The 144,179-nt window shown below is 43.5% G+C and overlaps 4 protein-coding genes across 5 annotated transcripts in view; 3 read left to right on the top strand and 1 right to left on the bottom strand.

The window, feature by feature from the left end:
• The window catches only part of STXBP2 (syntaxin binding protein 2), a 29,658-nt gene extending 5,310 nt beyond the window's left edge, over positions 1–24,348 (top strand). Inside the window, exons 2-19 of the mRNA XM_069945570.1 lie at positions 5,076–5,125; positions 5,506–5,587; positions 5,687–5,763; positions 11,084–11,162; positions 11,948–12,051; positions 13,384–13,532; positions 13,784–13,868; positions 14,354–14,484; positions 16,132–16,239; positions 16,317–16,374; positions 17,379–17,444; positions 18,685–18,765; positions 19,098–19,236; positions 19,646–19,752; positions 20,395–20,493; positions 20,684–20,772; positions 20,857–21,014; positions 21,945–24,348. Coding sequence (XP_069801671.1) covers positions 5,076–5,125; positions 5,506–5,587; positions 5,687–5,763; positions 11,084–11,162; positions 11,948–12,051; positions 13,384–13,532; positions 13,784–13,868; positions 14,354–14,484; positions 16,132–16,239; positions 16,317–16,374; positions 17,379–17,444; positions 18,685–18,765; positions 19,098–19,236; positions 19,646–19,752; positions 20,395–20,493; positions 20,684–20,772; positions 20,857–21,014; positions 21,945–22,024 — 1,742 coding nt within the window. The 3' untranslated portion in view covers positions 22,025–24,348. The remainder of the gene's footprint in view (positions 1–5,075; positions 5,126–5,505; positions 5,588–5,686; positions 5,764–11,083; positions 11,163–11,947; positions 12,052–13,383; positions 13,533–13,783; positions 13,869–14,353; positions 14,485–16,131; positions 16,240–16,316; positions 16,375–17,378; positions 17,445–18,684; positions 18,766–19,097; positions 19,237–19,645; positions 19,753–20,394; positions 20,494–20,683; positions 20,773–20,856; positions 21,015–21,944) is intronic.
• A 14,175-nt stretch (positions 24,349–38,523) lies between these two features.
• On the top strand, positions 38,524–51,144 carry PCP2 (Purkinje cell protein 2). The gene is made up of 5 exons (XM_069959682.1): positions 38,524–38,598; positions 39,377–39,586; positions 41,989–42,115; positions 43,771–43,931; positions 50,891–51,144. The coding sequence occupies exons 1-5, from the start codon at positions 38,524–38,526 to the stop codon at positions 51,005–51,007; spliced, it is 690 nt and encodes a 229-aa protein (XP_069815783.1). The 3' UTR covers positions 51,008–51,144.
• A 6,311-nt stretch (positions 51,145–57,455) lies between these two features.
• Positions 57,456–70,039, top strand: XAB2 (XPA binding protein 2). The gene is made up of 19 exons (XM_069945558.1): positions 57,456–57,565; positions 59,214–59,362; positions 60,381–60,504; positions 60,759–60,956; positions 62,308–62,442; positions 62,647–62,811; positions 62,908–63,052; positions 63,177–63,328; positions 63,416–63,535; positions 64,257–64,388; positions 64,912–65,043; positions 65,546–65,659; positions 65,745–65,907; positions 65,987–66,177; positions 67,319–67,441; positions 67,551–67,731; positions 68,138–68,240; positions 68,334–68,437; positions 69,916–70,039. Exons 1-19 carry the CDS (start codon positions 57,542–57,544, stop codon positions 69,975–69,977), a joined length of 2,517 nt encoding a protein of 838 aa, XP_069801659.1. The 5' UTR covers positions 57,456–57,541; the 3' UTR covers positions 69,978–70,039.
• CAMSAP3 (calmodulin regulated spectrin associated protein family member 3) lies at positions 70,040–132,900 on the bottom strand. 2 transcript variants are annotated; one of them, XM_069945539.1, is made up of 18 exons: positions 132,448–132,900; positions 92,289–92,542; positions 86,991–87,119; positions 86,394–86,477; positions 85,581–85,613; positions 80,160–80,298; positions 78,240–78,379; positions 78,048–78,123; positions 77,878–77,926; positions 77,641–77,678; positions 77,485–77,557; positions 75,557–77,393; positions 75,292–75,425; positions 74,828–75,060; positions 74,642–74,744; positions 74,156–74,274; positions 73,527–73,645; positions 70,040–72,342 (listed from the first exon to the last, which is right to left on the bottom strand). In XM_069945539.1, exons 1-18 carry the CDS (start codon positions 132,557–132,559, stop codon positions 72,040–72,042), a joined length of 3,975 nt encoding a protein of 1,324 aa, XP_069801640.1. In that variant the 5' UTR covers positions 132,560–132,900; the 3' UTR covers positions 70,040–72,039. The 2 variants fall into 2 exon arrangements, with proteins under 2 accessions (XP_069801640.1, XP_069801649.1); XM_069945548.1 differs by lacking the exon at positions 85,581–85,613.
• Positions 132,901–144,179: the final 11,279 nt, after the last annotated feature.

Here is a 144,179-nt window from a genome sequence, read left to right as displayed (position 1 = left end):
TATCCGTGCTGTCAGTTTACATAGCGGTACATACTTACCTAGGGCACTGCGTCTGTGATCTGTCATCCTCTTCTCCGGCTCTCCCGTCCAGTCCCTGTTTCTTTGGGCCCCTCCTCGTCCAGTTATCAGTCATTCTAGAGGAGGCGAAAGAAACGGGCTGGACAGGAGAGCCGGAGAAGTGGATGCCGGATCACAGCAGCAGTACACTAGGTAAGTATGTACTGCTGTATGATCTGCAAACTGACAGCACAGACATATGCATATCCGTGCTGTCAGTTTGCCTTTATCGCTATCTGCCTCACAGCCCCTGTTTAAACAGGAAGATGTGCGACAGATAAGGATACATTTTTAAGAAATTTCTAAATGAATGATCAGCTAAGGATAAGACTATTTCCCGCTCCTCAGCTGGTCGCAGTCACTTTTACATGGGCCGATTACAGTGCGCTGGAGCATTTCTAGCAACACTCATGGCCGATAATAGACCCGTGTAAAAGTCCCTTAAAGGGGTTGCCCAGCAAAAAAAAATTTCAAACCAACTGTTGCCAGAAACTTATATAGATTTGTAGTTTACTTCTATTTAAAAATCTCAATTCTTCCCATACTTATCAACTGCTGTATATCCTGCAGGAAGTGGTGTTTATTTACATTCAGACACAGTGCTCTCTGCTGACATCTCTGGCCGAGTCAGGAACTGTCCTGAACAGGAGAGGTTTTCTATGGGGATTTGCTGCTGCTCTGGGCAGTTCCTGACTCGGCCAGAGATGTCAGCAGAGAGCACTGTGTCTGAATGTAAACTAACAACACTTCCTGCAGGATATACAGCAGCTAAGTATGGGAAGACTTGAGATTTTTAAATAGAAGTAAATTACAAATCTATATATAACTTTCTGACACCAGTTGATTTGAAAGAAAATTTTTTCCGCTGGACAACTACTTTAAAGTGTATGGGGACCTTTACAATTGTCTGAGATCATGACTGGCAGCGGGTTTGGCTGACTGTATTCTTAGTTGTATGAACACTTTAAAGGAGAAGTCCGGTGAAAATTTGTGTTAAAGTATTTTATTGCCCCCCCAAAAGTTATACAAATCACCAATATACACTTATTACAGGAAATGTACATATAGGGGGAAATTTATCAAACATGGTGTAAAGTGAAACTGGCTCAGTTGCCCCTAGCAACCAATCAGATTCCACCTTTCCTTTTCCAAAGAGTCTGTGAGGAAAGAAAAGTAGAATCTGATTGGTTGCTAGGGGCAACTCAGCCAGTTTCACTTTACACCATTCCCCCAAAGATATTTTTTCCCTGCGCTTACTACTGTATCAAGGCTTTATTTCCTGGATAACATGGTGATGTCACTTCCTGGATAACATGGTGATGTCACCTCCTGGATAACATGGTGATGTCACCTCCTGGATAACATGGTGATGTCACCTCCTGGATAACATGGTGATGTCACCTCCTGGATAACATGGTGATGTCACTTCCTGGATAACATGGTGATGTCACGCCCGACTCCCAGAGCTGTGCGGGCTGTGGCTGCTGGAAAGGATGATGGCAGAGGGACACTGAGGGACACAGGGCACTGGAGGGACACTGAGCATCCCCCTGCCATCATCCTCTCCAGCAGCCACAACCCGCACAGCTCTGGGAGTTGGGTCGTCACATCACCATGTTATCCAGGAAGTGACATCACCATGTTATCCAGGAATTGAAGCCTTGATGCAGTAGTAAGTGCAGGGAAGAAAACACTTTGGGGGAATGGTGTAAAGTGAAACTGGCTCAGTTGCCCCTAGCAACCAATCAGATTCCACCTTTCATTTTCCAAAGAGTCTGTGAGGAATGAAAGGTGGAATCTGATTGGTTGCTAGGGGCAACTGAGCCAGTTTCACTTTACACCATGTTTGATAAATCTCCCCCTTTATGAGCATTTCCTGTAATACGTGTATATTGGTGATTTGAATAACTTTTGGGGGGCAATAAAATACTTTAATACTTTAACTTCTTAGAGGCTCACTATTGATCATATGACACCTTCTCCCTATGGCATAGGTCTGACATCTGACGTCTCATCACAGCACTTGTTCATTTCTGGCATCACTGCCGAATTACATCTATCAGGTCATGACTGTAAGACATCTATAGGGAAAGCAACTGGTCAATAATAATATATATGTATATACCTGCTGCTGGTGCATGCAGGGCGGCACATGTCTCGTCTTACATGCAAAACTTATGGAAAGTCCATGTAAATATCTGTGTGCACAAATCACGGCCAGGAGAAGGTTCATAGTATGGGACTGTGTCCATTACTATAGCATTGTATTCTGCTTCTAAGGTCAGATCTATGCCGTACATTGTACACAGGAGAGTCCTGCCGTCCTCCTCTAATGGGGTCTAGGTAGCCGTCCTGGAAGCCCTGAGCGGTCATTGAGGGTCGGCAGCATTGTAATACATGGACGGGAAGGGTCCGCTGCACTGATGGGTCTTCCGTATGCCACAGTCAGATACTTTCCATGCTCCTATAGTGTTCATCAGTAAAAATAAGGGTTAATTATAAGGTGTTTATTTAATCCTCCGTCACTAGAGCGTCAGCTCTTCAGCTCCCTGTGTTTATCCAGTGTCATACTTGGCTCCTGTATGTGTGTATGTACATAGAGCGCTAGTTCCTGTGGGAGGGAAACCGATGCAGCACCGCCATAGCCGATCATGTCCGTACACAGCTCCTGGACTCTGCAAGGCATGCTGGTCGCTGTAGTCCTTACACAAGCTCCGGTATACACTCGGGGTCTTATAATGGACAGTAGCAGCTTTCTTCCAGAGACAGCACTGCTCTTGTCTCCAGTTCAGGTGTGATTTGCTGTTAAGCTTAATTCACTTCAATAAAACGGAGTTACAAAACCTGCACCCAAACTGGATACAAGAGAGGTGCTGTCTCTGGAAGAAAGCGTCCATGTTTTTCTAATGCTGGATAACCCTTCTAAACATAGTGACAGACGGCTGATCTGCAGTATATAACTGATATCAGTGATATAACTTGTCCCGTCCATGTATACAGCTCGGGGCCAGTGCACTTATCTGTCCACAATCCTCTATCACAGGATTTCCTCGCAGTCACGCCCGCCCGCCCGCTGTCGCAGCATCACGCTTCCTCTTTTCTGCATTTCCATTAGATGCATTTCTTCCATTCTTCTGTGATTACGCCTCTTATATTTCATTGTGTGATGAGTAGATATGAGAGCGGTGATATAGGATATTACAGTATCGCCCGGCCGGGGTTACACGTATCTAACGCTGAGGCTGCGCAACGGCCGCAGACTTCTTATCTGTCTTATGTATTTAGCGGATATATTATTGCTTATAGGCAGAGTTCTCCTTTTTTTATGCAGCAACGTTTGAGACGTGAGGTTGTGTTGTTGAAGCCGCCTGGACGGGGTTAACCCTTTAATGACCTGGTTGCACAGACCTCCGAATTTGGTTTATTTTAGGCCTCCTAACACTTCTGCAAGGCTGTGTCTATGAATCAAATGAATATAGAACTGTAATGGAAGCAGTTTTCCAAATCTTGAAAAAAAAAAAAAAGTAAAAATAAAAAATAAAAATATATATATATATATATTAGTTTTGTGTATACAGTAGAGATCAGCAAACTGGTCCGAGGTTCATTTAAGTTTTCCAGGCAGGACTCGGGCTGTCTCCATCTTCTCCATGGAACAGGAAAACAGAGGGAATCAAGTCCCGATGGTTCGGGTTCGTACAAACCTGATCCTCGGACCGGTTCTCCGTCACCATGGTTACAGACTACAAACTAACCTGTGTAGTCTGATTGCCTAATTATACTCGCCCCATTTCGGTTAGTCCTGGCAGGTGATAACCTGTAACTTTGTCCCACTAAAACTGCTCCTTGTGCCAGAACAGTCTTCTCCAGCTGGAGCGTGGGGACAATAGCCTAGCAGTTATGTTCCATAAATTGCGCCACTTATGTCTCTGGGAGGTGTGCGGTATTGCAGCCCTGCCCCATTGAAGTTATGTTTGAGGATCCTATTCCAGAATGCCATATATCATGGTCGGTCTCCTGGCTTGGTACATGGGGTCTGTACATTATTTTGGCACTTTTGTATTTTTATTGAGTTTTCCATTTTCTGTGCCTCCGTAGTGTTTTACCTGTCTTACACCTCAGTGACACACATGACTTGTACAGCTTGATGTACTGTTTTAGACTTTCCTTGTGAATTACCTCCATTTATGTGACGGATAATGCAGCTGAGGCCGATGTCATTGCTGTTACTTCTCTGCCGTCACCACCATCACTATAGTAGCTGTAGATGTGAGGATGTCGGATACCCTGCCCAGTAATATCCTCTGTCTCGCAGGGTTGTTCTACTTTATCCCCCCCCCCCCCCCCCCCCCCCCAACACACACACACAACTTTTTACAATATATAATAAAATTTTACAAAATTACAAATTTCATGACATTTTTCTTAGCACAGATATTGACGATATATCGGTACTATTTGCCATTAGTGTTGTACTGGGGCTGAGCACTCTTGTCTTCATCTCATTTGTCTACCTTCATCAGGGGAAAAACCTTTTCCTTTCAAATTAACTGGTGTCAGAAAGTTATACAGATTCATAATTTACCTCTTTTTTTAAAAAAAAAAAAATCTCAAGACTTCCAGCACTTATCAGCTGCTGTATGCCCTGCAGAAAGTGGTGTATTCTTTCCAGTGTGACACAGTGCTCTCTGCTGCCACCTCTGTCCATGTCAGGAACTGTCCAGAGCAGTAGCAAATCCTCATAGAAAATCTCCCCTGACTTGGACAGAGGTAGCAGCAGAGAGCACTGTGTCAGGCTGAAAAGAATACACCTCTTCCTGCAGGACATACATCAGCTGATAAGTACTGAAAGACTGGAGATTTTTTAATAGAAGTAGATTACAAATCTCTATAACTCTCTGACACCAGTTGATTTAAAAGAAGAAAATGTACACCGCAGTACCCCTTAAAGGGTGTATGTTACCCTGGATTTATTATTACTTCCCTGTTCTTACTTTTTTTTATCCTGTTTCCTGCAGAAATCCTGAACGGGGTGATTGCCAGTGTGAAGAAGGATGGAGAATGGAAGGTAAGAGTCTGGGATGGGGAGGCCTACCATGACTGAACCTTACAGCGAGTGGATGCTGCTGCTACCCCCACCTATCCACTAATTGATTTCTTTACTGTGGATAAAAGTTTTAAGTCCCTTTAAAGGGGTTATCCAGGACTAGAAAAACATGTCCGTTTGCTTCCAGAAAGAGTACGACTGTCTCCAGTTTGGGTGGGGTTTCCAATTCAGCTCTCTATACGCTTTAATGGAACTAAGTAGCAAACCCCCACCCAAACTGAAGATCAGAGGTGCAATCCATCCATCCATTTCCCCCAAGTCATGACGTCATCAGAACTTGTTGTTGGCTTTAGCTCCGTACAGGTATAGGAGTGAGCCCTGGTCATGTTCTTTCTCCCCAGGTCCTGCTCATTGATCACACCAGTATGCGCATCCTCTCCTCCTGCTGTAAGATGTCAGATATACTGGATGCAGGCATCACCAGTAAGTCACATCTCCGCTATGACTGATCACATGGTATACGAGGCTGCACATCACAACATCTACACAATTAACTTTATTTCTTCTCATTGCAAATTTCAGTCGTCGAAGACGTGAATAAAAGGAGAGAACCGATCCCCAGCCTGGAAGCCATCTACTTCCTGACTCCCAGTGAGAAGGTAAATAAGTGGAGATACCATCTGCTGCTTATAACGTCATTCTATTCACTTATATAGCACCAACATAGTCTGCAGCGCTGCACAGAGATTGTCATCGGTCACTGTCCCCATTGGAGCTCACAATCTGTGAGCTCTGTGAGGAAGCAGCTGTCATAGGGAAGAGAGTCAGGAAGCCTACATCTTTATTTTCATAGTGCTGACATATTCCATATCACTGTACAGAGAATACTCCAGTCTTGGTCCCCATTGGGCCTAACAGTCTTAAGGGTTAATTCACACGGGCGGATCCGCCAGAAGTCTCACGAAATCCGCAGCTAATCCGCAATACACATATTATTCTTATTATTATTAATAAGTGTATTGCGGACTAGCTGCAGATTTTGTGCGTGAGACTCCCGGCGGATCCGCCCTTGTGAATTTACCCTAAGGCTCAGTTAACACAACATATTTTTTCTATTAATCACCGCCGTTGTTGCAAAATTGCAACAACGGCCATGACTAATAGAAAACCTACATTGCATTGAAGTCAGAGGGAATCCCGGCCGTAGTGTATACAATAGTATACACTTGGCCGGGATTCCTAGTGACCCCACAAAAAACTGACATGTTGGTTTTGTGCAGCCCCTATTCATTGAATAGCAGCCGCACAGAACTGTCACTTCACACAAATGGAAAGTGCGGCTCCGGACGTATTTTCCATTGTCTGCTATGGTGAATTTGGATGTGGGCACACACGGGTGCGCCGGCATCCTAATTCAACAGAAATGAAGTACATCTGGCTGGTACTGCAGTACTGGTTGGGGTGAACTTCACTTACACCAGCCATTCATAGTATCAGTATTTTCTGTGGAGTGTGGCAGAATAATGTAGAACAGGGGTGTCAAACTCAAATACACAGTGGGCCAAAATAAAAAAAATTGGAAAAAATCGCGAGCCAACCTTGATAATTATTGAAGCGCGAATGCAGCGTTCCTGGCACTGTCAGTGGTGTGCATCTCCCAGCCCCTTGCACTATGATAAATGACATGATACATTACTATAACATGATTAAACCCCAACCCATATAATAGCAAAACCCCCAAAATTGCCCCAGATATTAGCCAGCCATCCCAATAGTGCCCAAATAGTAGCAAGCCCTCCCAATAGTCTCATATAGTAGCCAGCCCTCCCCTGTAGTCCCATATAGTAGCCAGCACTCCCCATAGTCTCATATAGTAGCCAACCCTCCCCCATAGTCTCATATAGTAGCCAGCCCTCCCCCATAGTCTCATATAGTAGCCAGCCCTCCCCCATAGTCTCATATAGTATCCAGCCCTCCCCCATAGTCTCTTATATAGTATCCAACCCTCCCCCATAGTCTTATATAGTATCCAGCCCTCCCATATAGTCTTAAATAGTATCCAGCCCTCCCCATAGTCTCTTATATAGTAGACAGCTCTCCCCCATAGTCTCTTATATAGTAGACAGCTCTCCCCCATAGTCTCTTATATAGTAGACAGCTCTCCCCCATAGTCTCTTATATAGTAGACAGCCCTCCCCCATAGTCTCATATAGTAGCCAGCTCTCCCCCATAGTGTCTTATACAGTAGCCAGCTCTCCCCCATAGTGTCTTATACAGTAGCCAGCCCTCTCAAATAGTCTCTTTTATAGTAGCCAGCCCTCCCCCATAGTCTCATATAGTAGCCAGCCCTCCCCCATAGTCTCATATAGTAGCCAGCCCTCCCCATAGTCTCATATAGTAGCCAGCCCTGCCCCCATAGTCTCACATAGTAGCCAGCCCTCCCCCATAGTCTCTTATAGTAGCCAGCCCTCCACTGTATTCTCTTATATAGTAGCCAGCCCTCCCCCATAGTCTCACATAGTAGCCAGCCCTCCCCCATAGTCTCTCATAGTAGCCAGCCCTCCCCCATAGTCTCTCATATAGTAGCCATGGCGGGCGAAATGTAATTAAAACTCTGAATTGCCTGGTGGGCCAAAAATAATGGCTCCACGGGCCAGATTTGGCCCGTGGGCTAGAGTTTGACATGACTGCTGTAGAACATGGAGGAAACCTATGTGAGCATGAGGAGGACGTACAGGCTCCATAGAGATTTTGGAGATCTGTAACCCTGCTGTCCTGGTGGGTGGGGGTCCCAGGGTTGGGGGGGCTGGTGTTCTATGGAGATACTGTTTCTTTGAACTTTTGTCTTGTTTTCAGAGTGGTAATGTAAGAGACTGGAAAATGTGGTTTACCCGGTCTGACTAAGTAACCTGACCTGCCCTGTGTCCCAGTTTCTGTCCTATAGTTTCTAAAAGGGTCTCTGCAGAGAATAGTCGGGTTAGCTGAACAATGGCGTACTATTGTCCTACTATAGTCAGCATCAGGGGTTACATATTGTGGTAGGAGATGGGTTAACTTTCTTGCTGAAGGAATGGCTACAGCTTGTCCCCGTTCTCTTCAAGGAGAACAGGAGGATAATATGCCGGAGGAGGAGGTGGGTGAAAACAAAAACATCCACTTACCTCCCCGGCTCCAGCACTGAAGCCCACAGTCAGCCGCTTCAGTCCCCGGCTGCTTCCTGGTGGTGAGTTTGCTGCTGAATGGCTGAGCGGCCTGCCACAACATATCCCTTCTTACCACCAGGAAGCAATGGACTGCCGGGTGCTGGAGCTAGAGATGAGGGGTTTTGTTTTCACCCACCCCCTCCTCGGCATATTGGGGGAAAAAGTGTCCTGAACTGAGTTCTCAGTTAAAGATGTTTAGGGCTATGTCTGTCAGAAAACTGGTAATCTATTCCATTAGCAATTGACAGAATTGACAGAGCAGCTCTGAAGTATAATATAATAAAGGATGTAACTCAGGATCAGTACAGGATAAGTAATGTATGTACACAGTGACCCCAGCAACAGAATAGTGAGTGCAGCTCTGGAGTATAATACAGGATGTAACTCAGGATCAGTACAGCATAAGTAATGTAATGTATATACACAGTGACCCCACCAGCAGAATATAGGATATAACTCAGGATCAGTACAGTTAACTAACGTAATGTGATTAAAGGAGAAGTCCAGCAAAATGTTTTATTAGGGTATTGTATTGTCCCCCAAAAGTTATACAAATCCCCAATATACACTTATTACGGGAAATACTTATAAAGTGCATTTTCCCTGCACTTACAACTGCATCAAGGCTTTACTTCCTGGATAAAATGGTGATGTCACGACCCGACTCCCAGAGCTGTGCGGGCTATGGCTGCTGGAGAGGATGATGGCAGGGGGACACTGAGGTACACAGGGCACTGGAGGGACACTGAGCTTCTCTCTGCCATCATCCTCTCCAGCAGCCACAGCCTGCATAGCTCTGGGAGTCAGGTCGTGACATCACCATGTTATCCAGGAAGTGACATCACCATGTTATCCAGGAAGTGACATCACCATGTTATCCAGGAAGTGAAGCCTTGATGCAGTAGTAAGTGCAGGGAAAAAACACTTTATAAGCATTTCCTGTAATAGTTGTTTACTGGTGATTTGTATAACTTTGGGGGACAATACAATGCTTTAATAAAAATTTTCACTGGACTTCTCCTTTAATGTTTTAAGTAAATCTGAACTGTAAAATGTGAACCTTAAAGAAAGACATTTCCATTTTGAGAAGCAAGAAGAGCTTCCTTTCTGTAAATCCTAGTTGTGACTTTAGATAAAATATACACTATACTGCATAGCAGATGTGTCTGGGGGTTGTACATGTGACACGAGCCAAATAGCATGGACTATCAGAAAAGGTTCACTGACTGTGATCAGCTCTATTCCAATGAAGATAATGCATTAGAATTAGTGTAGACATGACAAGCCCTGGCAGCATCAAAACAAAGGTGCAGGACAGAGCTGTCCATCATAATGAATGGGGACAACTGTCTGCTCTGTGCTGGCACCTAGATACTCATCTGTATTTCTTGGAAAACACCTTCATTGCATTTCGGGAGCTTCATTTACTTCTCTCCTGTCAGTTTTCCATTTGCATAAAAAGGAAGTTCCTGGGTTTTTATCACCATTTTACATAGTTGTTTTAATTTTTGGCCCTTGAACATTTGGTTGGTTATATATGAGGAAGCTTTCCTGATGTATACTTATGACACAAAGGTCCCATTGCCAATAGGCCTATGGCGATGTGCTTTACGCCACTGCAGCAGCAACCTGGCATTGTGTATCCAGATAACAGGCTTGTGTGTAGATGAGAGGTACACGCCGTGACTTACAGGCATTACGTAACCCTATAATGTAATCTATACTGCATGTTCTCCATGACCCCTGAGGTGACCACGTCACGCCCGCCTTGCTACATTGGGATGTGACCTTTTTAATTGTCATTTCGGAAGAGCCACCTTGTCCCCGGTATGCTGGGAGAATAAAGCCTCTATTCTCAGGCCGCTAATGACACAAACCAGTTACACCAGTTACTCTATTGTTGTTGTTTTTTTTTTTTTTTTTTAGAACCAACTATAATAACAATTACGTAGCTGAGTAATAGTGCACCGGGAGAGAATCCTTTCCACTTGTTCTTATTTACCTGTCTCGCTGCCCATTGTCCCTTTATGAAGCGTAAGAAAGAGCTTATCTATGTGGCTGGGAATCTCCACCCTAAGCTGACCACATAATATGGAGTCCACTTGTTATGCTGTGGCCCCGGGCATGCATCCTCATCTCAGCCCAAAATGTATGTGTATGGAGGAATAGCTACTGTAGGTGTATGGCTGTGGTTAGGCCTTGTGCACATGGCAGTGCTGTGTTTGGAGGTGCATGGGGTATCCTATATCTCTGTTGTGCTGTCTATTCCAAAATACTTTAATACATGAAGATGGGGTAAATCCGCCACATACTGCTATGAGTGCGCTCTTACTGCTCTTATTTGACAAGTTGGTACTTCCATGCATAGAAAGTACAACCTATGGATTTTGTTGGGGGGCTGTGTAGTTCTTTATTTGCCCTCTGGGGGCACTGTGGAGAAATTGATCAGTAGCAGTCAGGTTTTTCCTTTAGATAACTGGTGATCAATGAAGGCCCTGACAGAGGGGCATATAACTTATTGCTGGGAACCCTTCTAACACTGTCCAGAGCCCCCCCCCCCCCCTATAATAACTATTACTTCTTTTATATATTATGAATACTGCAGCTTGGAAGAGGATTATTGGATTCCTTCAACCTTGGTTGAACACTTTCTAGTAATACTCATGGACATACAGTAAATCCTCTAGAACTTGGCTTTTGTAGCTCATGCCTTGTATGCCATGCTGTTTTCATCCCTTACTGAAGCTAATAAATGTTTTATGCTTTTTCTTACCAGTCTGTCCGAGCTCTTATATCCGACTTCAAAGACCTAACAGCTCCTATGTACAAGGCGGCCCACATCTTCTTTACAGACAGTGAGTATAGTTATTTGTCTGGAGTAGAGAAGAGCGACCCTCCTGAAATACTGGCTGCGGAAAAAAAGAGTTACCCCTTTAAGTGAGATAACTCTAGCTGACCGTAGCCGCCACTAGAGGGAGCTTACTGCATACATAGTTGTTGTTGTGTTCACTGGAAACCATATAACTGTGTCTGCACTCAGCACCACCTAGTGGTGGCCGCAGACAGATTGTTCTTACTTCACTCCACTGGATATACAGCTCCTCTTCATATTATGGTATTAAAGTGGATGTACCATCAGACCTCTAATATTGAGATATACATACCAGTCTGTCACTGCTAACGTGTAGATTACAGTGGTGGGGAGCATTTTTCTTTTCCCTGCCCGGTCGCTGTGCATCTTGGCGTTCTGGAGAATCCCAGTCAAAGAAAATATGCAAATCGCCACCTTAGGAGCACTGTTGGCATTGCCTGGGCACCCAGCATATATGAATATGCATAGTGGGCTGAGGGGGGGGGGGTACTCCGGGTGCCCGGGCAATGCCCACAGTGCTCCTAAGACTGTGATTTGTATATCTCCTTTGATCAAAGTGCTGTGACGTCTGGAAAAATGAAGAACAACAACCAACATGAGGTAAAGAGGTAAAGGTTTACATGAACCTGCTGATCCCCTTTAAGGAATTTAAATGAAAAAAAAATGTCAAATGTTACTATGGTTGTGAAAGATAAATGAATGATGACTGTACATAACATTGGCAGCATCTATCATCCTGATAGCTTGTACCCCTCCTCTCCTCCTCAGCCTGTCCAGAGAACTTATTTAATGAATTGGGGAAATCCAGAGTACCAAAACTAATAAAGACATTAAAGGAGATAAATCTGGCGTTCCTCCCGTACGAGTGTCAGGTAAGTCCAGCTCACAGCACCTGCATCAGTGTATCATCCCTTTATGATTGGAGGAGGTCCGGACCTGTGGGACCCCCACCACCCATCCTGGGAAGGGAGGGGCCGCAGCAGCTAGTCACTTCGAGAAATAGGAATACCCCTTTAAGAGAGGCAGTTTGTGAGCTAGAAGCGTATTGCTGCATGTCGTGTGATCAGATTAATAGCAGAGATAACCATCTAAACAATAGGAAGCTGCAGAAGCAGCAACTCGGCAGACAAGCAGAGAGAGTGAAAACATGGGTGGCGTGACTTCCTTATGTAAGATCCTGGTATCCATTATGCAGTGTAAGCGGAGACATGTAGGTAGCTATGGACTGCGGAGCCCTGCAGATTATAGTTCACACAACTTTAGGGCAATACATCAGGGACCTATATCTGACCTGATGTGAACGGAGCCTAAACCATGCAAATGCACCCTGATGTTTAACATATGAATGATCAGCATAGACTTTGGATACGTAAACCAGTTATGGTGGCGGCTATTAATTCTTTAATGCTCTGCAGCTGGTTTCTTGTCTTTGCTTTCCCTGCATGCAATACTATGGGGCATCAAAACTGTGCATCACCCTCTCTGGCCCGATGGGGAATGACATTGCATCTCATCTCACAGTCTATAGCCTTCTAACAACCCCTACTGAAAATAAACCCGATCAGTTCAGGTTCAGCTCCTGTACCCCGCAGCCAGCCATACATACACCCCCACTGTGGACCCCCAGTAATCAGTAGGAATGGGGGCACATATGTCCTGAGATCCAGCACCATCCCAGATAAGCATGTTGAATACCATAAGCTGGATCTTGTGCATCCAGCCCCCTATTCATCGCTCTGTAGGCTGAAATAGGGCACAGTACCAGACCTATGGATTATCCATCATGGATTTCCTGCATGCAGCAGTCTTTGATCCAGATGTCAAACCTGGCGGATGAAAGGGAAAATCCTAGCAGTGACCTCACTATCAACTAAAAGGGCCAATGTACTTACTACCCAGGTTTAGTTTTTATTAACGTTTGCCGTAGCATTACACCATTGGCAACCGCACCTTAAGAAATGGCAGCGGTGTGATGCCAGATGAGATTACAGTGCACATACATGCAATGCTTCCTTAGGGCCAGTTCACACGGAGTAAAAGAGGCAGAATTCCGCAGCAGAACTCTATGCCATGGAATCATGCCTGTCTCAGTGTTATACAGTCTGTCTATGGGAGGGCTCGCACGAGCTCTTCCATAGTCTGATATACTGATCCTATCCATTTTGCATACAACGCAAGTCATAACTTTGGTTCTTCTCATCTAGGTCTACTGTTTAGACGCAAAGGACTCTTTCCACATTCTTTTCGGCAAGGTAGAAAAGGAAGTTCGGAACAGATGCCTGGAAATGCTGGCGGAACAGATCGCCACGTTGTGTGAGACGTTGAAGGAGTATCCCTCTGTCAGATACCGCAGGTACATGAATAAGGCCCAGGGAGGAGAAGTTAGGCTATGCCAGACAGCAGACCCTCCACAATCTCTGCACGCTGCAGGGGTATTATTACTGTCACAGATGGGGCGCTGTTAGTTTGAGGGGCAATTATTTGTGAAGGGCACAAAGTGGGAATTATACTGTGCAGGGGTGTGAAGGAGGGCACTTTATTTTACTCTCTCCTACAGTACAGATGGAGTAATGGTCGTGTAATTCTTGGTTTCTTCTATTGCAGTGGCTATGAGGATAACACCACCCTAGCGCACATGGTGCAAGACAGGCTGAACGCATTTAAAGCAGACTACCCCACCATGGGAGAGGTGAGACGTCAGTCCTGGACTGAGATGCTGGTCTTGGTCAGTTTCTTCAGAGCAGAAGACATCCGGCTCATCCTTTTAAAGGGGTTTTCCAGGATTAGAAAAACAGATACATTCTTGTAAAAACAGCACCACCCCTGTCCTCAGGTTGTGTGTGGTATTGCTGTCCAGCTCTATTGACTTCAATGCAACTGGGTGTCCAAAATTGAGGACAGGAAAGGTACTGTTTCTGCAGGAAAGCCATGTTTTTCTAAGCTTGGATAACCCCATTAACCACAAGCTGTCTGTGCTGGCCTCCTGATATCACAGAGTAGTGGGGCTATTTCTCTAATTCCTTGTTGTCTGTCACCTCCATGCTGCTCGCTTCTGTCCCACAAGCATTTCTTGCTTTCCTAGACTATGTGTGGTTTCCCTATCTCTCCTTCCTCATACCAGTCCTGTGTGCCGCATCCCCTCCCTCCATTTCACCCATTTCTCTTCCATCCCAGGGCCCAGACAAAGCCCGCTCCCAGCTCCTGATTGTGGATCGTGGATATGACCCCGTGTCTCCTCTCCTGCATGAGCTCACCTTTCAGGCCATGGCTTACGACCTCCTAGATATTCGTCAGGACATTTACCAGTAGGTGCAATATTAAACCCTGTCACCTCCAGTGCGGCCTACAGCTCGGCTTTATCATTGGTAGCAGACGCACCTGTATAAAGCAACACTGGCGCACTACTTTTCTATCAATCATAGTTATCTATAGGTGCAGTGACTTGCCCCATAGGTTATTAAAAGCCATTAAAGCCAATGTACCACCTAATGGCCGGTAATAAGATTTACATACCACCTTGTCGGCGCCGCTGCGGTCAATCAGCTAATGTGGAGCTTTTTTTTTTTAATCTGCCGCCTGGTTTCCATTATATGAGCAGGGTATGAGTCCTGCGCAGCCTCATACCTCGACATATGTTGTGCATACATGTGAAGAACTGCTAGCCTCCCATATCGCCACAGTCACTGGAGTATGGGTACCACTCACATCACCCATGTATAACATTACCAACAAAGCGAAGACTGACCTGCCGCAAATAAAATATTAGTTTGTATTGTTGAGTAAAGATTAGGAACTATTATAGGGGAGATTTATCAAACATGGTGTAAAGTGAAACTGGCTCAGTTGCCCCTAGCAACCAATCAGATTCCACCTTTCATTTTCCAAAGAGTCTGTGAGGAATGAAAGGTGGAATCTGATTGGTTGCTAGGGGCAACTGAGCCAGTTTCACTTTACACCATGTTTGATAAATCTGCAATTCCCATCATGCCTGGACAGCCAAAGCTAAAGCTTTGGCTGTCCAGGCATGATGGGAATTGTAGTTTTGCAACAGCTGGAGGGCTATAGGTTCCCCATCCCTGGCATAGGGAATGGTAACAGCCGGTCAGTAATGTAGTCATACTTTTCAGGAGTAGTAACAGAGAAACTGCGAAAGCAAAGATTTCGAAAACAATTGTTATGCTGTGCTTGGCTGTGTTCATCAGTCCCTTCACACCAACAATTCACATGTCCGTGTGCAGCTCCATTCAACCTGGGGGGCTGGGACCTCCATCCTTGTGGCCAGTGGATCACGGCGGTGGATCCACAGCATCCTGTTTAACACTCGGCACATAAAAACAGCTGATAATCCTATGGCAAAACCAGGCTCAATATAAATCTCCAATCCTGGAGACTTATTGTGATGCAGCATTCAATGACAATTGTGGCATTAAATGGGTTTTCAATCCTAGAAAGTTATCTCCTTATCCACAGAGTAGAGAAAACCTGAGGGGGCCCTGGCGATCAGAAATACCTACCCCTACAAACACATGATCAGGTGTGTGTGAGGATAACTTTGTAAGATATGAGAACCTGCTTTAAAGGGGTTATCCAGTGCTACAAAAACATGGCCACTGTTGTCTCCAGTTTGGGTGCGGTTTTGAAACTCAGTTCCATTGAAGTAAATGGAGCTTAATTGCAAACCGCACCTGAACTGGAGACAACAGTAGGGGGAAAAGTGGCCATGTTTTTGTAGCGCTGGATAACCCCTTTAACAAAAGGAGTGGGTTACCAGTTTTAGGACAGTCATGTTCCAAACAGGCCCCCCAAATAGATGGAAGAAACCCATGTCTGTGATTCCACGGAGGCACGTTATTGCTGGAAAGCCTCCCAACACCAACTGGATCCCCTCTATGGTGGACAGTGGCCGCCATGTTGCTCTATTTCTTAAATTCCCTTTCTAATCTGCCTCACAGGTATGAGACCACCGGCATCGGAGAATGCCGCGAGAAGCAGGTCCTGCTCGATGATGACGACGACCTGTGGGTGGAGCTCCGCCATATGCACATCGCAGACGTATCTAAGTAAGAGACTAGATCTCACACTGACATGGCTGCATTATACAGTCTCAGATACTTATAGTAGGCTTCTCTCTTTGCAGGAAAGTGACAGAATTGTTGAAATCTTTCTGTGAGAGTAAAAGAATGACGACGGACAAGGTGGGTCCCTTTTATGCTGAACCTTGAGCACGCTTCGGTCCGTCCAAACCCTTGTGTGCGGCATTTGACTATTGGGGGCTGCGGAAGTTGGATGCAGCCCTAAGGCTGCCTGGAAAACATGGGCCAGAGGCTATATCCACACTTTTCAGGACTCCCTAGGGCTACGTCCAACGTCTTCAGCCATCAGTCATCAAATGCTGAACGATTGGGTTTGGCCGAACCTGAGCGTATTTAAGATTTGCAAGATATGCCAAATATGTCTAGTGAGCTCTGTGTTTTTTTTTTTGTTTTTTTTTTTTTTCTTTTGTTAAACTGACCAGTAGGTGGCGCCCTGGTAATATGTAAATGACTGAAGACATCTGTACCTGCCATTTTCATGTTCAGTTATAATCCATCCTACTTTATTCTTAGAATTATAATTCACCTATTAATTATGGCGGCTATAATTATCACATACCATCAAGCCTTTCCAGAACGTTCTGTATCCCTGATTTCCAGGATTGTCTCTGTACATATTAGTGTAGGTTGTTCTCAGCACCTGAGGTACAGCCACATACTGCGGGGCTGCTGCACATATTAAATACATTGCTTACACTGCAGCATGTGAACGTTCCTTTATAAGTTGTCTGGTTTGGTTAACCATGTGTTAAGGAGAACACGGATAATCTCCCCGCAACCAGTGATAACCTTATGGTTATAAGGGGATCACAGGACCACTACAGTTTGGGGGGAGGGTCATTCCCCGATTATTGGCTGAATTATTTCTTTTCAGCTGTAGTGTCTCCTGTATAGACTGCTTGAGGGATACTTGTAGAAGCATGACGATATGATGTTCCTGCCACTGTCCCCAGGAGTATGAATGCTTGTCTAATTCATCACAATGCATGTTACCCAAGACTGCCCAGATCCAGTATAGGCGCCCAGCAACCACAGCTATGGCCATTTTGCAGCAGTGGATCTATCCTTGTGTTAAAGTGTTTTTTTTTTTTGTTTTGTTTCGTAAGGCCAACATCAAAGACTTGTCTCAGATACTGAAAAAGATGCCACAATATCAGAAAGAAGTGAATAAGGTAAGTGCCAACAGGCTTTTCAGCTTTGAACATGGTTTTTACATACAGAACTGTTCAACATAAATAGTCGGGTAACATGGACTACATTACCTATCTTGTATCCTGAGTTACGGCCAGTATTATACTCCAGAGCTGCACTCATAAGTTTAGAGCTGAAATCTCACCTAGTGCCTTACTGACATTGTCAATGAAATTCTGAAGAATTCAGTATGTCACCCGCTGGGGTCCATGAAGACTTTCTTGAGGAGATGCAAGCGGACATCATTAGAGCCTATCTCTCGCTAATAAAAATTCTGACGAGTTCCATACCCTGATCAATCCGTAGAATGAGTGTGGAGACTGCTCCTCTCCCCGCTCTCTGTCGGAAACCTCTACAGCCCCATAGACGTGCATTAGATATCCGCCCAGGTCACAGCTGGGAGCTGGGAATGAACATGCTAAGCAAATACTTCTTTCCACTTTTTCTCCTGATAGGTTGGGGTGTGAGTGTTCAGACCATGACTGATCAGACTTCTGATATGTCTCAGTGACAAATTAAAAGTTTGTTTTTAATGACCGATACACTGGTATGGACTGGCATTGATACCCTTCATGATTTTCCTTGAAGGGTGTCCGAGCTGAAAAAATAGGCTTGGAAATTATAGGACATGTCCTGTAATTTTCTGGAATTCTGACGGCAATGCCCCATAGAACCCCATGGGGGCATCCAGAATTCCAGACAGCTTTGGATGTGCTTGTAGAAAATGTCCGGACTTCTGGATGTATTGCTTGGCAGCCCAGGCAAGTGCTGCCAGGTGATGACACTGGCATCTGTACATGCTCCTTATCAGAAGCGCATACAGTTAAATGCGGTGCTGTGTGTGACAGGTCTGGGAGCTGCCGGCTCCCGGTCCTGTCAATCACACTCTTCTGACCAGGTGCTGCATTATACGGCACATAAGTGACGTCACTCGTGCATTAGCAAGTCCCAAAGACACAGGGAGAAGCCGGAGGGGGTCACCGCTTCAACCTGCAGCAGATGAGGTTTTTTTTGGGGGGGGGGTTTATTGTTTCCTGATTGTGTTTACGGTCAGGAAACCCTGGTGAAAAGCTTCCTGATCAGTGTTTCCTGGCCATAAAAACGTCCACGGAGGTGTGAATGGGGCCAAAGCGTTTAATATTGTCTCCAATGGATGAAACACATCTATCACATAAAGGCAAATGTCCTACATATCTAATGTTTCCTCTCTCTCACACACAGTACTCCACACACCTTCACCTGACAGAGGACTGCATGAAGCATTTTAAAGGAGGTGTAGACAAACTGTGCGGTGTGGAACAGGTATGTCCGCCATGAGACCCAATGGGAATAGCCTGCTAGTCTTTGCTCCTGACGCTGTTACATATGATAATACAAGTTCCATACAGATAAGTGGCACATGAACGGTGCACTTGGGGACATAGTTTATGTGTATATATAGAGGTGCTTCATGGTAAGAGTAGTAAGGTTTAGTTTTTTGGCAGTCAGGGAGGGATCCCAAACATTAATTTTATTTGTAGCTGGGGCGAATATGTTTTGCCGCTTTTTAGGTCATGGTTTAATGTTCCTGTTTACACATTAGAAGAATTCTGTGCCCAAACGCACAATTATAAATCCTCCTCTTCTTCCTATAGGACTTGGCCATGGGCACCGATGTTGAAGGTCAGAAATTAAAGGACCCCATGAAAATTATTGTCCCTGTGCTACTGGATCCAGCTGTCAAACCTTATGACAAAATCCGGATCATCATGCTGTATATTTACCTAAAGAACGGTAAGTGCCCGGGGGGGGGTCCTGTCAAGTAAGAGGGTTCTGAGCTGAGCCAACTGACCCTATAAACACTGCCGTACCTATAAGGAGGAGTTATGTCTACATGGCATTGGTCATTAAGACTCCTCTACCCTATAGCCCTCTATACCAGGTCAGGTTGACCACATTAGTCAATGCATGACAGGGTATGATCATGTATAGTCAATCTTGGATAACCTCTTCAAATCCCCCCCCCCCCCCCCCTTAAAAAAAAAAAAAAATAGTCCCTTTAAACCGGTATTCTGATGTGTAGACATCCATGCATAGTACTATCACTCATTGTGTGGAGTTCTGCCTTGTGTCATTATATTTCCCATTGTGAACCACAGTGGCCACAAGCTGAATGACTTCTTTGTAATTCTCTCACATGTAGGTATAACAGAGGAAAACTTAACCAAACTAATCCAGCATGCCAACATACAGAGCGACAGCAACATCATTCGCAACCTGCAGCGCCTGGGAACCCGTGTGATATCAGGGGTATGCTGTTATGCTGTAGAGCATTACTCCACTTTGAGCTCTCGTGTTTTTTCTCATTGCACAGATAGTACAGGTCACCGACACATACTAACAATGTAAGTGAGGGCCCTTTTTCACAGAGCGATAATCAGCCGAATCAGGTCGATGTTTGCTCTGTATATTAGAGACAATGATCAGCCGATACAACAATTATCAACTGATCAAGTCTTTTGGTCCTGACCTAAAATCATCGGCCACTGACTATACACTCGGCCAATCACCGATTGTAATTTTTTTCAATATTGCTGTTTAAAAATTAAGTTCATGTTATCAGATTAAATGTCATGTTATTGGATTACTATTATGTCTTGTTATCAGATATCAGTGTACTATCCCACCACGGTAAGGTGACCTCAACAGGACAGACTCAACACATGCCTCTTCCAGGCTTAAAAAAAAAAAGCCAAAAACTTGTGGGCATGTAGGAATTAGCTTTACCCTGGGCAGTGGTGGAGGCAGTCATGTGACATCGTAAAGTTTTTAGTTTTATTGTTTTTTTTCTTTAAGTTCCCTGCCTTTTGCCATTGGTCACTGCCCATGAGATCATAATAACCTGTGTATCCAAGCAATAAAATGTCAGTATCTGTTTTTCGCCTCCTGCAGCAACAGTCCTCCACACCACACAGGCCTGACAGAAAGATCCGGCTACACCCCACCTATGACCTGTCACGCTGGATACCGGTTCTAAAAGACGTCATGGAGGTAAATTGCTTTAATCATATAATAGAGGCAGTAGGTGCTGCAACGTTATCCGGGTGGACATAAGGATAGGCGACACTTAACCCCTAGATAATCCCTTTAATGCACTTTGGTATCTGCTTTTTACTTTCAGTATTTCCCTTGTGTATTCTCTGTGCCCATGTCTAATACAGATCTGTTGTATCTATTGTAGGACGCCATTGAAGATAAGCTGGATAAGAAGCAGTGGCCCTTTGTGTCAGAACCCTGCAACCAAGTGGCCAGTTCTCAGGCGGTGGTGAGGTGAGGAATTATAGTCCGTGCTGGTTCTGAAGCGTTCGGCCTGGAGCTTCGTCTTTATCTCACACACGTCTTTCTGTTTCTCAGCGCACGGTTCGGTCACTGGCACAAGACGCGCAGCGCCGCAGAATACAGGTCAGGACCTCGGCTCATTGTCTACGTCCTGGGAGGAGTCTCCATGTCTGAGATGAGATGCGCCTATGAAATAACTAAAGCTACAGACTCCAAATGGGAAGTGCTGATCGGTAGGTTTCAGGCAGTCATGTCACTGATGGGGTCTGTGTCTAGTCTAGTGTTAGTAATGTATTTTGGATTTGCAGTAGTGCCATCTTTGGAACGTCCCCAAATGAGACGCCTGTTTATACGACCATGGATAGGCCCCAGCACTATAGACCAGCTAGTGACTACATCAGATCATTTTTGTAGCATATACAGTAAACCACACTTCAGGATCCAAGCCCAAATGGTGGGAGCTGCCGTGGGACCCCCTGCCGGGCTCCGGGGTGTCCATGTCACAACCCGGCTGATGGACTGGTGCTCAGCCAGTAAGTGACTGGGATGGGAATCTGCTCCAGTCAATGATTGGCTGAGCGGCCACTCCATCAGCCCGGGACAGGCATTTCCCCCCAGTCCTGCACGCTTCTCTTCCCTCATTCTGGTGATCAGTGGGGGTCTAAAAACCTAGACCCCTACCAAAACAATCTTTTCACATGGCTGAGCTACAAGATGGATAACAGTGTCAAGGTATGTTCACACTAAGCTTTTGTGTATCTGTTTTGTGGGGGGGAAATGGATGCAGAAACATATGGAAAAATGGCTGCAGTTGTATACCATCCCATTAGACAACCACGTTTTACATAAGAACTGATCCATTAATCGGACACTAAAAGGCCGTGTGAAGCTAACCTTAGGCTGGGTTCACACTGTGCTTTTGTACCCGTTACACTATAGCAGTTTCAGTACGTTTAATAACAGAAAAAAATGGAAAGTCAATGGAAAACGAACCTTGCAGGATGACATGCAACCGCATCTGTTTTTACCTTCCGTTATTTTTTTGTTTTCTCAAATGTGAACGTGACCCTGGCCTAACTATTTCTAGTCTCACAGAACCATAATTTTTTACCCTGCCAATATTGTTTACCTTGCTGACTTAACCATTGACTTCTTTGTCTCAGGCTCCACTCACGTCTTAACACCCACCCTCTTCCTGGACGGCCTAAAGTCTCTGGATCAGCAGTTTCCTAGCAATGAATAAGAGTGACCTCCATCTTGTCTCTGGATCTTTGTTCTTTTTAGTAACACTCCACGTCACACTGCGACCCAACCAACCAGCCTTGTGTCGTCCTCTGGTTACAAGTGTGCCCCATTCTTTATGACTGTGGGCTCCGCTTTCTATGTGAAGAGGTTTTACCAGAGGGTTCATCACTTTGAGGGTCTTGGTAAAATGATTGATCCTCCTCTATTGTTTTTTTTTTTGTTTTTGTTTGTTTGTTTATGTTTTGATATCATCTATTTTTGCTAAAAATTTGTAACAAAGATTCCTGAAGGATATTTGTACTTTGATAGCGACCTGGTATTGTGCCCGTCTGCCTACCCTCACCACCGCTGCTGTTAGCCGGGCACTCCGGGTGCACCTTCCATAGACATTTCATGGCGTCTGCTTCACATCTGGGAAAGTTCAGTAGTTTGTCCTTTGTCAGTACAGTCTAGTACTGGATCATGTGCCTTATAGTCTATAGCGTCTTCTTTGTATGTGTATTTCTTTAAGGGGGAGGGGGGGGTCGAATGATTTCTATCCTGTGTACAGATTGATCACTTGTAAATGTATTAACACACAACAGAATATTGAGAGCGAACCCTGCTGGTTGCACTGTGTATTAACTATCAAAAAAAATGAAATCTCTGTTTCCATTCATTTATACAGGACCAAAGCTAAGCGCTGTACTGTGTGGGGGGGTGTTTGATTTGTCGTAATATATATTGAACAGCCTTATAAAATACATGGTTTGTCATATGTGGCGTGGTGCTTTATCAATTTCTATCAATGAAAGGTGTTGTATATCCAGGGTGGGGGGGCTGTCTGCCATCCCAGAGTATGACATGACCAGATACTGGGGGCATTTTAGTTGTCCTTGTATAGGAGAGTGTTCTCCAGCTGTTACAAAACTACAACTCCCAACATGCTGGCTCTCAGGGCATGATAGGAGTTGTGGTTTTGCAACAGAACAATGGTGTGGGAGAGTATTTGGTTGCAAGGACGTGTGTGATACTGGATACTATCAGTACACCGGGTATGGGCACATCAGTCATTGTGAATACAAATGAGGTTTTTTATTATTGCAAATGAAAATATATAATATATATATATGTGCCTTTTAATATGAAATATATACATGTATGTGTTTATCAGTGTTCTCCTCTTCTAAGTGTCATCCTATATTTTCCATTGACTTACAGTCACTCCTGTTTTTCTTATTCTAGATTTCGCAAAATGTTTGCAAGGGGAAAAAGTGCAATAGCTGCCCATAGCAAAGAGTTGGTTATAACAATAGGGATGTGTATGTGAACAGGGGTGTAAGAGTCTGTTTTCTAAACTAGACACCCCCTGTCCTTATGTGATTGATCCTATTTTATATTCTGCATTAGGTATATTTGTAGGAGTCATGATCCAGAACCAACTCGGATTTGACAAGACAGATGTAGACATGAAAAAAAAAATGTGATCCAAAGATTTCCTTTGCTGTATAGCTTATTGCTCATCTGCCCTAGTACCTATGATAGGAGATATTATTCAAGTGCATAATGCTTGGCTGTAATACCAATGACCTGGAGAAGCTTCACGCCTGAGAAAGAAACTCAGCTTTTCTGCAAATCTAGCGAGGCTGGGTGCACATAATACAGGGCGTATAGGAACAGAATCGATCTCTGCGGCAGCCGCTCACATCTAAGGCTTCGTTTGCCAATGAAATCGGTTTTGATCAGAACCAAGAGTCTGTTTACTATGGGCTGGGTAAGGTTGCCTTTTGTTTAAGGGTGCGTTCACACCTACAGGATCCGCAGCAGATTTGATGCTGTGTTCAGTTATTTAAATGAAATCTGCTGCGTATTTTCTGCTGCGGATCTGGTAAGTGTGAACGTACCCTAAAGGGGTTATTCAGGATTAGAAAAAGCACAGCTACTTTCTTGGAAAAACAGCACCACCCCTGTGCTCAGGTTGTGTGTGTGGTATTACAAATCAGTTCCATTCACTTTAACGGCACTGAGCTGCAAAACCACACACCCAAACTAAGGACAAAAGTGTTGCTGTTTGTGGAAGAAAGCGGCCATGTTTTTCTAATCCTGGATAACCCCTTTAAGGGTTAAATTCTGGAGATTATGTATTTTAGAAGGCTAAGCTCCATCTACTTGTGTGCTGTAAAGCTCATACATGTATAGTTTACCAAAGAACCCACAATCCATTCCCTACATATCACCCATCATGTGTCCTTACAGAATCTGTCACTGAGTGATTGCAATGAATTGTCAGATATCTTCTCTTTGATTGTTGTGATAATTTAATAAAGAATATATGAACCCAAAGTCTGTGTTATATACTAAGGGAATAGATAAGGCCGCATGAGGGACCTGGACATAGTAGAGCAGGGCTGGCAAACTGGCTCTCCAGCTACAATTCCCATCATGCCTAGGCCAGGTGTCTCCAGTGCTTCATGCCGGGCCGGTGCCTGGGAATAGACCAGTGCCATGCGTGGGAACCGGGCTGTGGTTCATCCCCTGATGGTACATTGGCTTTAAAGCGATCATACACACAAGTAAGATTCAGGTCATCTTAACACCTATGGCTATCCGGTCCTCCTAACCACACACCGATAGAAGCCTATTATTGTGCACCAGACCGAACGTCCTGTGACCACCTCTGTGCCTGGAGCTTTAAGTAATGTCATTGTGGTCACCCAGACAGGAAGTTGTGTAGTTTCTAGGAAACCTCAGATACCACAGTCTAGATATAAGAGACTTCGGCATGGTATATAGTATAACATATACATTGGGGGAGATTTATCAAACATGGTGTAAAGTGAAACTGGCTCAGTTGCCCCTAGCAACCAATCAGATTCCACCTTTCATTTTCCAAAGAGTCTGTGAGGAATGAAAGGTGGGATCTGATTGGTTGCTAGGGGCAACTGAGCCAGTTTCACTTTACACCATGTTTGATAAATCTCCGCCATTGTGTACATGTTGCTATAAAACTACTAAATGATGATTAACATAAAAAAATGAATGGACTTTCACGGCAGGCGGCAGCCCCCTGTTCTGACATAGAAAAGGATCACAAAATGAGGAGCCCCCTATAATGTCTGTCATATTTCGGCATAGGACATGGATTACTGTCATACGACCCAAATCTTTCCACAAGCAATGTTTTTTAATTAGAGATGAGCGAATTTACAGTACAAGTGAAGTGATTTGTTAGCTCGGCAATTGGCCTATCGGCCGGCTGCCTTTGAGCTGAATGTTGCTTCTCTCCAGGTGGTTGGAAAAGCTGGCTCCAGTCCTGGAAAACTGGGAGAAGTTTCTCAGGACTGGATCCAGCTTTTCCAGGCACCAGAGTTCAACCGCAGCCAGCTGATAAGCATATTGCCAAGCTAACTTATTACCATACTTATACTGTAAATTCGCTACCTCTAATTTAAATAAATCTAAAAATATTTTTATTAAAAATCTATAAAATTGCTACTGTTATGATTTTTATGTTAACATACTACTTTGTAAGCAAAGATTGTCAGTAGAAGATGGAAGACAGAAAAAAAAAAAGTTGGCAACACCTCTATGCCTCTGTTCACACTGTAGGTTGCATGCTACATGTGGAAGAGGTACTGACAAAAAAAAAATGCAACAGCAACCCACAGGTGTAAGTGCTTACTGTATATACTCTACCTGGTTTACACACAATAAAATCCTGCTCTGTAGATATTAAAAAAAAAAAGATGAGGATCTTGGCAAACCATTTGATCAAACAGAGTGTCCCTACTCTAGCATTTTCACACTAGCAATGGCCTCTCCTGGGCTGAACAAGCCTACAACTGGGCAGATAGGAGCCAAATAATAGCAGCCTTGGGACATGGGTGGAGTGCAAGCCAACAGGAGGCAGCCACACACCCCACATACAACAGAGAAAAAAAAAGAAAAAGTCGGCAGCACTCCTATGTCTCTGTTCACACTGTAGGTTGCACGCTGCATGTGGCTTAAGTACAGACAGAAAAACAAGAGTTAGTTAGCAACAGCAACTAACAGGTGCAAGTGCTTAACGTACATACTCCCCCTGGCGTACACATGATAAAAACCTGCTCTATAGATATTTTAAAACTGAGAATCTTAGCAAACCAGAAGATGGAAGAGTGTGAAAAGGATCAGACTACACAGTTTTGTGTTGTCTGTTACCATGGAGATGTATAGAGACTGAAGCAAAAATACACAAGGTTTCTTGTTTTATTGGTCTGTGGTGATTCATTTTCAGTGTGTTTGGAGAATAATGATTATGGACATAAAAATGTAGCTGCTTTTCTCAGAAAACAGCTCCACACCTGTCTTCAGGTTGTGTGTGGTATTACAACTTGGATCCATTCACTTCAGTGGAACTGAACTGCAAATACTACAAACTGAAGACAAAATGGTGCTTTGCATCAATGTCTTTCTAACTGTGGATAAGCCCTTTAAGAAGAGAAGTCTGTCTCCCCCTCTTACAGAAACCGCACCATTCTTGTGCACTGGGGTCACTGGTGTCACATCTATTCAAGTGACTGTGCAATACCCTATTGTAGCTATAGGATGGCAAGTTGAGCATCCTGCCCTAAATAAACCAGCAGGCTTTGCCCCCCTCGCTACAATCCTAACACATCCACTGATCTGGGATATTAGCAGAATATGGGACACAACATGGCGGCAGTGATCATCTACCCATTGATGGTTAGTGACTGTATCTAATAATAGAAAACATCTATGGCTGTCATAAGGTGAGTGACCTTGTGATCCAATCCCTCCCACCCAGAAGAGACCTCCGTTTGGCCCCATACCAAGTAATCCTTTCCATGGATTAACACTCGCAGACCTGACAACCATCTGTATGAGTTATGACTGCCAAATATGATCATATGATATTTCTATCTTCTGAGTACGCTATAGTCCAAGTGTATATATATATATATATATATATATATATATATATATATAAATATATATATAATGTGTGTGTATTCTTGAAGAGCAGTGAGCAAAGAAATTGGCGATGGAAACAAATGACCAGCGGTGTATTCATTACTATAGGAGGCCAATCATTCCCCGGGATGTATAAATAGGCACATTGCACAGTAATATGCTTATACCACGTCATCATATAAATTCAATCCTCTTAAAATATTACCATATTCTGCACATTAATAGATCTGCCAGATAGTTCACATCTACTAATTACTGGAGGGGCGCCAAATCTTACCAGGTGGTGGTGGAACTTCCAGAGCAGATGCTGGCCTCAATACCCCGAGAAGTCTTCACTATAGTCCTGTATGGGCATGCAGCACTAGAACCCTATAGATGGCTGCAGCAACCCCACTGGAGCCATCTGGGCACCATCTGGCCAAGCGGTCAGTGCTAATGGACTTTATTACGACTATTAAAGGAGAAGTCCGGTGAAAATTTTTATTAAATTGCCCCCCAAAAGTTATACAAATCACCAATATACACTTATTAGGGTAAATGCTTATAAAGTGCTTTTTTCTTTGCACTTACTACTGCATCAAGGCTTCACTTCCTGGATAAAATGGTGATGTCACGACCCAACTCCCAGAGCTGTGAGGGCTGTGGCTGCTGGAGAGGATGATGGCAGGGGGATGCTCAGTGTCCCTCCAGTGCCCTGTGTCCATCAGTGTCCCCCTGCCATCATCCTTTCCAGCAGCCACAGCCCGCACAGCTCTGGGAGTCGGGTCGTGACATCACCATGTTATCCAGGAAGTGACATCACTATATTATCCAGGTAGTGACATCACCATGTTATCCACGAAGTGACATCACCATGTTATCCAGGAAGTGAAGCCTTGATGCTGTAGTAAGTGCAGTGAAAAAAGCCCTTTATAAGCATCTCCCGGAATAAGTGTATATTGGTTATTTGTATAACTTTTGGGGGGCAATACAATAATTTAATAATTTAATTTCGACGAACTTTTCCTTTAACATCTATTTCGTGGCACCTAAGGAAGGATCGACTATTTGCAGATCCACAGATTTGGAAATAATGTCATCTTTTTGCAATTTTTTAAAGGAAAAGAGTAGTATTTGGAATCTGTGTCAAGAGTGGTAGAGGCTGTGCTGCAGCATGCACGCCTCTTTTCTCTTCCACCCCTCTCTGCTTGGGGGGGGGGGGGGTATGCTGCAGCTCAGCACAGTCTCTGTTACACTTGCTATTGAAATAAATTGTGGGGCCACAGTCAGACGCCCAGCAATCATACACATATCCCCTACTGTTATGAACTTGGTGTGCTTTAAAGGGGTTGACCACCTTTACAAAAAGACTGCCTTTACTGTGGGCCGTTCTTTATAACCATGCTGCCCCACTTCTTCCTCATCCCTGTGTCATGGCTCCTCTATCCATACATGGGATCCTGAGAAGGAGCATGAGACAATTCCCATCATCCTGCCTCCATTGTGCCTATGCTCCTTGCAGGGTAGCCTGTATATCCAGCCTGACTGGGAAGCTCCTCCAGATATGGGGCCAGTCTGTATTCTCTCTGTAGACTCTGGTATTCTGGGATTCTTTGACCTCCTCCCTCCAATCTTGGAAGTATTCTTCCTGTCTCCTTTTTTTTGTGTTCCCGATCTCGGCTTTTGTGAGGTGGCATGGGGTGATTGTCCGGTTAGGCTGGGTTCCAGTAGGTATGTTTTGGGGCTCTGCTTTGCCTGGGGCTCCTGGGGCTTTATGGTGATAGGAACCATCACTACTACCATGTAGGTGGCCCCAGAATCACAGCATCCTCTTCTGAATTGTGAGGTGTAGGGTGAATCTGCCCAGCTCTGCTCTACAAGCACAGTTAAAAGTGCTCCGATGGACCTGGAGGAGATGCTTACAGAATTCCAGGTGAAATATTTCTGTTAGACTGGAATCCCATCTTGGCCAGTTGGGGTATGTATGAGGGCCCCAGACTTCACTGCCATACAGGAGGATTGGTGCAATGATGGAGACAAAGATTTTAAGCCAAACCCTGACAAGTGTTTTGAGGTGGTAGAATAGTCGTCTGATGGCGTAAAAGGTTTTGCAGGTGGTAGAATAGTGGTCTGATGGCTGATTTAAAGCTCCCAGTCTGTTCTTTTATGAGAGAAACAGATCGCTGATCTCAAGGAGACCAGCCAAAGATAACACTGCCGGCTGCCGGTTAAAGCGCTCAATGCAGTGAAATCCTAGGTGCATTGCTCCCTGGGAAACATGAATATGCAAAAGAAGAGCCTGTGGAGCCTCATTTAAGAGTCTTGAATCACAGGACTTGCCAGATATCCCTCCGGGACTCTTAAATGAGGCTCCACGGGCTCTTCTTTTACATATTCATGTTCTATTATGAGGCCAAGGTAGGTGTAGCTGCTGGTAGCTGTAAGAGGGTGGTTGTGTAGTGTTAAGGTAGGGACCCAGCTGACTTTGTTTTCCTTCTCTTCCTTCCTTCTTTAGGTTGATAAGTAGGGCCCAAATGGTGCTGAACTTCTCCAGAATGGCTAGCTGTTCTTAGAGACCTTTCTCAGTTGGGAGGAGAAGATCGTACAGAAGGAATTTCATCTCAGTGTAATGGAGGGCAAGACTTGGTGTTGGGGAGATCTCCAGAGCTGCTGCCACTTCATTGATGTAAATGTTGGAGAGAGTTGGACTGAGGATCTGCTGGAAATTAGCTATTCTCTTCCCATTTACCTTCACGCAGCATTGGTTCCCCGTGTAGGAGCTTTTGATTACATCGTAGGTCTTTCGCCCTATTCCACTCTCCGGCAATCTTAGGAGCAATCCTATGTGCCACACCGAATAGAAAGCCTTTTTGAAGTCCACAGAACAGGCCTACATGTTTCCTTTGTTTGTGTTGTGGACGTCGCTCTGGATGAGGCAGTACAGGGTGTAGACATGGTCCGTGGTGCGGTGGTTCAGCATGAACCCTTCTTGACTTTTTCTGAGGACTTTGTGCTGGGTGAGAAAGTTGAGGATTCTCTGGCTCAGGATTCTCTGGCTCAGGCAGTTGTTGAACAGTTTCTGCTATATGCCAGGGTAGCTATGCGGTGTTGTGGCTACTGCATAGGTGGAGGGTCACTTGGACACTTGTCACGGTGACCAGGAGTGGTGTTGGAACCCACCCCTGGACAAATGGGCTTGAGGTTGAGGATGAGCAAGTGTGAACAGGTGAATAGGTGCGGCTGCAACAATAATATACTAGAGTCCGATAGCTTAACCAGGATAATTCGGTTTACTTGTAAAAACATCAGTGCAATACAAGTTAAGAGCACTTTGGATTACAGGTATAGGCAAAAGGTTGTAGTAGAGAGTTGTAAGAGCAGGGTAGAGTAGAGGAACATCTTGAGGGCCCTGTCCAGGTGTGGTGTCCCATCACGGGTGCTGCTGATGTATGCACCCTTTGCAAAAGCCTGTACTGTAAGTAAAAGTGGTGATGCAGTCGTACCTAAGTTTTGCCACTAGATGTCGCTAGTATGTATATTGTACATGTATATTGTATTGCACAGCTGTAGTACTCGAGGGTTATTGTTGTTTGTAATCTGTGCACCATTGAGAGCTCTTTCCTCTTCTCTACCTATGTCTTTTCTCCTTCTTTCTCTGCCCTCTCTTCTCACCCTCTCACAGCAGGTATTACATATCCTGTAGAAGGTAGTTACACGGGGAGAGAAAGAGTTAGTGAGTATTAGGGCCCTATTTCATGCAATGATTATCGTTAAGTCGTTCGAATCTAAGCGCTAATCGTTCGGTTGAATAACAGTTAAGGATTAACGGACGAATGAGAAATCGTTGATCGTTTAATAAGACCTGGACCTATTTTTATTGTTGCTCGTTCGCATTGAATAAGGCGTCGTTTGGTCTTTCGAAGTAGTGACAAACGCAATAGCGACGACAAGACGACCGCAAGAGTGATCATAAGTAACGATTATCGTTCCATGTAAATGGGTGAACGATTTCAGGTCTTTCACAATAGCGGTCGTTTGGATTGTTTATCGTTAACGATTATGTGAACGATAATCGTCCCGTGGAATAGGGCCCTTAGTCTGGTTCCTGTACAGAGAGGACGCAAGCCAGAGCGGTCCCTACAGCAGTCATATTTGGCCCTGGCTGATGCCAGGTTCCCTGTCAAAGGAGAAAGTCCAGTGTAGTCTAGTCTACAGATGCACATGGGAAGTACGAACACTCTCTTCTTGATAGCAGCACTTCCACACACTATGCAGTGCTAAACACTCTCAGAGAGGACAAGTCAGGGATCATCCCAGATCACGCCGTGAACAAGTCTAAAGGTGCAGGACAGTATCCTAAAGAAAGAGGAACTGATCCGGATAGAGCAAAGTTGCTAGAATCCTATGTACTCTATTTCGCAGCGCGGGTGTAACCAGGAAACCTTGGCCACTCTGCTCAACCCACGTAACAAGGTCTGGGGCTTGTGTCACCCTCTAGGATGGGTCACCCGACAGTGGTGGGCAATAGGTGGTGCAAAGACCAAAGAAGTCAAAACACAGGCACAAGTATTCTCTCTACTCTCAAGTATTCTACTTATTCTACTTCTAAAGTTCCTGCAGAGCTCAGTACTACATTGGGTTGGGACTCTCTCAACATCCTCCTCTCTACTTCTCTGACCTTACTATACTTAGCAAGCAACCAAGCCAGCACTGCTATTCTACCTCTCAAGCTCTCAGCACAAGTTTTGTCACTAAAGTCCAAAGTATATTGTCAAGTCCATTGTATATCATTGTATCAAGTATTTTTTTTAAGTAAAAGAGAGTTTATTTGCTGTAATGTGACTAAGTGATTATTGCTTAAGCACCTACACAGTAATAGCACCTTCCTTGGGTCATCTCCCCTTTCTGTGGGTGGCGGTAAAGATAGTCCGGTTGGTTCACAACTCCACTCCGGACCATCGTGAGAAGCGCCCAAGGGACCCCCTCACAGCCCAGCAGGTCACCGACCACAGGGGAAAGAGTATAGCCAGCCTCACTAAAATAAAAGCAGGTGTGCCTCCATACCTGTGTGCCCAACTGGCACTGTCGTCACGACAACCTAACATCTGGCTGAGCTATATTCCGACCAACCACCACTGTAGTGGAGTCACACTTCACCATCTAGCAAGTGACCGGTCGAGCCTCACAGGAGTGCACCACACAAGTAGCAATATACTCTGCCGGGATAGCATAGAGAAGGACCAGAAGTAGAACAAGAATACTCATACTCAAGTATAGATACAGAGATCTGACCGCCTTCTGCTCCACATTGTCAGGCTCCCGTCCTGATGGGGTAGTATGAAGTCCCAGGACTTTGCGACTCTCCCAGGAACTGTGCCCTCTCTCTAGTTCCCCACTTCTACTGACAAAAGACCAAAAGACCCTCCCACCAGGAACTAGCTCCTTGTTTGGGAAACCTTATCTAGCCTAAGACTGTGTGTGGGTAAGAAAGAGGGGAGGTGATAGGGAAAAAAGTGAGGGAAAAGAGCCTGCACCTGTAACAGGACAAAACATAACATGTGACAAGTAATAGTTAACCCATTAGACCTTCAGCTTTGCTTGGTACAGTACACACAATAAAATAGTACAGTGACCTCTAGTGGGGAAAACACTTAATACACTCTCCTTCATCCCCTTCTGTGCAAAACCTGAGAGAGTTACTTTACCCAGGTGTATAAAGACTTATTGGCACACCTGTGCTGGGACGCTACATTTCCCCAAGTTGCTGCTGACACATACCCCTCAGTAGTTGGCCAGGTCATACCTGTCCCCGCTTTTGTGTATTGGGGTTATGACACCTTGGTTCCAAGCATGAGGGAAGTAGCCAGAGCTCAGCAGGATGTTGTACAGTTTTGCTGTACCTAATCATTTTGGTTGGGATGCCGTCTGTACCGCTGGCTTTCTTACACCTTATAGTTGATATTCTCTCTGATATCTCCTGTGGTGTTATGGGTGAATCCAGAGGGTTTTGGAAGTCCTTCACTATCTCCTCCATGGCCTTCAGTTTTAATATAATTTATTCTTGGTCCGGGCTTTGTTGCTTCTTTGGGATCTCTGTAGAGGTCTCTGAAATACCGGAGACAGATGTTGCCATTCTGGATGTGGAGGTTGTTTTTCTTCCCCTTTGTGCCCAGGTGGTTCCATAGTTCCTAGAAGGAGTTTTCTTGGAGGGCATCTTGGAGTTGGATGTATTTAGTTGGGAAGTGTTTTGTATTGTCTCTGTATTGTGTCGTAGGCTTCCCGGAGTTTGGTGTTGTTGGGGTCTCTGTGCTGTTCAGGCAGGGTCACTGAATGAAATACATTTTATAAACAAAATAATTCTAATAATACCAACATATACAGGACAAATAATACTGTCACACCACGACCGCTTCCCTCACCATACAGTGACTGGATAAGACCACCATATAGAAAATCCACTGTATAAAGACCAATATTCCCACCTGAGCAGTGATCATATAGAGGTATGCAGGTTATGCAGACCTTCTTAGTCATTATAGTGCAGTTACATCCAATGACGCACAGGGGGCATTACACGGAGGAGTTTTTGCTAATCAAAGTTGTTTGCTTTCTCTTTCTTTTCCATCTGGCCCGGCCATCATGAAGATTTTGCCTGGTGATGTCTCTGCAGACTTCGCCAGACAAACATTTTAGACTCCTCGCTACAGCACCATGCTTCCCACTATATAAAGTCCCTATGTGAAAAGCTCCACACTGTAACAATGCCCATTTTATGTGTCCCCATGTAGAATTTAGTCCCAATTTGAGCCTAAGATAGTACGCAGGCTCCCTCTATGCCTTCATATAGTAAGAAGGCCACCATCTGTACCCTCATATAGTAAATAATCCCCCCTTGCACCTCATAAACAACATGAATGAAACCTTTAAATATGTTAAAGGACTAAATACATTTCTAGAGAGAAGTGCTTTTAATGAAAAAAAACTGAACTTAAGAACAAGAGGACACACCCCTTCTGAAAGATAAGGGACGCGGAAAAATGTTACTTTACTAAAAGAGTAGTAGATGCTTGGACCAAACTTCCAGCTGATGTGATTGGTAAATATATATAAACATATATCTATTCTAAGATAATAAGAAAGGAAATAATATAAGGGCAGATAAGATGGACCAGGGGGGCTTTTCTGCTGACAATCTTCAATGTTTCTATATTAAAGGGGTTATCCATCTAAGAGTGAAAAAATGTAATGCTAGCTGCTCTTACTCACCAAGTCCCCCTGAGTATTTTGAGCCATTTCCTGTCTTTCTAGCTGCTGCAATTCCTGAGTTACACGTTTTTCTAAAAGTTGATCTATATCCAGGGCCGGTTTTAGACTAGATGTGGCCCTGGGCAAAGTTAAAGGTGGGGCCCCAAATGCTGAAATATTTTAGCAACAATTTAAGGTCCCCATACATGTTACTCTTTTGTTGGTGGTACCTGTTGCTCCTGGTGGGTTCGGCCATCAGTGTAAGGTGTATGGGGCTCTCTGGACAGTCCTCTGACAGATGATATCAGTGGACATAGGGGATCAAGCTTGATGGAAAATCAATGCCCAACCTCTTTGTTCTAAGAGAGATAAGCCGCCTTCAGATCTGTATGGCTATGGCTTTACCCTCTCATAGAAAACACAGGGAAACTCAGATGTGCCAAATTTCTATGTATGGGGAGGACGGGACCAGATGGGAGAGATAATTGTCAGCTGAAGGATTGTTCAGCCAGCAGTTATTGGAAGTGTACGGCCACTTTTAAGGCCGTATTACACGGCCTGATATTCTGCAGAAGTGAGCGCCAATCTGGTAGAATGGAGCTCGCTTAGAGAGCCTACTACAGCAAAAGCTATGGAGGAGATTTATCAAACTGGTGTAAAGAAGAATTGGCTCAGTTGCCCCTAGCAACCAATCAGATTCCACCTACTTAGAATCTGAGTAATGAAAGGTGGAATCTGATAAGTTGCTAGGGGCAACTGAGCCAGTTTCACTTTACACTATGTTTGATAAATCTCCCCCTATGTGTATATATACAGTATATCATTAGTGATGTGTGTGCAATCCTTGCTGTATATAGTAAACAATAAAGATATATATACTACCTGATCACGTTCCCCGGTGTCCTCAGGCCATGTCTGTGATATATACTACCTGATCATGTTCCCCGGTGTCCTCAGGCCTTGTCTGTGATATATACTACCTGATCATGTTCCCCAGTGTCCTCACAGAGCGATAGCGTCCTGATTCGGACAATTTTCGCTCCATGTATTAGGGCCCTTACTCAGTTCAGAAGTTTACATGCCTCTACATGTCAGGACTACCGCTACATGCCGGGACCGCAGCTACATGTCGGGACCGCCGCTACATGTCGGGACCGCCGCTACATGTCGGGACCGCCCCTACATGTCGGGACCGCCCCTACATGTCGGGACCGCCCCTACATGTCGGGACTGCCCCTACATGTCAGGACCGCCGCTACATTCTGGGACTGCCCCTACATGTCAGGACCGCCGCTACATTCTGGGACTGCCACTACATGCCAGGACTGCCGCTAAATGCCAGGACTGCCGCTAAATGCCAGGACTGCCCCTACATGCCAGGACTGCCGCTAAATGTCAGGACTGCCCGCTAGTGGTGTAAATACAAGAACTATTTATATGAATTGCTTTAAAAAAATAAATAAATAAATAAAAATCACTATAATCAGGAACAAATATTACCTCCATACCGTTATTGAAGAAAACACACTATATATAGGCCAATATTACCACCATAAAAGTGACCGCCCCATAATGACTCTATATACACTATATACAGACCAATATTACCGCCATAGAGTGACCACCGCATTATGACTCTATATACACTATATACAGACCAATATTACTGCTATAGACTGACCACTGTATAATAAATGACTGTATATAGGCCAATATTATGTGGCTGTCACCCTATGGCTGTACTATTGGTGTATATAGTGTATATATAGAGTCATTATGTGGCAGTCAATCTATGGCAGTAATGACTCTACGCTATATACGCTATATACAGACCAATATTATTGCCATAGGCTGACCCCTGTATAATGACTTTATATACACTCTATATACAGACCAATATTACCGCCATAGAGTGACCACTGCATAATGACTCTATATACAGACCAATATTACTGCCATAGACTGACCCCTGTATAATGACTCTATATACACTGTATGCAGACCAATATTATGTGGCGATCACTCTATGGCTGTACTATATATACTGTACTGTGGCTGTACTGTATATAGTGTCATTATGTGGTAGTCAATCTATGGCAATAATGACTCTATATATACGCTATATACAGACCAATATTAATGCCAAAGAGTGACCACTGCATAATGACACTATATACAGACCAATATTACCGCCATAGAGTGACCACCACCTAAAGACTGAATACCACCTTATTTTTTTCTCAATAAAATACACCGTATTGCCTTAGTGATGTCATCATACACTATACATAGGAGCTGCAGCCAATCACCGGTCACCTGCAGCAATTACATAGGACTGATGAGGCCGGAGAATGGCTGCAGCTCCTATATACAGTCTATTCACCTCAACACTTGGAGTCAGCAGTGCTTATACACACACCATTATATATATATATATATATATATATATATATACACACACACACTCACACACCCATGAAAACACATTATACAGATACAAACCATCCAGTCCACACACTATACACAGGACATGTAACACACACTACATTCATGCATTATACACCTACATTCATACACATTACACACTACATGTACAGAATACTTACCCCCTCTAGCATGCTGGTTGTAGTGGTGAATCCCCCTCATGTTCCTTTCAGCAGCAGCAGCAGGCTGTCATCCTCACCCGGCAGCCCTCTCCTCCATCGTCCCGACAGCTCCACACCACAGCAGGAAATCACGTGCAGTGAGAGGAGCTGGAGGGAGGGGGAGGGGGAGCAGACACCGAGCCCAGCGTCCTGCAGCCTCTGCGTGACCCCTGATAGCAGCAGCCGGGGATCACTGCCAGACGCTGGAGGACGCTGTCTGTGCTCTCCTCTCCACTGGAACTGCGGTAGGGGGCCCCTGGGGGATGGGGGCCCTGGGCATTTGCCCTGCTTGCCCCCCCCTAACGCCGGCCCTGTCTATATCCAAGATAGGAAACTAAATTTCCCATCATGCATTTCCCTGATTGGTACTCACCCCCTTAGCTTTCTTTCATGCCCACTGCTGTTATTACTATTACACAGTAAACACAGTACTGTTTTTTTTTCCCACTGATTTTGCATCACATCACCCCAGTATGTATTCCATACTAGCTGATGATGTAGCAGAGCTGATGCGCGCATGTTATAGCTATATGCTGCATAATGGGCATCTGTTTACTGGGGATGGGGTGTAGTATAGGTGTAGATCTCTGCTTGCTGACTGTGAATTAAAACATTCTTGTTCCATCCAGACTCTAAGAACATGTAAGTCTATGCAAGCAGTACAGGTGCACGGAGATGATGCACCCAGAGAGGAGATCACATGTCATGTGACTACAAAGGGAGAGGGGAAGAAGGAGCTGAGCGTGGTCAGAGTGGACCCAGAATAGAAGATTTTAGACATCCAGAGCAGATAAGAATGAGAAAAAAAACAGGGAAAGGGTGCAAGATAGGTTATACAAGGAGCTGAGCGTGGTCAGAGTGGACCCAGAATAGAAGATTTTAGACATCCAGAGCGGATAAGAATGAGAAAAAAACAGGGAAAGGGTGCAAGATAAGTTATACATGTATATATTGTATTTATGTTATTTATAAAATAACATAGGGTGGTATTGGAAAGGAGGATCGTTTGGAATGTTGTTTTTGTTACCCGGAAAACCCCATTATTGCCTATCAATGTAAAATGGGATTTCCAACAATCTCCTGTGGGTGTGTGTCTCAGCCTGGAGGGACATTCATTTTCTCTGCATTCTCTATATACAGTACACCCCAATCAGCTGTAACCCACAAACAAACATATTTCCCATTCAGAGCACAACAAATGCCATGGCTAAATACCAGTCCCGGTCCGCCCCCGGTAGAAAGCCTGTTATTAACAATACATTGCTGTAGATATTCTACAAAGAAATGACAATATAATTATCTATTAATGTATAAATAATAATTAAGTTATTATTCAAAGATTTAACCCATCAAAACTTCCTGAATCCCACTGCACGTATATATATATATATATATATATATGCTATCAATGCAGCGGCATCCCTATAATCACAGAAATATGTAAACACACAGACAACATATACCCTCTGCTCCAGTAACAATTATCCCAGATAATCTTAATGGGGGATTAACCAGCTCCTTCCTGCAGATGGGGCCTCCCTTATTATGAGATGATTTAATGATCTGTATGAGGGGAGGGAGGGCGTGATGACCCGCAGGACATTTTATAGGGCTGCACGCCTGAGATGGGCACACAGATATCTGCTCACCAGGAGCAGGGAACGGGGGACCCAGGATGGAGCCAGTAGATGGAGTTGAGGAGGACCAGGCCAGGAGGGACTCTACAACGGATCCTGAATCGGGGTCTGTGGTAAGAGGGGAATGTATGATGTGTGGGGGTGGGAGGGCAGGCTAGATGGCTATACGTGGGTGTTTTATACATCTCTTAGGCTGCCTGTCTGGCTATAGGATGAGATTTATGGTCCTTAGTCTCAGTATAATCAGTCCATTAGATTTCCCACATAAGCCGTATTGTGATACAGGAAAATATAAAGCTGATGATTTCTATGAAAATGTAGCCCTGGCTGGAGTATATCTGATGCCTTGTATTTCTGGACTATAGACAGGCATGTTATATACCTCAGTTAATAGAACTTAAAAGTGATCTCTAAGACTTTGTTCACAACTGCGTTAGAGACTCCTTAACAAATTCCTTGCTCTTTGGACACTTCGACAGAACCCAATGAACCTAATTGGGTCCATGGAGTCCATTGGGGGCCAGGAGCAACAGTCATATAACCAAGATTATGGACGCCTAGACAGAAACCAATAAAAGCCATGGGTTTAAAAAGTCCATTGAGTGCTATTAAACAATATGATGGACACCTTGACAGAACCCACTGAGCCCAATGGATCAATGAAGTCCATCAAGTGCTATTGGTAACCATCATATAACCAAGAAGATGGACGCTTAGTCAGAAACCAATGGAACCCATTGGTTAAAGAAGTCCATCGAGTGCTATTGGTAACCATCATATAAACAATATGATAGACACCTTGACATAACCCACTGAGCCCAATGGATCAATGAAGTCAATTAAGTGCCATTGGTAACCATCATATAACTAATATAATGAATACCTTGACAGAAGCCAGTCAAACCCAAGGTCTTGGAAGTCTATCAAGTACCAAGGGTAACCAATGACTTGACCAAGATGATGGATATTTTGAATGATCAATGGAGTCCATTGGGTGCCATAACTAACAGTCATGTGACCAAGACAATGGACACTTTGAGAGAATTCTATGAACCCTATGGGTCAATGGAGTCCACTGGTATTATGACCAGTATCCAGTTGGTAACCGCCATGGGCAGAAACCACAAGGCAGATTCCTAGAGTAAAGCAGCCACGGATTCCTCGTACACTGGCACCAGGTTACAGATTCCATCACCAGTTAGTATTGTTAGAAATCATTGTTGTGTCCTTGGAAGTTTGAGCTATCCTTGGCACCACAAGCTGTGGTAATAGGCTGCTGGATCTTAGGGCTAAGGCCATGTGGCAACAACGATCATCTCAGCCGGACAACTGAGGCTTCATTTTAGCTTATTCTTCTCTGAAATGTATGGTCCATTACATGGTGGTTACAATGTAGGTGAAGTTTTGTTTTTAGGTTGCACTGGGATGGCAGTAGACTATCTGACAATACGTCATGATACAGCAAAGCCTTAGCTTTGAGGAGTCTGATTTGGTTTCCACATTTACCCTCTAGATTTTAACGTGTTGCAGCATATTTTGTCACTATATAAACATATATAATAATACTAATTTATTAGTAAGGACTAGCTTATCCAGAAAATAAGCTACTTACAGGGTGTCCTATAACCTGGACTTCCAGTGATCAACTATGATCTATGTAAGGAAATGGGCAGAAAGTGTTCAGTTTCCCTACAGCACCACCAGAGGTGAAATGAAGCATTACATGGCGGTCATTGATATGAATGGGCTATCTGTGTTTAGTATCCACTTATCAGGTCCTCCAATAAAAGAAACACTGTTGTTAGCCGTTCACTGCTTCAGGTTCTTCATGAAGGTTGGGCTTCAGAATACTCTAAGACTCTGATGATAGATTAAGGGCAGTAAATTCATAAAAAGATAGAAATTCCCCAATATAATGTAATTGATGGAACAAACCTATAAGCTAGAAGAGTGGATGCTGAGGCACATACCTGGCACTGGGCAACAGAGAAAATGGTATGATGAAGAATTCCTTTAAGTCGGGTCTATGTGTCTATTGGGATCTTAGAGATGAGCGAACCTGGAGCATGCTCGAGTCGATCCGAACCCGAACGTTCGGCATTTGATTAGCGGCGGCGGCTGAACTTGGATAAAGCCCCAGGGCTATGTGGAAAACATGGATATAGTCATGTTTTCCAGACAACCTTAGAGCTTTATCCAAGTTCAGCAGCCCCTGCTTATCAAATGCAGAACGTTCGGGTTCGGATCGACTCAGACTCGAACCCGGTTCGCTCTTCTCTAGATCTAACCTATAATCCAATGTTTTCCATCACTGCATGTTCTGCAACAGTTCTGCAACAGTTTGATAGAAGATAGAAGTTTGAAGATAGATCTGCTTCCATCACATGCTCACTGCAACATGCCCTAGATATTTATGGTCTAGGGGGTTGTTGGTACAGCTCCACGGTCCTGGTTTCTGCTGGTGTATGTAATCTGTGTGGATGTAAGTGTTTCCTTTTGGGGACAAACTTTGCTAAGTTGTGCAATGTAAGAAAAAAAAAAGAATTTTATTAGTCCTATATAAGTTATCAAGGCTTCATAGATATATGTGTACAACAAATGCCATTCTGACCCACTAAACAACAGTATGGAGAATTGAACTTGGTGAACTTTGATCCCTCTCGGCTGGCCCTGTGCAGACATCTTAAGGTGTTTTGGTCTCTACTTACAGCCCTGTATACATTGTCATGTGATATTGTATAATAAAGAGGCTATAGGGCTCACCATTACATCAAAAGGGTCTAGGTTATAGATAACTTTAAAGTTCCTATGGTAGGAAACCTTCACGACCTTCTATTATCTACAAAGAGTTTCTCTTTGAAGGATCTAGCATCTTTGTGCATTACATAGACAACCTATTGTTTTCAATGGGGAATTTGTTGTTCCTCATTTACCCTGAGGTGGCGCTACAGCAGACTACTAGAGGCCAGAGCAGTGGGGCACCTGATGGATTTACTTATGGCCAGTGGACTCATCCAATGGAAACATATTGTCCATAGCAGACAACCCTGTGAACCCTCACACATTAGCCAGGTCTTTCTGCTGGTCGAATGGGAATTGTGTTTTTTTATAACTGGTGGAAATTTGTGGACATTGATGGGAATGATTTTTCATGTTAATATGACAACCCCTAAGTAAATATTGGTTATAGTTATATAATTTACTGAGTTACAAGTATTTACTGAGTATACGGGACCATAATCATTACTCATGGTCTCTTCTGGTTGGGTCTCCATCTTGATTTTGTCTAGCTGGCCATAAGATCTGGTCAATAAAACAATAAGATGGTTAGACATCAATAAAAATGTTCATTCCATTATTTAGTCGACCAACAACCGCTACCATGTTGAGGTCAAGGCTTTATGTCAACCCCTATATAATGTCTAAGATATGGTTAGAAATGTTGGCCACATATCAGCACAGTCCACCGATGGGTAACCTTAAGTTCTTTTTTTACATCTCAGGAAATCAATAAGGAACAGGAAGGTTTCTTCAACCTCCTCACCCACGTTCAGGGGGCAAGAATAGACGAGCAGCGATGTAGCATCCAGATTGTCCACAGCAAAGGAGAGCAAGATGGAAAGAACAGCCGTAAGTGTCTTTAGTATCTGTGGTCCTAGACAGATCAATGGGTAAATACTGCCAATTGGCATCAATAATCTGTGTATAATTGTACATTCCCTGCAGGCACTATTTGTGTTTGCTCTTACTCTGGCTTATAAATTAGGGTCCTGAATCATGGAATCCTACAATTACCTAATTACCTTAGAAATCCATAAAGAATATGGAATATGGACCACTTTGTAGTCCTTTCATCTCACTTTGCATCAGGAATCTGTCAAAACAGGTAGGGGGTCTATAGCCTGTTGTGCCTATTGACTTAAATGGACTGAACTTAAGAGTTACAATTATCATTCAGCCCAGTAAAGTCAATGGGCACATCAGGCTCTATGTCGGCTTCCAGCTTTGACTAGAGATGAGCAAACCTCAAGCACATTCAGGTTTATCCAAACCCAAACTCTCAGCATTTGATTACTGGTGGCTGAAGAAGCTGGATGCAGGCCTATTGAGTCCTGGAAAACATGGATACAGCCTATGGCTATAGCTGTATCCATGTTTTCCGGACAGCCTTAGGGCTGGATTCAACTTCTTCAGCCACTGGTAATGAAATGCCGAGAGTTTGAGTTCAGACAAATCCCAAATGTGCTTGAGGTTTGCTCATCTCTAGTTTTGATGTGACGCAGACATAGAGCCCAACAGAAGGGCAGAAATGTGACGTGACTGCACCCTGAGAGTCCAAAAAACAAAATTGGCATTGCCCAAAGTGTAAAAGCTGGTAGCTTTTTTTTTTTCTTTCTTTTTTTTAAATCATAGAATAGATAACAACTTGTATGGTTATACCAGGGTAGTACATGGAGGGAGGTCATAGCAAAAAAAAAAAAACCATAAGCACTTCATTGGTCACTGCCTTCTGCCCAGGTCTACAGAACCATAATCTACACCAAATTTTCCAACAACCAGCCACCTAAATGTTGGGTCACTTCACTTTGTAGGATCTGTATACAGTTGTACAACATGCAGGTCCTACAGAAATACCCTTATTGGTCATTACTCTGATACTGAACTGCCTCTTGGGAAATGTACAGCTTGACGCCCGCTCAGGCTTTGCCTTCTTGACTAATCAGATATACAATACCTCATGGCACGTCTCAGGCCTACATAACCCATTATTCAGTTTTTTAATTTTAGCATGATGGCCAAATATAAATATCTTTAGACAGGATGAATATTCAGGTTGCAAGAGCTTCCTAAGGCTGGGTTCACACTGCGTTTTCAGCATCCGTTTAACGGATCTGTTTTTTTTTAACGGTCAAAAAAGTAGTGTCAACGGTACTTTATTGTGCGTAAAAAAAACTGCATCCGTTTTGATCCGTTTTTTTTTTTATAATGGAAGTCAATGGAAAAACGGATCAAAAACAGATGCACACAAATGCATCCGTTTTTTGTAATCCGTTTTTTGCAAAAACCGGATCCGTTAAACGGATGCTGAAAACGCAGTGTGAACCTAGCCTAAGAACCCTTTTTGGTGAATTACCTTGTGTCTGCCAAGTCTTCCAGTACATCCAAATAATCAAGTGTTGACATTACCGTTAACTGGTAACTCTAAAGTCAAACTTTATTATTGCTGGTTACTCATGGTGGTCCAAAGCCCCCAACCATGATATTCTGGTGTTCTATTTCCACAGCTCCAGTCACCCCACCTCCTGAGATGAACCATTTGATGGATATGTTGGCACAGTCACAAAGTCGTAGACTGGATGATCAGAGAGCAGAGTTCACCCACTCTCCATCATTTCCAGACACTATGCCCACTCGCAGGGTGTCCCATGACAATGGTGGCCTAAAGGTGAGCAACTGTAATAATAAAATATATAGAATTACCCCCCCATCCTTTCTGTAATCCATCTATCCTACTATGCATACCAATATGTTTAGACTATTAAAGCATACTTCCTGAAATCCACTTAAAACCCTCATGCAACTTGAGTTACTGCAGTCCTTGACTTCCTTCTGACTGAGAGTAAGATATTTAGCTAACATAAATATATCTTACCCAAATATAGAATGACATTTTGCAAAAATAAATATATCTTACCCAAACAATCACTCTGTTGACGGAACTTGCTGGTTAGTAAAATATTGGGATCACAGCAGCATCAGCCATAGGCTGACCTCTGTCTTACTGTCTCTCACTGCAGAAGTAAGATAAAGCAAAATAAAGTATAAAGTGATCTAGTATATAAACAGTAACCGGTGACTGAGCTGCAGTTCCACTGTAATATAGAAGATAATGACTAGAGATGAGCGAACCTTGAGCATGCTCGATTCCATCCAAACCCGAACTTTCGGTATTTGATTAGCGGTGGCTGCTGAACTTGGATAAAGCCCTAAAGCTATGTGGAAATCATGGATATAGTCATTGGCTGTATCCATGTTTTCCAGACAACCTTAGAGCTTTATCCAAGTTCAGCAGCCCCTGCTTATCAAATGCTGATCGTTCGGGTTCGGATGGACTCAAACCCGAACCCGGTTCGCTCATCTCTAATAATGACAACTATGAGGGTGAGGATTGCAGCTAACATGGTGCTGTGACATTTAAATTTTTTTAGAGGCAGTACACTTTAATAAACAGAGAATTTTTTTATTTTTAGGATCAGTTAGGTATATTGTATATTTTATATTATATTTATATTTGGCTCATACTAAAATTTTCTTGTTTATTATCCTTAAAACACCAAGGCCTCTGAAAACTACTATATAAAAAAAACATATAGGAAAAGAACTAAAAGTGCTTAATTCAACCATTTAGATACATTTAGAGAATTGTCTCCCTTTACCCCATGATGTTTATTCTTTATAAATCTGACTTAGGCTGCGTTCACACTACGTATATTTCAGTCAGTATTGTAACCAAAACCAGGAGTGGATTAAAAACACAGAAAGGATCTGTTCACACAATGTTGAAATTGAGTCGATGGCTGCCATATAACGGTAAATAATTGCCATTATTCAATATAACAGCCGTTGTTCTAAAATAACGGCACATATTTGCCATTAAATGGCGGCCATCCACTCAATTTCACCATTGTGTGAACAGATCCTTTCTGTGTTTTTAATCCACTCCTGGTTTTGGTTGCAATACTGACTGAAATATACATATACTGACTGAAATATACGTAGTGTGAACGCAGCCCCAGGCTGGGTTCACACTATGTATATTTCAGTCAGTATTGTGGTCCTCATATTGCAACCAAAACCAGGAGCGGATTAAAAACACAGAAAGGATCTGTTCACACAATGTTGAAATTGAGTGGATGGCCGCCATATAACAGTAAATAACGGCCATTATTTCAATATAACAGCCGTTGTTTTAAAATAACAGCAAATATTTGCTATTAAATGTCGGCCATCCACTCAATTTCAACATTGTGTGAACAGATCCTTTCTGTGTTTTTAATCCACTCCTGGTTTTGGTTGCAATATGAGGACGACAATACTGACTGAAATATACGTAGTGTGAACCCAGCCCCAGGGTGCGTTTACACAGACAGATTTCTCTGACAGATTTTGGAAGCCAAAGCAAGAAATGGATTTGGAAAGAGGAGAAATCTCAGTCTTTCCTTTATGGCCTGTTCTCTGTTTATAGTCTTTTAATCAAATTATCAATTATTTCTAATATAGATCCACATCTCCAGTTTTTAAATCTAGTGTTATTCTACATAATATTATTGTAATGTGTACTCATTAAGGCTGGTTATATACCTCAGAGCAGCATGCATCATTCTGCTGGCTGTTTTTGGACAGTCAAAAGTCTGAGCTCTTAGGTATCTTTCACGTTGCAGTATTTTGGTCAATATTTTTCTGTATTTGTAAACCATACCTAGGCGCGGGTCAGAAACCCTGAAGAAGGGCAAATATTTCAATTTTACTTTGTGTCTGTAGATTCCACTCTTGGATTTGGTTTTCAATTAAAGATGCAAAATACAGCTCCAAAAATATTAATGGGGGAAAAAAAAAAAAAACAATACTCACCTACCCCTGATCCCACACTGGTGCTGTTCCAATGACAGAATGTTCTCACCACTCTCGGCTGCTCCCTGGCTCCTGTGACATGTTGTCCCTGCAGGTGACCTTCTTCAGCCACTGATTGGCTGAGCAAGGGGCAACATGTCACAGGAAGCAGCTAAGGGAAGCAAGAACAGGGAGTCACTGGGACGACAGAACCAGCTCAAGTGAGTATGGTTTATTTTTAATATTATCTGAGCCAGAATAAAAAAAATATTCCACAGGAATACTCCTTTAGGGTGCGTTCACATCTACAGGATCCACAGCAGATCTGCAGCAGATCTGCTGCAGATTTGATGCTGTATTCAGTTATTTAAATGATATCTGCTGCGGATCCCCTGCGGATCCGCAGCAGAAAATCAGCTGCGTATCCGGTAAGTGTGAACGTACCCTTAGAGAGGTTCTCTACCTTATGTTGAAAAAAAAAAGCTGAACACATATCTGTCAGAATTGCCATTGAGCTTGCTATATCTTATCAGAACATACACATTTATTGTATCTAAGCTGATCCTTTCCCTGTTCCCTGCCTACAGTTCAGGAAGTAGCAAAGTGACAGCAGCCATTTTTATCAGCTGTTATTGAGTCACAGATTGGCCCTAACTCCATCAAAACACATAGGGGGAGCTTTATCAAACATTGTATAAAGTGAAACTGTCTCAGTTGCCCCTAGCAACCAATCAGATTCCGCTTTTCATTCCTCACAGACTCTTTGGAAAATGAAAGGTGGAATCTGATTGGTTGCTAGGGGCAACTGAGCCAGTTTCACTTTACACCATGTTTGATAAATCTCCCCCGTAGTCCCTACTTTCCCTTTCCTCTTTCTCACATATGATGTGAACAGGGCCTAAGATATAAACAAGGTTAGGCTAGATTCTCTTCAATTAGGTGTTTGTAAAAATAAATGTAGGTGGTGAAACCCTCTTTTAAATGGACAACCCCTTTAAGTTGTATGTGCTTTCTTGGTTAACCCCCTCCATCTCTAGGAACTGCTTATATTCTTAGGGTGATAATGTTTCATGACACTCATGGCATGGTGTTGTATGTAACGTTTCCATGTTGCGTATGTAACGTTGTCGTGTTGCTTCTTTGTGTCCCCCATTCAGAACAAAGCATAACCATTCTCTTCATCTGACCTCCTAATTTCTTGGAAGAGGAGATGATGATTTCTCAAGATCCTTTAAGATGTTTTTTTTTTCTTTCTAAATCTTATAAGAATAAATAATAAATCATTTCCGGCTCTACTAACCTTGTGGTTTAATGACATAGAAACGCTGTCACATCCCTCATATCCTTCACCCCTTCATAACATAGGGGCTTGTTCTTGTGAGCTTTTCTTTTTAGTTTTGCACATAATCACTTGTGAATGGGTGGCAATACCAGATACGGCTCATGGACAAAGGCGGTGCTGTTTCTGGAGAGAAAAAAAAGCCAAGGCTTTAGGATACCCCTTGGTTTATACATCTTCTCATATCAAGGTATTAGATCAACATGGCCGAAGAAAATATTGTAAGATGGCAGGTATCGAATATCCCAGTATTAAATAAAAGTAGAGCTAATCTTCCTAAATAATTTCTTAAAGGGGTTCTCTGGATTTGGCTAATTTGACAGTATAGTGATCAGGGTGCAGTTACATCCAGTGACTCACGGGTGACGCCTTCTCTCATCAGAGTTGTTCACTTTCTCTTTTCTTTTCCATTCGGTCCAGGCCATCATGAACACTTCTGTTAGCCATGTCCGCGCAGCATCTATTGGACAGACATTTCAGGCACCACACTTTTCCAGCACCCTTCTTAACCCTATACAATACCTCATCCGTAGTGCCCCAACATGAATAGTTCCCCCTATTTTAAACCCATACAGTAACTAGCCCCTTTCCCCTCCACGCTGTAAATTCTTCTCTTGTGCCCTGACACTTAATGAGATCCCTTCTGCTCCTCCACACTATTATAATCCCCCTCCTGTGTCCCCATGTAGTCAAAATCCCCCATTCACTCTCATGTAGTCATAATCCCCGATTCTGTGTCCCCATGTAGTCATAATCCCCCATCCTGTGTCTCCATGTAGTCATAATCCCTCATCTTTTGTCCTCATGTAGTCATAATCCCCCTGTAGTCCCCCTCCTGTGTTCCTCTGTAGTTCCTCTTCTGTGTCCCTCTGTAGTTCCTCTGCTGTGTCCCCCTGTAGTCCCCCTCATGTTCCCCTGCTGTGTCCCCCTGTAGTCCCTGTCCTGTGTCTTCCTGTAGTCCCCCTCCTGTGTCTCCCTGTAGTCCCCCTCCTGTGTCCCCCTGTAGTCCCCCTCCTGTATCCCCCTGTAGTCCCCCTCCTATTATCCTATAGTTTCTCTGATGTGGCCCACTGTAGTTCCTCTCCTGTGTACACAGAACCATATCAAGACAATGGGAGAGACCTGTCAAAACTTGAGCGGAACTAGTGGCTCATAGCAACCAATAAGATCACTGCTTTTGTTTTCCACAGGACTTTCAAAATGAAAGAGCTAGAATCTGACTGGTTACTATAGGCAACTTTAGCCAAAGGCTCTGACATAAATGCTATTACGTATATTTATATGGTATATGTCACCTATTATGTGCATTCTTGTTGTGCCTCCCTGACTTGTACAATAAATATAAAAACGTTGACGATGTAGAACTATGAATAGGACTGACATTTACACTAGGGGATTTTCCCAATGTTCAGTATATGTCATAAAGCTATCTGTACAGATAAGTCTCCCACAATGTATCAACTGTGAGCGATCACAAAATCATAAGAGAATAAATTATTTTGAGCTTTAGACCCTTTCAAACATCCAAAATAAGGCGCCATTGTTTTCTCTGGCCCCATACACACAACTATAGGTGTTACAGATCCGTGTTAGGCCTGTATTCCAACCAAATAAATGGGTCCGTGCAAATGTAGACAGTTAAGGATGTGCATCCATAGTCCTGTTCGTAGTTATGGGTCTGCGGCTACGGACAGTGCTGCAGATGTGTGAATGGGGCTTTTTACAAAACCAGAGTGCCCCTTTTTATGAGCTGAATGTTATGGTCTTACCAGGAAGTGGTCCACACTCTTTATGGTACAGGAGTAACCCACCTACAGACTACATAGATTGTTGGACCACCTGGTGCATCTAGTCCGCCCTTATATTATTATTATCTTGGGATAGATATATGTTTTTCCCAGGCAGGTTTACATTTGGTGACGACCACCATTTTGAGATGCAAACATTGTATTAAGGCCCAAAATATTATCTTATATGTAATAATGAACCCCCAGCGCCACTGAGCAAAAATGAAAATCCATATCCACTCCCTGATGCTCATCTGTGCAACGTTTAAAGGAGAACGCCTAAGAAACTAAAAAATTACAAGAAGAGAGGGGGCGCAGGAACATAATAAAAAAAGTATATTTGCCTCATGACCTGTGGCGCCACTCCCAGGTCTGTGTGACAGCTGCCGGCCTCCTGGAGCTGAAAGGTCATGTACCCAGATGATTGACTGCCTGCTCATCCAATCAGTGATCAAAGTGGGGCACTGCCCCAGTCACTGACTGGCTGAGCAGGCAATCAATCAGCAGGGCAGTGACGTTGCAGCTTGGTAAGCCGGGTATGTGACGTACCCAGATACCGGTCAAAAATGACAGTCGGTGGCTGTCAGCCATCAGCGAGACCAGTGAGCGCACGCCCCTTGCCTTTATGTCTTTTTTATTTTCATGGGACTTCTCTTTTAATGTTGGCTAAAGTGTGAAAACTGGAAAAACCATAACTGAAAAGTCCTCGAGCCCTCATAGACACTAAGTCACTGTGTGCCGCCATATAATGCTGTTAGTGGGAGATGTAATCCTTGACGAGTAACGCTTTATATGAGGGCACTGTAACTGCTACATGCATCTCTATGGGTTCCCGATTATAACTCCAGACAACACAGGGACATAATACACAGATGCACATAGGGCCTTAGGCCTACTTGACAATACTGTACACACAAGGCCTGTATACACATTAGATACCCATTAGAAAAAACTTGTCCGGGCCAAAAAAATCTCACATGTTTATGGGGTCTCCTGACCTTCCCCCACAGATTATGTCGGTGTAGAGAAGGATCAAGCAATTGGATTTTCATTGCCTGATCTTTTTGTTTTTGGATAGATAAACCACCAGAGCCTGTCTCCAGGCCAGGCCACACATTCATGTGTGTTGTGGGTATGAAAGAGATAGCTGTCAGCTGAACAAATATCCAGTTATTGCATATAGGGTATAGGTATGTATAGTCCCTACAGATCCATGTCACAAACCAGCAGGCACTGTACCATGCTGTATGGTGCGGTGATTTTCCATAATACAGAAAACAATTTTTTGGCACATAGAGGTATAATAGGACCCATAAAGGGTCTTTTACATGGCTGTGAACATAAGAGGGACTACTACTAGGAGGGACATTTATGAAAAGGGGCAGATTTGCGTATGCCAGCCGTATCTCACCTGATGGGCGGGCTGGTCGGCACAGCAAGGCGGGGAGGACACATGGCCTTCTCCCCCGCATGAACACAGATTTATCTAAATCTTTCAGCCGGTTAAAGTGACTGTATGGAATAAAAATCTCCAGGAGGTAGTGTATTCTTTCTAGTCTGACACAGTGCCCTCTGCTGCCACCTCTGTCCATGTCAGGAACTGTTTATATGGGGATTTGCTATTGTTCTGCTCTCACTAACATCACCGCTGGTTCCCTCTCTTACCAGGACGCTGAAGTCCCCGTCGTGCCATTTTCATCCGGAGAAGATTACTTCAGCCTTATCAATCAGGTCCACAGTCGGCATCTTGAAAAGCATATAAAAAATCGTGGGGGAAGAAAATAGAAGAGGAGGACACCATGTGCCCCATATATTAACTTTAATAGGCGGAAGACTTAAACTGGACAAAACAAAAGTCTGACAGGAGACTGTACCCTGGAGGAACATGACTGCTCTTTATCATCAGCTGTATTCTAGTAGTACCTCCACCTATATATTGCTTACTGAGTGTTATATACTGAACCCAGAATCCATTTTAAAGGCATTGTCCAGTTTCCATGCAATTTTGAGTTAATAGAGAGGGGTCCTCTGTTCAGGACATTCTTATTTTGCCTCAGTGTGGGTACAAAGAGCGTCTCCCTCTCTGGAGGACCTGTCCTGTCCTGCATTACACAGACAACCCATTGTTTTGAATGAGCACAGTGTAATGCTGACCTCCTCCTGTAGGGGCACTGCAGCGAAGGCAAACACCTACTGTGTGGTTTCCTCACAATCACTGGCAGCTACTTTGTGATCAGCTTATTATCCAACAAGTAGAGAGTATCATAAAATGTAGAATTTCTTTAAGACTCGGGCGCCATAAATAAAAACTAAATTGTATTGCGATATTGCATGACATAACGTCACATTCTTATATAACCCCATACAAACATATCTTATGTGACTTCCGATTATCCTAATGATGAGACCCCATAGGATTATATTAGAATAGCACAGACGGGTAATAATCTCCCGTATTTAGTCACCATGGAGCCCCGGCTTATGGATCATGCTTACGCCATATTATGACACCCACACAAGTCTATGGGGAGCTGCTGTATCTCTTGGGGAGACTGTAAGGTACAACAGAGCAGGACATGACGAGCTTATGGGCCATGTACACAACTCTAAGGTGTTCTGATCAAACCATGTTTTGTGCTGTGATTTGCTAGCCAGGGGGAGCTCCAGGTTTTTGCGGGCCATTGGGCGACATACATTGGGTGACAGAGCCTCAGTAGGCCCCTTATCCATCCACTATGCACAGTCACTTAAGATACCACAAATATACACAAACACATATTACTGACACTGACTGACACCCACTGACTGACACATACTGACTGAATGACACAGACAATGACTGACACCCACTGACTGACACATACTGACTGAAACACACAGACTGACTGACACACAGCACTTACAGCTCAGTCATCTCCCTCTTCATCTCTGTTGGGATGCTTTTCACAAGGTTCGTAAGGTTGAGGACCTTCGGGGCATGTGATCAGGTCCTTCACCCTTTTCTCTCTGTGCAGGTCCTGCTCCATCTCCTGTGTCTTCTGATGTTCAGCGCTCACCCTCTACTACAGTGAGCAGGCTGAACATTAGAACACTGGGCCCCTCTCCCTCTCTGGGCCCCTAGAGGTGCTGTGGGCCCCAGCATTTGCTCAGGTAAGCCCTGTGGTGACGTCGGCCCTGCTGTTAGTGATAGAACTGAAATGTGTGAACACAGCCTAAGGCAGCTAGCATGGTAATTCCTTACTGTGGCTCTGCGGCTTGGGTGAGTTCTTATGTTCCATGTTTGCTAAAGGCAAGTGGTATCTGTATCTGGAGTTTACCTCTGTATTATATTACCTGTATCATGTAAATAATAGGTACACTTCAAGGGATGGTCCATTTTGGATCTACTTTGCAGTTGACATTACAGAGTTGCATAATTCTGTTATCCTCTATGGGAGGACACGGTCTATGAGCTGTATACAGGTCTATGAGCTGTATATATGAGCTGTAACTAGGCAGGCAGGTAGGGGATTACTATGTTAGGAACATTGTAAGGCTGGGTTCCCACTGCGCTTTTGCAATCCGTTTTTTTATAATACGTTTTTTGCAAAACGCATGTGCATTTGTTACTTCCATTGTAAAAAAAAAAACGAATCAAAACTGATCCGGTTTTTTTTTACGGACACAAAAACTTAGCTAAGGGTATGTTCACAACTCGTTTTTGGTCACACGTCAGACTACACAGCCCCGCACGCCGGGCTGCACGTCAGCATCCTCTTTTCACTGATTCCTGAAGTGTAGCCCGACGTGCGGCCAAAAACGAGATGTGAACATACCCTGACGCTACTTTTGTGTCCGTAAAAAAAAAAAACGGATCCGTTTTGATCAGTTTTTTTTTCAATGGAAGTCAATGGAAAAACGGATCAAAACGGATGCACACAAATGCATACGTTTTACTCATCCGTTTTTTGGGAAAAAAAAGGATGAAAAAAAACGGATAAAAAAAACGCAGTGTGAACCTAGCCTAATGTATACTGCAAAGCAAAACTGAACTTTACTTTTCTTTTGTCATGTTATATGGTGTTTACCCTCGATGTGAGTTAGTCTTTCTATATGTTTCTAGTATGAATTATACAACTTCAATAAAGCAAAGTGTTTCCTGTGAAGAGTCGTCTTCGAGCCTTTATAAACCATAGCGTATCACTGGGGTGAATGATAGTCGGCCATATTGGAAAGCTTTGTAGGGGCTACACAGTTAACTGCAGCACTGCAATGTAACAGACTAGAGGCCAATACAATAGAGCAAATAATAGGAGTAACTCATAAAGCAGTAGATAGAACTGCAAAGGGGGGGAAAAGATGTTTACTAGCAATCTCATGTGCAGGACTGTAGAACATACAGGGCTCGCTGATATACTTAGAGGGGTTTGACGGTGACTAAGACACTTAAAGGGGTACTCCGGCAATTTTTCCTTTCAAATCAATTGGTGCCAGAAAGTTATATACATTTGTAATTTACTTCCATTTTAAAATCTCAAGTCTTCTAGTACTTATCATCCGCTGTATGTCCTGCAGGAAGTGGTGTATTCTCTCCAGTCTGACACAGTGCTCTCTGCTGCCATCTCTGTCCATGTCAGGAACTGTCCAGAGCAGAAGCGGTTTTCTATGGGGATTTGCTGCTGCTCTGGACAGTTCCAGAAGTGGAGATAAAACACCACTTCCTATAGGACATACAGCAGCTGATAAGTACTGGAAGACCTGTAATTTTTAAATAGAAGTAATTTACAAATATGGATAACTTTCTGACATTTGTTGAGTAGCTATTTTGTTTTCTCTTTTCAACTAATGAGGGCAAACCTAGGCTGATATACTTAAAAGAACGCTCTAGTTAAGACATGTATGGGGACTTACTGTGGGTAATGTACATCTAGGCACATACCTGTGGCTGATATAGTTATGGGGCTTACCTCCGCCTTCAGCAATGTACTAAAGGTGTGCAGCATGTGGACTACAGCCACATATGCTGCTGGATTCTAGCTAGCCTATTGGACAATCAAACAGTACTGCTATAGGTTGTGCTAGAGAGCCCCCTAGTGGGCAAATTTTGAAAACGATATAATAATTATACACATTGATGCAATTGGTAAGAATAGATTCAGTAGTGACCCCAATACACTTGTTTGGCACCTGTTATTGTTCACTATTGTAATTAATATATGCTTGTTGATCAGGTAAATGTTGCCAGTGATTGGCTAGACTACATGCCCACTGATAATATTAGGGTATATAGGGTGGAGATTTTAAACTCACAGTTTTCTAGTATATTACAAGAATACATTTTATTTAGTGGTTCACAGTATCATATGGCATTATTAACCCCTGAATCAGCTGTAATGTGTCATTTGAAACTGTACATTTTGATGCAGTACTGCACTGTGTAAGAGCGGCCTAAATTGACTGAATGGGCTTTGCCCTGTGCTCAGCATTACCAGGCTCCATCATGTGCTCAGCATTACCAGGCTCCATCATGTGCTCAGCATTACCAGGCTCCATCATGTGCTCAGCATTACCAGGCTCCATCATGTGCTCAGCATTACCAGGCTCCATCATGTGCTCAGCATTACCAGGCTCCATCATGTGCTCAGCATTACCAGGCTCCATCATGTGCTCAGCATTACCAGGCTCCATCATGTGCTCAGCATTACTAGGCTCCATCATGTGCTCAGCATTACCAGGCTCCATCATGTGCTCAGCATTACCAGGCTCCATCATGTGCTCAGCATTTCCAGGCTCCATCATGTGCTCAGCATTACCAGGCTCCATCATGTGCTCAGCATTACCAGGCTCCATCATGTGCTCAGCATTACCAGGCTCCATCATGTGCTCAGCATTACCAGGCTCCATCATGTGCTCAGCATTACCAGGCTCCATCATGTGCTTAGCATTACCAGGCTCCATCATGTGCTCAGCATTACCAGGCTCCATCATGTGCTCAGCATTACCAGGCTCCATCATGTGCTCAGCATTACCAGGCTCCATCATGTGCTCAGCATTACCAGGCTCCATCATGTGCTCAGCATTACCAGGCTCCATCATGTGCTCAGCATTACCAGGCTCCATCATGTGCTCAGCATTACCAGGCTCCATCATGTGCTCAGCATTACTAGAGTCCATCATGTGCTCAGCATTACCAGGCTCCATCATGTGTTCAGCATTTCCAGGCTCCATCATGTGCTCAGCATTACCAGGCTCCATCATGTGCTCAGCATTTCCAGGCTCCATCATGTGATCAGCATTTCCAGGCTCCATCATGTGATCAGCATGTCATGGTGGCCAAGAGTGGTAATACCATGTAACTTACTGTAACAGACTGAAGTACACATGTGGCTGATATAGTTGTTATATATCCCAACTGTCTCTCATCCAGTGGACAGTCCTCATTTTCTGCTGATGTTCTGCTGTCCTGGAATGGTTCCCATGTGTCCTCCAACATCTCTCCCCTGTCACCTTTTCATTTCCACACAATCTCTCCAATATGGTCACCTCTCCAATCCAGTCACCTCTGTGATCCCCCATTACTTCTATCCCTGTGCCCTCCCCATTCCCTCTCCAATCTCATCACCTCTCTGATCCCCCATTACCTCTCTACTCCCGTCACATCTTTGTTCCTCTGCCTATCCGATCTCCCACCACATTTCCCATCCATCACCTCTACTATTACCTCTCTAATCCTGTCACCTCTCTGATCCCTCATCATCTCTCTAACCATCACCTCTCTAATTCCATCCCATCACCTTTCATATCTCCTCAACCTCTTCAATCCTTGTCACCTCTCCAATCCTATCATCTCTCCTATCCCTGTCGCCTCTCCGATCCCCTCTTCAATCCTTGTTACCTTTCCGATCCCTGTCACCTCCCCAATCCCCCATCACCTCTCCAATCAGTCATCTCTCCAGTCCTCCATCACCTCTCCAATCAGTCATCTCTCCAGTCCTCCATCACCTCTCCAATCACTGTCACCTCTCTGATCCTCCATCACCTATCTTATCCCTTTTTCCTCTCCGATCCATTATCTTTCCGATCACTGTCTGTCACCTCTCCCATCCCCCCGCCACCTCTCCGATCACCATCAGCTCTCTGATCCCTCGCCACCACTCTGATCACTGTCACCTCCCCAATCCCCCATCAGCTCTCCAATCAGCCTGAACTGTTTAATCCCCCTCCATTTCTCCAATCCACCACCACCTTCTTAGAACACTGACACAGAAGAGCTGTGTAAAATTTGCTGTAACCATTGACTCCAGTGCAGCAACAGAGATGTCCAGGTATTTCTTTATTATATCACTGTCTATAAGTGTAATCATTAAGTATAACATTATAATAAATATAAAAAACTCTAATGCCTAACATATCTATCTATCTATCTATCTATCTATCTATCTATCCATATCTATCTATCTATCTATCTATCTATCTATCTATCTATCTATCTATCTATCTATCTATCTATCTCCTTCTCCTATCTATCTATCTATCTATCTATCCATCTCCTATCTATCTATCTATCTATCTATCTATCTCCTATCTATCTATCTCCTATCTATCTATCTATCTATCTATCTATCTATCTATCTATCTATCTATCTATCCATCCATCTATTATCTATCTATTATCTATCTATCTCCTATCTATCTATCTCCTATCTATCTATCTATCTATCTATCTCCTATCTATCTATCTATCTATCTATCATCTATCTATCTCCTATCTCCTATCTATCTATCTATCTATCTATCTATCTATCTATCTATCTATCTATCCATCTATCTATCTCCTATCTATATCTATCTATCTATCTATCTATCTATCTATCTCCTATCTATCTATCTATCTATCTATCTATCTATCTATCTATCTATCTATCTATCTCCTATCTATCTCCTATCTATCTATCTATCTATCTCCTATCTATCTATCTATCTATCTATCTATTATCTATCTATCTATCTCCTATCTATCTATCTATCTATCTATCTATCTATCTATCTATCTATCTATCTATCCTTTGAGTTATAGTTAGGTAACAAGTGACACTAACAACTTTCACTATGACCCTTCCTCACTGACGCTTTGAATCAAGCGCATGCGCAAACCTTAATGAGTAAGTAAATAAACTGCAAAACCTGCCCTAAACCAAGATGGCGTCCTGTGTATTGAGCCGTGATATTACGTACAGGACGTCCGTTACGTCAGTCATTTGCGCACATGCGTGGTACGGGTTCCTTGAAGGGACAATTCCCGGCTGTGACGTTGTGAGTCTGAGCCGCCGAAACCCCAACATGCCGGATAAAGAAATCGCATTTGTAAGTTACAGGTTACTATACAGTGCGGCTTGTGTGTGTATAGTGCGGGGTCTACACGAGTGAGTGAGGAATGCTGGGGGTTGTAGTCCTCTGCTAACTTATAAGTGTTTCCTTGTCTGTAATGGATATGGTGGAGGCAGCAGTGTTCTTAGACCTGTGGCTCTCCAGCTGTGGCAAGACTACAACTCCCAGCATGCCCTGACAGACGGAGGCTGTCAGGGCATGCTGGGAATTGTAGTTTTACCACAGCTGGGGAGCCACAGGTCTGAGAACACTGCTGGTCTATGCAGAAAACTGATACATTGTGTTGCTGTAGTTGTCATTATATATATATATATATATATATACTGTATTTTTTTTTATTTCTAGGCATTTTGATGCGATATTTTTTATTCGTAAATATTTTTGTGTTATTTCTTTTCCATAAACATTTTATACTGTATGCAGTGTGTTGTATGTGACTGTGCGGCAATGTGGGTGGGTGTTCTGCTTTTCTCTCTCCATAGAATTGTATTTAAAGGGTATTTTCATCTTCATGTTGAAAGCAATTATTATTATTATTATTTTTTATTTTATTTTTTTACTTTGCTATGTGAGGTCTCATTTGTATTATTGAGGATATGTACGCAACATTTTTTAATGCATTTTTGGGAAGTGCATTGAACAAACAAATATGTGCGTGTGTATATATATTTATTTTTATATATATATATATATATATATATATATATATATATATATATATATATATATATATATACACACACACACCATCCATAACCTAAACTATATACAGAGTTATCTCACTAGTGACGCTGGGAGGTATCCTAGTACACCCTGCCTCTAACAGTGACTAATATGTGTACTAAGATCACACTAATATACAGTTGACATTGCCTTATCTCATTGGCTTATCTTATTATGGAACTTACGCAGTGGGAACATGGCCTTAGGGTACACTTAAAGGGATTATCTAACGCTCACACATTTTTAACATGTTGCTGCAATATAAGAAAACATAACAAACATGTCATGCTTACCTCTCTGTGCTCCCTCAGTACCCCCCTCTGTCTGTAGCTGCTATTACTTCCAAGACAAGCTTATCTTAGGAGTGACAGCCCACTTAGCCAATCACTGACGGCGGGGTTGTCCCATCTCAGTCAGTGATTGGCTAAGGAGGCTGTCAATCCCAAGATGAGCTTATCTGGAAAGTAACAGTGGCTACAGAGAAAGCAGGGGACACTGACTGAGTGCGGAGAGGTAAGTATAACATGTTTATGTTTTCTGATATGGCAGCAATGCGTTAAAAATGTGCGAGTGCCTGATAATCCCTTTAAGTTTTTAGTGTGTGTGTGTGTGTGTATGTATAATATATTTATTATATATTTTATCTTTCCTAACTATATACTGGAGATGGTATGTATACAGTTCTATACACAACATCTGACTGAGAGCTACAGGGATGTTCAGCTAGTGACCCCACTGACATCCTCCTAGACCCTGAGAGGTGTACTACTTAGCAGCCATAAGTGTATAGTTGGTTCCTGACACAATTTTTTAATATACTTTCTGTCTGTAGTATTTTATTTATGGGGGAAGGAAATATAATATATAATAGAAAATGGATTTTATATCTCACTGTGTACAGGAAGAAGATGACCTGCAGTTTGAGGAGGAGATCCTGCGCAATCCGTATTCAGTCAAGTGCTGGATGCGATATGTTGAATCCAAGCTCTCAGCCCCGGCTCATACCCTTAACCTGATCTACGAGAGAGCGCTCAAGGAGCTGCCAGGAAGGTGAGTGGATCTTCCAGTATACAGGACCTAGTGAGGTGGCTGGATACTGAAAACAGACGCATGGGTTGTTTTACGCAGTTGTTTCCTAAATTGTGTCCCCTGTAACTACGCCCGATGGGTCCTGGGGATTCCAGTGCTAGAGAATGGTGCAGAGGTGGGATCCACATCTACCAGGCATCTATGGTACCTCCTGTGGATACTCCATGCATGTCTGGTGGGAGAATACCTCTTTATGGGTGCGTTCACACGTACAGGATCTGTTGCAGATTCAAAGCAAATCAAATCTGCTGCAGATCCTCTACGTTTGAACGCACCTTAAGGCTTTGTTCACACAGCTCTAAAGTATGGCTGTTGTTGCCGATGGCAACAACGGCAGTGCCTTGTACGCCGTAACACCTTGCATGTTCTTTTATGGGATCCCAGCCGGAGCTAATACACATAGTATACGCTCCGGCCGGGATCCCAAGCGGCGCCGCAAAGAACTGACATGTCAGTTTTCTGCGGCTGCAATTCAGTGAATTGCGGCAGTAGGAAACCCTGTCAGTTCACACAATGAAGCAAGCGGCTCCGGCCGCTTGCTTCATTGTGTACTATGAGGAGTTCTGATGCGGGCGCATGCTGATGCGCCCGCATCAGAACACTGCGTCCGGAAAGATCATCCGGCCGGTACTGCACTCACACCCTTCTCCTGGTGGGGGTCTGAACATCCAGACCCCAAACAATGGAAACTTTTGACATGTTTCTAGGAGCCGCTCCTTTATGGCACTTCCTTATTCTTTTCTTCCCCTTTTTCATCACACTTCCTGCCTGGTTTGATATCGTCAGTATAGCATTCATATGAGCCTGTTATTTGATGATATTCACCTTTCCTTATAAATAGCTGACATATCATCACTATTACCTTGAGCTTTGGATGTACCCACCACATTTTTACCTGTCCTTGTGTTACCGAGATGCCCTATGGGTAACACACAATCTGTGTGAGTCCATAAATCATTTCTACTATTGTATCCTTTAGCTACAAGTTATGGTACGCCTATCTAAAGCAGCGCAGGAAGCAGGTGAAGAAGAGATGCATCACTGATCCCGCCTTCGAGGAAGTTAATAATTGCCATGAGAGAGCGCTGGTCTTCATGCACAAGGTAAAGACTATGTATAGTTGTCAGCATACTGCCATGCTAACACTTAAAGGGGATATTTAGCGTTAGAAAACCACTCTTGGCTCCAGTTCAGGTGCGGTTTGTAATTAAGTTCCATTCACTTCAATGGAACCAAGTTGCAAAACCTGCACCCAAACTGGAGACGAGCGGTGCTGTCTCTGGAAGAAAGTGGCCATGTTTTTCTAACGCTGGATAACCTCTTTAATATTGATCTCTATGATGTTATGTCCCCTCAGATGCCCCGCATTTGGCTGGATTATTGCCAGTTCCTCATGGACCAGTGTAGAATTACCCGCACTAGGAGAACATTTGACCGAGCTCTGCGTGCTCTTCCCATCACTCAGCACCATCGCATCTGGCCCCTTTACTTACGTTTTGTTCGTGCGCACCCCCTACCGGAGACTGCCGTCAGGGTTTACAGGAGGTACTTGAAGGTGGGTGTCTGTCAGCTGTTAGCAGATGATATTTTTCTGAGAAATTTCTTAAAGGGGTGTTCCAACCTAATTTAAAGGAGAAGTCCAGCCAAAATGAAAAATCTGCTGAAGGCAGGGGGGTGCGCCACCGGCATCTAGTTTCTCCTGGGTTCTGGTGTCATCACATGCCGGTGGGACTGGCTGAGTGGGGACTCCTGAATCAGGTTGTGACATTGCAGGTAGGGGTCTGGGAGCAGTGATGCCGTACTGTTAGGGAACAGGGATGTATAAGTATACATTTATTATGTTCCGGCACCCCCCTGCCTGCAATGGATTTTTCATTTTGGCTGGACTTCTCCTTTAATCCCCATCCACAGGATAGAGGATAAGTGTGATATTACAGGGAGTCCAGATGCTTATTTTTATTAATTTGTTCCCTAAATACATAATTAAGCTTCATAAGAGTAGGGTCTGTGTGATGCCGCATAGTTTGTGATCCTGGTGCATCTGAAAGGACGCTGTTCCTGGCGCTCTCCTCTGCTCTCCCCCTTCTAATAGCACTAAGGATGGGAAGGAGGTAGTACACAGCACCATAGAACGTGGAGAGGGAGGAAAGCTTCCTAATCTTCAGGGAAGGCAGATCACACAGAGCCTGTTGATAGGGAGGAAATCCCACACAAGGCAGTCTGTGGGCGGGAGACATCACACACATTTTAAATATAATTACATAAGAGGAGGGAGAAGCCACTACAGGGAGTAAGTTCCATATTCTCCAGAATCTGTTTCAACTTTAAGGGGTTGTTTGCCAAAAAATGTTCTCTTTCTAATTAACTGGTGCCAGAGATTTGTGATTTACTTTTATAAAAAAAAAATCTCCAGTCTTCCAGTACTTATCAGCTTCTGTATGTCCTGCTGGAAGTGGTGTATTTTTTCCAGTCTGGAGAGCAGGAGAGGTTTTCTATGGAGATTTGCTACTGCTCTGGACAGTTCCTGACATGGACAGAGGTGGCAGCAGAGAGCACTGTGTCAAACTGTAGAGAATACACCACTTCCTGCAGGCCATACAGCAGCTGGAAGACTGTAGATTTTTTTTAATAGACGTAAATTTCAAGTCTCTAACACTTTCTGCCACCAGTTGATTTAAAAAGAAAAAAAGCATTTTTTTGTGAACAACCCCTTTAAGCTAGAGGAGATCCCTTATGGTCTGTAGGAGAAATCAATCTAGGAGTTAGTCTGTTAGTGAATGCAGCAGGAGCTCCTACCTCCATCTCTACCTTGCCTCACTTATGAAATTGATAGAAACAGGGGACCTTTGGTTCCTTGACGTTTCACATCACTATAAGCGCTAATATTTGTCTCCCATTCCTTTCAGCTATCTCCTGAGAATGCAGAGGAGTACATAGAGTATCTGCGTTCTGTGGACAGACTGGATGAAGCGGCCTCCAGATTGGCAGCCATTGTAAACCAAGATGACTTTGTATCAAAGGAAGGGAAATCGAATTATCAGGTGAGTGTGGGGCAGGCTGTATTCAGATGGAAGCTGCTGCTATACCGTCCCACAACCAAACCGAACCAGACTCTGCAGGGGGCATTGCCGTGGGCTGTACTTTTTTTTTTCCCCCCCCAACTCTCTGTCTCATACAGGTGGGATCCGGAGTGACAGCCCCACCTATGTTGTGCATATGGTTGACTGCTATTCTCTCCATTGCAGCTATGGCAGGAGCTGTGTACCCTTCTGTCCCAGAACCCAGGATCCATCCGCTCCCTTGACTCCGCAGCCATTATTCGAGGCGGCTTGACGCGTTTTACAGATCAGAGGGGCAAATTGTGGTGTGCACTTGCTGAATATCATACACGCAGTGGCCATTTTGAAAAGGTAATCTATTGTTCATGGCAGCCTTGCCTTTATTCTTGGCCCAGCGAGGACAATGACAATTTACTGTATTTCTCAACACAAAATGCTCTATCACAGGCTCGAGATGTCTACGAGGAGGCCATCCAGACCGTCACCACCGTACGGGACTTCACTCAAGTGTTCGACAGCTACGCTCAGTTTGAAGAGAGCATCATTGCGGCCAAAATGGAAACAGTCAGTGAAATGGGCAAAGAAGAGGACGGTAAGAATACCCATAGCCTACGTATCTTCATCTAATGCTTGGTCTTCAGTATCCTCAATAAATAAAGCGTTCTGCGCTATTTAGTGGTCCTCAGTATCCTTATACTGTCTCTTTGTGTTGTCAGATGACCTAGATTTGGAGCTGAGGTTGGCTCGCTTTGAGCAGCTGATGGAGCGGAGACCCCTTTTACTCAATGGGGTGTTACTGCGACAGAACCCACACAATATCCATGAGTGGCACAAGAGGGTGCAGCTGTATCAGGGCAAGCCACGAGAGGTAAGTCTTATACATCGATACTGCGGAATGTACAACGCTTATGTTGTCTTGTCTTTCAATGTTTTCTATGCATTTCTCCTTTTACAGATTATTAACACATACACAGAGGCTGTGCAGACTGTGAATCCTGCAAAGGCCACTGGGAAACCGCACTCTCTGTGGGTGGCATTTGCCAAGTTCTATGAGGATAACGGACAGATAGAGGATGTGAGTTGTGTACCTGTGTGTAATGGGCCAGACTATACAGCATTGGCTCTCTAGCTCTTGAGAGCATGCTGGGAGTTGTAGTTTATCAACAGCCAAAGAGCCACAGGTTACAGATCGCTGCTATACACTACACTGTACTGTACTATATTAGTAATATCACTTCATCACTTGCTACTGAAGATTAGTACAGGAATGGGGAACCATGTACAATCCAGATATTGCAAAGCTACAATTCCCATCATGTCTGGACAGCCAAATCTTTGTCTGGGCATGATGGGAGTTGTAGTTTTGCAGCAGCTGGACAGTTCCCTGCTTTAGTAACAAGAATCAATCCAATACACTCCTGGCTGATGTATTGCTTCCTTGTCAGGATGTATGAGATTACCTTTATTTCTAATCTTATACATGAGGGGGTTGTCCACTATTACAAATCTTTTATTTATATATATATATATATATATATATAATATATATATATATATATATATAACAATAGCACCACAGCTGTCCACAGGTTGTGTGTGGTATTGCCACTCCCTGTTTTTCAGTGGAGAAGAGCTGCACTATTAGGCCCAGTCTATAGAGGGATATGGCATTGTTAGTGGAGAAATTCAGCCACCACAAGGATCCCTTGGCAGAATGTCACATTCCCTTGTATGTGGAGAAAACTAAACGTGCTGTACACACTGACACGTCCATTGTTCTGTTTATTCATCCACAGGCTCGGGCCATTCTGCAGAGAGCAACGCAGGTGCAGTACACACATGTGGATGACTTGGCCTCGGTTTGGTGTCAGTTTGGTGAGATGGAACTAAGACATGAGAATTACGAGCAAGCGCTGACTATATTGAGGGTATGGAATGGTCAAAAGTGTCAACTGTGCCTATGAATTACCCCTTAACGTAGGTTATAGTTTTAGGAGATTTCTTTGGCTCAAAAGGATACTAGTTCTCCTTAAGAAGAGACATGTAGAGACTTACAGGCCACTCCTGCTCCACTGGAAATTCTGGGAAGAAAGGATATGCAAATAGCTCTTACACCACTTAGGCAAAACGCTGTCCCTTCAAGTCAGTGTTTAACTCCATCTCCCTAGTCAATGTTCTAAGATTTCTAGATGAAGTGAAACACTGATTTGAAGGGACACCATTATGCCTAAGCAGTGTGACAGCTGTTTGCATATCCCTCCTTCCCAGTAAATTTCTGATAATCTAGTACTGTATAACTTCTACTAACTCCATAAACGGAAGTTTGATCATTATGACAACAGGAATACAGCCATATTGGTTGTCACCCTTGAGCTTATGATCTTTGTTATACATTATACATGCTGACTGTTTCTCTATGTTATACTGAACAGGAATATATTTTCCTTGCAGAAAGCCACGGCAGTACCCGCCCGCAAGGCTGAGTATTTTGATGCTTCTGAGCCGGTGCAGAACCGACTGTACAAGTCTCTGAAAGTCTGGTCTATGCTGGCCGACCTGGAAGAAAGTCTGGGAACCTTCAAGGTATGACTTTATCATGGTGGACATCACTCAACTCGACTGTTTTTGTCCTTGCCCATCACCCCCGACAGTCGCAAGCAGGACAAAGGTTATAGGGAGGCCTCACTATTAGGATAGGTGCACTTCAAGGACCTGCATCATGGATACACAATGTATATTCAGATGCAGATCTTTCTTTAGGTGCCACCAACAGGTCATGCTTTGACTGTGGACACTTTTTTTTTGCATCTGTGGAACACACGTGATTTGTAGGGTTGCGTATTTGACATGTGATTGGCTAGAAAGCCGCACATGAGACTCCAATGAGCCGAAATGTACATTGGCGGGGTGGGGATTTCAGGAAATCTAACAATTCTTAAAAACTGAAAAGGTTAACCCCTAATCTTTTTACCAAGACCTACGGGTATCAGTGGGCAGATGTATACAGGCTCCTGGAGCTAACATTACACAATGTTATGGCTTTCATTCCTTGTCTTCTAATAAGGTGACTTCTCTATACCCACAGTCCACTAAGGCCGTATATGATCGCATTATTGACCTCCGCATAGCCACCCCACAGATCATCATCAACTACGCCCTCTTTTTGGAAGAACACAACTACTTTGAAGAGAGTTTCAAGGTAGGTGGACCATGTTGCTACTAGTATGTGTGCATTTTCACTTCTGATGACTTTCCTGTTAACTGTGCAGCTTGTCTTCTCACAGGCCTATGAGCGTGGCATCGCCCTGTTCCGATGGCCCAATGTGTATGACATCTGGAGCACTTACCTGTCTAAGTTCATTGCTCGGTATGGAGGAAAGAAGCTGGAGAGAGCTCGGGACCTCTTTGAACAAGCCCTGGACGGTTGTCCTCGAAAGTTTGCAAAAAGTTTGTATACCAAAACTCAACTCCTAAGATTTTGGATAAGCATTACTTTAGTCACTTATCATTTCTTTCATCCTGATAGATATATTTCTACTATATGCAAAGCTGGAAGAGGAGCATGGATTGGCCCGGCACGCCATGGCTTTGTATGAGCGAGCGACTCAGGCAGTGGAACCAGGAGAACAGTACGAGATGTTCAACATTTACATTAAGAGGGCGGCTGAGATTTATGGAGTTACACACACCCGCAGCATTTATGAGCGAGCCATTGAGGTACGGGCTTCCCTACTATTACCATGTAATATTATACTATATTACCATTTATTGTCATGTTATATAACCGTTAGGAGTTGAGTGAACTGTGAGCACGCTCGAGTTCCTCCGAACCTCAGTGTACAGCCTTTGATTAGTGGTGGCTGCTGACGTTGGATAAAGCCCTAAGGCTGCCCGGAAAACATGGTTATAGTCTATGGCTGGCCTATGGCTATATCTATGTTTTTCAGGCAGCTTTAGGAGCCACCGCTAATCAAAAGCCGCATGCTCTGGTTCGGACAAACTCGTACATGCTCGAAGATCACTCAAGTCTAATAACCATAGAGTTACCAAAGAAATTCAGTATATTATACCAAACCAGTGCCTTTGCACATTTCTATACACACATGTATATTAGGTTTCCCATTATCAAATTATTATTTATCATATCCATAGGTTTGGTAATAACTGTCTGAGCATTGGGGGTCTAACTGGTGGGACCTCCAGTGTTCACAAGAAGGGGGCTGTGTCCCCCCTGGTTGAATGATTGAGAGGCTAGATACATACACTGCTGCTCAATTCAAGCTCTGAGACTCACTAATATCACCAACCGCTGTACTGTATCTTCATGATACTCATAGAAACTACTGGTTATAATTTGGCATCCCAAGAATGAGACAACTATTCCTACGATTTGAAGACATATATTTTGATTATGGAAAAACCCTTCTAAGGACTCATGTACAGAGATCAATTGAACCATATGACTTCAAGTTTATAGAAGAGGCCTAAGTAGCATAATAGAGGTTACATGTGGCCTCCTCTATACCTCCAGATGCCTCTGATACTCTTTGCAGAGTTTTCCTATTTTCATTACAGCTAGGGGACAATGTCTGTCAGTGCCATCACAGATTCAGAATGACCACGTAAGCATTGCCTAGAGTATGTGCTTTGTCTCCTATACATGAGCCCCTAAGGCCAGGGATGTGGAACCGTTGGCCCTGCAGTTGTCCAGGCCTGATGGGCATTGTAGTTTTGCAACAGCTGCAGTTCCGAAGGTTCCCAATCCCTGGCCTAGGCAAAGGGAATGCTAATTTGAAAACTGTAGCTAGACGCCTTTTTGTAGAACAAACTACATTGTAATTTACAATTCTCTCCCCAGATCTTGCCAGATGACCAGGCCCGGGAGATGTGTCTACGGTTTGCTGACATGGAATGTAAATTAGGCGAGATTGACCGCGCCCGGGCTGTGTATTCCTACTGCTCTCAAATGTGTGATCCCAGGGTGAGTTCTCGAAGACTTTGTTATTCCCGGCCAGTACAAAGAATTATCATATTGCGTCTTATTAAAAGGTCACCATGACACGATGTTAACATAAATTTCCCTCTTGCAGTTGACATCAGGGTTTTGGCAGACTTGGCGAGACTTTGAGGTACGGCATGGTAATGAGGACACGCTGCGCGAGATGCTAAGGGTCAAGCGTAGCGTGCAAGCCAAGTACAACACACAGGGGACGTTCCTGGTGTCTCAGAGGTTGAGGGCTGAAGGAGGAGGTGCTAGTGAGGACGGCAAAGGTAAGGTTATTGTATATTAGACAGTACCCAATTGAAATATACATATGGAGGAGGAGCTCTCTTTCCCCCCCAGAAGCTGTTGGGCTCAGACAGCTCTGGCTGTGATCCATTTCAACATATGTGCTCCTTTGATCCTATGTTTGTTTATGGGGGATTTCGGAGCAATGACATATGTGTGTAGAGAGTTTTGTAATGTTAAGGTAGAAGAGTGGCTTTTCCCACTAACACTTTCCTAGGGTACCTCTATGTTCTCTTCCCCTTGAAGATCCATCTAGTGTAAAACAAAGAATCTGCAGCTGCATCCCCCTCCGTTCCAGCTTGTCTGGAGCACTGTGTGAGGAATACATATAATTCCTCATAACAAAGAGCAGCACACGACTCCTGAAATCTCATTGTTTCTTTTCAGAACCAGTGGATGAGATGCAGGCGCTGGAGCAGAGAGCAGCCGTGGTGGCAGCAGAGGCAGAGAAGGATAAACCTCAGATGAAGGAGAAGATCCTCTTTGTCAGGTTAGTAGAGCCTGGATGCTGTGTCCCCCTTCACAGGCAGCAGCATTTCACCTTGCCTTCATCTAATGACTCCATTGTGACTATTTTCTGCAGGTCTGACGCCTCTCGTACAGAGTTAGCTGAGCTGACACTACAGAATAATCCAGATGAAATCAACATAGGAGATGAGGATTCAGAAGAGGAGATGGAGCCGGACGGTAAGTGAGAAGTCTGATTCTCAGGGTATATTCATCCATGGTGGAATTTATGTACAATGGGGAATACATTTTGCATGCCCCATTCAGATGAATCTGATATATATTTCTGAATGTTCTCATTGCCCATATGGAGTTAATAGGAAAGGTAATAGCTTTATTCATAAAGATTATTTAGTGGGAAATGGAAAGAGTAGTGGGCTTTCAGCCATCTTACTTGACAGCTTTCATGAGATACTTCTTACAGTCTGTTACCTTTTAGACCTTATTCACACAAGGCAGATTAGGTCACTATTTTAAAGACAGACCACAGGGATCCAGTATTAAGGCTCTATTGCAATAAGCAAATATTGTTCAGGCTGATAATAGTTTGGTGTAATAGGTCAAGTTGAAAGGCCACAATCGGCTGAAATGCAAAATGTTGGCTAATTGTGGTCTTTCAACAAGTTAACAGATCATAATTTGTGCAGCAAAAGTCTGCAACGCGTCGCTCTGTGTAGTAGGAGCGGTGGCAGTGGGCCACCTGAACAATCTAAGGATCATTTGGGTGGTCCCTCCCACTGTCTGTGCATGTAATAGCACAGGCATCAACCAAGTTATGAGGGCGAAGTGAGTGCTGAGATAACAGTTCGGCGCTTGCTTCTCCCGGAACATTGCGTTATATAATGTGGCCTTTAGAAAGGAAACATAGGCCCAGATTTGATTTTTGCCCCTAACAGATGGCAATGAGCTTTGATTGGTCATGATTCTGTTCTGAATGGAAGGCATTATGTTAGTGTATGTAGTGGTTATTCTTATACCAATGAACAACCAAGTAAAATGGATGTTCAGACTCCATGAATTGCTAGAACGAGCCAGGAGAAGCACTCTGAGCTGAGCACTTCTCTCCCTGGCTTACGGCAGAAGATTGACACCATAGACTGTTTGAAGATTCTGCCTCCTGCAGTTTGTCAGCCGGGCGCGTCTCCTGGCTTGCTTTAGCAATGGATTTGGTGGGGATTTGAACACTCAAGACTCCAACCGATCAAAACTTTTGACAACTGATAAGTTTTGTTAACCGCTTTAGCTTTAACACTGTACTGGATAATTCAAATGATTGATCCCACTTCCAGACTCTCATATAACCATCAGTTACTACTGAAAGCTATGGAATAAGTTATTAGAAGTGCTCCCTTTTAGTTAAAGGGGTTATCCAGGATGCTTTCTTCCAAAAACAGCGCAACTCTTGACATCAGTTTAGGTGTGGGTTTGCAGCATAGTTCCATTAAAGTGAATGGAGCTGAATTGTAATACCACCCCCAACCTTAAGACAGGTGGTGCTGTTTTTCCAAGAAAGTAGCTGTTTCTCTCTAATCCAGGATCACCCCTTTAAACACAGCTAAGATACTCACTATATGAACCTAGCCTTAAAGATTAGTGCACGTGATGCATGTGTCATGAAAGAATTATAATTTTGTTTCCTTTATATCTCTGTCCCACAGAAGTGCAGCTGGAGCAGAAGTCGGTTCCCTCTTCAGTGTTCTCTGGTCTTGCTGATGACTAAAGCCATTACAACCAACCCCCCCAAATCCAGGACCACACAATAAAGACAAAAACGCCAAACTGTTCATTCTCATTGATTGTTTTTATATACAAATAATTGCAAAATCATTTAATATAGATATTTATAATAAATCTGTATGTATATTATAAATACATGTGGCGGGGCAGCTTGTCCTCAGCTATGGAGTCCAGACTCGCTGAGACAGTGCCACCTACAATTCATCCATGTTATCTGTAGTATGTTTATAAATAGTGTGTGATGCATCGCTTGAGTTCTGTGAGGGTGTGACCTTGATCCTCAGGGGTGGGGCTTAGCACCCAATCAGTTCTTGCAATAATAATGTGGGGATGAACATGGTGTAGATATTCCCCTTCCCCCAACATGCCCAATTCCTCTAGACCCTTACAGCAAAAGAAAAGATAGGGCGTGCTCCAGGTTTTATGTTTCCAAGCAGCAGAATATAAAACCTTTCTATGATACAAGAGCCCACCATCTGTATTACAAAGTGTGCTTGTGCAGAGCGTAGTCATCCACCCTACCATTTTATACTGTCATCGTTTGTGCTGACTATAAAGGACATAAGATTGTAAAAAGCTACAATTATATTCGGTCACAAAAAAAAATGTTGCTTTGGGCTGGTAGAAGAACTGCAAGTTTCAGCATTCTCTAGGAGTGGCAGAGTATATCGAGATATCAGAAGTCATAGATATGGGAAAAGGGTATCTTGCGATAACAGTTGTATGTTGCATTAACCAATGCAGAGGAGATGGCTCAGTATGTACATGCACCAGGGTCGCAGATATACTCGAGTCAAACATCTGCCTTACAATGCTTTCCCAAGAGGATATAGGACCAGTAAGCTTATCGGAAAGAAGGGGTAGAACATGTGCAGCCCACGATCCATTCCCACCACAATTCATACATATAAACAGCTTCGATCCAGGTTTCAGCCCAGAGACTTAGAATATACAAATATCTACAATTTTCAAGACCAAAGAAAAGAAAGGGCAGAAGGAGGTGCAACACGATTCATTCTCCACCTAGTGGCTAGAACGTAAAAAACACCAACATTTCTTTCTTTGCCTTTTTTTTTTGTCAAAGTCAGGGGCACCTAGGCTACTAGGATCCAGCCCCTGTAACTTAGGATTTATAAAAACAAAGAAAAATATATTACAGAAAGAACTGGCTTACCAATATACCCAAAAACGAAGAAAAAAAAAATACAAACACCCTTCCTACATGAAGCAATCCACAACCTGGAGGAAATAATTTAAAGCTTGATGTATGCAAGCACAGATACAAGACAAGGGCAGTTCATTGATACATAGCACTATACGTGCGGCACAACACTGAACCATAAGCTACCAGTAGAGCTATGTATGTGATGAAGGGCAGTCAATAGAAGCAAGGCAGTGGATACCCACCATGGTTGCAATTCAAATGATGAATAGGCAGTGAAAAAAAAATGTGCTAAATAAGTGAAAGGCAGTGAAGAAAAGCAGTGGTCGAAGTAGCTATGCCAACATGACACTTTGCTACCTTCAGCCAGTAATAGACCACAAGTCAACTGGATTTATCGCTTCAGAAGGCAGCAAGAAAACAGATTGATGGTAGAGACCAAGAAAGAAAAAAAAAAAAAAAACATCTTTAGGAGCAGATACATCTGCCATTCTGTACTGTGTAAAGAGTAGAAGGCACCAATGCAACTGGTGTTAAATATAGTTGTGATAGATATGTGGCACCAAGTTCATGGAAGGCACCAGCTTGGCACATCGTCTAGGTCAAAAAGATATCGGAAGCTACTGGACCTACATTCATAGACAGCAACGGTCATCATTTCACATCATAGCCTATACAACCGGCATCTACAGTGTGAGACCTTCTAGTGAACACATTGGGGATAGCCCCGTACCTGGCCTACATTGTGAACTCTTTCCCTCCCCCGTGTTTCAAAAGCTAGTATTGACAAACCCTATTGGGGAGAAATTAAAAAGCGTCCGAAGTAAAAAAGACACGACCTAACAGATGCTTCCCCAACGTGGTATGGGTCCAAGGTGGATACTTATTTAGGAGTACCGGCTTTTTTGGGAGTTGTGGGCCTTTTGCTTTGCCAGAGATGACCTTGGATTGTAAAGGCATCAACGCTCATGGACATTGTCTTGCTGGGTATCTGAGTGAACCGTTTGCGGTCTGAACTGTACTTGTAGATCTCTTCCACCATGGACAGGCTAATCGATCGTGGACCGTAGCCTGCCAGACGGGTTAATTCATCAGTCTCGGAAGAAAATGTATAAACTGCTCGAAACTGGCAACTGCTGTCCCGGAACAGGATGAGAAAATGGTTAGCTTGGCTCTTTTCAATGTCCTAGAATAGAAGAAAAAAAATATTTTGGGATTACCCACATTAGAGAAGAAGCCGAGAGGCCACACCACCTAATAGAGCCACCATCTATTTCATACGGAGAACTCCCAAGGGATTCATCTATTTAAACTTTTATGGGTCCTCCTAGGGTGCCCTTACACAGTCCTTATGTAACTAATCTTGCATAATCTTACCTTAACCCGTATATTAAGCATGCTCTACACCTTTAGATGTTGTTAGAAATTGGAACTAGATATGACCTAAATACTTCAAAACAATTGGCACTCATTTTTAATTATACAGCAAATCTGCACCTCCTCCGATGACGTCTGTGACAGGAAATTAGGTCAATGGAAATCTAAGCTACTAAAACCTAGCAATTCGAGTATTCAGAAGACTGGGATGTTGTTAATGGATGAGTACCTAATACCATTATTACTATGGATGATGTACTTTCCCAACAGCTGTAGACCATTGCGTTATAGTGATAGTTGTGCCCGATGGGAAGAGGATCGGAAACAACACATATCTTGGAACCAGGGTCATAAGCAACTGGATCACCATGTAGCGATATAGTTTCCTAAATGTGTCCATACACTTTATAGTAGGGGGTTTGGCCGACTGTAGAACAAGGTATATGGTGCCCAGGAAGATTATGTCGGTGGAAAGAAGGGTCCGGTATAATGGATTTTTGCAGCCTTCTGTTCTTGGAGGGATAAGCCAGGGCCAGAACAGTTTAGCTATAGTTTACCCCTTCCTAAAGGGAACACACAAATGTTCAGCTATGCCAAACATTTGCATGTATGGGCAGAACAGGAGAGAATTACTAGCTAAAAATATTGTCATAAAAAAAAAAAAAACTTTTTAAATGTCAACAAGTTTACATCAGTCAAGTCTGAGAATGAGCTAGGAGATGTACACACGCAGTGCATTCACTCCCGGGTCTGTGTCACGTGACCTAGACAGACTTCCAATGCAAGTCTATGAGTCCCTGAGGGAAGAGAAGCACATAGCAGGGTAGTAGTCTCCCTGATCGTTCTAATGATCTGCCTAGGTATGAACACTCGGATCTTGACTGATAAAAATTTTAAAAGTCTTTAAGGGTAAGGCCAGACAACAAAGGTCATATGGACATATGACTGGACAATAAAACTAAAACTGTACAAGGACAGTCCGTATCTGCTCACCTCTAGCACTTTGTTCTTCTGCGGTTCATTGACTTTGCCTGCTAGGCAGCAGTGGGACAATGCATTGTGGATGATAAATTTGTTTGATTTTGCACTTGGCTCTTTGTACAGACGAGGACCTGGAAGTAGAAAGAAAATAATTCAGGAAAACAGATTCTAAGAAATGTGACTTCATTTCTTATCAGATGTGTGTAGCCATGCTTTTTAATGTTGCTAGAATTGAAATGTACAGAAGTCTACTTGGCTGACTATGCATGGATAAAAAATAGTGGAGATACTGCTTTCAAAATTAGCTGGGTGGACAATCAAACTGGGCGTATGGAACACAGAGGCATACACGAGCCTGCATTTGTTTTCAATGGGTATTGGAAGAGTTAACCTATACTCTTTGGAGAAACAAAAAAAATTGGGTAATTGAATTCAACATGCCCAATCCAACTTTACTCTAGCATTATCATTGAGGGAAGGGACAATATGGTATAATAGTTGGCAAGTCCAAAAAGCTGACTTTTTTCTAAATGGGTATGGGGTCCCTTAAGTTACATTCTGACAGCTGGTTACATGATGATCAGCACTAGATAATTAAACAACAAGTGACAATCAGTACAGCACACAAAGAAGTAGGTTACCTGTATACTCTGGGATGGAGGCTGGAGATGACGCAGTAGAACCAGTATCCCAGTCCTTGTCTCCATTCAGCGTAAAGAGACCTCGGTTGGGAGACACTAGTCCAGAAGGGGAAACCGCCCTGAAAAGGAAGAGGAACATAAGGAATGGAATCAATATTAAGGAAATTCCATGACAAATATCAGTGTCTATGGGGTTGAAATGTTTGTTAGTTTTTGCACTAAAATTTGAACTTTAAAAAAAAAAAATAAATACAAAAACAAATAACTTTGGACGTTGGAATATGTGTTTAAGCTGCATGCACTGTATTGAGAAGCCATTATACTAATAGGGTTGTTTTTAGGGGGCAGCATACTAGGAAACTGTAACATGTTAGTTCTCTAACATACTTCCAAAGTACTGAACCCTAAAACTATTTTACTGATATGTTTTGGTAGTCTGTACTGTTATAGAGACATCACGTGATAACACAGAGGTGAAGGCTTTACCTTGGTGATCGAGGTGATTTTCTTAAAGTTCCATTTCCATTGTCATTTCCGACAGTAGACAGGGACATGGTGGACTGAGAATAGACTTTACTCAACTTGGAACCTAAAAACAAAATGAAATTCTATCATCCCTATTACATTAGACTGTTGTGAATCCACCCTATCCACCATGATTACCAATCTTACCTAACAATCCTCTTACAGGGCTTCGGGAAATAACAGAATCATCATGGAAGACTGTCTTGGGGCGAGGTTTTTTAACAGCCCTAACGGTCATAGGCTTTTGCCTAAGGACTTTATCCAGATCTTCCATAATTTTAAGCTGTTGTCGGCGTTGGTACTCTTGCCTAGTGAAGTCCCCTCGGCGCTGCACTGCCTCCTCCTCTTTACGTTGTTGTTCCTCCTGTTGTTGCTGTCGACTAGGAGGAGGAGGGGAAAAAATTGAAAATTCAACACTAAAAAGCAAGAATTTGTTAATGGCAGCATGTGATGATCCGTATCCATGGCTGGCCAAAGAATTCCCAAAATGTTGTAAGTTGTATAAGTCGGCTCACAGGTTTATTAATAAATGGTTTGCAGGTCGTCTGGTGCCACAACAGGCCCCCTGACAAGTCCACCCATTCAGACTGGAGTAACATGCCTGCTATTACCTGGCCTCCTCTTTCTTTTCTTTCTCCTCTTCTTGCCATTGCTTTCTTTTCCGTGCTTCCTCTACCCTCTTCTGCTGTTTCTCCAGCAGAGCCGCCCTTCTTTGTGCCATCTCATCCTCTGTCCGTTCTCCACCCTGGAGACAGAAAATGATTTACTACAAATCAATTTACTTCATCTCAAGTTCAAGCAAATTTCAATCAGGAATCAAACAAAGAATGCAAAATGTCTGTGTCCGTAAAATGGGTATGTGCCCAACTTCCTTACCTTAAAAAAGAATCCAACTCCTCTCTGCAATCCATCCTCTCCTGGAGTTCCTTCTAAGGAGTCCATTCCATCTACTTCAGCGTCTTCTGTAGGCTGCAATTCAGATAATGGAATCTCGATCAAACTACTCCGTTTTGTTTCCTTATCTTCTCCAGCCAAAGACCCAACTCCACTACTCTGAGGAACAACTGAAGCCACAGGGCGCGAATTCCCATAAACCTCATTTGTTGTCTGAGTTTCCTCATTTTCACCATCTTGCTCTTCATCTGCGAAATGTATGGAGGACCGTGTCTGGACTGGAACTTTACTGGGGGAGAATTTACGTAAGTGAGGTATGGTGTCCACATTCTGAGGTGGGGTGAGTACTCTGTTTAGAGGTGGAATTTTAAGCTCAACAGGGCGAGTATTTTTTGGACTCTTAGGTGCAATAGGTTGTGGTTGCAGTGATCTTCTTGTATTGGGCTGGGGAGATTTTGGAGCTATGCGTGATGGTGACTGTGAAGGGGATGCTGGGGAAGAACGAGGTGTTTGGATCTCCCTTGTAAGTCTAGTAGGTGGCGATGACCTTGGCCGATGAGCTGGAGGTGAGGCCTTTGAGGCTGGTATAACCCAGGCTTTACTTTCTTTCTTCATCAGCTTCTCCTGTTGATCTGATAGTCTTTTCATATCGGACTGGAGAGAGGATAGTGCAGAGTTCAGCTTTGCTACTGCTTTGTTGTACTCGCCAAGATTTTCCTCTAGTCCTGCTTTTGTGACATCTGGGGAAAAGCTAACTTGTTTCTCACTGCGACTTTTTGTAGTTGCATCAGGCATCTGCCCATTAGTTTTCTCTTCACTTGGTCTCTTCAGTTTTCCATCTTCATTTTCCTTAGGAAGCCCCTCGTCTGGAGACAACTTCAAATCGTCCAGTTCTTCATCTTCTCCATCTTCTTCTCCATCCCTCTTTTTTAACTGGAGGAAGGCACTCTTTCCAAGACGTTGTCGATGCTTTGCAAATATAGCTTCTATTCTTTTTTTCTGGGCCTCGATAGCCTTTCTTTTCTCTTCAAGCCTAGCTCCAAGCTGGTTCATCTCAGAGTTCAAAGCTGGGCTCTTAACCGGGGACTCTTCGGCTTTTTGTGCCCATGTGGTTGTATTCGGAGAGTTATTAGGTCCTGAAGATGGAGAACCATCCGTGTTAACTTTGGCATCAAGTTTTTTCTTGCGTTCAGCAAAACTTGTCATCTTTGCACCTGACCCAGCGGAAGAATCGGCCTGGGAGCTAAGAGAACTTCGACTGGATTCTTGAGTATGTCTGGTCTCCTCTGCATCAGAATCCAGGCTGTTATCTCGCAGAACAGAATCATCATCTCTTGATAGCCTTCTAGAACTATCATGTGTTCTGTAGACACCCAAATTTGGAGCAAGTTCCTCTTCAACCTTAGATGGCTTAGATTCCTCTGGTGAGTGAAGATAGAAACCATCTGGTGCTCCCTCTGGGAGTAGACGGGTTTCTGAACTGTGTATAATCTGCAAAGCTTCTTCAATAGTTGGGAGATCAGACTGTGGTCCTTGTCCACCACTTGGTTTCTCCTGAACCTGCAGGTCATTGGTTCCCTTCCCAGTTAATGGAACTTTTTTGAAGGTGCGGGGTTGCATTGGAAACTCTGATCCATCCTCAGGAGGGGTATAGGTAGCACGTGTAACACAGTTTGGTGAGGATGGAGCATATACTGGAGGAGTCAGGCTGTCTGAGCTAACAGATCGAAGAATGTTTACAGGGTTCCCCATTACAATATCAACATCACTGTCAAGCCCAAATGGTATACTAAAGGAGACTGCTTGGGACAGAGGATGACTGTGGAAAGAAAAGGAAAAAAAAAAAAAAGTGAAAACAAAGCACCTACAAATGTTATATATTCCAATTTCTAAACAATAAAGCAACACACCTTAATGGATTTTTCGACCAGGTCTTTCCAAATCCATCCATGTGAGACATTGATGACGAATGAGGCAACGATCCTACGAGACAAGGTCAACCATTACTTAAAATGGTCATGTTTAAAAACACTAACAACTTATTTGCAGAAAATTCTGAGACTTACCTGTGGTTCCAGGTCGGAAGTTAAATACAGGAGAACCTCTGCGGGAAGAGGGAAAAAAAAAAAAAAAAAAAGATTGATACTATGGGTCAGAAACATTTAGGACAAAAAAAAGCATAAAAATAAACTTGTTCTTGGTTGGGGTCAGCACATTTGGGGTCCTTGCTGTAATAGAACTAAGGAAAGAATGTATATACTTCAGGATGAAGCCTAACAATAAAACTGGCAACGTATACCTACCCCCCACTTTGAGCACTCAATGGCGTTGTACACTCATTTCCCGACAAATCTATAAAAAGGAACATCACAAAACAGGTTTAAAAAAAAAACACACCAGACAAATGTACAATAAAATTTACTTTATCAGTTGTGGGTGAAGTATGATGAACAGAGGGTCCCGATTTCCGTACCTTTAGGTTGAACAAACTCTGGTTTCGAGACTTCAAAACAATAATACAGGTCCGCTAACAACGAGATGAGATTCACCTGATGAGGGGAGTGGAGAAAGAAAGAATAAATCAACCAACCATTAAACAATGTTATCACAATATAGGGGGTCTAACCTCCAGCATAAATGGTGGAAGAAGTCTCAAAAATCTTACCCGCAGGGCAGTGGGCACATACAGGAGATCCTCCAGGGAAAGTGGGCAAGATGGTGGCAGATGATCGGTATAAAAGTCTCTTAGAAGCTGCAGGTTGTAGAGACTGTCAGCCACTGACATTGTATCCTTCAAGCAAACATCTGGAAAAAAAATAAAAAAATGTCTAGAAAGAAGGTGTCGATTCAACAATAAACACCAAGGAACTAGAGATCTCTTTGACTTCAGTCGGGTCCATCAGGTTTTCATCTGGCATCTATTTATCTGATGACCGGACAAGAAAAAATTACTACTTGCACAATCTTTTTTTTTTTTTTTTTTTATGTCCACTCAGATCCTGCAAAACTATCAGAACTTGCAACAGAGCTCTGACACAAGTGTCAACCTAGACTGCAGGATCAGACTACACACAGGGTTGGTTTGTAGTCTGTTACCATAGACACATAGGTGTGTGTAGGACACAGGCACTCAGACATGGGTCTGCACAGGAGCTGTATCTACATACTGATAGGATATTTTTAAAGGGGTTATCAAGTGCTACAAAAACATGGCCACTTTCTTACAGAGACAACACGACTCTTGTCTCCAGTTCAGGTGCGGTTTGCAATTAAACTCCATTCACTTCATTGGAACTGAGCAGCAAAATCCCGCCCAAGCTGGAGACAAGAGTGGTGCTGTCTCTGGAAGAAAGTGGCCATGTTTTTGTAGCGCTGGATAACCCCTTTAATTAAAGGGAATGTATCAGCTATATTGTTTTTTACTGATCAGACCCAAGTACCAAAACAGGTTACTTTTTTCTATTTTTTTATACATTACTATGGGTGCAGACATTTTGCCTGAGCTGGTTTTACAAAGTTTAGGAATATGCTTTACGGCCATTTCAGGTTTCGCCTCAGACAGCAGAAATCCTAGAATAACCCCTGACAACAACACAGAAGGCTTCTGAGCATGCTCAGTGACCTCTATAGAGGTCATTCTACAGGGAGGGGGGCACTGATGTCACCTTTTACTGTACTCCTGTCTATGGTAACAAAGAGAACACTGCTGGGAAATGATCTGTACAGAACAGGAAGTCTTAGCTTAGCTTTAGGCCTAGTGGCCAAAATGGAAAGGGCAACATTTTAGGATTACTTTATAATATAGGTATTAAAATGGAAAAATTAAGAAAAGGAAAAAAAAAACACCAAAAATTCTTAAAAAAAAAAAAAATGAATTAAAAAAAAGTCACTGTCATTAATAATAACATTTGCCATGCCATTAGGCATGTCAAAAGTTAATGATCGCAGCGGGTCTCACTGCTAACAGTGTATTTACACAGACAGAATATTGAAGCCAAATCCAGGGATGGATTTGAAAAGAGGAAAAATCTGAGGCCTTTCCTTTATTACCTGTTCTGTTTAGAGTCTGTGCCTGACTTTGGCTTCAAAACTCTGTCAGATAATCTGGCTGTGTAAACGCACCATAAGACCTGCTGTGATCAGGAGATATAGCCAGGGAGCAGCAAAATCCACTCCCTGGCTGCTCACTAATTCCGACAATGTAGCCTCATAGACTTACATGATCGGAATTAACCGATTAGGAGATACAGCCAGGGAGTGTATCACACGGCCATCGTGCTCTCTCCCCAGCTATATCTCCTGATCACAGCAGGTTTTGTCAGTGAGACCCGCTGTTATCAATAACTTTTCACATGCCTGATGACATATCAAAAGTTATTTTTAATAACATGTACTCTTAAAACAATAGGTTGTGTTTACTGAAACATTCCTTCTAAAAGCCATTGTCTACGCTAGATGCGATGATGAGTGATTAAAAAGAAAAATTTGCATAAAAACTTTGTACCCTCAATAGGGGCTCTCTAATCATCCCTTTAGCCTTTTGCTGCACTCCATTGCTATAAATGACTGGATCGGTACAACTCACCCTGCAGTCTGAGCTCGCCTGGGCAGTAATAGTGGATCATGGCGGCCAGGGCACTCCCATTAGATAAGTCTCTCAAAGATGATACAGATGTAAAACATGGAGTCTGTCTGGACAGAGCTTTGTCTTTCCGATACCGGATCTAGTGAAGAAATCAGGAGGGAGGGAAAAAAAATATTATTGGCAGTGTACAGTGAACAAACATGGCTGACTGCTACAAGGTGCATAGGGTCTAAGCGTGTAAAATATACTACAGACATACGTGAAAGCTACAGATTCGACACGGCAGTCAGCTAGCCCTCTCCGGTGTTATATAAGTGACCATTATATAGGAGGCTTTACCAGCAACCTACAGCATTGAGTGCAGGGTGTGGATGTGAGCACTTGTTTTATTGTTATAAGGACTACACGTGTGTGCGCAACAAAAGTCATGGTGATATACATTACAGGCCGGCGTGTGAACAAGACATGCAGCCACTACAGGGGTGTGTGCACAAAAACAATACACATTCAGCAAGCTGCGGAAAAAAAACATTACGTAACAAAAAAATATGTATATATAGAGCACCATACAAAACTGGCAAGGTTTTATCTTGTTAAAGGGGGTTAATGGCGCATTCACAAAAATAAGAAGAACATTGGCCAGATCTGGTTTTCTTCCATTCACACTTGTTTGAATAGAGGTCACAAGATTCCTATTATAGCCTAGGGACTATCGTGAGGGACAGTGAGCCCATTCATATGATTACCAAAAAAGGGATGTCCTAAAATTTCCACCTCGGCACATAGAAAATCAGTCTGCTTATTGATAAAATCTATAGTTAGTCATGAACACAGTATCTGAAGAGTACGAGATCCCCATCATTTGACTTTTAATGGTCAAACTGGCCCATTACTGTACCAGAGAATCCTCTGGTGGGCTCAGGTACTTGTTTGACAAAATAATGGGCCACAAAGGCCGACAGAAGACAACCCCACCTAGAGGTGACTTTGGAGCCATCCAGTTGACAATAGGATCTATTCCTTATTTGATGATCATAAATAACCTTTTGGATTTTCTCGATGATCTGTCCCATGTGTACAATGTCTCCTCTGGTGGCAACAACAACCAACATTACACAAATTAAAGATTACGGAGAATAAGAGCCCAATGGAAAATGGTGGCACCCACTACCTTTAGTCTGGTATGGATTGGATTTTCCAACACCCCCAACATCACCTGTCGGGAGAGCCCCATACACCTTGTTCTGTGAGTGGCGGAGAGGGCCAACAAAAGCACGGGGCGTATGGGGTCCTTAGGACGAGCTTCTGTCTGACCATATACAGCCTGATGCCATAGCGTTGGCCGTATATATGTGCTAGAGGTCTACACAGATTAAAACTTTCCACCATTTAGAAAAATGTACACATCTTTAGAATAAGGAAGGATGGTGTATGGTGTTCATTACTGCCAAGATTTGGCATCTCAAGATGGGCAAAGGTCATACCCACCATTACTACTATAGTCACGCTAATAAAATATAACTTTACATTGACATGACCAATATCACATCAGTGTCTCAGTGGTATCCATGGTTGATAATAAGTCTGTCACATTACCATGGATATTGGCACCAACATTACAAAGGCATGTACATGGAGGTAATGCGTGCACGGTGGCCATACCAGGTCACCAGATGGCCTGATCCTGGGATCACTCATGAATGTGCCAGCTAACAGAGGAGATGACATACTGAGACAAGGCAGAGACAATTATCCAATGTCTGGATTATTAATACAGGAACTACAGGGAAGTTCTCGAGACATCGTCTCCATCTTCAGATCTGGCTAAAGCTGTAGCCCCGAGATTATATTTCGATGAGGGATTCTTCCTTAAAGGGTCTGGTAATTTACACTTGGAAACATTAGACTGTAGTTTCCATTTGTTCAACCATTTTTTTCCCCAGTCTATCTGGCCTCCAGGAAGAATACACTCCTTTGTATCATCTGCCAAAAGATGTAGAGCAGTAACAATATCCAGGCAGAACATACAACAACCTTTCGACCCTCTCAGACAAAGACCCTTCAGCAGGTCAAAACATTGCCATATTTCTTTTGTACCATGGATGAATACATTTTGCACTTTTTTGGAGCATTACTTTACTTCTGGATATTAGTTGAAATTTCATGGTATTCAGGGTTAACGCAGTACCCATGTTTATCTAATCCAGGACAACCCCTTGAAGGAACTAGGACCCATTCGAAATATATATTACAAGGCCTCCACCTACCATGATACTGGTGTCATCTTATGCAGCAGAGGTGCAAAACCACAAGTGGCCTCTAGGTGTCCTCTAACCACTATTGAGAGTAAATTTAAACAAGGGTTGTTTTTTTGTTTTGTTTTTTTTTTACTGAAGCTTAAGAGGAAGAAAAACAGATTTGATCAAAAATAAAGCATTAAAAAAATGTATTTTATATCAAACCAAAAAAATGGTAGGTTGAATCGTTGGAAATGATGGCGTGCACAATACGTTACCACAGGAGGCTTATTCCCAGACTCCTTTAAACAAAAAGCGATGGCATGCTAAACGCAACGGAAAAGAGCAACGGAGAAAGTCAGGGCAGCTTCATATCAGAGGGAATGACAGAGACAGACAGAGAGGCTGAGCAGTAGGGCCCACAGCAGGAGTGTCCTGTTCTTAGGCAGAAACAACAACACTTGGCAATATGGAGAATGAGGAGGCAACATGGCCGCCAGTCAGTACAGATCAGACAAACATTGACATATTGCATTATATACAGTCTACCAACTACTGGTGGTTCCAGAGACTAAAACCTTGATGTATGTTTGTTAAGTAGGTCCGATTACTATTTCGATCCAAGAATAAACAGGTCTGACAGCGGATAAAGAATATTCCAGCTTAGATTATATAACCTATCCACTGATTAGGTGAAAAATAATAGATTGGTGGTGGTCTGATTGATAAACAAAACTGTGGCCCTCGGTCCCACCATCCATCCAGGAACAAAAGCAGGGAGTCTAGAAAGGAGCAGCCCCGAGTACCATAGTCTTTGAGTAGCATGGAAGGAAGTATATTCCTGTGTCGCTCCATTCAATCCTACTAGCTGTGGTCCTACAGCATGGTGGACAGTGGAGCGGTATCCCCTGATCTGCCGATCAATGAGATTCTAGCAGGTGGATCGCCACCGATGTAGTGGTTGTTACTAAAGATGAGCAAATCTACAGTAAAGGGGCTTTTACATTTGTGCAAAATGTCGTTAAATCACTCGGATTTAAGAGATTATTTTAAGATTTACCAACCCTAGATCAACTGAATCAGCTATTGATAGTTTAGTCTTGAAAAAAAATTTTTTTCCTTCAAATGTTCAAATTCCCTGGAGGAGTCTGGTATGGAGCCATCCTAGGAGACCTCAGAGTATCATTTCAGACTTCTCTGAGGAATCCAAGCCCTTGGAAAGCAGCACGACTTTCAAGGCTAAGCAATACATCATTTATTTATCTCTATTTATTCCTTAACCGGTGGCTCTACTGCTCTTCTTTGGCTGCCATGGCATGATGGGAGTTGTGGTTTTGTAACATTTTGCAAGACAAAAGGTTTGGCAACTCTGGAATACCCCTTTAAGCTCCGTAGACCACATTTCACTGAAGTCATACACTCCCAGAAGCCGAGATATGAGGTGTAGTTTTGTGAGGTCTACATGGAGGACATCTGTGACGTTCTCTCCCTAACTAACAAAACTGCCAAAGCAGCTCTACAATATGAGGATCCCACCAAACAAGACCTCATATCTCAGCTTTCTGGACTCCCGTACATTCTAAAATAAGAGTGGGTATGAACATATCTTGTCACTTTCTTTATAAGATCATAGGAGTGGGAATAAAGGGGTTATCTACTGGGAAACCAATATAATCCTACTGTATTCTATAATTATGACATGGTCAACACAGCTGAGAAGATGGAGAAGCCACCGGCATTCATATATGTTGAAAAACGTTAAGTTAAAGTGAAATGTTTTTATAATACAATATCACATCAGAATCTGTAGTTGTAGAACATCTTAAAAATGAAGAACCACTGCATGGACCATGGGAGAAGAGACCATGACCACTACAAGGCCAGAATGTGGCCTGTTCGACTAATAATCTTGTAGGGCCCTAAGACTCCATTCACCAGCTGAATCTTTTTAATAAGTTTGCCCAAAGCATAGACTATGCTGAAAATTGAATGAGCACTGATGTACGGCTGTTGCATAGCCGTGGCTGACACGGCTTTATTGATTATACAATGGGTATGCTTAGCAAGATAGGTGGCAATAAGTATGTGCTGTGTGACTCTAATACAGTCTATATCTTAAGGCATTACGGGGCACTATTATGCCTTTACATTTATGTCCAGACACCGGGACATAATTCATTGCCCATTCTTGGTCACATCCAAAACTTGATGCGCCTATTAAAATAAATGGATAAATATAAACAAGTTTTCACCAGGCTGCCTAATAAGGTGTAGAGAGGCACTATACTATCACGTGTTATTTTTAATATTGGTCTCTTTATATTACATACTGCAGATGGGTGTGGTCTCTTCACTGCCTATAACCCCACCCCCAAGAATGTATGGGCAGTGGTTAGTGGACAGACCATCCCTGTCAAATCTTCTATAATTCTTATCACCAAAAATCACATTTTTAAAAAAGAAAATTATACAACTTTAAAACGCAAGTGTTATTCGCATATCAAGAAATGCTAAGAAACAAAAAGACAGGACATTGCTGCTGTAAACCCTTAAAACTGCACCAGCACTCTCACAAGAACAAGAAAATGGGTTTACAAAAAAAAATTAAATAAAATGACAAACACATGCAGAAGGGTTAACCGTATCCAAATAGATTCACGGCCTTTTAGGACGTCCCCTCTTAGCCCATTGCAGGTTTGTGAAATGTGTAGTATAAGAACTCATAAGCCAATTGACCAAATTTGCATAGGTTTCTCAGTCCTGGGCCTAAGAGGGGAGGCGGGGTGCAAAGGATTCTGGGATAGCACTATCAAAGTAGGAGTAAAAAGGGGAATGTAAAAATTATAGGGGAACATACGAGAAGACACATGAGCAGATAATATAAAAGAGAGGAAAAGTGGCAAAAAATAATTAATAAAAATTTGGAATGGAAAAAGAAGAAAAAAAGAGAAAACCAACCATACACATATAAAAAGAACATGATAATACATCACATATCCCACAAGCCTTTGCTAATAATGCAGACCAAGCAGCATTGCACATGCATTTTGCTTAATTTTTTGGGTTACAACAACTGAACAGAAACAGGCATTGGCTGGTAAGGGTAGGGGGTATGGTATGCCAAAACAAGATGCAAAACTGGCACATAGGAATAATGGGTCAGGAAACAAGAAAAGCAACTTACAGGGACCAGCTTCCAGTACCAGCGGGAGGGGCACTGGAGAGAAAGAGAAAAATATGGAGGGATGGAATAACAGAGAAACATATAGGATAGAGAAGAAAATTAAGGGGACAATTACGGTATACCCGTTAAGTACACACTGTGGAGACATCCATTTTGTCTAGGCCCTCAATGACATTTTTAAATAGAAAGGCTAAATTCAAAGAAGACTACATCAACCAACAAAATGGCTACTTTCGTAGTGTGTAGGCAAGGAGTCATAAAGGAGGGAAGGCCAATGCATAGAAATACATCTGCACAAAATGAGAGATATAGAGTAAGATGGTGCGTCCAAAGAAAGATAGAGACAGACAACTGAAGGAGGATAAGAGAAGGGACATGAGGAGGGCTGACAAGAGTAGAAGAGTGTGTCGAGATAGAAACAAGAGAAGAAGATATCATTGAATTGATCAAGTTTAGGAGATGGTGGAGAATATAGAGGAGAGGATAATAAGAGACTAAAGTAGTAAGGAGACAGACCAGGAGACAAGAAGCATCAGTCTAAGCATGTCCTATAATACATACTGTCCACTGTATTCAGAGATCTATATAGAATCAGAGAAATTACAGAAATTAGCTTTATCTCCAATTTTGAGACACGTAAGGATGGGAACATAAGACAGACTAGGCCGAGTATGGGCTCTCTATAAACAGAAGAGACGTGTAGAAAGGTTGGCCAGGTTCACAATGGGAGGATCAACTCTACAGGTGCAACAGATTAAGTAGAAACTCTAGATCCAAACTATGAAGCTTGTCGGGTAGGTTTACACTACTTACCCCAGCTTGGTTTTGACCTTCGGGGGCAGAGAGCTGCTTTCGACCTTGTTCCCTTTCGGCTTCCTCCAGCAACTGGCGATTTATCTGGAAACACACGTGTAAAACATGAGCATCACCGATAATAAAGATGGTCTTCGTCTGATGACCAAGTCAAATCACTACTGGAGAAATATGAACTTGGTCGAGATATAAGAACATTTAGACAAAATGTTGGACAAACGCGGTGATTTTTGAGACTTAGAGCTGTCCCAACCTTCCCTCTGACAGCACAGGTTGAAGGAAAGTCATGTTGGGTTTTGCCATGCCTTTGTTCTCAAACGAGTTAAGCCAGCATTAGAGGTGTAAGGCACAGACTTAAGTCCTCTTACAATAGCCAATATTCGTCAGGAAGGAATATTTTAGTTCATTGGCTGATCACATCTCTTGTGCAGGCATTAAAATAATCAGTAGTCATCTTCATGTCTTCCTGTGTGAACCGGAACGTGCAGGCGACTATCATGAAATCAATAGGCTCTACAAACAAGTGCCGATCGTGTTAATGGGCATAGCATTGGCCAGTGTAGAGGGGCCCTTATCCATTATTATTTATTTTTTTACCTTATCGACCCAAGAAAGCAGCTTAACCTCCAAGCCTCCCAGTCCAGGCTCCTCGGTGGAAGGAAGAGACTCCGTGCAGTGATTTGAATATACAATCATCATGGAATCAATTACAGCAAGATGGATGGGCTGTGAGAAAAGAAAGGAAAATCATAGATAAGAAACACAATTTTACAAAAGGCCTATTCTACTGTCCCTCCAAGGGTATGTGCATACTACGGAATTTGGCCAGATTCTGCCAAGCGGCTTCCGCTTGAAGTTCCTCCCCTTTCATAGGCTCAACTATATTTGCTGGTAAACTCTGCCATCTGCCCACAGAGTTAATATGTCAGTTCTTTGGGCAGACGGTGGAATCCACCGGCAAATATCATTGGGTCTATGGAGGGGGAAGAACTTTAAGCGGCAGCCACTCGGCAGAATCCGGCCAAATTCCGTAGTGTCCAAATACTCTTAGACAGTGTTTTCCAAACAGTTTCTTGAAAAGCCAACCTATGGCCTTTTGGTGGTATTGGCAATGTCAAGATTAACCTTTATTGGCCATCAACAATCCAACGCATGAAACATTAGAACCAAACCTCGAAAGAAGAACATTAACATCCCCCTGACCTCTATTACGCATTTTTTTTTATTGCTCATGACAATGGATGGCGTCACTACTAATAACCTCATAACTTCAGCGTAGATATTCCGACTAGTCGTGACTAAAGAAGCACACATGTACAGGAGGTGGTATTACTATACTACTATCTCTATTCGATTACACGTGCTACATTCACACGACTTTGTTTGAAAACGGTCCAGCAAATTGCTGGGGAGAGCGTAATACCATATAATCATGTCAGGATTTGTGGATGGGCCTAATAGGCCTGGGCCTGCACCGACATCTAACCATGGCTTCATTATTAAATCATTTTGTTTGTAAGCATGCCAGTGTAAAATCATTATTATTATGTTTATACAAATGGTGTAATTGTTATAGGGAATATTCACCCTTGGGTGCACCTTCACTGATAATCGGGACTTACACAAAGAATGGCTGCTCCTTCATGAAGAGGCATATTACCACAGGCCCTCTGAATATATCTATGCTATGCTTCCCTATTGATGGAATAATCCAAGCTCACCACAAGCTCAGCTCGGCATGTGGTTTTTAGTAGAGATCACAAGACCAAAGGATCGGGCTTCTAGAAATCCAACATCCTAATCCTTTCTTCCGACTGCTGCCATCGGGCAAGAGCAAGGACACTCCCATACACATTAGTGAGCCGATGGCTTCTGCCAACTCACATCTAATGTGTATTGGCATCTTAAAGGAGAAGTCCGGCGAAAATTTTTATTAAAGTATTGTATTGCCCCCTCCCAAAAGTTATACACATCACCAATATACACTTATTACAGGAGATGCTTATAAAGTGCTTTTTTTCCCTGCACTTACTACTGCATCAAGGCTTCACTTCCTGGATAAAATGGTGATGTCACTTCCTGGATAAAATAGTGATGTCACGACCCGACTCCCAGAGCTGTGCGGTCTGTGGCTGCTGGAGAGGGTGATGGCAGGGGGATGCTCTGTGTCCCTCCAGTGCCCTGTGTCCCTCAGTGTCCCCCTGCCATCATCCTCTCCAGCAGCCACAGGCTGCTCAGCTGTGGGAGTCGGGTCGTGACATCAACATTTTATCCAGGAATTGACGCCTTGATGCAGTAGTAAGTGCAGGAAAAAAAGCACTTTATGTGCATTTCCCGTAATAAGTGTATATTGGTGATTTGTATAACTTTTGTGGGGCAATACAATACTTTAATAAAAATTTTCGCCGGACTTCTCCTTTAGGCTATGTTCACACTACGCAAGAGACCGGCCATTCTGTGACCCCGGCCGGATCACAGAACGGCCAGTCTCTGGCCGGATCATCTCGGCAGGTACTTAAGTACCGGCCGGATGATCCTTTCGGCCGCAGAGCTCTGATGCGGGCGCATCAGCACGCGCCCGCATCAGAGCTTCCCATAGCGCACAGTGAAGCGAGCGGCCGGAGCCGCTCGCTTCACTGTGTGAACTGACAAGTCTTTCTGCGGCCGGAATTCAGTGAATTCCGGCCGCAGAAAACTGACATGTCAGTTGTTTGCGGCGGCGTATGTACGCTCCGGCCGGGATCCCATAGAACAACAGGCATTGTTCCACCGCGGTAAAAGTATGGCCATTGTTGCCATCGGCAACAACGGCCGTACTTTTACGTAGTGTGAACATAGCCTTAAGATGTTGCATAGGCTTCTGGGACAATTGATATGGGGCCATTGTATAGTGGAAGTATTTTGGCACTATAAGGTGGTAGTATTTAGGTACTGTATGGTCTTTGCATTTGGGAACTGTATGGTGGTAGTATTTGGGTGCTTTAAAGTAGTACTATTTGGGCACTGTATGGTGGTATTTTCATTTGATAACACTGTTTTTTAAACAAGTGCTTGTAATTCTTCCTCAATACCTCTGTAGTTGTGTATGATGCAGAAACTCCCTGATGAAGGCAAAAGGTATTGCTGAAATGTGTAGAATTTGTTTGGACTTCTACAAGCACCTAAGTGTTATCACTAGGAACAGGCACGGAACGCTATAAACTGATAGTAGCTGTGCTGCTGGCTGGGGCATATTCCCATTGAACATATCTCTGTTACTTGGATTAAAAGGAGCAAACCACACAGTTTTTTTTTTTTTAATTCTCATCCCAAGTCACAAGGATCTGTCATCTAAGAGTAAGGGCCATATTACATAGCATGATAAGGAGGTGGAAGCGAGCTCCAACCTGCCAGTTCAGCACTCTTCCCCTTCGTTCCCCCCTTGCTGCACAGACAGCAAGCAGGGAGCAGCAGAAGGGGCTGCCCAAAAGATCTTTAGATCGTTTGGGCTGCCCATTGAACTGAGTGTCGTTCTGCTCCTATTACACAGAGCAATGTGCAGCTGAATTGGATACATCTGCTAGACCTTTGCACCATCATTAAGTTATGGTTGTATCAATACACAACCACAGAGGTATTGAGGTCCATTGTTGTATTGTGGTGCTATATGCTCTTTAAAATATTATATGTCTATCTAGCTAGTCCATTTGGAGGTACGGGACCCCCAACAGCATTATAGCAGCGGGAAATTAATCTCACTAGTATCATATTCAAACACTACCAATTCCCAGGGTCTGTTTGGTAATATTTTATCAGTACAGTGTACTCTGTATAACGGTGGTATTAAGACACTATGGGGGAGATTGATCAAACATGGTGTAAAATGAAACTGGCTCAGTTGCCCCTAGCAACCAATTAGATTCCACCTTTCATTTTCCAAAGAATCTGTGAGGAATAAAAAGTGGAATCTGATTGGTTGCTAGGGGCGACTGAGACAGTTTTACTTTACATCATGTTTGATAAATACCCCCCTGTGTGTGATACTTTGTACAATGTATTGCTATACATCACATGTAGTGACACAGCATTGGGCATCATCCAACAAAAGGAGCTATGGAAAGTTTTACTGCTATAGCAAGCCACCTCCTGGCCATAGACAAAGGAGCCCAGGAGAGTCACCTTTTCTGAAGGTTATTGTCATTAGCATTGTATAGGGACAAGGAAGGCTGTAAACAATGGAAGCCTCCTGGGACATTTACAGTACATTTCATTTTGATTGTCTGTTACTTCTTCGCTCTTTGAATCATAATAAGGAATGTATAAGCCTGTATAGATCACCCATGTGAACCGCGCAGACATCCGGCTACAGTCGCATTGTACGATTCAGAATCATGGCGTACAGCACAACAGTCAGGGTGGAGCAGTCATGGCTGGCTGGGAAAGCAAATAAGGGATTCAAATGCCATGAAGGAACAGGAATAAAAACAACTTTTAATCAAAAGTTAGATACAAAGTTGTGTGCCAGATACTTGGAGGACAAAGAGCCCACTACGAGCGGTTTCTGATGTCGGTAGATGCCATCAGCACAGAATGAAGCCATTGTTTACCTGGCACATATACAATTACTTTGGCTCGCCGGAGCTTTATTTTTTTTTTTTTTTTTCGGTGGAATGAGAATCAAAGTCCGAGACTGTGGAGCACCTCTTCTGTAGGTTTGCTAAAGGGGAAGTACACACAGAATGATCATCTGATCCGTCAAAGTCTTTAATCAATCTGATATTTTCTTAAATATGTCATCTTGGGGGTCCATGCAGTTATACTGACCACCTACGGTAAACCCCTTTGACCCTTCACCGAGGCCATGGACAGGCCAATGGCTTGTTTGGCCGACAGTAGAGATAAGAGAACCTCAAACATGCTTGGGTGGCAAAATAAGTAAGATACAGCCCAAGGGCTGCTTGGAAGACATGGATACAGCTGTAGGCCTTAGGCTGTATCCTTGTCTTCCAAGGCCCCCTAGGGCTTTTTAATGTCATCCCTCTTCTCACACCTGCAGGATTCTCTCACCACGATTAGGCTGGGTTCACACTACGCTTTTGCAATCCATTTTTTTTCAAAAAAGCGGATAAAAAAAATGGACGCAAATGTGCGCATCCTTTTGGAATCAATTATTTATTGACTTCCATTATTAAAAAAAAGGGGTCCGTTTTTTTAATGTACACAAAAACATAGTCGACCTTATTTTTGTGTCCATTAAAAATAATGGTACTTTTTTTTTTATAATGGAAGTCAATGGAAAAACGGATCAAATGGATGCACACAAATGCATCATTTTTTTTTTTCCAAAAACGGATGGAAAAAATGGATTGCAAAAACATGTGAACCTAGCCTAAGATGTGCTCTGAGGATTCAGAGTTCAGCTAGTGTCTTCCCATGTGTCACATAACCATAGTCTATGGGCCATGGTCCTGGTCACATATCTCCACTCCCATTTCTCTCATAATTTGCTCTGATCAGTTTTCGATACTACTTATTACTTCCCCAGTTAGACCAGAATAGAAGAAAATAGACACTTGCCTTTTATTGACTAAGGAGTGTCTACTATGAACCAGTCATTGATGGCCATTCAGGTCTATTACGGACACTGCCCCACCCCTGTCATCTACTTCAATGGTTTACTTTACAGGTGTTTACCCGACACTTAAAGACATTGTCAACCCTGTTTCTCTCACTGGGTAACCTCTGTGTATCCGTCACTCTGTCAGTAAGTGAAAGACTTCAAATACAAGCAGTGACGTGGGATGACATTTGGCCAAGATCTTGGTAAGGAGTGGGCATCTAAGATCTAGCTCCATTATACACATGTATACTATGCATTAACCCAAAAGGATAATAGCCTAAAAGCTGTGACCTTACCATACGAATGGGCTTCTCCCTCAGATCACTGCTCTTCACAGGCTCCCCCTGGTACACTGGGGGGAACCCCTTCCGAGATAGGAGGAGCAGCAGGCCGGCATTGTCCCTGGGAGGGGTGCTGTCATGAGGAAACGCTCTGCGGTATGCTCTGCAGTACACATCAGCAGACAGTAGAAGGCTGATCACCGCTGGCTTCACGTGTTCCTGTTCATACTGATCCGTGTAACAGGGCGAGCACAGCTCTTCGGGCACATCTGTAATAGAGACAATAGACACAATGAGAATTAGCCATTTTCTACCATCATAGCGGCGTTCACACTGCTTATCCAAAGGCCTGAAAGACACATCTGCATTGTCAAATACATCCTCAACAATTTAAAGATGTATTGTTTTTTAATTTTAAAAGTAGATACCAGTATAAGATTTTATTTTTATATATAAAGCTGCAGGGGAAAAAAAATACTTACCTATCCCAGCCCCCCACAGGTCCTGTTGCAACTCATTCCAGTTTCCCAATGCTTGCCTCTTCTCACAGAAGGACCTGCCCGCTCAGCCAATCATAAGCCTAGACTGGACAGAGTAGCAGCCAGTAAATGGGCAGGTCCAGCTGTGACTCATGATCATCTTAGAATCTGGGAGGAAAGATGAGCAGTGGGGTACTGGAAGGAACTGCAATGGAAGCAGTGGGGGTAAGTAGGTAAGTATCACTCTTTTTAGATTTGGTTCAAGTGTCATTTAAAACTTTCTATTCTTCTTCATTAAAGGGGTTACCCTGCACTACAAAACATGGCCACTTTCTTCAAGAGACATCCCCACTCTTGTCTCCAGCTTGGGCGGGGTTTTGCTACTCCGTTCCATTGAAGTGAATGGAGCTTAATTGCAAACCGCACCTGAACTGGAGACAAAAGTCGTGTTGTCTCTGAAAGAAAGTGGCCATGTTTTTGTAGCACTGGATAACCCCTTTAACATCCATATCCAGACAATTCTAAAGCCACATACAACAATTGGACAGGTGGATAGCGTAATGTGTTCTGACTAGAGATGAGTGACCCTTGAGCAGGCTCTGCATATGATTACCAGTGGCTATAGAAGTTGGATGCAGCCCTAAGGAGTCCTGGAAAACATGGATACAGGCTATGTTGCATCCAACTTCATTTAAATGTAGAGCGTTCTCAATGTTCACTCATCTATAGTTCTGACCTAACTATACCTAACTGCTTGTGCATGTTACCTAAGGTATGATTCAGTAGGCCATAGTAAGGACATGAACTCCACACAGTCACCATCATCTACACATATATTGGGATGCAGGAGATCAGCCCTTTTCCTGGTGTACATGTATATGACAATGCAGGGAGGGATTATAGGGGCCATGCTGTATTATTTAACATAGGCATGTTACTGCGGTATTCAGTACCTGGCTGTATCCTGTCGCACAGCTGCAGTAAGTATACGACATACGTCACTTAATGACCATGTTCAGCACAGACGCGGTTAAGTACCAGGAATTTATAATCCCATCGGGCTTATACAATACAGAGCAGAAACTCTTAAAAGAGGATAAGGAGAGTTACTGATTGATAAGCCTCAGTAAATGCTAAACCACCAACGCCAGACAAAGGGATCTGTGTATGGAAGAAAAGCAATCATCTAAAGATCAAGTACAACGCAGCTCAGTGTCGCCCCCTTCAGTCAAACGTTATCCTTGTTTGAATCCGCTCCTGAGAAAGCTGGGTGTCATTACAGCATACACTGAGGTTGTTCCCCATCTTCACATTGGTGTGCTGCAATGGGTAAATCACTGGGAGGTCTGTCTAGTAAATGTAGGTGAATGCACTTCTATTGGTAGAGACAGATCTCACCACGTGGTACATACCGGGGATTTTTAGGTAGAATGACGCAGGAGACGAGAATGTGACAGTGGTTGTTGTACATGTACAGCGTGTCCATAAACATGAATGAAAATAAAGTGAAGGCTGTGGCCCAGGCAAACCGGTTTGTCTAGAAGAACCAGTCAGGCGACTTTTCCTTCTTATTTTAAGCTCTTCTTTACACATGTGACATTGTCAGGCCCAGACCTAGAACAATTACTGTATACAGATGCCCGACGCATTTCACCACTTTGTAAGCCGCAGTTTATATTAACAAGAATATCCAGTGGAAAAGTATTACCAACTCTCCTATACCTGGATACCACCTATAGATTATCATTCTTGTGTATCTTCCGCATCTCCACTACACTGGATTGTGTATATATGTATATCATCTACTAATTCTGGCAGCTAGTACCAGAGATACATATAAATACTGAAGGCCCTTAGGGCTTGGCAATCTAGTAGAATTGGCCATGTTTTTCTAATGTTGGATAACCCTTTTAAAGGACAACTCCCACGAAAAAAAATTTTGGATTATTTAACACACATTACAAAGTTATATAACTTTGTAATGTGTTTAAATAACTGGTCCCCCCTCCCCCTCAAAATGCCAGGGCAGGTGGGAGAGGATTCAAATTCGATTTTTTACTGGGGTTTTGACTGAATACTCGATCTAAATTGAGTATTTCGTGTAGTGTACTACTCGATCGAATACCTACTCGATCATCTCTAGTGGTTTGCTATTAACAGAGTTTCAAAACCTACACCCAAACTGGAGACAAGAGTGGTGATGTCTCTGGAGGAAAGTGGCCATGTTTTTGTAGCGCAGGGTAACCCCTTTAAATACAAGAAAAAAACAAAACTTTTCCAATTAAAAAAAACAAACAAACACAAACATACAACTTTATTAGAAACAAAAGAACTCAACAAACTGGTCTGACACCATTTAGCTGGCCCTTTGCCTTAGGAATTCTGTCTAGAGGTAAAGTGAAGGAGAAATTTGACCTACAAAAGCAGTGTAAAGATTATCCCTTTAATCTTTTTTACCCCCATCCGACGTCGCTGGAATATTTTATCAGAAGCACAAAGCACACAATGGCCGGTTCCTGATGACGAAGTCGCTCCACTAAATGAACCTACGGCCCCAACATGACTTTGCTCTTGGCAGCGACTCCTTATACAAGGACGGTAATTACTACAAGGAGCAGCTCCTCTCCCAATCCTATTAAAGTGGTAGTTTTATATACAGTAAATTACTTCTGCGGAACAGCCGTGTAATGTTATATAATCCTACCACTGTGCCGGTGGTAGCCATAATACAGGCTGCATAGCAATTACATCACAAGGACGGAGAGGAGGGGCAGGTCACAGACTATTATGCAATTTTTAGGTATAGCGCCACACCTGTCCACTGGTTGTGTGTAATATTGCAGATCAGCTCCACTGGTGGCCCCATTCACACATCTGTATAAAAATTATGACTCTGAATAAGATGATGTGCCAATCTCGTAGACCTGTTCAGCCAATAATCGCCCAATGTCATATCAGCCCCGACAACAGATTTGTCCACTTTTAGGCTGTGTTCACACTACGTATATTTCAGTCAGTATTGTGGTCCTCATATTGCAACCAAAACCAGGAGTGGATTGAAAACACAGAAAGGCTCTGTTCACACAATGTTGAAATTGAGTGGATGGCCGCCATTTAATGGCAAATATTTGCTGTTATTTTAAAACAACGGCTGTTATATTGAAATAATGGCCGTTATTTACTGTTATATGGTGGCCATCCACTCAATTTCACCATTGTGTGAACAGATCCTTTCTGTGTTTTTAATCCACTCCTGGTTTTGGTTGCAATATGAGGACCACAATACTGACTGAAATATACGTAGTGTGAACCCAGCCTTGGAGGAGAAATACTATTTACTTGTAGACATTATCCATCATGACAGCAGAAGCTCCGAGCTTTGCTTGTGCACAATTCCTCACACCCATCCAATGGATGAAGTGGTGAATCACAACTCCACCCTACCCTCCCGCACTTGTCTCTCATTATCCTACAATTAAGATAGCCCATCCGACAGGTTGTACATTCGCCAGAGACACAATACAATTAAATGGGATTATGTGCCCCTTGCAGTCAATACCAGCCGGCTACAAATTACCAAAAACACCCAGCAGGGACCTGTCCAGTGAGCCGAAAAGAGGCGTCCCCATACCCCCTTACAGATGCAGCTTAGCTGGGCTCTCAAGGACACAGCATCATTAAATCTCCACATTAGAGAAGCCATTACCCACCCCCAGCCCCCCCACCCCCATTTTTATTTTAACCAATTAATCTTTTTGGACACAACTTTGTTTCACCACATTCTAAGACCCATAATCATTCTACTTTTATATTATCCACAGAGCTGCTCTTTGTGGGGATCACGTGCAGTTCTTGTTGACACTTTGATTTTTTTAAAGGCTTTTTTATTCCCACTTTTAGGAGACAGAATGGAAACGAAAAATTTATTGTTTGCGTTCGGATTCAAAATAAAAAATGAGTTAATTTTATAGTACAGGTTGTCAATGGAGAGAGGAGGGGAATGCCACTGCTAGACAGTTCTGGCGGTATATGTGTCTGAGAACAAAAGGGTCAGACAGTTGAAACCCAAAACGCCCAAACCTTATCACCCCAACATCATTTGTGTCAGATGGCCCCCATACACATAGACAGTGGGACAGTCAGGCCTAAGGGCCCTAATATCGTGTGAAAAATCATTTGAATTTGAGTGATAATCTTTCCGTGTGTATCCGGGCCACGATCAAACGACTAACAAGAATTCAGGAATCTTTTTAGCGGACCAGAAAATCATTGTGAATCCTTTGCAAACCTTTTGGTGTATGTACACATAGTTCGTCTGTTATTACAATTGTAAACTAGAGTGTACAAACGATCATAACTATCGATTATCGTTCTGTGTATTATGGTGAATGATTTCGGATATATCGGAGAAAAGTAAATATTGCTTTGTCTAATAGACCCTAAGACAACAGGTTCAGCCAAATTTGCAGCTGGGGGCCTTATGTCAATGACAACCCACTGGCATCCAGCAATCACGTAGCAGGGACATCGATGAGCTACAAACAGAGCCCCCTCTCTCTATCATTTAGGCGCCATGGTCAGTGTGGGGTTAAACAACCGGGATCAGATCAACAGGCTGTAAGCTTCATGGGACAGCGGAAAGCTGCGGCGGATGACACAAGGATGGCTCCCAAGTCTATGCCTATCCAGCACAGTAACCCTACACCGTTCGGGATAAGGAATCACTTCTTACGCTGTAGTAGTACAGCACTGTCCAGGAAAGTGTTAAAGAGCTTAGCTGACATTTAAAAAATAAGACCTCTGCTTATTTTTTTAGAAACAGCACCACTCTTCTCTATTGGTTGCGTCAGGTATTGCAGCTTTCCCCATTCACTGGCTTACCCCAGGGGGATGCAACAGCTTTGTTGGGATAAAATTGTTCCATTCCTATAAGTTTATTAAGTGCATATAGAATTATAATTTAGGTGGTGACGCCCTTGGAGCCTGCACCATTATAATTTAGCAAAAATATACATCAAGGGACAACGGTCACCCCTAAATTTCTGCAACAGATGAAACCCTGGCCTAGAACCCTTGTGGGATCTTTTGCCTCAGGGGGACCATGAATAAGGGTGCTATTACACGGAGCAATTTTTACCGATTAACGACTAACGATAAATGATCGCAAACGAGATTGTTCATCGTAATTTTGCGTTTACACGGAGCGATAATTTGCTCGATCGTTTAACGATTTTGAAGCAACGATTTGGTTTTTATAACAATCAGTGTTTAAACTGAGAAAAATTGTTGATTGATCGCTTAAGCCCGTCTTTCACATAGGGTGAATCTTTGAAAGACTGTTTATACGAACCGATCTGCAATTTTTTAGCAGACGAACGACGATTTGAGAACATGTTATAAGATCAGAAAATGAACGATTTCTCGCTCAGTGCTTGATCGTTTACTGTGTTTACACGGAACGATTATCGCTCAAATGCCATCGTTATCACGAAAATTCGACCGATAATCGTTCCGTGTAAACGCAGCATTAATCTGAAATCGTTCACCATATTACACAAAACGATAATCGTTAGATACGATTGTTACCACGATCATTATTGCGATCGTTACTATGATCGTTTATTCCTTCGGATCCCAGCAGAAACAATGAACTAAGTGCAATTACACTGAACGATTAGTGAAAAAACGCGGAACTTGAGTAAACGAATGTGGAATTACAGCGAAAATTAACGATAATTTTAGGTTCAGATCTAAATTAACGATCAACGACATATGAACGATTTTTCGATCGTTGCCTGCAATTACACAGAACGATTATCGTTTAAATTAGAACGATATAGCGATTTTTTGCACGATAATCGTCCCATGTAATAGGGCCCCAAGTCTAGGACTGTTATACTTTTCTTGAGGTCTTCAGATTTACTACTACTCATTTACTACATCATCATGGCGCACTTATTCTGAAATTGACGCCACTTCTTGGATATACGTAATCACACTCTCAGTCTGTCTGCTGCGGAGACAGGCAGCCATAGCGGAGGTCCCTGTGGTCCCCCCCATCATGCTCCTGTGGGATCCGCTCTCATTTCGCTCAGCACCTGACTGGAATTAACATTTTATAAGCCCCGGCACCCATGCTGGGTGTAAGAAGCCTGATTTGGATTGGATTATAGGCGTGGCTTCTCCTCTGCCCTCTACTACTACAGTCACCATGGCAACCAAGTGGGCAAACTAGGTCACAGTAGCCCAGTCCGCCCCAGCCCGTCCTCCGCCAGGCTTCTCAACTTCACTGCATCATTTAAAGGATTTTCTTCCACCACACACAGACCCAGTGATCACTTACCAAGTTCGCGTCTTACAGCGTTCACTAATCTACTTGGAGACATCATTGAAGGAAAAAAAAAACGAAAAAACACTTCATCCTATAAGAACAGGGATTGAATGCACATTTTATATGACACATGCGGCTTGCGTCTTCATCCTATGAGAGTCCTTTATAAACCCCCCCCCCCCCCCCCCCAGGTTTTGATTATAATCAGAATTCCGCTGGTTTCCTGTAACAGTCTGGAAGCTCGGGTTATATATATAACGTTATTTTAGCGTTAAATTCAAACCGTGGGTTACATGTCTGACGGTGAAATCCAACTAAACAGATAAAACCGGCAGAAATCTGAATCCCCCCATAAGTCTAATAACTTATTCACCTTTTAAAAAGAAATTAGAAGATGGGGGGTGGGGGGGGAGGCTGAAGTTTTTGTCATGAATAGAGTGGAGAGTGACTCGACACTCCTTCATTTATTCTATGTTGGAGTTGAGCAAAGTTATTGGCTGTGAGCAGGGGATAAGTTATTTAAGGTGGAATATCCCTTTAAGCTGGCCGAGAATGTTAAAAAGCTACTCATTTGGCCGACAGTGATCTCTCCCCATCCCACACGTGTGTTCAGAATTGGAAAAAAAAGCTGCACTCTCCAGAATTTGCTGCCATTGGCTTATCTCCCCAAGAACAATAGGCTTTAGGATGTAGACATCGGTGCACAACCCTTTTCTACGGCAGACGTTAAAGGGGTAGTCCAAGTTCTGATTATAGCGCCCCAGCTCCATAGACAATGAATGGAGCATAAATGCGTGACTCGCTGATCTGTTCCAAAACAAGACCTTGTTTTCAAGATCCTTTGGTGTCTCAGTAATCACCCCTTACCCCCTGTGATCTGACACTTATCCCTTATGCAGGGCGTAGGTGACAAGTATTTTAAGTTGGAATACCCCTTTAAAGGGGTTATCCTCTCCATTCACTCCCTATGGGTACAGGTCTCGGCTATCTTCAGAAGTCTCACAGAGAACGAAAGGAACAAGGCACACCTGGTCTCGCGATTGGTGGCGGTCCCAGCAGTCAGACTCTCATCGATCAGATAGTTATCACTGATAACTATTAATTTTTGGACAACCCCTTTAATGTCTTGCCAGCTTTGCATAATCTTATAGTGGAACCAAGAAATATACTACTGTATATCTAGGAACATTAGACGGCAGCCATATTTATTATCATCCAGCTTTCCAAGAAACATTTACACCAGGGACTCTTCCGCTTCCTTCCCCTAGGGGGACAAATTGCCCTTTAGTTTGGCGGTCAGGTGTTCCGCTCTGACAGTATATAATTAAAAAGGCAAAAAACATGTTAAAATTACAGTGTTTAAAAAAAAAAATTAAAAAAAAAGACAAGCACCTTAAATATTACCGGTCCCTTAACCAAAGGTGGCTCTATAGGATTTCCTGAATACCGGCTTTATGACAAGCAGCCACCTGTCCCCAAGGCGTCAGCTTTAATGTCTGCACAAAGCAGACACTCCTACAAAACTAAGGGTCCGTAAATAACCAGGAGTCAGCGGCACCACGGACATCCCGGACAGAAGGCCTGAAGCCATGCGCTGCCTAATGCATTATTCATTGTATTATGAAACATGATCTGTTCAAACCGGTCGATTCCTCCACAACTCATAGTCACATTTCAACTGAGACTATTTATAAGAAGCCATTTTTTTTTTTAAGATTTTGATTTGACCATAGCATATGATATGATAGAATTATCGGATATCCTCTTTCACATCACAAGCAAGGCCGAATTACAGGGATGGACACAAGGGAACAGTCACCCAACATGATGGCCTTTCAGTGATCCTATTCTGCGAGGAAGAGGTATCTACAATTTCTATAGATATTAGGACAAGCTTACGTGGCGACTATAGGTGCAAAACAGGTCACATGGCTAAATATCTCCATGTTGCATGGATGGGTTTGGGCTGCATGGTGATCAAAGGGAATCTGTCACTAGGTATATTCTGCCTTAAATGAGGGCAGCATAAACTAGTGACAGGAATGCTGAACAGATCGGTGTATTACTTGTATAATTCTGTTCAGCTGTTCTCCTAATATGCAGGTGTGAAGCTACCCTATAAGGGTCAGGCAAAATTTAAATCCCAGAGACAATATAAGGTCCCTAACAAAAATTTGGCCCAGGGACCTGGATGAGATGAGAGGATAGTCCTTCAATTCGGTTGCACAGCAGGACAGCCATAATGGATTTTAAGGGGTACCTGTATACAATGGATAACAAAGTAAGGCAGTTTTATATGATACCGTATTCAGGTGTATTCACACACAGTAGAGATTCCTCAGAGCAGGGCTTGCTGCCAAAATACCGCAATTCCCATATGTGAACCATCAGCTGCATGTGAACACAGCTTTACAGAAAGAGCCATGTCCTGCCATGTACCTTATATCACCGCTGATATATAGTAAGTGGATAGAAGTACAGATATCTCAGCTTCAATGCACTTGACTAGACTGAATAATTAATCAACTGGAAAAAAAATGGTAGAAAGCCCGAAGCCAAACTTTGTTTTGCTGCAAATATGTAATAAAAAAAAGAGATTTCTGCAAAGATAAATTTCTGAAAAACACATAAAATATTCAGAACATTAGCATTCGCTTGGTAAATGCAGACAAAAAAAAAAAAAAGTGCTATATGGTGCAGACAAGCCCCTGTAATATGGTTGGTCTCATATCCGGGACATTCCTCTTCTATTCACTTGAGGAGCTAACAATACCATTGTGCGTGGCACATACTGTATATGGTGCACCCCCCTTTAAAATCAGACAGACAAAAAAGAAAAAAAGAAAAAAAAAACGCACATCATTGACAAACATTTGACTGCCATTCTCTTGACACATTGGGCATAAGTAGAAGTCTTAGAGGAAAACTCCACTCTTGTAAAATCTTTCATAGTTAAAATCTACAAAGCAATCTGAGTCCCTCTGTAAATACTTTTTGATACTTATATTTTATAGATTTTTTTGCTATTTGCCTTTCTTTACCATAAACACCCAAACAGAAAGTAAAAAAAAAAAAAAAAAAAAAAAAAAAACAGCTCCAGTTGCTTCTTGGAATCTCCATCTTCGGTCTATAGACAGTCATGTGACCCGACAGCTGGGCCGAGCGGTCATCTTATAAATGTGAATTTAGTATTGTAAGTAAAAATAATTTTTTAAAAAGCAAAAGTATTCCTTTAAGAAACTGAATATCATCCCTGCCAATAAATGTGTGTAAATTCTGGCCATTCAGTCTACTCTAGCTGTTGTATACGATTATAGGCGATCCTAAATAAATGCCATGTTCACTTCTGTACAACCGGGTGATGAATAATATAAGGGACATTGCATGGCAAATTTACAGTTTTGCAGCCGCCATAAAGTGACAGCTGACACAGCAATCCGCATGTCATTTACGAAGAGGAATATTCTATGTGAATACACACGATACTTATGTACAGACTCCCAGACACCAGAAACGTACACGCCCCTATGAGACCTCAAGTGAATCCACCAAAACCTTTTAAACTTTTGAACTGGTGCCGTAAAAAACTCCAAAACATACATATATATTATATATATATACACACACACACACACACACACACACACACACACACACATACACACAGTAGTACCTTGGTTTAAGAGTAACTTGGTTTAAGAGCTCAGTTTTTCAAAATTGTGACTTGGTTTAAGAGCATAGCTTTGGTTTAAGAGCTCCCTGTACTGGGTGGGAGGGGGAGTGGAGGAGGGGCATGGTCTGTATAGCATGGTCTACAGTTCTGTACTCTGAGCCAGGAAGTCTCCCTCACCTTCCAAATCATAGCAGATCAACCTCAGGCTGGGGCTTACATAAGGGGACAGGACTGTGGCGGTAATCTCTTCATAGCTGTAACCCCTCTCTCCCCGGACAGAGAGCGCTGCATGTAGGGATGGTCCGAACCTGCCGAGATTCGGGTTCGTATGAACCCGAACGCTCGGCAGCAGATTCCCCCTGTCTGCCTGCTCCGTGGAGAGGGTGGATACAGCGGAAGAAACGCCTGGAAAACTGGGATACAGCCTATGGCTATGGCTGTATCCCAGTTTTCCAGGCGGTCCTCCCGCTGGATCCGCCCACTCCACAGAGTGGGCAGACAGCGGGAATCATTACCGAGGGTTCGGGTTCGTACGAACCCGAACCGAACTCTGTTCGGACCATCCCTACATGCATGTATGTGCCCACATCTGCCCTGCTCATTCCTTCATGCTCCCTGCAGTCTTTGTTAATCCTGATTGGTCCATGCTGAACCTACCCCCTTCCCCATTGCTGTCATGTGACCACACAGCTCTCTGACAGCAGCCCTGCTTCTCTATTCTAGCCTGTTGTACTGCACTACTGCATTATGGGGATCTGCAGTTCCATCCTGTATCTACAAACTGCTGCTGTTTTTCAGGTTTATGCCCTTACCATACATTATACACCACATGCTGATTGTTATACTGTACAGTAACGTATAATATTACATTCAGCTGTTTATAAATGTTTGTTTCATCCGTTTACATGTTATTCAGAATATAAAATCATTTTTGGGGTGTGGAACCAATTGTCTGCATTTCAATGATTTCTTATGGGAAAATTTGCTTTGGTTTAAGAGTGATTTGGATTACAAGCGCAGTCTTGGAATGAATTATGCTCGTAATCCAAGGCACCACTCTGTGTGTGTGTGTGTGTGTGTGTGTGTATGTATATGTGTATATATATATATATATATATATATATATATATATATATATATATATATATATATATATATATATATTAATATTACAGTTGGGAAAAAAAGACAGGAGCCTGATTGGTTGCTCATGGGAACACCCTCGCTTTTCAGTACACTTGTTTTTATAACTCCGCCCATGCAGAACTCTGGAGTTTCTTCTATTATAAATAGAATTGCCATGGAAACATTACTGCTATCCTAGTCTAGGCTGCAAAAAGAAATAGAAAGCACTTGCTATGGGCAACAGTTTTACTAATAGTGAATGAGACCTATGAGATAGATAGGGCCCTTGCACACTACGGAAATCACGCAAATAACTTGCCGCGGATTCAGACTCTTGTCTACCCACGCTTCCGCTTGAATATCTGGTCGTCCCATAGGCTTCATTCTTGGCTCAGGTGGATTCAGCTGTCCACCCAAAGAATGGACATGTTAATTCTTTATATGGACGGCGGAATCCGCCTGCCCATAAAATGGAGCCTATGGGATCGGCGGAACTTCAAGCGGGAGTGCAGGGGGATAAGTCATGGAATCCACGGCAACTTATCCGCGTGATTACCGTAGTGTTCATACTGAGGAAGGGTCCTTGCACACTACGGAAATCATGCGGATAACTTGCAGTGAATTCCGTTGGGTGGACTGCGGGATCCGCCTGAGCTTAGAATGAGGCCTATGGGACAGCCAGATGTTCAAGTAGGAGCGCGCACGGAATCTGCTGCAAGTTATCCGCGTGATTTCCATAGTGTGCCAGGGCCGGAATAGGTGCAGAATTGTAGAGGAAAGTTTTCCGCTTAAAATTACTCACCTATTCAGCTCTGGCAGAATAGGAGCAGAATTTGAGTAGCATTCAAGTAGAATTCGAGAATTTAAGCAATTCAAGCAGAATTCAAGCCCCATTAACTTCTAAAGGATTCCTCTAGCGGAATCTGCCCAAAGACACGTCAATTCTTGAGGTGGAACGCGGATCCACGACAGAATTTTCACCATGTGCATGAATGGGTGAAAGCCTATTATACACAATGGAAAATAGAAAAGTTCATATTTTATAGGCAGAATTTCAAGCAGATTCCATGTGCATTTTTATGCAAAATCAGCTCGAAATTACACACCGATTCCTCAGTGTGAACCCTAACAGAGGTGTAGCCCAAAAAAGTTCAGCCTCTGATTTGCCGCCTAGATCTAAAAAAAAAAAAAGAAAGTCATGTGGGATCTGTCTTGTTAATAGGAGCAACAAAAAAAACAAAATTTTATTCAATGTATGAGTAAACACTCTACTGGTATAACGTCATATGTACATAACATAAGCTTCCCCTAACTACTGAATGGTAATCCAGGAAATTTTTTTAAACTTTAGGTGTAAATCAACACTTGTACTAAAAGGGACAATAGAAACTCAATATAAAAAGGTCATTACTTCTAGGGGCGGGAGGGAAACAAACAGGAACAGGAGTCAATGGGTCAATGAAGAGAACTGAGCGGTCAGATTAAACAAGGGCAAACAAAGAAGAAAAAAAATTCTGACCCTGATGACAATCACCCCAGAGCCTTCTGTTAGGCCATGATCACTCATCAGATTCTGGGCACCAGTAGTGTTCGCCTAAACCTGGACTAGGTGCAATATACAGAATCTATCCATTAAAACAGTTTTCTGTTTCATCGTTTTGGCTAACAAGTACAAATTAGGGCCAGTTCACACTGGAATCAGTGGCAAAAGCGTTCCAGGCAGAAAGTGTTCTTGTGGAATCCGCCAGGAAAGTGTTCCGCCCGGAATCACGTCTGGCGGAATTCTGCGCAAATTCATTTAATCAAATTCATTGTTTTTTTTCCAATTCAGTGCTGAATTTCCACGAGCATTCCTGCCTTAAAAATTTCAGAGCAGAAACTCACTGCTCAATTCATTTCAATGGGATTCTGCCAGCAGAATCCACCAGAAGAATTCACACGTCAATTCTTCTGGCAGAAAGCGGATCTGCCGCAGAAAATTCAGTGCGGAAATTCCGCTGTGTGACCTGCAAGAACGCAAATTTGGCTCTGCACTATATTTTCAGGCAAAATTTTCAGCAAAGCTGAAATTCTGCTCTGATTCCTCAGTGTGAACTGGCCCTTACTGTGTGTGAACATAGTCTAATATTGCTGCAAACCAAACCACAACTGTAGGTCCCATTGTATTGGTATTTAGATATTAAATATCTCAACCTGATTCATTCATATGTCCAGGTTTCGGCAGCTTTCTAACAGTTCCAATGTCTGAACATTCACCCTTGGCGCCGTCCTGTGGCATTGATCATGTGTTTGATCAGGCTTGTTCAAGACGGCCATATTATAGCTACATTTTACCATCTGTATTAGGCCATCCCATGTGTGTATAAAACAGATGCAATTTTCCTGGTTTAACCTTTGGTCTCATGTCCTAAGCAAACTGCATCGTAGGTCACAATGGGATTTTGGAGAACAACATAATATTTAATATTGCTATCCCTACTATCGCAGCTGCAAGGCCCGGTCCCCGCTATAACTCTACTGATCCCAGCTGAGAATACTAGAGATCCAAACCGTGATCTAACAGGAAGCCCAGATGTTATAGACATAATAATATGGACACTAAAAGAAATCCATAAAAAGCGCAGAGACAAAACACAGTCCGGGATTTTCGTCCTTTGGTTCCTATAAGAATCAGTATATTGCATCTCTTTACAATCACAAATAGCTCAATGATACCAAACCAGTACTGTAACAGTATCCTAACAGGCTTAAAGGAGTATTCTACAAGATAGATTAAGGTCCCAATGGTCGAACTCCAGATGACCCGAAATGTATCCCCTATCCTGTTAATGAGCCTTTGAATACCCTTTAAGATTAGAGTTAACAAATAGTATTTACGAGTCCTACTTGATCCCCCCCATTGATGTCTGTAGCAGAAAGAGGGCCCCATAGAAAACATCAATACAGGCCTACTATTATGATGTCCGATTTTGTACCCTGGGCCTGGTGTTTATTTGCCAATGTTTTCCATGGCCCTTAGATCAATACTTCCATCCTTATATTTATCAGCATTCCTATCAATAGCAAAAAAAATGGGAACAACTAGGACAAGACCCCCTTTCTCTCTCTAAGGACCCCACATGGTTTGTCTCAATGTGTCCTTAGCATCACCTAACTAAATTTCTCATTGGTTACAGGATCTTGGTGTGCATGACTTGTCACCACCCATGTTGAGTACTTGTGGCTATGGATAAGAGGGTCCTACATAAGTTCTCACTGCCCATAATACAGAGAACTGGAGCCATCTTGTTAGGTGTCAATCCACATATCAGCTTCTAGACTTCCCCTACCAATGTCCTTTCAACTGTTGGAAACACGTCAGTGTTCTTATCATGTTATCCTAGCTGCTTCCTGTTAAGGTCCAGACAAGACACAGCCAAGCACTTTAGAAAGAATAGTCAAAGTTATAACCCCTACGTACTAAATGCATACCAAGCACTTAGATCATGTTCCATTGGGGATAACCCATAACTAGTATTATTGCTTCTAACCCACGATCCTCATACCAGACAGGCCAAGAAGGATACTACATATATACAAACACAACAAACAAGTCTCTGATAGGCAAACATGAGTAAAATGATGAGCGGAAAGTCTTACGTTTTGTCATCGTAATCATAATAACCGTGGGGGAGGGGGGGGATTTGCAGAACACAATTGATAAGGAAGTTATTTGCACTGTATTTGGTCGCATTTTTTCTTTTCCTGTACAAGACAGGTAAAAGTTCAGAGTCCTGACTGATCACAAGGGCAACGCTGACTCATGGCCACGGCGTTCAGGATGAGCCGGCAATAGACGATAAGCTAGAGAGTGATCTGTACAAAATACTGTCTGGATGGCTTTATAAACAATCATTAGAGATGAGCGAACCAGGTTCGGGTTCAAGTCCATCCGAACCCGAACGTTTGGCCTTTGATTAGCTGGGGCTGCTGAACTTGAATAAAGCCCTAAGGCTATGTGGAAAACATGGATATAGTCATTGGCTGTATCCATGTTTTCCAGACAACCTTAGAGCTTTTTCCAACTTCAGCAGCCCCAGCTAATCAAATGCCGATCGTTCGGGTTCGGATGGACTCGAACCCGGTTTGCTCATCTCTAACCATCATACTTTAACAATCCAAATATCACAATAGAAATTTTTATTTTTTTAGTGCTATGCGGAGATGTTCACTCCATATGGGCACTGGGGTCAAAAAGTTGTTGCCCTTCACATTCATGCAACTACTGATGGCCACCACCACCACATGAGGTTTGCTGGAGAACGATGCTGATCTAACCAGGTTTTCCTCACCTCAGATATGTCTGGTGGCCACTTGTCTTCTTGCCCCAATAATAATTTCTTAATTTATCGCTGGAGGCCTAGCTTATAACTATAAGCAGAGGTTGTCTAATATACAAACCCAATTTCAGATACTTTATTAGAGTAGATAAAAGAATTTAGAAAGCAAGACCCCCCCCATTCATAATCAAGTAGCAGGCAGAGACAATGAGCGGCTCTGTCTCTCTCCGGAGTTATGCGGACAGTCCATTGAGTTCAGTGAGCACCGTGTAATGCATCATTTTCCCCGTAGAAGAATGAAACAGTTATTCTCAGGTTTTACCTCTGATCTCGGACAATTATGGGGGTCGAAGAAGAGCACCCTGTAATCTCTTTTAAAGAGTTAATCCCATCATTAGTACTTAATGATCGGAGGGAATCAGACATCTAGGACCCTAGTGATAGTGAAAAAAGGGGTAACGGCACTGCTTCACCATCTAAGGTTTCCTGCACAGTGGCCCTTAAGCAACCTGGCAGTAGAACAGCCGTATTCACTTAAGCAGTGGCGTAGCTACCATAGAGGCAGGGTAGGCAGTTGCTATGGGGCCCGTGCAGGAGGGGGGCCCAGGGGAGAAGGTACTGCAGTATGTAAGTGACCCAATGTTTACTTACATGCTGCAACACAAAAAAGGGTTAACAAAGAGAAGACAGAGGTCTCTCCTTCACTGCACTGATAACCTCTGACCTCTGTTCTCCAGCTGGCAATTAGGTAGGAAAGGAAAATGTGCAGAGCTCTATGCAGAGGTCAGGGGTTATCAGTGTACCAGCTGTAAAGCAGAATTGCAGTGCTTTGTGTTGCACGTAATGGAGGGGGCCCCTTAAAAATTTGTGCTATGGGGCCCCATGAATCCTAGCTATGCCCCTGGCCTCTTCTTTGTCAGAATCGTTGGGGGGGGGGGGTCCAATGTTCCCTATTGTGCATCTTCTTTCCCCTCCTGCCTCCCCTGCAGCTTTTATTAAGCAGATGAGGGTGGAGCATAACACACCTGCCACTGATTGGCTCATCAGCCACCCAGTGTCAGGGATCCGGTCAGCTGACTGTAACTAGGGCTTATATTTCCAGCCTACTCCAAAAAGCGTGCAAAACTGAAGCAAGGTCATATTTTCGGAGAAACACGGTAACGTGTATGGCCTCCCTGGCTGATGGGAGTCATAGGGAAAGAAGGATTGGAACCAATCATGTCGAATCTCAACACCTGATCCATTTGTTTTCCCTAGACGTAAGCTGCTACTTGAGGTGTCCTCTGCTCTTCTTCCCCTCTTCCCACCTTCAAATTCACACGTTCTTAGCACATAGGACTGGGGGGGGGGGGGGAGCTCCCACTTGATCTCTCTTTTTCCAGCAACCAAGTGACAGCTGAAGCATAAAGGATCAAGGCAATGACCCGGTAGCATCACAGGATAACATCCACCCTTCTGAGAACCACCCATCACTGTTTCCATCTTCATTTACATGTAAAGTAAAAGCCTAGAAGAAGATGTCATAATGTATGTGCTAACATGTTATATATCTCAATGGCATTAATCTACGGCATTTTATTTACAACAATATAACCCTTCATTATAACAGGCGTTCGGGATAATTATATGCCCTCCCACCTCATATTAAGCCGAAGAACCGCAAGAACTTGTCCAAATATTTAGTGCTTTGCCCCCGCCCTTATCTGTTTGTACACCGCAAGTTCACACAGGAGAGGTGGTTTTCAGATGCGCCAGTCACACAATGTGCGCGCTGTGATGCCTGTGACCACTAGAGAGATGTAAGGCGGTCAGAAACATCTCAAAGAAATTCTTCATTCCTCTATAAGCAAGCTGCAAACAATAACACCCACATCATGAAAAAAAAAATCTTATCTACTGAGCTATTGCATAACAATAGCTGCTGCAGAGGATATGATGGGACTTCCAGTGCTCATTGGCTGTTTAGCCTCCATTTATCCAAGACTCTCTTAGGGTACTATTACACGGAACGATAATCAGCCCGATTCGGCCGATTATCGCTCCATGTAATAAATACAACGATCAGCCGATGACAACGATCATCGGCTGATCGTTGATATAGGTTTGGACCTATTTTTGTCGGGCGCCGACCGCGCACCGCTACGTGTAATAGCGGTGCGCGGCCGGCGACTAACGATATACATTACCTATCCACGTTCCAGGGCTGCTGCTGCGGTCTTCTTCTCCCCGGGTCCTGCTCGCTCTAGCTTCAGAGTGGCCTGTCAGCTGACAGGCCGCCCGGCCGATCACAGGCCGCGGCGGTCTCGGCCTGTGATTGGCTGAGCGGCCTGTCAGCTGACAAGCCACCCTGAAGTTAGAGCGCGCAGGACCCGTGGAGAAGAAGACCGCAACAGCAGCCCTGGAACGTGGATAGGTAATGTATATAGTTAAGCAAGGGCTGCAAGGACATCGGTAACGATGTCCCTGCAGCTCTTGTTTAACGATTATCAGGCCGTGTAATAGGTCTAGTAAACGAGCGACGATCTAGCAGATCGCTGCTCGTTTACAGGTATTATCGAGACCCCATCGGCCCGTGTAATACCACCCTTAGCGCCACGTAGACAGCGTACAAATAAGGGTCCTATTAGACAGCCCGATCATAAACTGTAAATGAGCGCCGATCTGCTAGATGAGCAATTAGATGGGCCGGCTATCGGGCCGCAAGGGCTGCACGGACATCATTAGTGATGTCTGTGCAGCCCTTGCCTTTAGTATAAAATAATAAAAGTAATAACTTACCTTACCACGCTCCCTGCCGGCCGCTCAGCCAATCAGCCTGCAATTGGCTGAGTGTCCGGTGGTCTGTCTCAGCCTGTGATTGGCCGGTGGCCTGTCTCAGCCTGTGATTGGCCGGTGGCCTGTCAGTACAAAGAAGGCAGAGATGCAGACACCAGGGAATGTGGTAATGTAAGTTAATACTTTATTATTTTATACTACAATCGTCAGCCGTGGGCCACGCATCACTATTACATGTAACGATACCCGGCCGACACCCGATAATTTTAGGTCAGGACCTAAAGAAACAATCAGCCGATGAAACGGTCTCTATTACACGGAGCAATAATTGGGTGAATCGTCCTTACTGGGCCTAAATGTAAGAGCAATAGCAGTACCATATGTAGGACAAATACAGTTGCCTAAATAATACCGCCATGCATTGCCCGAGTAATTCCATAATACAATGACTGAATCTCTTAAAGGGAATCTGTCAGCTGACACTGTTAGACAGATGTTAGAACAAGAACACACATGGTACCTTTCATTTATCTACCTGTGCTTCCGGAACTTAGAAAAATGCTTTTATTCCCCAGTGCTAAGAGTCAAAGAGGCGTTCCGAAGCTCCTGAAATACTAAGGGCTGTAACACCACCTCCTCTCTTCTGATCTTGCACTTCAAGAGCTTGGGATAGCTTCTCTGACACAATGCATCAGAAAATAAAGGCATTTCTCTACATTCTGGAATTACAGCTGGATACATGAAAGGTCCCATGTGTCTCTTTGTCCTATGGGCATCTATCAGCAATTTGGAACATGAATTACAGCTGACAGATTCCCTTTAATGTACACTGATAAAAGTGCTATGCAATGTGTTGGCCACAAGTCTTTGAGGTCAGGCCAGCAGTGGCAGCCGATACAGCCTGTGCCACTGCATAACTTAAGCTGGGTATACAGAAGAAATAAAGGTAACATTTTGGCAATTCCGGTGAACCATCATTTGTAAAATGACGCTTAAACGATTTCTCACCAAAACCACAGGCAAACATGTCTGGCAAAAACGAGACTAGTGGTATTACACGGAACGATTATTGTTCAAAAAATAGTTAAGCTTGGATTTGAACGATAATTGTTTATTGTAGTAGCAAACAACGAATAAACGATTTAACGGTCGTTTATTAGAATTTGGACCTATTTAAATCGTTCACATGTAATAGGACGTTGTTCGGTCATTCGCAGTAGCGGCGAACGCAGTGGCGACGACAGGACGAACGCAATAGCAATCATAAGTAACAATGATCGTTCCGTGTAATTGGGTGAACGATTTCAGGTCGCTCGCCATAGCGGTCGTTTGAGTTATTTTATCGTTAATCGTCAAAAAATCACTTTGTGTAATAGTACTCTAAGGGTCCTATTACACGGGCTGATGAGGGCCTGATAATACTGTAAACAAGCGCCGATCTGGTAGATTGCCGCTTGTTTACTGGGCCTATTACACGGGCCGATAATTGTTTAGCAAGGGCTGCGCAGACATTGTTACCGATGTCCTTGCAGCCCATGCTTTAACAGTATAGATTACCTATCCATGCTCCAGGGCTCCCCCCGGCCAGTGATTGGCTAAGCGGCTTGTCCGCTCAGACAGGCCGTTCTAAAGCTGCAGCGTGCGAAGAAGCAGACCGCAGGAAGAGACCAGGAACGTGGATAGGTAATGTCTACTGTTTGCAGAATAGTCAGCTGCCGGCCGCGCATCACTATTACACGTAGCGATGCGTGGTCGGCAGCCGATGATTTTAGGTTTGGGCCTAAAGCAACGATCAGCCGATGATCGTTTTATCGGCTGACCGTTGTCTCTATTACACTGAGCGGTAAACGGCCAAATCGGGCCCTAAATCTCTTGGTAAAATCTTAGTATAAAAGAGTCGCATATAACACAAAAAAAAAAGTTCAAAAAGTTGGAAAAGTGTTTGGAAAAATCCCACAGCCGCTTTCCCAGTAGCTGAATGATGACGGCGGTAGGTGTAAGACAAATAACAGACTATTATTATTAATAATGTTCTAATCCTTTGTTAACACAGAATTAACATATTCAACAATACAACGAATATATATTCCAGGCTCCGTAATGGGCTAAACCCAATTTGTTCATCCCAGTAACATAAATACATGGATTACAAGAGGTGTTACTTCACATGCCTGGGCCCTTGGTGTTGTGTATAGCACTGGGGGCCTGGGTGTGACTGCAAGCTCATATAGTTATGCCAACAGCTGGTAATACACACCCACGCCAATGCACAAAGTATCCTATGTAACCAGGCACCATATAGGCCCAATAGCCCCAATATACAAGACCATTGTGTCCCAGTACGAAAGGAAAATTAGTTGTATCTCTCATTCTCATGGTGGTAAAACAAGCCGCCTCTTCTACACTAAAAAGCCAATTCTTCCCCATCAATCATTTACAGATGACTGCGGAACTGGACGTTTTTATGCAACATATCATAAATGACACGAAACAGACAGGAGAATATAACTACAACGAGGGCTCAACATCAAGTGCATTGTCCCGATGAAGGTCTCGAGGGGCTCGGGATCTCAGATGGTGTGAGGAGTACAGGCCGTGTTTATGTCGGCAGGTGTTGGGAGTTCACAATCCCATTGAGCAAAGAAACCTCAACAATCAATACTTCCATCAAGAGAAGGCCAGAAGTGTCCTCGAGTGGACGGAGGAAAAGAAGGAGGGGGGGTTAAAATTGTCTCTGATCCTGGAAACAAGAGAAAGGCTGGGCATATATTATCCATGATGGGACCATACATATTAGATGAAAGTTGAAGCAGTCACACATTTTGCCTCTAATGTGTATGAGAGCCTCCCAACTCTTTCCTCACGGCAGACATAGGAAAGGCAATTGAGCACATCCTCTGTTCCTGCCGATTAGCCACTGCCAGGAACCTTCAATTCTCCTATACAGGTCTACTTGGCTAGAATGAGCATGTATCTTAATGGTGGAGTTGGAGGAAGAGCTAAATGCTGTATGGTAGCACATGTCTGAATTTAGAATAGGAAACCAAAAGAAACCATACAAACCATACAAACACCACAATGATCCCTTTCAGTGAAACATACGGAGCACCTTAAAGGAGAACTATTAGCAGATGAGAATCTAACTGGCCAGCCGGGCAGCAGATCAGTTAAATTTTTAGCATACAGGTTAAACTACTAATATCACAGAAATGGAGCAGAGGATGAAGGTAAAAAAAAAAACTTAGCTTCATCCTCAGCGCTTGGTGCACTATATTGAGAAATCAGCAGTTTAGATGCTTTTAACCTGCTGATAGTTTCTCTTTAAGCTGTCAGTATCTTCCCTTCTCCGATCGTCGCCCATGATCAGTTATTACAATGGTTGTCCCTCTGAGTTTGCCTTCTTTCCATTCTGCTGTTAGCCTTGCCTTCTGTTAGCTCGGGTATCGCTCTTGTGTGTTTGTTTTAGCTTATTATTCAGGGTGTTCTCCAGCACTGTGTATACACAACACTACGGCACGTGAATGTGGCAGACATGACTATACTGCAAGGATACTTCAAAAAGTTCAAGACCTTGGAAAACTGGACACGTCGATGAGTGTAAGGCTTTAGGAGACATGTATATGACTGAGCCATTTGTTATAATGACTTCTTCCCTTATACCAACCAGGGAGAAAGCTCCTGAAAAATTTTTTGGGTGCACATCTCCATAAATTAAACCAACCATCTAAAGCCCCTATTACATGGGGCGATTCAGTAGAGCAAACCTCTACCTGTCAGGTCAGCGCTTGTTTGCCCCTCATTCACCGATCGCTGACTGCGCTAATACATGCGTCGGCACCGAGCAGGTAAGAGCAGGAAGGGCTACGGGGAGCTGCCTGGGTGATTGCTAGATCGCCCGGGCATCCCATAGAAGATAGCAGCGGTCTGCTGCCACCGCTCCTATTACACAGACCACTGGCAGCATATTGCTGCTATCCTCATCGTTCACGTTTCAGCATGTTGAAAGACAACAATCAGCCGACATTGTGCATTCTATTACACTAAGCGATTCTGGGCCGTAACAGCCAAATACGCCCTTAAGGCTGGGGTCACACTACGTTTTTACATCTGTTTTTGCAAAAAAAAAATTGGATGGATGGAAAACCAGATGCATTTGTGTGCACCCGTTTTTTTGTGTACACTAAAAAAAAAAAAAAATGTGTATTCATTTTTCCATCCATTTTTTGTAAAAACGGATTAAGAAAACGTAGTGTGAGCTCAGCATGATAGGTATGAGGAGCTCCTAACTCTTCCTTAAAAGCAGGATTGGGCATGATGGATCTCAACATGACCGATTCTTTGACCCTCAAGGAGGATGCGTCTGGCAACAGCATAGCCCCTTCTCCACATTGAGAACACATGTTAAAGGGGTTATCCAGAGCTACAAAAACATGGCCACTTTCTTTCAGAGACAACACGACTTTTGTCTCCAGTTCAGGCGCGGTTTGCAATTAGGCTTCATTCACTTCAATGGAACTGTGCAGCAAAAACACGCCCAAGCTGGAGACAAGAGTGGGGTTGTCTCTGGAAGAAAGTGGCCATGTTTTTGTAGCGCTGGATAACCCCTTTAAGCTCAGTGTGCATGGGAAGGACTGAGAAAGACCAAACAAGCAACCATGGGTTGAGCATCTTGAGATCTAACATGCTAAAGCCTTCTTTCGTTGACATTCATGGAAGAGTTGGAAGATATCCATATACATTAGATCAGTGCTTCTCAATTCCAGTCCTCAGGCCTCACCAACAGGTCATGTTTTGAAGATTTCCTTAGTATTTCTCAGGTGATCTAATTATACTCAGTGCATCAGGTATTAGCACAGGTGTCCTTTGTATGGGAAATCCCCAAAACATGACCTGTTGGTGAGGCCTGAGGACTGGAATTGAGAAGCACTGCACTAGATGATCTGTTCCTGTTCTCCTGTAGAATCTATTTTATTCTGACTATTTTGGTTGGGTTTCCTGAAATTCAGATCTTCTCCTGAGATCTTTTAGAGACATACAGTACTGGTGATAGAAGACATACGAGACAAACAAATCACATCACTACTTTAGTCAACGTTGGTCCCTAAGGAATTTACCATCACTTGGATGAGTCTGATTGTGTCTGCTTCCTATACATTTCACCACGTATGACATAATGCCATCACCCTTGAGATCCGTGATGGCGCCCTGCCCAAAGCATTGAAGACATAGAAACAACAAACCCCATCGCTGGGCTCTAATGCTGTCATAGCTGAGGAACGGCAGGGCTCTGGTTCACCCATCTGGAGGCAGCCATAAAATCACTTTTAATCCCGGTGTTTAGACTCCTGGCAAGATTTAACAAGCCCTTTGGTTATTACGATTAATGAAACGCTCAGTCCTCCGGCAATATTAATTACCCGCACACCCCAATCCTCGTCTGTCACCTCCAAGGGCTACACCCTGCATGATATCACTGGCAACCAATCAGAAATTAGTTCAATACAGAGAGCGATGACTGACAATAACTCCCTCCCTGCCAGACCTGTTGGATATAGAACAATACAACTCCCCACCCTGAAGAGCTGACAGTCTAATGGGCCGGAACCTCAAGAGGAGATTAATTTATATAAATCAGATTGTTAGTGTCTGTGGAAGGTGAGCCAAGGTAAACACATTACACCATGCCAAAACTCCCCATATACTAGAAGATCTGCATTTTGAGGACTGTACTAGTATTCCTGAAACATGGTAGGTTATACAGGGTTACAAAAACATAGCTGCTTGAAGGGGATCAACAAAAGGATCCCGATTTACATGGTAAGATGACATCTTAAGATGCACATACACATACTAAACAGTGTTCAGTGGACGTCGTGTTTGGCAATGTTCTTTGAACCCGAACGCTCGGAAGAAGTTGGAAGTCCTGGATAGGCCATATCCATGTTTTCCTGACAGCCCTAGGGCGGCATCCAAATTCTGCAGCTGCGGGGAGTCAAATGCAGAGTGTTTGGGTTTGGAGAACGTTGCTAAAGCCAACAAGTCCGCTCAACACTAATAATAAAGTGTCAGCCAAAGACAGCCATCCCTCCAGATCCTCCATACATACAGGCACCTGGCTCGGATGAGCATACTTGTGTTCTGAATAGAGGGGACAGAGGTAAGCCTCCACCAGACTTCTCTAGCGATGGCTTATGACAAGGATCGAAAGGCTGAAATCCCAAATGCATGATCATTCTCTCCCCTGGCCGAGGGAAAATTGGGAATCTTTAGTACAGTTCAATTCCTTCAACAATGAAGGGTTTGGGCAACACATGTTTAACGTGTACAGCCAGCTTAACACAAATGCCATAGCACATATTGAATCAGGTGAAGAACACTCCCATAACCACATTTGGAAGAAAGACCGGGGGGTTCTTTTCCCCATGTCTTTTTGGCCATCCACTGGGTCACCGTCTACAGCAGGGATGATGAACGTTTGGCCCTCCAGCTTACAAATCTACAATTCCCATCATACCTGGACAACCAGAGATATGGCTTTGGCTCCCCAAGTTTGATGGGAATTATATTTTTGCAACAGCTGGAGAGCCGAAGGTTCATCGTTCCTGACCTACAGTGTCTGTAGACATAGGATTGCCACAAAAGATCTCATGGATTATAAAAAATAAGTGACCCTGCCACCCTGATCTTCATCTATAACAAACTCTTCATGACCAAATGCTACAACTGTGCTGATAATTGTGAGCGACTCTATGAAAGACAATCCCGGCCTATTGCTGGTTTGGGATACTGTCACAATGACCATTGAGATGAGTGGGCACTGTGCTACAGAGTAGAAGGAGGTTTGCAGATTAATATAAAAAAATAAAAAAAAATCACTGAAAAGATACAGGATGACAATTGATTTACATAACTAAGGGCTCAAAAACTAATGAAACAAACATTCAGAAACAGCAGAATATGTGATATTATAAGTTACTGTACAGTAATGGAGAGGATGGGAAACACAAGGGCGGACAGAGACTGCAGGGAGCATGAAGGAATGAGCAGGGCAGATGTGGGCACATACATGCAGCGCTCTCTGTCTGGGGAGAGAGGGATTACAGCTATGGAGAGATTTCCCTCCACAGTCCTGTCCCCTGATGCAAGCCCCAGCCTGAAGTGGATCTGCTATGATTTGGAAGGTGAGGGAGACTTCCTGGGTCAGAGTACAGTGCTGTAGACCCTGATATGCAGACCATGCCCCTCCTCCACTGGCGCTCCCACCCAGTACAGGGAGCTCTTACACCAAAGCAATGCTCTTAAACAAAGTCAGAATTCTGAAAAACTGAGCTCTTAAACCAAAATGCTCTTAAATCAAGGTACTCTTAAACCAAGGTACCACTGTATATTAATCTGCCCAGCTCTTCCTGCTGTATAACATGGACTACAATCAGGTTCCCTTTAATACCCTCATCAAGCCCAAATATTTTCACAAATTAGGCTATGTTCACATTATTTAAAAAAAAATGGCAGTTTTTCAGAATAATGTCCATTAATTCACAAACAGCCATTTTTTGCACAACAATGGCTGTTGTTTTTACATAGTGGGAACATAGCCTTAGACTGTCCCTGCTGGTACCAACTGAGGCCTGTAGTCAGTAGTGGATTATAATAGGGGTGTTCCGGGCGGGAGCCCGGGGCCCTGAGCTCCTAGGGGGCCCATGACCACCCAAAAAGACTTTCAGTGGTGTACTGTCTCCTGGCTACACTTCCGTCGTAATTTGCTAAAAATCACAGATTTTTTTATGGCAATTTTGCACAAATCAGGACATCATGACATTATCTATACTATACTATGAACACCAGGCTAGTGCCGCCATAGTTACAGTGGGGTGGGGGGGCCCAGGCTTGGTGAACAGCCCGGGGCCTATGGTAAAGTTAATCCGCCCCTGCCTGTAGTAACATAAAACATTAGCAGAAATTCTAGTCTTATTTTACTGCATAGAGTCCCAGAGCCCATAGGATTATGTCATCTTATATACAAGTGAGCAAGGACCTGCCTGTATAATGAGACTCTCACAGCACTGTAGTGTGAGAAGAGGACACATGTGCGAGAACAGGGACTGGGAAAAAGTTACTCATAAAACACCAGAAGCAAGATAAGTGCAGACATGTTTGTTATGAACGCAGAGCAGAGGTGGAGAGGTAAACCGCAAGCGTAAAAGAGGGATGAAAGCCACATTAATGCAACAGACAAACAAGAGGGCGGCTTGTGCAGGTCTGGAATGTACAGGGCAATAAGGCACCTTGCATCTTGGCTAACTTCCATCAGGCCCCCCCCCCCCCCCCCGCTTACCTAATTAGACCAACATTCCAAAAAACATTACATCCAGGTCATTGCTTCTACTAATTGCTAAGGCCATCCTGCTGCAGAGCATCCCACAACTGCAGAGCATTCTGTAGTCAAAAACTTTTCATGGTCTGCATTAATTATAATGTAAGGTTGTCCAACTGGTGGCCCATGGGCCGGACACAGATTCTAGGATTTTCTTCCATCTAGAAACCTCCATTGTATATTATAGAGGTCAGATTATGAGAGGCAGTGACCTGTACAGTCATGTGGTTGTGTTGGTAAGGATTGGGCTGCATGTGATAGGGGTAGGGTCATAAGTGCGGAGGTAGTGGAGAAAAGAGTCACAGCTTGACTTAGGTGTATGGACTGCTTTATAACTGGTAAGTATCAGATCAGTTAGGGTCCAGCTGCTGAGACCAGTTTTAATTATAAGAACAGTGGTCTCTTGTCCCCCATGTAAGGTGAAGTCTAAGGGAGCATTGCCTGGCCTGTAAGGCTCCCTTATTAAAGGGGTTATCCAAAATTATCCAGACTGCTTTATAACTGGTAAGTATCAGGCCAGTACAAGGTCCAGCTGTTGCACTAAGGGAGCATTGCCTGGCCTGTAAAGGTGCGTTTACACGTAACGATTATCGTGCGAATTTGCGCGATAACGATAATTATACTTGTAAACGCAGCAAACGATCAAACGACGAACGAGAAATCGTTCATTTTGATCTTTCAACATGTTATCAAATCGTTGTTCGCCAAAAATTCGCTGATCGTTCCATGTAAACAGTCGTCGCGCGAAAGTCCGTCCGCTTGCAGCCCGGCCCCCCGCTCATCCACAGCCCCCTGCGCCGGCTGGATCGCCACCCCCGCCGCCTGTAAGACTCCTTCATTGAAGGGTTTTCTAGAATTAGAAAGAAAAAAAAATAAATTAAATTTTTAAAAAAAACAGAGCCGCCTACTTCAGGAAACACCACTCTTGTCCTCAGTAAGGGTGTGTGTTTTGCAGCTCAGCTACATTAAAGTGAATGGAGCCGAGATGTAATACCACACACCACCTGAGGACAGAGGTGGTGCTGTTTATGGAAGAAATTAGCTGTTTTTTTCTAATCCTGGACAATCCCTTTATGGTGGCACATTACCATTACTACAAGCAGTGAAAAAAAAAAGAAAAGATTGCGTCACTCTATTCTGCAGCTGGCAGTATACATTGTAAAGTGGTGCCCCATTCGATGGTAAAGGGAATCAGTCGGAGCTATATAAAGCTCAAATGTCAGGAAGGTGTTGTTAAGCCACAGCATGCATGCCTTCTCCCTTCCCCACTCCTTTTGGCCTTGACTGATTGACATCTAGGGCTAGAAGCCAAGCACTATACATCAATTTTGCAGTGAAGGAGGATGTGTGCATACAGTGGCTCAGCAACACCTCCTTGACATTATGATATAGCACTTAACTTTGGGGACCCCATGGTTCATTGTTCCACCCCTGCTCTAGAACAGAACTCCTCGTTCTTCAATAGGCGAATCCTATTTGGACACCTTGTATAGTGTAGGAATGGAGAGTGATGGGTTCTTATTCAGATAACATCCAAACCCCACAGTTCCATCCTGATGAAGCTTCTCCACTAGTTTCATCATATTTATATGCCATCTTCTGGGTGCCAACCAGTCTGATGGCAGATAAGGTCTTTCGATAGTTGAGTGTGAAGAGTTGGCTTGTACCCACTTTCCGGAGATGTTGTAATCCTCTATTACAGTCCAGGCTCATGAGATCCAGCAGGTGACTATCTTAATGTTGCAGTATGAACCGGTTACCCAACGTAAACTATTTATAATATACTCCGCCCAAGCTGCCAGACTGTTGTAGCTTTCTTCTGCAGGTAGGTAACAGATCAGACGGGCAGGCGGATACAGGGATGGCGGACAGAACTTTCATCTACTCTGCACTAATAAACTAGTCCATAAAGAAGACTCAACCTGTTATTCTAATATGACCAGGACTGATACACACAGATTACAGCTCCGGAGGGGAAAAATCTGGTATTAAAGCATTACTATTGTATATAGATCAGGAGAGAAGAAAGAAGAGAGGAGGTGTAACCAATCATGTGATGTTTTCCCTATAGCTTCCAAACGGCTATGACACCTTCTTAGTAGGACCATCTCATTTAGTACATGCAAGCTTCTGATTTACAGTAAAATACATGTACCCACTATACACAGCAATACATGTACAGTATAATGCATGTACCCGCTATGCACAGTAATACATGTACAGTATACATACATGTACCCGCTATGCACAGTAATACATGTACAGTATACATACATGTACCCGCTATGCACAGTAATACATGTACAGTATAATGCATGTACCCGCTATGCACAGTAATACATGTACAGTATAACGCATGTACCCGCTATGCACAGTAATACATGTACAGTATAATGCATGTACCCGCTATGCACAGTAATACATGTACAGTATAATGCATGTACCCGCTATGCACAGTAATACATGTACAGTATAATGCATGTACCCGCTATGCACAGTAATACATGTACAGTATAATGCATGTACCCGCTATGCACAGTAATACATGTACAGTATAACGCATGTACCCGCTATGCACAGTAATACATGTACAGTATAATGCATGTACCGGCTATACACAGTAATACATGTACAGTATAACGCATGTACCCGCTATGCACAGTTATACATATACAGTATAACGCATGTACCCGCTATGCACAGTAATACATGTACAGTATAATGCATGTACCGGCTATACACAGTAATACATGTACAGTATAACGCATGTACCCGCTATGCACAGTAATACATGTACAGTATAATGCATGTACCGGCTATGCACAGTAATATGTATGTACCCGCTATACACAGCAATACATGTACAGTATAATGCATGTACCCGCTATGCACAGTAACACATGTACAGTATAATGCATGTACCCGCTATGCACAGTAATACATGTACAGTATAATGCATGTACCCGCTATGCACAGTAATACATGTACAGTATAATGCATGTACCCGCTATACACAGTAATACATGTACAGTATACATACATGTACCCGCTATGCACAGTAATACATGTACAGTATAATGCATGTACCCGCTATACACAGTAATACATGTACAGTATACATACATGTACCCACTATGCACAGTAATACATGTACAGTATAATGCATGTACCCGCTATGCACAGTAATATACATGTACACATATCTCTTGCACAGCTCAGCAAACACTTTGCTCTGTATTCAAAGTCCATGCAAATTCCTGGCGGTTTGTTCTGCTTCCGTATACCCAGGGAGGGGATGCAGGATGACACAGCCTCTCTGGCCTGTCACACAGCAATGGCCGGGGTTATGTAGGCCACACTGACACAGGAGCCTTGACACTGGATAGTTTGTATCTTCTGCGACAATGTCCTGTTCATTATCAGAATGCTGAGAATTCCCTTCTAGCATTCTGCTATACCCATCATTCCACCGTCTAGTAACCTTCTATAACAACGTTATCGGGACTGCTCCAACATCTCCTGATATAAGGACTTGTGCACACTAAGTATTCTGTATATATGCAGATTCCAATGTGGATTTCTTGTAGAAAACCAATGAATTTCCCATTGCGTCTTTCATTAAGAAATGTTCCATTTGCATCACTGTTTGTTCTTTTCCCACAACCAAAAAATTTGCATCAAAACAAGAACCATTGTTTTAAAAGTTTCTTCCCCGCCTTCCTTCTGATCACAAAGGGGAGGGGGGGTCTATCTCTAGCTATTGATCCTCCAACATACATACAGGTAAGTGTCCCTTAGGGTCCATTTACACAGAAAGATTATCGGACAAAGATCTGAAGCCAAAGCCAGAAACAGACTACAAACAGAGATCAGGTCATAAAGGAAAGCCTGAGACTTTTTCTCTTTTCAAATCCATTCCTGGCTTTGGCTTTAAATCTTTGGCAGATAATCTGTCAAATAATCTGTGTAAATGGACCCTAACCCTTCACCCTTTGATGCTCACAACACTGAGAGCCCCTAAGGCCTAATTCACATGTTCAGTGTTCTTGGTCCGCTATTTTTACTTTATGATCTGTGCAATTTGGTCCGTATTTGGTCCATATTAGGGATGGTCCGAACCTGCCGAGGTTCGGGTTCGTATGAACCCGAACGTTCGGCATCAGATTCCTGCTGTCTGCCCGCTCCGTGGAGCGGGTGGATACAGCGGGAGGACCGCCTGGAAAACTGGTATACAGCCTATGGCTATGGCTGTATCCCAGTTTTCCAGGTGGTACTCCCGCTGTATCCGCCCTCTCCACGGAGCTAGCAGACAGCGGGAATCATTGCCGGGAGTTCGGGTTTGTACGAACCCAAACTGAACTCGGTTCGGACCATCCCTAATCCATATCCACGTCCGTATAAAACGTTGAGATGGATTGAATGGCATATGTGATCATAGACAATTTCCCAGAATGTGTGAATGCAGCCCAAGTCTCCATCTTCCGATTATTGTAACATTAGGGGCTCCCTAACATTCTGATTCTCCTAATATTAGGGATTAGAGATCGTTCGAGATTTGATTATCGGTGACTGAAGAAGCTGGATGTGCGATGCCCTGGCCCCTGGGGGCCACTTCCACAGTGCTTTAGTTATGAGCGGGCAATGACCGGGGCAGCTGCAGGGGTTATACTTGTCACGGTATAGGCCTGAGGGCAGCACAGCTGTAGGGCCGGTCTGTGGAATCTGCGGGTGATGATGGGCATGCGATTCTTCGCTGCACTTAGTCAGGGCACCAGTTAGTGGACACCAATGCTAGGGTTCAGTAACAGCGGTTTTATTATAGATGAGGTAACCAGTAGCAACAGTTCTGTCCAGATGCAACCGGGTATATAGCAGGCTTTGACAAATAAGCAGGAGTGGTGCTGCATAGGCTGTGAGAATACGTGCCGGATGATGGGAGTAGGAGTATGAGAGAAATAGCGTTGCTGGGTGGATTAGCTTGAGAATAATACTTGCTGTGAATACTTGAAACGATGATGAGAGATAACGGAATGACACCCAGATGAGAGAAGGAACTCCGGACACTTGAGCAGGCAGATACAGCCGAAGACTTGAATACAGCAGAGCACCTGATCCACACTTCTAGTGGTGAAGTGGGAGCTGCGACATGTCCAACTCCTGTGAGGTAGGAGAGAGACGACACACACCCTCCTTGCTTGGAAGCAGGGGGAAGACTCACTTGTTAGGAGGAAGTGGGAGGTCACATGGTTGCCCCTGGCCAGAGCTAGTCGGCCATTGGAGGAACCATGGTTACAGGGCACTGGCACGGTCACGTGATCAGCAGCCTTGCATACCACTGTACAATGTAATAATACACAGGAATATATAAGAATATGCATGAGAATACACATAACCAGAGAATACCAGGGGAATACTAGCAGCAGTTGCAGTGCAAACACTTACCAGAACAGGCATTGACATAGCAATAGAAATGAGCATAATAGGAGTAGTAGTCTGCATGTTCTGGGACACTGCAGATGCAATATCCATAAACTGTATCCATGATTTCTAGAACTCTCTAGGGCAGCATCCAACTTCTTCAGCCACCACTATTCAAATGTCAGATCTGAGCATGCTCCAGTTGCACTCATCTCCACTTAGGCCTCATTCATACGTTCAGTGATTTTTCTGCTCCGCAAAACCTCCCGCTATTTTTACTCTGTGATCCATGAAAAATTATCCGTAATTGCATCCGTTTCTGTAAAATGTTGAACTGGTAACACTTCTATTGGTAACCCATACTTGATCACAAGCTGCACTAGGACCGTATGAATACCCAATATAAATCAACGTGTACTAAGTTGAACGGTGATTGCGGATCTGCAATTACGGACAATTTTGCGGAATGTGTGAATAAGGCCTTAGGACGCCTAACCCTTCTGACATCATCTGTCAGTGGGGAGTCAGGAGGTCACCGTACACCTTATAGAGTCAGCAGGTTTGGCTGACTTTAATATATGGACACCTTTAGGTTCTCTGACGCTCTACCCTTTGATCCTTGTAACACCAAGGGGGAGATATATCAAACATGGGGTAATGTGAAACTGGCTCAGTTGCCCCTAGCAACCAATCAGATTCCACCTTTCATTCCTCACAGACTCTTAGGAAAATGAAAGGTGGAATCTGATTGGTTGCTAGGGGCAACTGAGCCAGTTCTACTTTACACCAGTTTTATAAATCTCCCCCCTAGTGTCTCTACCTTCCCACCCTCTGATCCTTAGGATACTAAAGGCCCTTTAACACAGGCTGATTATCGGCAACAAACAGCCCTAGAAACGCTCCTTCAGTAGATAACTGGCCCACGTAAAAGCCCATCTTTGTCCATCCGCATCTCCAAATGGGCACTGATCAGCATGATCCTCGCTCATTAGAAGAACCTTTACAAGGCACGATTACACACACAGCCAAGCCGCAAGAGCGATACAGGGGTAAACAATTTGTTTTGTGCTGCGCAAAGATGCGATCAGCCACCATTTTCCAGTTCCTTGGTTGATCGCTGTCACTTTTAATGCCCTATTACACCGAGCGATTATCGTCAGTTATGGCCGACAATGTACCATGATTCCTGTCTTTCAGCACGAAACGATGGCAATGGTCTGCTATTACACCAAACGACAGCAGCAGACCACCGCCATCTCCTATGGGCTCCCTGCTCTTGCCCGCAGATGTAATAGCGCAGGCAGCAAGTAGGCAACGAACTAGCGAGCGCCAATCTGACCGGTGCTCACTAGCTCCTCCAGATTGGCCTGTGTAAAAGGGCCTTTACACTGGATGATTATTGACTGAATGACTGCGTAAAAGGGGCTTAAAGGGGTTATCCAGCATTAGAAAAACACGGCCACTTTTTTCCAGAGACAGCACTACTCTTGTCTCTAGTTTGGTTGCAGGTTCCATTGAAGTGAATGGAGTTTAATTGCAAATCACACCTGAAAATGTATCGCTATCAGCCACACGTCTTCCTGTGTAAAGAGAAGGAATGTGGGTGATAGCAATATATCATGTCATATGGACAGGAGCTGCCTTCATGAGGTGACCCCTTTAAAGGGGTAGTTCACAAAAAAAAATTCTTTTAAATGAACTGGTGCCAGAAGAAATTTGTAATTTACTTCTAAATCTTCAGTCTTCCAGTACTTATCAGCTGCTGTATGTCCCACAGGAAGTTGTGTATTCTTTCCAGTCAGCAGAGCAGGAGAGGTTTTCTATGGGGATTTACTACAGCTCTGGATAGTTCCTGACATGGACAGAGCAGCAGCAGAGCGCACTGTGTCAGACTAGAAATAATACACCACTTCATACAGGACATACAGCAGCTGATAAGTACTGGAAGACCTAAGATTTTTTTAATAAAAGCAAATTACAAATCTCTGACACTTGCTGGGACCAGTTGACTTAAAAGATTTTTTTGGGTGAACAACCCCTTTAATCTCAACTCCCCCCGGTTGTCCGACTTGATCAGCGGTCATTACAAATAATTTAAACCATGCGCAGTAGATAAAAAAAAATAAACCCTATTATAACATCTAAACGTATAATAACTTCCTTTAATAAGAATCCCGCACATTTTGGCAGATTATATACTGAATTAAAGGCGGCCAATGGTGAAAGCACTTGCATTGTCCTTTCTGCCTGACATTTAGTCATGGAACATAACTCTGCTCTACGGTATACTACACCTTCCTATGTATCAGTGACGGAGAGGCGAAAGGCAAGCAGAAATACTATAGCCATTCCGGAAGATGAATGGTTGGGGTGGCAGTGCTCGGCCCGCAGAGGGTTCAGCTTGCACAGCAGCCACAATCTGCAATGTTTAATTCATGGAGGCAGAACAAAGGGGAAGGAAAAGAGGGAGAGGCGACCGATCACTGAGGGCTGCGAAGGAAAGGCACTGTACATAGGCAATACATATCATCACACACACATAGCTACCCAGGCTCTGCCTACACAATACCGGGGGGTGTACTGCAGTATACAATGACGTACTGCAGCCTATTATCCAGCCGCACATCTATATTATAGGGAATACACATCCGTCATTGGAGCTTACAATCTAATTTCCATACCACAGACACACAATTAGACTCCGATTAACCTATCAACCGGGGTACCCAGAGGAGAAGAAGAAGATGCCAAATCCATGCAGACAGCATCCTGGACAGATCTGCTCGGGGGGCTTGGAGGATGCCATGCTTACTAAGCATTGTGACATATACTGGAACATGTATGGCTGCCCTGAGAGAAGAGAAAGGCCACTGCAGCCTATTAGATCCATCATGGGTAATGTGTCAAATGGCCTACTGGGAATTTGGTTATAATTGTATATAATTATATATTGTATGCCCCCAATCTATAGGGTCATGAAGGATTTACCACGTCCCATAGACATTATTGCAAGAATAGAATTATAACATGTCTCTTCCTGACATTGATAAAAATGGATAAGAAGACGTCGTACTGGCCCGGACCCATGAATGACATCACTATGAGACATTGTCTGAGTATAGATAGTTGCTTGCAGTGATGATCCCCCCCACCATTGCCGATACCAAAGGCAAGGAACAACCCCAACCCAATGGTGGTCCAGGTACGGTTAGATGTTTGTCTACTAACTTGACGGTATTGGTGTTAAGCCCTATCAAAGCTGAAGGGTAAAACCATATGAGACTGCACGTGGCCAAAACCATGGCCCATTTGGAGTGACTGTTCTCCAGCTGTGGCCAATGGCCCTATCACTGTGCTAATAAATCGTGTAGCCATTGGTCACAGCAGGAGAGTATGATTTGGGTTAAATACAGGCAGCTACTCATGTAGATTGATACATGTTTTTCTACTCCTGGAAACCCCTTAAAGACTTCCACTCTTAGTCAATCTGAGACTCTTCCTGTCAAAATGATGGACACCACAACAGAACCCGATATACTCCATCGTAAGTGAGTGGGAACGTTATATGGGGGGGGGGGGGGGGGGGGGGGCATTTATCAAACTGGTTTAACGTAGAACTGACTCAGTTTCCCCTAGCAACCAATCAGATTCCACCTTTCATTTTTCAAAGAATCTGTGAGGAATGAAAGGTGGAATCTGATTGGTTGCTAGGGGCAACTGAGCCAGTTGCACTTTACACCAGTTTTATGAATCTCACCCTAAGTTCTTAAATGTAACATGGTGACCTCAACCAAAACCTGTTCAAGACCACCTCCAAAGTGACCTCCTTACATGTCTAGGTGATATATCTGTCATAATATTTGCCATAACCCCTTTAATCTCCCAAAATGATTACTTTTAGGGCCACTAAATCTGGTCTCCACCATCTTTAAACACTTCTGCAGTATTATGAGGAGTTCACGAGTAGTGTTGAGCGGATCTGTCAAAATGTTCAGGTTCAGCAACGTTATCCGAACCTAAACGCTAAGGGGGAGATTTATCAAACATGGTGTAAAGTGAAACTGGCTCAGTTGCCCCTAGCAACCAATCAGATTCCACTTTTAATTTCTCACAGACTCTTTGGAAAAAGAAAGGTGGAATCTGTTTGGTTGCTAGGGGCAACTTAGACATTTTCACTTTACACCATGTTTAATAAATCTCCCCCCCCCCCCCAAAGTGTTGGATTCCTCATGCCTAGAGAAGTTGGATGTCACCCTAAGGCTGCCAGGAAAACATACAGTAGGCAGCATCCAACTTCTTCAGTAGCGGGGAATCAATAGCGTTCAGGTTCGGATAACGTTGTGAACTCAAACAGTTTGACAGGTGCACTCAACAATATTCAGAAGGAGTACCAGGACTGGCTTCAGTAGTTAACCTCCAGACCTTCATATCCTCCTGGTGGTAAACAATGAGGATACATATAGAAATATAAGGACAAAATTTTCTCCAAGAAAAAGAAAGGCCTCCACAGAGATGGTACCAGGTAAACATGTAACCAGCTGGCCGGTCACAACTCAAGCATGCTCGAGAGGTTGGACAGAGCCCTAGGGAGTCTATTCAGCCTATGGCTATGTTCACACTACATATATTTTGGTAAAACTACAGCTGTAATTAATACGAAACTATACATGACATTGCCGCCTATGGAATTCCGGACGGAGTATATACACATAGTATACACTCCGGCCCGGATCCCCAACGGCGCCGTGAGAAACTGACACGTCAAAACAAAACCCTGTCAGTGCACACTGTGGAGCAAGCGGCTCCGGCCACACGCTCCATAGTGTGCATTGGAGAGTTCTGATGCGGACGCGCGGTGCTAAAGGTCATCCGGCCAATACTGCAGTACCGGCTGGGATGATCTTTTCTGAGACCGGCCATGCCGTGACCCGGCAGGGTCACCGAACGTCCGGTCTCTTACAAGGTCTGAACATGGCCTATGTCTTTATTCACGTTTTCCAGGATTTCCTAGGTCTGCATCCAACTTCTTCAGCCACCAGTATACAAATGCCGACCAGTCGGACACAAGCGTGAAATGAGTTTCATGGGCTCTCACTGTGATCAGGATATAGGGAATCCATCCAACATGGATTTGTTGTGATTGTTGGATCATGGTCATCCGGCAGCAGCTTACATCCCTCTCTCTATTGAAACATAAGCATGCTCAGCCGAACCAGGTGTACATGTGTATGGGGAATGAGGAACAATAGCTGTAGGCCAAATGGAAGATGTATGGCCATTAGAAATGAGCAAACCTCAAACTGAACCAGAATGCTCAGCATTTGGATGCCGCATTAGGGCTGTCTGGAAACCCTGGGTGCAGCCATAGGCTGTATCCAACTTCTTCAGCCACCGGTAATCAAATACTGAGCATTTAGGTTCGGGTGAACTGGAACTTGCTAAAGGTTTGTTCATCTCTTTTGGCCATCTTAAAAGCCCCCAATGGGCATGCATGATACAAGCATTTATAGAACCATGTTCTACCCCCTCAGGCCCAGAGTATCAGTTTTGTTTGGAGTGTTCCTTTAAAAACATATGCGAGTGAAACTTTGTTGCAGTGGCCCCTTTAAGATCCTAGCTGGCATTTTAGACTAACATAGTCCTTGCCAAACATGTATGACACAATCACGTGTGAATTATGCGTCCAAGCCAGATACAGGCCCATATGTCGGTACGTGGCACGGCAGAGTCATTCAGAGTAAGGCGTCAGCAGGGTAACATAGGGAACGTTTCAGGAGTGACAGGTGACATCACACCTGCTGCGGCCTATGGGTCAGGCTGCACATGAGTCAGGGGCCCATCCTGTCATAGGGAGGAGACCGGACTGACATATACTAACTAGATAGATGGATTAGATAGATAGATAGAACTGTCAATAATACTAAAAAAAAAAACAAAAAAAAAAACATCCACCCTGCTTCTGGCCAATACAACACAAGGTGTCAAAATTAACCCATTCAGTTTTGCCAGAAAAAAGCCCAAGACAAGGACCCCATTACTATGACACACCCTGAGACACAAACAATAGGAGGGCCCCATTTTATCACTGCATTCAAAGACAGGGGCGTAAAAAGGGAAGGTGGATTTAAAAAAAACAAAAACGAAAATCTTAGACATTATTTTAACTAGGGCTTCTGCAAGCAACCCTGAAGGTGTTTGGTAAGGAGGGAGAAGCCCTCGTAAACCGCTCCCACCCCCTATAAAGAGATGTGGCCTTGTGGACGGGAAGGGTGGGAGACGCAGGTAGATGTATTTGTTATTATCCATCGGGGACTTAGAACGATGGAGAAAAATACCCTATAAAACAAAGGGCTTTATATGTAACGAAAGAGACTAGAGAGCATTACCCATATGTCCCCTACAGTGCTACAGTGGGATCTAGGCAAAGGAGAAATAATATATATATATATATATATATATATATACATACATTTTTTGTGTTGTATATCTAATTTGTTTAACTTAATTATATCATTAAATATTTTGGCTTTTATATACCATTTTAGATGTCTTCTTATATTAATTTTACATGTTTATATATATTTTATTATTCATACATTGTGGAATATATATCCTAATATATCATATTTTTACACTTATTTGTCATACTATTTGAAATACATACTATATATCTATATATTTTTATACATTTGATTATTAGATTTAATTTTAATATTTGTACACCACCATGTTCTAAAATATTTCCTATTATTTTTCTTATATTTACATTATATTTTTTCATATATATAACATTTTTTCATAGCATATATTTTTTTATAATTTCCAACCATCATATTAAATTAGAATTAAGATATGTCATCGCCAGGGAAGTCCCTGGCATACAAAAAATATTAAAAGGGTCACCCACCATGCTAAAATCCCCATCAGTTCCCATTAAAGCCCATCTGGATGAGCAGACAGCCAGGCACAGGGGGTTAACCAGATCCTCCCCTCATTATTAATGGAAGGGCAATAACTAAGTCAGCAGTGATGTATCTGAATGTAAACATGTGTATATATAGGGTGGGTCTCCAGACCTGAACTTTCCCTCTTTCCATGGTCGGATACCTATGGGGATTGGGATTCTGGAGTCATGTTATATCACAGGTGTGAGGTCTATAGGATGTGATGATGTAGGAATTGCCTATATTAGGCCACAACATATAGATTGGCGGCATAAGATGATGACTATAAATCACATAGGAGGATGGATATTACGCATCCCATGGAGAACGCCCCTGTATGATTCACAGTCAGATAGAACACTATATCTTATTATATACCATATGGAGTAGGGCTTCTGTATGGCTCATATTCTTATTACATATGGAATAGTCCACCATGAGGTCCCATTTTGTGTACATACAGTGTATATAGTATATTGTCACATGTTATATAGGGGCCAGGATGCCCCTGCTTGCCACCCTACTGTGCCCATACCATATACCATAGTGTATCCTGGCATGGGGGGCCCTGATTACCACTGTTATGCATGGATGGCTACAATGTCTTATATAATAATGACTAGGTCTATATATCCAGGCATGATGCAACATCTATAGTTATAAGGTCTGACCACAGTAGAGAGAGATCCAGCCTATAATGGTGTATAACACTACAGCAGGAGCCCCCTCCCCTTACCTTTTCCATAGCATTTGTAGATGAGCCAGCTGAGTGAGGCAGAGATCCTGGCCTGCTGTACATCATATACATCCAAGGGTTTAATCTCTGGCACCAGAAAGCTCTTTTTCATCCTTGTCCTCCTGTGTTGGTGGCAGGGCTAGTGCAGAAGACCCATCAGGGGAGGGTGGGCATATGAATGGGGAAGGAGACAGCCAGGGAATCCTGCAGGCAGTGCACTCAGCACACAAGGGCAATGAGACAGCCTGGCTAATCCACCCCCTCTGGGATCAGTGCTCCCACCCCTCTGCTGGGGTAAGTGGGGGTCTCCTGGAGAGCTGTCCTTCAGCACCACATGGAGGGGTAGAGGAATCTGGGGGGCAGAGGGCAGAGCTGCATCCAGCACTGGTGGAGATCTCTTCCTTGCAGCTGTCTCAGGTGCACTGGCTGGCTGTCTCTCTCCTCCCTTCCCCCCTCTCTCTTGCTATGTGACCTCACTACAGGGAGGAGTCTCTCTGCCTTGCTAACAGGTAATTCAGAATGGACAATGGAGGAAGTCTCAGGCAGTTCCCTGTGCTGCTGCTGCTGAGGATGATGATGATTATCCTGTGAATCATCATGGCTGCATATAGATATAGTCTCTCTATAGGAGCCCACTGCAGGGTGGTCATGTGAGGGAGGGTCTGGCATCTTTATAGGCAGAGCTGGCACTGTGTGCAGGCAGGGGCAGGCATTGTGCTGGTGCTGGCTTTGTGGGATTGTTACATTATGTACAAACAGAACACTATTGTTATATTGTAGCTCTATGGGACACATGGATCTTCCTGCCCCTATAGAGTCACTGTTATATTGTAGCACTGTGGGGCACATAGATCTTCCTGCCCCTATAGAGTCACTGTTATATTGGGAGTAACATGGATCTACCTGCCCCTATAGCGTCACTGTTACATTGTAGCATTATACATCATATAGACCTACCTGCCCCTATAAAGTCACTGTTACATTGTAGCATTATACAACATATAGACCTACCTGCCCCTATAGAGTCACTGTTACATTGTTGCATTATACAACATATAGACCTACCTGCCCCTATAAAGTCACTGTTATATTGGGAGTAACATGGATCTACCTGCCCCTATAGCGTCACTGTTACATTGTAGCACTGTGGGGCATATAGATCTTCCTGCCCCTATAGAGTCACTATTACATTGTAGCATTATACAACATATAGACCTACCTGCCCCTATAGAGTCACTGTTACATTGTAGCATTATACAACATATAGACCTACCTGCCCCTATAGCGTCACTGTTACATTGTAGCATTATACAACATATAGACCTACCTGCCCCTATAAAGTCACTGTTACATTGTAGCATTATACAACATATAGACCTACCTGCCCCTATAAAGTCACTGTTACATTGTAGCATTATACAACATATAGACCTACCTGCCCCTATAGAGTCACTGTTACATTGTAGCATTATACAACATATAGACCTACCTGCCCCTATAGAGTCACTGTTATATTGGGAGTAACATGGATCTACCTGCCCCTATAGCGTCACTGTTACATTGTAGCACTGTGGGGAATATAGACCTACCTGCCCCTATAAAGTCACTGTTACATTGTAGCATTATACAACATATAGACCTACCTGCCCCTATAGAGTCACTGTTACATTGTAGCATTATACAACATATAGACCTACCTGCCCCTATAAAGTCACTGTTACATTGTAGCGTTATACAACATATAGACCTACCTGCCCCTATAGAGTTACTGTTACATTGTAGCATTATACAACATATAGATCTACCTGCCTCTATAGAGTCACTATTACATTGTAGCACTATAGGTTCACATGGATCAAACGTCTCCTATAGATTCACTGTTACATCGTAACACTATAGGTTCATGTGGATCCACCTCCCCCTATAGATTCACTATTACATTGTAGCACTTTGGGTTGCATGAATCAATCTCATGAATCTACCTATAGATCTATCATCTAAATGGCAAAAAATGATGTATAGAAACCACTAGGCCAAGGTCCTTGGCATCTAAATGTATCATGTAATGTACTTATATACATCAGAGCCATGAAGCATTGCAGACGTCGCTATAATAACATTGATGCACATGGTGTGTGGAGATTGTCCGTTCTATTCTTGGCATTATGTTGCCATGGTATGAGCATGTCTATGAAGGTGGCACCAGCTTACATGATTTTGTACCTGGTGTTCATTGGCAACCCACTGGTGTCTCTTTTAGGTCACAGAAGTGTGCTACCTGCATGTGTTCGGCTGCCCGGACATGATGGGAAATGAGCTTTGCCCCTACAGTGTCAAACTGGGGTATCTGGGCCCACCAGAGAAAATGATCCTGGGGGCCCACCAATGAAGAACCAGGGAGACTCGACATGTCAATCAGTGTTTGTGCAGGTTCTACACCTGGGGGCCCACCGGAGGATCCTCCGGACCTCTGGTGGTCCAGTCCAATACTGTGCCCATAGCAACCAATCACAGCAATGATTTCTACTAGTGATCTTGAATGTGAAATGTTGCACTGCGGTTGGTTGCTATGGGCAACAATAGTTGTTGCGGCCTTCAATTATGTGAACATAGGGAGATGTATGAAACCTTGTAGCGCAAGGACAGAGAGCAGTCGTCCATAGCAACCAGAGTTCAGCTTTTATTTTAAATAAAATATAAAAAGTGAAAGCTGGAATTGGATTGGTTGCTATTGGCAACTGCTCTCTGTTCCTGTGCACAAGGTTTGATCAGTGATAATAGTACCCCTGATTTATATTAAAAAAAAAAGTGCCTTGAAAATACATCTGGGGTAATGTAAGGAAACTATATTTGCCCTCGATGTAGACAGTTTAGCCTATAGAGCAGGGAAGGGGAACTGGTGGCCTTCCAGCTGGGCGTTGTAGCTTTTAAACAGCTAGAAAGACACAGGTTGGGTCTTTAGAGCTATAGAACACATCTATAGTAGCTATAGCTTTCCATGCATAACAATAGCGCCACCACCAGGGTGACACTACGTGCCCTATTCCACGGGACGATTACCGTTCGCATAATTGTTAACGATAAACAATCCAAACGACCGCTATTGCGAAAGACCTGAAATCGTTCACCCATTTACATGGAACGATAATCGTTACTTATGATCGTTCTTGCGGTCGACTTGTCGTCGCTATTGCGTTCGTCACTACTGCGAACGACCAAAAGACATCTTATTCAATGCGAACGATTTGCGAACGAGCAACGATAAAAATAGGTCCAGGTCTTACTAAACGATCAACGACTTCTCGTTCGGTCGTTAATCATTAACTGCTATTCAAACGGACGATTATCGTTTAGATTAGAACGATTTAAAGATAATCTGAACGATAATCGTCCCGTGGAATAGGGCCCTACCACTAGGCTGTAGGGCATGCTGGGAGTTGTAGTTTTACAGCAGTTGGAAAGCCACAGGTTGGGGAATGCTGATCTATGACATCTATGTATCTGTAGTAGCTATAGCTTTCCATACATAACAACAGCGCCACCACCAGGATGACAATACACATTACCTTCTAGTATCTCAATTACTCTGGCTTTGGCGGTTGACATGTTATATAATTTTGCATACCGTTCTTTTACCATTATATTAGGATATGGCGTTTTAGATTGTAAGCTCTGGGGAACTGTATTCTCTCTCCTCTTCTTACACCGATCTCAGCATTTCTGTAAGAACAGCTCCTATACAGTCATCACCCAACTTTCCTGAATGACAAATCCCCAGCTCTTATATTATTGGTATATTCTACCATCCCAGGCAACACTCACCCAGCTTTCCTGGTGTCCTGAATGGCAAACCTGTTACATTGTATAGAAATACAGAAGCTGGGGGATGTATTACGTATGACTAAAGTTTCGCAAATTTACTCGCCAACATGTCGGCCATAGTGGTTTATAGAAATATAATATTGTAACTCCACTACAGTATTTCAGCACAGTGGTCCATACACTTGTACAGTAGTGGTGTCCCTGCAGGTTTTTACAGCCGTCCTTATTGTTTCTTGCGACATTGTATGAGGCCTCCATGAGTCACTGTGTTCTCCCCTTAAAGCAGGGATGGGGTACCTTCGGCACTTCAGCTGTTGCAAAACTACAATTCCCATCATGCCTGGACAGCCAAAGCTTCGCTTTGGCTGTCCATGCATGATGGGAATTGTAGTTTTGCAACAGCTGAAGGGCCGAAGGTACCCCATCCCTGCCTTAAAGTAATGGTCCACTTCAAGGGTGTGTTTAGTGTAAATAAGGCTTCAGTAGAGTGTCATGTGGAGATAGCGTCATGTCCAGTCTCCATTAGGTTAGCGATTTTATTTCTCACATGAGAGACCAGCAGCACAGAGTATTTCAGTAGCTGAATTTGCCATTGTCATGTGTCCTCCTGGTCTGAATGACAAAGGTGCATGCATAATAACCAGGGCAGACTGGCTCCACAAGGGTGAATCAGTCAACCTTCATCTATTTAGGGCAGATGTGGATATACCTGGTGGACCTGAACTTCTGGATTGTGTCCCCTTAGGGCTGGACTGGGGAAAAAAACATCTTTTTCAGGTGACGAAAGTGGAATAAATAACTGGCATGTAACGAGAGACATGACAGAAACTTGTCCTGAACTAGGCGGTATCTATAGGGGGTACTAGGTGGGGGGGGGGGGGCTTGTATCATATACAAAATATCAGTATTATACATGGCACATAGTGGGTGGGGGGCTTAGAGTCCTCAAGGTACACTGCTGCTTCTGACTATATCAGATCTACAAGAACGTAAGAAGATGTATGCAAGGGAAGGGCACAGCTGGTGGCGGGGGGCTTAGAGAGTCACTGTGGAGAACAATGAAAGGCTAGTCCCGGGGGGCGCAGTGACTAACCTCTGCTTTGTGGACCGGCTCATACTATACATTCCAGAATAAAAGAACAAATTTATGGGGTTTTCCAAGGAGCAGCTTATAAAAGTGCAAGAGTGCTATGTACTTTTGCATGAGTAATCCCAGTAAAGTAAAGTATAGCCTGTGTCTGGCTGATAACAGAGAACAACAGACTCACAGTGAATGTAGGTTGTCTTCTGATATGAAATCACATTACATTGCATCAGCTGTTAGGCTCCTATAGAGACAACGATCAGCCGATGATCGTGTCATCGGCTGATCGTTTATTTAGGTTCAAACCTAAAATCATCGGGCACCGACCACGCATCGCTGTATGGAATAGCGATGTGCGGCGGGCGACCGACGATTTCACAAGCACCATGCTTTACCTAAGCATGTTGCAGGTCTTCTCCTGTGCCCCTTCTTCCTCCTGGTCCCACACGCAGCAGCAGCTTCAGTATGAGCTGACAGACTGCTCAGCCAATCACTGGCCAGGACCTCTGCGGCCAGTGATTGGCTGAGCAGTCGGTCAGCTCAGACAGACCACACTGAAGCTGCTGCTGCATGCAGGATCGGAAGGGAAGAAGGAGTGCAGGAGAAGACCTGCAACATTAAACAAGGGCTGCAAGGACATCGGTAACAATGTCCCTGCAGCGCTCGCTAAACGATTACATTATTGATCGGGCCCCCATCGGCCCATGAAATAGGACCCTTAGGTTGGTTGGTCTTGGGTAGAAAGATCTGTAGCGATTGATGCAAACATAGTTGGACCAGGAGTAGAAGAAATGGGGGGCCACCATCCAGGTATACATGGATGTGAATACTGTTAGTGCCCAGGATTTGGAGTATAAAGGCCCTATTCCACGGGCGGATTATCGGGCGATATTGGCCGTTATGGCCAATAATCATCCCGTGGAATAGAAGGCAACGGTCAGCCGGCATCGTTCATGTCAGCTGATCGTTGCTGTCGTTTGTCTTTCAAACATGTTGAAAAACAAATGACTGTGGTAGCAGCGATCTGCTGCCGTCGCTCCATGGAATAGGAACGGCGGCAGCAGACCACCACTATCCTCAATGGGCTGCCCGGACGATCTAGCGATCACCTGGGCAGCCCCCCGCGGCCCCTCCCGCACTTACCCGCTCGCTGCAGCCGTGCGTGTAATAGTGGCGGCAGAAGTGAGCGGGGAACGAGGAGCAAATGAGCGTTGACAGCGCACGTTTGCTCCTCTCAGTCGGCCTGTGGAATAGGGCCTATACACAGGATATAACCCGGGATTAGTTTATATAACCCATACGTCTTCACAGTTGGGATTTTTTGGAAAAAGATCAAAATGATTAACCTTAAAATCCGAAAATAGTCCATGATAAGATTGGTGGGGTTACAAGTGCTCGTCCGTCACCACCATTACAATGGTAATTTGCCTACATGAATGTGGATCATTAACACACGTCAGATTTTAGAAACAGAAACATGAGATTATCACTACATACAGATGTAGCAGAGCTGAAGTTAACTCTTTGTTACTCTTCCGTTCCTATATTCTGAATTAGGGTGTGTTCAGTTGTAGATGTTAAGTTGCAGTTCTTCCTAGTGAAATCCAGTTTTATTCAACCTGTTACCTGTGCCGGCTTTGGAACTGTAGCAGATTGGGTTTAACCCATGTGTAGGTTTTGTAATGTGTTTCTTAAAGGGGTTGTCTGGCAATATTTTTTTTTTAATATACTGCTACTGGCGCATATAAAACAAACGTATGCTTACCTTACCTATGCTTACCTGTCTGCACTCCCACGGTGTTCCCTTCTTGACTGCAGATACCCCACTTTCTGAGACAAACTTGTCTCGGGAATAGCTGCCTGCTCAGCCAATCACTGGCTGTGATGCTGTCCCGTCTCAATCAGTGATTGGCTGAGCAGGCTGTCACTCCCGAGACAATTGTAGTCTAGAGCACAGGTGTCAAACTACAATTCCCATCATGTCTGGACAGCCAAAGCTAAAGCCCATAGCAACCATTGGTTGGGCTACAGACTGCATTACTTTGGTGTTTAGGTTTATATAAGACTCTGTTGCCCATAGCAACCTATCACAGCTCAGCTTTTACTTTACCAGAGCAGTATGAGAAATAAAAGTTAGGCTGTAATTGGTTGCTATGGGCAACACAGTGGCAACCCCACTGTATAGGTCAGACAGGGGGGATCTTTGGCCCTCCAGCTGTTGCCAAACTACATTTCCCATCATGCCTGCACAGCCAAAGCGAAAGCTCCTGGGATGATGGGAATTGTAGTTTTGCAACAGCTGGAAGGCCTGAGTTTGACATCCCTGGTCTTAGAGGAAAAAAGGGAAGTGGGGAGGGGGCATGATCGAAACCTTTAAAATGTGTTAAAGGACTAAATAAGGGTCAGCAGGGAAGAAACTGATCACAAGAACAAGGGGACACAATCTGAGGTTATTGGGAGAAAGATCAGAAGCAACATGAGAAAATATTATTTTCCTGAAAGAGTAGTAGATACTTGGAACAACCATTCAGCAGATGTGGTAGGGGAATCTACAGTAAGTGAATGTAAACCTGCCTGGGATGAACACATATCTCTCATAAGATAATAAGAAAGGAAATAATATAAGGGCAGAATAGATGTGGTCTTCTTCTGACGACAATCTTCTATGTTGCTATATGTGAATACGCTATAAGGCTATGTTCCCACAATGGGAAAATGAGCGAGGTCTTTCTGGACGTCCGTTTGACGTGGACGGCCACAAATAATGATCATGAAGATTATGTGCCCCCGTCTTTTGTGGCTAAAATAAACTAGAAAGACTAGACTAGAATGAGTGATGGTAGGAGATATCAGTGCACTGGGAGTGCCGGGCCGCCTCCAGTGCACCAAACTACACAATTGCCTATATACAAACAGGAGGAAATCTCGGGAACTAGACGGCTATACGAGGAATGGACAGCACTGGTAGAATCTGCACGGTGGTGACTATCTGATAGTATGTAATTTTTTATTTAGTAAATCTTCTGGTACATTCCCTTTAAGGCCTTATGTGCATTGCCTTGATAGACCTTTGTTGTATAGATCAGGTTTGTGATGGGCAACTGGACTGCTTGTATCCGTCATACTTTATGGGTTGGTTAAGTATTTATGGACTCACTTAGGGTAGTCATCCTAATGCTCAGCCAAGTATATCATAGTATGCAAATAGTATTTGCAGTATTTTCATATTATGATACTTGGCTGAGCATTAGGATGACTACCCTAAGTGAGTCCATAAATACTTAACCAACCCATAAAGTATGACAGATATAAGCAGCCCAGTTGCCCATCACAAACCAGTATGGTACCAAATAGGTATTAACCCCTTAAGGGGCCAATTTTGATTTTTGCGTTTTCGTTTTTTCCTCCTTGTGCTTAAAAGGCCATAGCACTTGCATTTTTCCACCTAGAAACCCACATGAGCCCTTATTTTTTGCGCCACTAATTGTACTTTGCAATGACAGGCTGAATTTTTTCATAAAGTACACAGGAAAACCAGGAAAAAATTCAATGTGTGGTGAAATTGAAAAAAACAAACAAACAGATTTTGTTTATTTGGGGGGTATTTGTTTTTACACCATTTACCCTGGGGTAAAACTGACTTGTTATATATGTTCCTCAAGTCGTTACGATTACAATGATATGTAACATGTATAACTTTCATTCCCTTGCGTCCATCAGCGTCACAACAATGGGGTATTATTGCCCCTGTGAGCTTAGGCAGGACAAAGGAACTTTTTTTTTTTTTTTTTTTTTTTTTTTTTTTTTTTTTAAATTTTTTAAACCTTTATTAAATATTACACCATATGACAACATATCATAAAAAAAGGGGAAAAGCACGTACAAAAGGACTTACATACCCTTTCACAAAAGGTAGACTTTAAACAACAAGTTTATACTACCCTCAAATTGGACCTTGCCCAGCGGATCTACCCCAAACCAATTACAGAATACCTCTCTTATCCTCCCCATAACGAAATAACAAACCCAACATAAACCATAACACATCAAATGAAATATACAGCCCCCCCCCCATCCCCCCCAAATATTCCCTATTTCCACAATGTACATCTAGAGAAGGGCAGACCTGGCACAGCATGGCACGGCACTCCATATCCTCCTATTTATAAACACAAGTGTTATTAATACCATTACCCTTACCCTTCCCCACCCAACCCCCCATTGTCCTCTCTCAACACCTAGGGACGCCGTCCCCCCCACACCCTACACTCCTCCAAGCCCCATGATTAAACTACACTATACACCTCCCCCTTCTTTCCTATTGTTCCCCCTACCCCTACGGACCACGTCCAGGGCGCCGAGGACGACGACCGCCCACAGACCAAGTCAATCACAAAGCACCAACTTTCTTTCACGGAGCTACCATCACTTTTAATCCCTCTTACTATCGCAAGGAACCCGTAAAGACCATCCCCAACTTGGCTCCCTCCTCTCAGAAGGACCCCCTCGGGAATGTTACCCTCCACAGGTCCCTTTCCATGTGCTGGTGACCCCTAGGTCGCCACCGATGGTCAATGACCCCATGTAAGGGCCATCCCCCCGTACGGCGACCCCCGGAAGTCTTCCCCACACACTACCATATATGTATTTTTTGTTATGCTATTAGCATTTTCCTTTATTTATATATCCCTACTATGCAAAATCAATTATTGCACATTGTTCTCTCTATGGCGTCTCCATTACTCTCAGTCACGCTTTTTTCACACCACCTCTCGACCACCATCTGCCGCGGTCGTCGCCACCCCACGCCCCAAACCCGACCCAACCAATCTACTTCTTCCAAATTCTGAGAGGGAAGGCGTCCCACCCCTTAACACACTCCCTTCTCCCCTACTGACCTACTGCCAGCCCCGCCAAGTCTGCCCCTCCTTACACCATCTCAAAATTAAATTCCTACTAGGAACACCCCAACCTCTAGACGTATCCTAAATTTTACCGACCTATTATCCCCCCCCCCCACCCTACCCCAGAAACAGAGAAAAAACACAAAACAAACAACCCTCCCACCTCCCCCCCCCCCCCCCTCTGCCTGGCTATATTACCTCCCTTTTCTATTCTACCATTTAGACCAATAGCTTTCATATTCATCGATCTTAATAAGTTGTGTAGCTTTTACATAATCCATCAGTTTTAGACACTTTATCTCTCTATTCCAATCCTCCAAAGTTGGTGAATGAGGGGATATCCACTTCTTCCACAAAGGAACTTTAATAGACAAATAAAGGTTTAATGAAATCATACTGAATAGGCCCCTCCTCCCTCAGTATAAGAGGAGGCCGGCCCCCCTACTCCATGAGTTTTTATTTGTCCTGGAGTAAAGGCAGGACTCCCTTCTCCCTCCCATGTGTTGTTGTTTTTATTTCTTACCTCTTTCCTTCCTTCATTTTTTACCACTCTATGCTCCCTGCTACGTTGTGTCAGCTTGGGGTCTCGTCTTCCTCCTCCGGCAGCTCCTAAAGCAAGTTTCCTGCTTTGCCGGCAGGTGGAACGCAGTTTGCGTTCCACGGGCCGGACCGGATGTGACGTTGCGGCATTGGAGCGCGTCTGCGTTCCACCTGCGTTCCACTGCGCCGGAGAGGATACAGGAGCCGTCCCTACTCACAGGGACGAAACTATGGCCTCAGGTAGGCTGCGCCACGGCGCTCCTCCCCATGGGGGAGGTGAGAGGGGTGGCGTTCTCTATTTTTGGCGCCAATGAGGGTTTAAAACCCGGGCCCTTGCATCAGACGCTTGCTGCCTCTGTTAGAGCCAGTTGCTGAATTTCTGTGCTAGTTTCTAAACTATATTCCAGTCTTAGATACTGCAAGAATGTCTATGGATTCCTCAGGACGCAAGTCAGGAGCTAAAAGACACCACCTTACCTGCAGAGAGTGTGGTGGGTAAAACCTATATGGACTTGGATTCAAGATTGCTAGATTACTTAATCTAACTTATTTTTTTACAGAGATACCTTTGCCAGACGACAGCGAATTCACCACCTATGGATCGACGCATTGAGGCGTCTTTAAAGAGATCTTATACCACAGCAGCTGGTCAGGGAGCTATAGCTATTGCTAACCACGAGGTCTCTAAGGCACTTTGGAAGTGGCTTAGGAAGATGCAGGAGGATATTGACGCTGGTGTGAGCAGAGATGACATATTAGATTCCTTTAAAGAGATCAACCTAGCCATGGATTATATCTCTGACTCAGCCACTCACCAGACCAGGCTGGCAGCCAGGTCTTTGGCCTTATCAACTGCTGCCAGGAGAGCGCTATGGCTCCGCCCTTGGTCTGGAGACAATCCTTCAAAATTTAACCTATGTAATATTCCCTATTCTCCCGGGAAACTGTTCGGTAAGGAACTGGATTCCCTAATGGAGGAGCTCTCCGACCGCAAGGGTAAATCCTTGCCTGCCCCCAAGAAGTCCTTTCGTCGATATCGGGATAGGTCTCCTCAAAGAGAGAGACAATACCGAAACAGAGGTAGGGGCAGAGGCTATGGAAATTCCAGGCGAGGGGGTGGGACTAAGAGAGGTAAGTCCCCCCCTAGAAAGAAGGATTTCTGACGCCAGACTCCCAGTAGGAGGTCGCCTCTCTCATTTTTTACCAGCCTGGGAGAGGTGAATCAAGGACGCCTGGGTCCTGAACATAGTCAGGAGGGGATATGCGCTGTCCTTAGAGCAACTGCCACCAAGAAGGTTCAAGATTTCATCTCGGCTCTCTCCAGACAAACAGAGAATCCTAGAAGACTCCATTTTGGATCTAGTCAAAATTTCTGCCCTGGA

This window comes from Dendropsophus ebraccatus, chromosome 1 (assembly GCF_027789765.1).
Source record: "Dendropsophus ebraccatus isolate aDenEbr1 chromosome 1, aDenEbr1.pat, whole genome shotgun sequence".
Taxonomy (NCBI): Eukaryota; Metazoa; Chordata; class Amphibia; order Anura; family Hylidae; genus Dendropsophus; species Dendropsophus ebraccatus.
This window is presented reverse-complemented; position numbering and strand designations above follow the sequence as displayed.

Excerpts from the sequence above, each read along its gene's own strand:
- PCP2 (XM_069959682.1), top strand. The coding sequence starts at position 38,524 with ATGGAGCCAGTAGATGGAGTTGAGGAGGACCAGGCCAGGAGGGACTCT. Across the intron at positions 39,587-41,988 it reads TTATGACCAGTATCCAGTTG|GAAATCAATAAGGAACAGGA; the intron begins GTAACCGCCATG and ends TTTACATCTCAG. Across the intron at positions 42,116-43,770 it reads GCAAGATGGAAAGAACAGCC|CTCCAGTCACCCCACCTCCT; the intron begins GTAAGTGTCTTT and ends CTATTTCCACAG.
- XAB2 (XM_069945558.1), top strand. The coding sequence starts at position 57,542 with ATGCCGGATAAAGAAATCGCATTT. Across the intron at positions 63,053-63,176 it reads AATGGGCAAAGAAGAGGACG|ATGACCTAGATTTGGAGCTG; the intron begins GTAAGAATACCC and ends TTGTGTTGTCAG. Across the intron at positions 65,660-65,744 it reads ACTTTGAAGAGAGTTTCAAG|GCCTATGAGCGTGGCATCGC; the intron begins GTAGGTGGACCA and ends GTCTTCTCACAG.
- CAMSAP3 (XM_069945539.1), bottom strand. The coding sequence starts at position 132,559 with ATGAAAAAGAGCTTTCTGGTGCCAGAGATTAAACCCTTGGATGTATAT. Across the intron at positions 78,124-78,239 it reads ATGTGCCCACTGCCCTGCGG|GTGAATCTCATCTCGTTGTT; the intron begins GTAAGATTTTTG and ends TCCCCTCATCAG. Across the intron at positions 75,061-75,291 it reads GAAAAGAAAGAGGAGGCCAG|TCGACAGCAACAACAGGAGG; the intron begins GTAATAGCAGGC and ends TCCTCCTCCTAG.